Source organism: Rattus norvegicus, chromosome 1 (assembly GCF_036323735.1).
Source record: "Rattus norvegicus strain BN/NHsdMcwi chromosome 1, GRCr8, whole genome shotgun sequence".
In the NCBI taxonomy this organism is placed as follows: Eukaryota; Metazoa; Chordata; class Mammalia; order Rodentia; family Muridae; genus Rattus; species Rattus norvegicus.
The window spans coordinates 77,256,056-77,400,234 of record NC_086019.1 but is presented as its reverse complement, the minus strand read 5'-3'; the positions used below and the strand labels follow the sequence as shown (position 1 = coordinate 77,400,234).

At 39.4% G+C, this 144,179-nt stretch overlaps 2 protein-coding genes and 2 pseudogenes across 3 annotated transcripts; 2 read left to right on the top strand and 2 right to left on the bottom strand.

Annotated features, from left to right (window-relative positions):
• Positions 1-14,602: 14,602 nt before the first annotated feature.
• Positions 14,603-15,555, top strand: Ppp1cb-ps2 (protein phosphatase 1 catalytic subunit beta, pseudogene 2; annotated as a pseudogene).
• A 14,313-nt stretch (positions 15,556-29,868) lies between these two features.
• Positions 29,869-80,201, top strand: Nlrp9 (NLR family, pyrin domain containing 9). 2 transcript variants are annotated; one of them, NM_001169149.1, is made up of 9 exons: positions 29,869-30,139; positions 41,726-43,304; positions 47,496-47,660; positions 48,630-48,794; positions 60,152-60,319; positions 63,339-63,509; positions 75,641-75,811; positions 76,368-76,538; positions 80,051-80,201. In NM_001169149.1, exons 1-9 carry the CDS (start codon positions 29,869-29,871, stop codon positions 80,199-80,201), a joined length of 3,012 nt encoding a protein of 1,003 aa, NP_001162620.1. The 2 variants fall into 2 exon arrangements, with proteins under 2 accessions (NP_001162620.1, XP_038959757.1); XM_039103829.1 differs by lacking the exon at positions 47,496-47,660.
• Positions 80,202-94,307: 14,106 nt separating this feature from the next.
• On the bottom strand, positions 94,308-95,225 carry Vom1r32 (vomeronasal 1 receptor 32). The gene has a single exon (NM_001008937.1). It carries the CDS (start codon positions 95,223-95,225, stop codon positions 94,308-94,310), a length of 918 nt encoding a protein of 305 aa, NP_001008937.1.
• Positions 142,348-143,341, bottom strand: Vom1r-ps43 (vomeronasal 1 receptor pseudogene 43; annotated as a pseudogene).

The window sequence follows — 144,179 nt, the reverse complement described above, 5'->3', positions numbered from 1 at the left end:
CCTACTCCAAGGCCACACTTTCTAATATTGTCACTCTCTGTTGACTAAACATTGAAACATATGAGTCTATGATACCATTCCTATTCAAACCAAGACAGAGTCCCTCACTGATGGACTATAGTGCCTCTCTCTCTCTCTCTCTCTCTCTCTCTCTCTCTCTCTCTCTCTCTCTCTCTCTCTCTCTCTCTCTTCCAGTTTCCTGTCATCCAGGTGGGTCTTGAATTCACTACCTAATAAGCTGGTCTTTATTTCCTGATTTTCTTGACTTCACATCCTCAGTATTTTTATTATAGGAAAATTCCAAAAGCCTAGCTTCTGGATATAGATGTGTGTGCATGTGTGGTCATATGAGTGCACATGCTTTGCATGCATGTATGAAGGTCAGAGTTTATATTTGGGCTATTTTTTCCTATCATGTCCTTATTTTCTAAGACAAATACAATCATTGAGCTTGGAACTCAAAGACTGGCTAGGCAGGCCAGTGAAATTCAAAGGTAAACCTGTCCCAATATCCCCAGATTTTACTTAGTTGAAAAAAATCTGAACTCAGGTCTTCCCACTGGCACAGCAGCCACTTTACCAACCGTCCCTTGCTCCTCTTTCCGACCTTTAGGAAGTCTGAGGTTACATCTAAATAACAAAGCATTTTTAAAATGGACTATACAAATCAAATAATAAGAGAAATAACCTATCATTCAGGAGATTAAAAATCCAGTTCACCTTGAGTAGTGACACACTATCTCTAGAGAATTAAGAAGACAGGCATGTATTACCACACCCAGCTTTATACAAGATATGTGGAAGGATCTACTTGAAAGCCAACAAGATGGCTCAGGGGGTGATGATGCTTTCTCCAAAGCCTGACGAAATGAATGCAATTCCCCACACTCCATTATAGGAATTGTTCCTTGAGTTATCTTCTGGCTTCCATGTGTACACCACGCCATGTGTATTCACACATACATTTACAAATAAACAAATAATAAAATAATGATAAAAGAAAAAGAATATCAAGCTGGACGTGGGAGAACACAGCTGTACTATCAACATTTATAAACAATCCTCCTCCTTCTCCTACATTCTAAGATCCTACCTTCTGTATAGAACTTCCAGGGCAGTGTTGGCTGAACATTTCCAGTTGAAAGGCAGCCTGGGTCATATAAGACACAGTCTTTTTTTTTTTTTTAAGGTGAAAAATATATTTTATTTTATTTTTTTTATTAACTTGAGTATTTCTTATATACATTTCGAGTGTTATTCCCTTTCCCGGTTTCCGGGCAAACATCCCCCTCCCCCCTCCCCTTCCTTATGGGAGTTCCCCTCCCAACCCCCCCCAATTGCCGCCCTCCCCCCATAGACTAGTTCACTGGGGGTTCAGTCTTAGCAGGACCCAGGGCTTCCCCTTCCACTGGTGCTCTTACTAGGATATTCATTGCTACCTATGGGGTCAGAGTCCAGGGTCAGTCCATGTATAGTCTTTAGGTAGTGGCTTAGTCCCTGGAAGCTCTGGTTGCTTGGCATTGTTGTACTTTTGGGGTCTCGAGCCCCTTCAAGCTCTTCCAGTTCTTTCTCTGATTCCTTCAATAGGGGACCTATTCTCAGTTCAGTGGTTTGCTGCTGGCATTCGCCTCTATATTTGCTGTATTCTGGCTGTGTCTCTCAGGAGCGATCTACATCCGGCTCCTGTCGGTCTGCACTTCTTTGCTTCATCCATCTTGTCTAATTGGGTGGCTGTATATGTATGGGCCACATGTGGGGCAGGCTCTGAATGGGTGTTCCTTCAGTCTCTGTTTTAATCTTTGCCTCTCCCTTCCCTGCCAAGGGTATTCTTTTTCCTCATTTAAAGAAGGAGTGAAGCATTCACATTTTGATCATCCGTCTTGAGTTTCCTTTGTTCTAGGGATCTAGGGTAATTCAAGCATTTGGGCTAATAGCCACTTATCAATGAGTGCATACCATGTATGTCTTTCTGTGAGTGGGTTAGCTCACTCAGGATGATATTTTCCAGTTCCAACCATTTGCCTACGAATTTCATAAACTCGTTGTTTTTGATAGCTGAGTAATATTCCATTGTGTAGATGTACCACATTTTCTGTATCCATTCCTCTGTTGAAGGGCATCTGGGTTTTTTCCATTTTCTGGCTATTATAAATAAGGCTGCGATGAACATAGTGCAGCACGTGTCTCTTTTATATGTTGAGGCATCTTTTGGGTATATGCCCAAGAGAGGTATAGCTGGATCCTCAGGCAGTTCAATGTCCAATTTTCTGAGGAACCTCCAGACTGATTTCCAGAATGGTTTTACCAGTCTGCAATCCCACCAACAATGGAGGAGTGTTCCTCTTTCTCCACATCCTCGCCAGCATCTGCTGTCACCTGAGTTTTTGATCTTAGCCAATCGCACTGGTGTGAGGTGAAATCTCAGGGTTGTTTTGATTTGCATTTCCCTTATGACTAAAGATGTTGAACATTTCTTTAGGTGTTTCTCAGCCATTCGGCATTCCTCAGCTGTGAATTCTTTGTTTAGCTCTGAACCCCATTTTTTAATAGGGTTATTTGTTTCCCTGCGGTCTAACTTCTTGAGTTCTTTGTATATTTTGGATATAAGGCCTCTATCTGTTGTAGGATTGGTAAAGATCTTTTCCCAATCTGTTGGTTGCCCTTTTGTCCTAACCACAGTGTCCTTTGCCTTATGGAAGCTTTGCAGTTTTATGAGATCCCATTTGTCGATTCTTGATCTTAGAGCATAAGCCATTGGTGTTTTGTTCAGGAAATTTTTTCCAGTGCCCATGTGTTCCAGATGCTTCCCTAGTTTTTCTTCTATTAGTTTGAGTGTGTCTGGTTTGATGTGGAGGTCCTTGATCCACTTGGACTTAAGCTTTGTACAGGGTGATAAGCATGGATCGATCTGCATTCTTCTACATGTTGCCCTCCAGTTGAACCAGCACCATTTGCTGAAAATGCTATCTTTTTTCCATTTGATGGTTTTGGCTCCTTTGTCAAAAATCAAGTGACCATAGGTGTGTGGGTTCATTTCTGGGTCTTCAATTCTATTCCATTGGTCTATCTGTCTGTCTCTGTACCAATACCATGCAGTTTTTATCACTATTGCTCTGTAATACTGCTTGAGTTCAGGGATAGTGATTCCCCCTGAAGTCCTTTTATTGTTGAGGATAGTTTTAGCTATCCTGGGTTTTTTGTTATTCCAGATGAATTTGCAAATTGTTCTGTCTAACTCTTTGAAGAAATGGATTGGTATTTTGATGGGGATTGCATTGAATCTGTAGATTGCTTTTGGTAAAATGGCCATTTTTACTATATTAATCCTGCCAATCCATGAGCATGGGAGATCTTTCCATCTTCTGAGGTCTTCTTCAATTTCTTTCCTCAGTGTCTTGAAGTTCTTATTGTACAGATCTTTTACTTGCTTTGTTAAAGTCACACCGAGGTACTTTATATTATTTGGGTCTATTATGAAGGGTGTCGTTTCCCTAATTTCTTTCTCGGCTTGTTTCTCTTTTGTATAGAGGAAGGCAACTGATTTATTTGAGTTAACTTTATACCCAGCCACTTTGCTGAAGTTGTTTATCAGCTTTAGTAGTTCTCTGGTGGAACTTTTGGGATCACTTAAATAAACTATCATGTCATCTGCAAATAGTGATATTTTGACCTCTTCTTTTCCGATCTGTATTCCTTTGATCTCCTTTTGTTGTCTGATTGCTCTGGCTAGAACTTCAAGAACTATATTGAATAAGTAGGGAGAGAGTGGGCAGCCTTGTCTAGTCCCTGATTTTAGTGGGATTGCTTCAAGTTTGTCTCCATTTAGTTTAATGTTAGCAACTGGTTTGCTGTATATGTCTTTTACTATGTTTAGGTATGGGCCTTGAATTCCTATTCTTTCCAGGACTTTTATCATGAAGGAGTGTTGAATTTTGTCAAATGCTTTCTCAGCATCTAATGAAATGATAATGTGGTTCTGTTCTTTCAGTTTGTTTATATAATGGATCACGTTGATGGTTTTCCATATATTAAACCATCCCTGCATGCCTGGGATGAAGCCTACTTGATCATGGTGGATGATTGTTTTGATGTGCTCTTGAATTCGGTTTGCCAGAATTTTATTGAGTATTTTTGCGTCGATATTCATAAGGGAAATTGGTCTGAAGTTCTCTTTCTTTGTTGTGTCTTTGTGTGATTTAGGTATAAGAGTAATTGTGGCTTCGTAGAAGGAATTCGGTAGGGCTCCATCTGTTTCAATTTTGTGGAATAGTTTGGATAATATTGGTATGAGGTCTTCTATGAAGGTTTGATAGAATTCTGCACTAAACCCGTCTGGACCTGGGCTCTTTTTGGTTGGGAGACCTTTAATGACTGCTTCTATTTCCTTAGGAGTTATGGGGTTGTTTAACTGGTTTATCTGTTCCTGATTTAACTTCGATACCTGGTATCTGTCTAGGAAATTGTCCATTTCCTGCAGATTTTCAAATTTTGTTGAATATAGGTTTTTATAGTAAGATCTGATGATTTTTTGAATTTCCTCCGAATCTGTAGTTATGTCTCCCTTTTCATTTCTGATTTTGTTAATTTGGACACACTCTCTGTGTCCTCTCGTTAGTCTGGCTAAGGGTTTATCTATCTTGTTGATTTTCTCAAAGAACCAACTTTTGGTTCTGTTGATTCTTTCTATGGTCCTTTTTGTTTCTACTTGGTTGATTTCAGCTCTGAGTTTGATTATTTCCTGCCTTCTACTCCTCCTGGGTGTATTTGCTTCTTTTTGTTCTAGAGCTTTTAGGTGTGCTGTCAAGCTGCTGACATATGCTCTTTCCTGTTTCTTTCTGCAGGCACTCAGCGGTATGAGTTTTCCTCTTAGCACAGCTTTCATTGTGTCCCATAAGTTTGAGTATGCTGTATCTTCATTTTCATTAAATTCTAAAAAGTTTTTAATTTCTTTCTTTATTTCTTCCTTGACCAGGTTATCATTGAGTAGAGCATTGTTCAATTTCCACGTATATGTGGGCATTCTTCCCTTATTGTTATTGAAGACCAGTTTTAGGCCGTGGTGGTCCGATAGCATGCATGGGATTATTTCTATCTTTCTGTACCTGTTGAGGCCCGTTTTTTGACCAATTATATGGTCAATTTTGGAGAAAGTACCATGAGGAGCTGAGAAGAAGGTATATCCTTTTGCTTTAGGATAGAATGTTCTATAAATATCCGTTAAGTCCATTTTGCTCTTGACTTCTCTTAGTCTGTCTACATCACTGTTTAATTTCTGTTTCCATGATCTGTCCATTGATGAGAGTGGGGTGTTGAAATCTCCCACTATTATTGTGTGAGGTGCAATGTGTGTTTTGAGCTTTAGTAAGGTTTCTTTTACGTATGTAGGTGCCCTTGTATTTGGGGCATAGATATTTAGGATTGAGAGTTCATCTTGGTTGATTTTTCCTTTGATGAATATGAAGTGTCCTTCCTTATCTTTTTTGATGACTTTTAGTTGGAAATTGATTTTATTTGATATTAGAATGGCTACTCCAGCTTGCTTCTTCTGACCATTTGCTTGGAAAGTTGTTTTCCAGCCTTTCACTCTGAGGTAGTGTCTGTCTTTGTCTCTGAGGTGTGTTTCCTGTAGGCAGCAGAATGCAGGGTCCTCGTTGCGTATCCAGTTTGTTAATCTATGTCTTTTTATTGGGAAGTTGAGACCATTGATATTGAGAGATATTAAGGAATAGTGATTATTGCTTCCCGTTATATTCATATTTGGATGTGAGGTTATGTTTGTGTGCTTTCATTCTCTTTGTTTTGTTGCCAAGACGATTAGTTTCTTGCTTCTTCTAGGGTATAGCTTGCCTCCTTATGTTGGGCTATACCATTTATTATCCTGTGTAGTGCTGGATTTGTAGAAAGATATTGTGTAAATTTGGTTTTGTCATGGAATATCTTGGTTTCTCCATCAATGTTAATTGAGAGTTTTGCAGGATACAGTAACCTGGGCTGGCATTTGTGTTCTCTTAGGGTCTGTATAACATCAGTCCAGGATCTTCTGGCCTTCATAGTTTCTGGCGAAAAGTCTGGTGTGATTCTGATAGGTCTGCCTTTATATGTTACTTGACCTTTTTCCCTTACTGCTTTTAATATTCTTTCTTTATTTTGTGCGTTTGGTGTTTTGACTATTATGTGACAGGAGGTGTTTCTTTTCTGGTCCAATCTATTTGGAGTTCTGTAGGCTTCTTGTATGTCTATGGGTATCTCTTTTTTTAGGTTAGGGAAGTTTTCTTCTATGATTTTGTTGAAGATATTTACTGGTCCTTTGAGCTGGGAGTCTTCACTCTCTTCTATACCTATTATCCTTAGGTTTGATCTTCTCATTGAGTCCTGGATTTCCTGTATGTTTTGGACCAGTAGCTTTTTCCGCTTTACATTATCTTTGACAGTTGAGTCAATGATTTCTATGGAATCTTCTGCTCCTGAGATTCTCTCTTCCATCTCTTGTATTCTGTTGGTGAAGCTTGTATCTACAGCTCCTTGTCTCTTCTTTTGGTTTTCTATATCCAGGGTTGTTTCCATGTGTTCTTTCTTGATTGCTTCTATTTCCATTTTTAATTCCTTCAACTGTTTGATTGTGTTTTCCTGGAATTCTTTCAGGGATTTTTGTGTCTCCTCTCTATGGGCTTCTACTTGTTTATTAATGTTTTCCTGTGCTTCCCTAAGTGTGTTCATGTCTTTCTTGAAGTCCTCCAGCATCATGATCAAATATGATTTTGAAACTAGATCTTGCTTTTCTGGTGTGTTTGGATATTCCATGTTTGTTTTGGTGGGAGAATTGGGCTCCGATGATGGCATGTAGTCTTGGTTTCTGTTGCTTGGGTTCCTGCGCTTGCCTCTCGCCATCAGATTATCTCTAGTGTTACTTTGTTCTGCTATTTCTGACAGTGGCTAGACTGTCCTATAAGCCTGTGTGTCAGGAGTGCTGTAGACCTGTTTTCCTCTCTTTCAGTCAGGTATGGGGACAGAGTGTTCTGCTTTCGGGCGTGTAGTTTTTCCTCTCTACAGGCCTTCAGCTGTTCCTGTGGGCCTGTGTCTTGAGTTCACCAGGCAGCTTTCTTGCAGCAGAAAATTTGGTCTTACCTGTGGTCCCGAGGCTCAGGTTCGCTCGTGGGGTGCTGGCCAGGGGCTCTCTGCAGCGGCAGCAACCAGGAAGACCTGTGCCGCCCCTTCCGGGAGCTTCAGTGCACCAGGGTTCCAGATGGTCTTTGGCTTTTTCCTCTGGCGTCCGAGATGTGTGTGCAGGGAGCAGTCTCTTCTGGTTTCCCAGGCTTGTCTGCCCCTCTGAAGGTTTAGCTCTCCCTCCCACGGGATTTGGGTGCAGAGAACTGTTTATCCGGTCTGTTTCCTTCAGGGTCCAGCGGTGTCTCTGGCAGGGGTCCTGCCGCTCCTGGGCCCTCCCCCACGGGAGCCCAGAGGCCTTATACAGTTTCCTCTTGGGCCAGGGATGTGGGCAGGGGTGAGCAGTGTTGGTGGTCTCTTCCGCTCTGCAGCCTCAGGAGTGCCCACCTGACCAGGCGGTTGGGTCTCTCTCTCACCGGGTCTGGGAGCAGAGAGCTGCTGCGGGCCGGGATCCGCGGGTGTGGGACTTCCTGTAAACACAGAACGTGCCCGGTCCTAGAGAAATTCTGCTTCCGTGTGTCCCAAGCTCACCAGGCAGCTTTCTTGCAGCAGAAAATTTGGTCTTACCTGTGGTCCTGAGGCTCAGGTTCGCTCGTGGGGTGCTGCCCAGGGGCTCTCTGCAGCGGCAGCAACCAGGAAGACCTGTGCCGCCCCTTCCGGGAGCTTCAGTGCACCAGGGTTCCAGATGGTCTTTGGCTTTTTCCTCTGGTGTCCGAGATGTGTGTGCAGGGAGCAGTCTCTTCTGGTTTCCCAGGCTTGTCTGCCCCTCTGAAGGTTTAGCTCTCCCTCCCACGGGATTTGGGTGCAGAGAACTGTTTATCCGGTCTGTTTCCTTCAGGGTCTGGTGGTGTCTCTGGCAGGGGTCCTGCCGCTCCTGGGCCCTCCCCCACGGGAGCCCAGAGGCCTTATACAGTTTCCTCTTGGGCCAGGGATGTGGGCAGGGGTGAGCAGTGTTGGTGGACTCTTCCGCTCTGCAGCCTCAGGAGTGCCCACCTGACCAGGCGGTTGGGTCTCTCTCTCACCCGGTCTGGGAGCAGAGAGCTGCTGCGGGCCGGGATCCGCCAAGACACAGTCTTAAATGTTAGAGAAGTGTACCAAGAACATAGTGTGGTGTCCTATGTGTGGAATCTTACCACTTGGGAAAAAGAGAGCAGGATCATAAATCAAAGGCAAGCCTGACTTATATACCAAGGTCCAGGCCAGCCTCAGTATCTACTAAGATCTTAGCTCAACAAATAAAATAAAACAAGACACCAAGGATTAGCTGAATGTGTTGCCACATGCCTGTAATATCAGCATTCAGCAGGAAGAGACAAGAGGATCTCAGTGTCTTTCAAGGCAAATCTGGTCTATTTTTCCAGCTCCAGGACTACAAAGAGAGACCCTGTCTCAAAAGAACAATGAAAAACAAACCCAAGGGTTGACTTAAAAAAAAGGAGGGAAGAAGAACAGACATTTCACTTTAATTATGTACCTTCCAATCATGTTCAAGGCCCTGAACTTATGATCTCACCACTGATCTTCCACTGTCACTAATCATGGTGAACTGAATTTTTAATCTTGTTTCCTCATCCTCCTGAATGATAGGTCATTTGTCTTATTATTTGACTGATGGAAACAAATGCAGAGACTCATAGCCAAACACTTAGATAGAGTTTAGGAATCTGACAAAAGACAGGGAGGAAGGATTATAGAAGCCAGAGGGGTTAAGAACACCCTAAGAAAACACACAGAATCAACCAAGCTGGGCTTGTAGGGGCATACAAACACTGAACTGACAACCAGAGAGCCAACATGAGTTTGACATAGGCCCTCTGCATGATTGTGCAGTTTGGTCTTCTTGTGGAATGCCTAACAGTGGGAACAGAAGCTATATCTGACCCTGTTGACTGCATTTAGGGCCCTTTCCTCCTACTGGGCTGCCTTGTCTAGCTTTAATAGAGGAGGAGATGCATAGTCTTATTGCAACTTGATAAGCAATGGCTAGGTGATATCCATGGTAGGTCTGCCCTTTTTTGAAGATAAACACAGGAAGGGAGAATGGGGTGTGTAGGGGGAACAGGGGATGTATGGCGGAGAAGGACTGGGAGGAGATGAGGGATGGGAAACTTTATATACTATATTATCACATATATTATATATATTATACATGTATAGAAAAGATGGACACCAAGGGGAACCATGAGTACAATGGGGAGAAGCAGAAAATATCACTACTTCTAATAAGAAATCTAGATTTAACTATGTGTGCTGCACATGGGGACGAAATGGACTGTGCCAGTGAGAGGGAACTAGTAGGAAGGGGCAAGGACGACAGCAAAGGGTGGCAGTTGATGAGGTGAACATGCTCCCAGGCGAAAGACACACTAGGATAAGAGTGATGTAATGAAGTCATAGACATTGTACACTTAAAATTAAAATTCATGTATTTGTTGAAAAGGAAAACCAGGGTCTTGAAGTTGGCTTTGCAGTTCATAGCACTTGTTGCTTTTGCATAGATCTGAGTTTGTTACCTAATACCCATGTCAGTTAGGTCACAATTCAGGGAAATTGTACCAATTTCAGGGGAATCTGATACCCTCTTCTGTCCTCCAGGGACAGCTATGTATAAACACACACACACACACACACACACACACACACACACCTCACATACATATATACAAACACCACATACACATCACATACATATACATATACTACACACATACACACACATACACACTAGACACACACATACACACACAAACACTCATATCACACACATTATGCACATATAGATACACACACCACACTACATATATATATATATATATATATATATATATATATATACCACACACACAACCCACACACATACATATACCACATACACATGCACACCCCACCCCAACTACCAGACACATACACACACATACCCAGATACAACACACACACGCACGCACGCACGCCACATTTCATGTATTTCACATACACATACACCACACAGAACACAAATACCCACTCACACACACACTCACTGTGGACACACACACACAAGCATACACAAACAGACACAACCCACCTTTTTAAAGAGTTGGTTGCTGGCATGTAGACTTCACAAAGAAATGTGGAAAGGGGGTTCTTTTCCTTGAGTCTTGATCCCTTTATAAAGTAACACAAAGTATGAAACTTGGTGACTGCAGTGCTGGAGTGATGGATCAGAGGTTCAAATTACTTGCTATCTTTCAAAGGACCTAGGTTCAATTCTCAGCACCCACATGATAGCTCCAAGACAACTCTAACTCAACATGAAAAGATTCATTGCCTTTTTTGGCCTCAGTGAGCACTGCATGAACATGCTGAGTATATATGTATACATGTACGTATGTATACACACACACACACACACACACACACACACACACACACACACACATTGTCTTAGTCAGGGTTTATATTCCTGCACATACATCATGACCAAGAAGCAAGTTGGGGAGTAAAGCTTACACTTCCATGCTGCTGTTCATCATCAAAGGACGCCAGGACTGGAACTCAAGCAGGTCAGGAAGCAGAAAGTAGGAAGTAGGCCATGGAGGGATGTTACTTACTGGCTTGCTCCCCCTGGCTTGCTCAGCTTGCTCTCTTATAGAACCCAAGACCACCAGCCCAGGGACAGCACCACCCACAATGGGCTGGATCCTCCCACCTTGACCACTAGTTGAGAAAACGCCTTACAGCTGGGTCTCATGAAGGCATTTCCACAACTGAGGCTCCTTTTCTATGATAACTCCAGCTTGTGTTACGTTGACACACAAAACTAGCCAGCACACACACACACACACACACACACACACACACACAAACTTGTAATATATGTACACATGTATGTATTCACATAATGTATATGTACTATTGCATAGATATACATATATATATATATATATATATATATATATATATGATGCTGTAAACAAATACTAGGTTACACACTAAGAAACTATTCAGCACTATCAGAAATCAAGCACCTGTGAATTGCCAATGCTTGTATCAATTCTCTGCAGATAACTTCTTTTCCACCCCCAGCACATCAGAGGCAGTATGCAAAAGGTGTGTAGATTTCTTCACAAGCATTTGAGTCAAGAATAACTAGATCGTGCTGTACAAAACTGTTTCTTTTCACTCATGAAAGAGAATAAAATATCCAGCAGTATAACAAGGAGAAATCCAGGAGATAACTCTGTCTCCGATATATTATTACTGAGAAAGGGTGTGAGGAGATAGTGTGCTGAAGTTGTATTGTAGAAATAGGAAGCTTTTCAATATTTGTATAAAGCATGAGACATGGAAACCAATGTGCTTTGGAAGTTAGCACTACACCCCTACAAATTTTTTCAGAAGAGTCACTGCCCACAAATCCATTACGGAGAAGCCTTACAGAACCATGGTTAAACAGAGAAGGACTGCGAGATGCCTGTGCCATGCTGGCTCTGGCTGTGTAACATATAAGTCACGATTATACACTTAGACCATTCAGGTCTCCGTGATATTATACAAGTCTGTAAGAAACTAGAGACATGGTCACCATAACAAGACTTTCCAGTTCGGAGGAGTTTTGTGGGATTACAATTGACATGTATGGTTTCATGCATGAGTAATAGAATCTATCTATATATGGATTGGATGGATTTCAGTAGCTTTATGCTGAGTGACAAAAGTTGACACAATAGATCTGTACACAATGTATTTATGTAAAATTCAGAAAACAAAAACTAACTGATGTGTAAACTGATGTGGAGGGGAAAGGGTGCTAGGAGTCAATGGTTCATATATGACCCAAAAAGTAGGATTGTGAGGTGTTTGGAAGTGGACTATATGTATTTCAGTGGAAATGGATTACAAAACTCCCCAAGGAGAAAAGCGATATAGAATACATCTATTTTCCTAATGGATATTTTTCTAATCATAGCATTGTGTAATAGTTCCATTATTGTAACACAACCTTAGTTGGAAAAGTAGTTGGAAGACACAAGAAAACTCTCAGCGCCGATTTGTGATGTGCTGTTCTATCACATGGTTGCCATTTTTCCACATTGAGTTGCAGAGGAGGACTGAGGTGCAGATATGAGAAGAAACTTCCTTAGTTTTTCATTGAAAGTTTCAAGACCAAGGTTTCCTATCCAGCTTTTTTGATACTCACAGCCACTAACTCTATATTATCACTGGTCCCATTCTTTCTGTGCTCAAGGTAGTTTTGATAGTAGGTATGAAGCAGACAATTGAATGAGGACTATTTTGGTCTTGAGAGAAAATTCCAACTGGTTTGATGAGGTGACAGGCTTGCCTGTGAAAGTGCAATATTTGCTCATTTTCTGGCTGCATTTCCATCAGTGTGTGACAGGCATTTCTGATGACTGGAAGAATCTCTTCACTGTGGCCCAAAGTGAAGTCTTTGACAAAGTCTATAAGGAGAAAACATTGAGTCTGGATCTTGCTCATCTCTCCTGGTTGGAAGACTGTTGACTGACACTCCCCCAACCTCATATAAACTTTGTGTAGTTCTGGCTGTCCTAGAACTTGCTCTGTAGAACAAACTGGCCTTGAACTCAAGAGCTACACCTGCCTGTGCTCCCCGAGTGCTGATGTTAAATGTGTGTACTACCACTGCCTGGCTGTAAGACGGTAAATCTTTCAGACACTCTGAGTGTTAGTTATTTGTGCTTAAAAGTAAAACCTATCTGTATGTTTTTCTCATCTAGACACAAGTTTGAGTTATCTGGAACCAGGAGAACTCAATGGAAAAAAAATGCTTCCATCAAATTGGCCTATAGATCAGTCTGTGGTAGCATTTTCTTCATTAGTAATACGGGTTGTGAGAGGCTCAGACTACTCAGGTTGGTGCCACACTTAGGGATGTGGATTTGCATTTTAAAAAAGTGATCTAAAGTGGCTATTAGCCCAAATGCTTGAATTACCCTAGACGCCTAGAACAAATGAAACTCAAGACGGATGATCAAAATGTGAACGCTTCACTCCTTCTTTAAAAGGGGAACAAGAATACCCTTGGCAGGGAAGAGAGAGGCAAAGACTAAAACAGAGACAGAAGGAACACCCATTCAGAGCCTGCCCCACATGTGGCCCATACATATACAGCCACCCAATTAGACAAGATGGATGAAGCAAAGAAGTGCAGACCGACAGGAGCCGGATGTAGATCGCTCCTGAGAGACACAGCCAGAATACAGCAAATACAGAGGCGAATGCCAGCAGCAAACCACTGAACTGAGAATAGGTCCCCCGTTGAAGGAATCAGAGAAAGAACTGGAAGAGCTTGAAGGGGCTCGAGACCCCAAAAGTACAACAATGCCAAGCAACCAGAGCTTCCACGGACTAAGCCACTACCTAAAGACTATACATGGACTGACCCTGGACTCTGACCTCATAAGTAGCAATGAATATCCTAGTGAGAGCACCAGTGGAAGGGGAAGCCCTGGGTCCTGCTAAGACTGAACCCCCAGTGAACTAGACTGTTGGGGGGAGGGCGGCAATGGGGGGAGGGTGGGGAGGGGAACACCCATAAGAAAGGGGAGGGGGAGGGGGATGTTTGCCCGGAAACCGGGAAAGGGAATAACACTCGAAATGTATATAAGAAATACTCGTTAATAATAATAATAATAATAATAATAATAATAATAATAATAAAGAAAAAGTGATCTAGCCAGTAAGCATCATTCTTCCATAATCCCTACTTCAGTTCCTGCCTCAGTTTTTCCCTGATGGACCTGTAAGCTAAATAAAATCTTTCCCTCACCATGTTGCTTTTGGTCAGTGTTTTACTACAGCAATGGAATGAAGATTAAAATGCTATTGTTTTGGTTCTCATTACAAAATCAGAGCATAATGATTATTTTGCTCTGGGGACAGGCAGACATATCTGCACTTAGTTTGTAAAATTGAATTATAAGACATGTATTAATAATAAATCATCATTAAAAGTAAGTTAGATTTGCTGAAAATGTATTCACACTGTGAATTCTGCTCCACTGGTTTAAAAAAATGATAGACTTTGTCAAGTGTTGATGTTCAGTTTTTTCATATAGATGAAGTAAATGTATTACAAATGTAGAGTTTTCTGTCTAAAAATTCTGTACTGCTTTTTTTGTACATTCTTGATTCTCATTTTGCATGTCCTACCAAGCAATTTTTAATTACTAAAATTAGTTATTTGTCATACAATTCTTGAATTGTTACATCAATGATATCATGATTAAAAATATATCAAAGGAAAGCACAAAAAATTAATTAATAGGAGCTGGGCGGTGCTGAGGAGGAGGAGGAGACGGAGGAGGTGGTGGCGGTGAAAACGCGGACCCGCCGGGCCGCCAGGGCCGCCGCCGCCGCTGCCACGGCCAAGAAGCCCTTGTTCCCCCTGCAGGGAGGAGAGTCTGGTGCCAACAAGATGGCAGACAGGGAGCTGAACGTGGACAGCCTCATCACCGGCCTGCTAGAGGTACAAGGATGTTGTCTGGGAAAAATTGTGCAGATGACTGAAGCAGAAGTCCGAGGGCTGTGTATCAAGTCTCGTGAAACCTTTCTTAGCCAGCCTATTATTTTGGAATTGGGAGCACCACTGGAGATTTGTGGAGATATTCATGGACAGTATACAGACTTACTGAGATTATTTGAATATGGAGCTTTTCCACCAGAAGCCAACTATCTTTTCTTTGGAGATTACATGGACAGAGGAAAGCAGTCTTTGGAAACCATCTGTTTGCTATTGGCTTACAAAATCAAATACCCGGAGAACTTCTTTCTTCTACGAGGAAACCATGAGTGTGCTAGCATCAACTGCATTTATTGAATATATGATGAGTGCAACGAAGGTTTAATATTAAATTGTGGGAGACATTCACTGATTGTTTTAACTGTCTGCCTATAGCTGACAGATGAGAAAATCTTCTGTTGTCATGAAGGACTGTCACCAGACCTACAGTCTATGGAACAGATTCAGAGAATTATGAGACACACTGACGTACCTGATACAGGTTTGCTTTGTGATTTACTGTGGTCCGACCCAGATAAGGATGTACAAGGCTGGAGAGAAAATGATCGTGGTGTTTCTTTTACTTTTGGAGCTGATGTAGTCAGTAAATTTCTGAATCGTCATGATTTAGACTTAATTTGTCGAGCCCATCAGGTGGTAGAAGACAAATATGAATTTTTTGCTGAATGACAATTGGTAACTTTATTTTCTGCCCCAAATTACTGTGGCGAGTTTGACAATGCTGTTGGTATGATGAGTGTGGATGAAACCATCTGAAAAGAAAGCTAAGTACCAGTATGGTGGGCTGAATGAATTCTGGACGTCCTGTCACTCTGCCTCGAACAGCTAATCCACGGAAGAAAAGGTGAAGACAGGAATTCCAGAAAGAGAAACCATCAAATTTGTTAAGGACATACCTCATAATATATGTGTGCACTGTAAACCCATCCAGCCATTCGACACCCTTTATGATGTCACACCTTTAACTTAAGGAGACCGGTAAAGGATTTTAAATTTTTTTCTAATAGAAAGATGTGCTACACTGTATTGTAATAAGTATACTCTGTTGTAATATTCAGCAAAGTTAAATCCAAATTCAAAAGTATCCATTAAAGTTCTATCTTCTCACATCACAGTTTTTAAAGTTGAAAAGCATCCCAATTAAACTAGTTGTGTTAGGTACCCAGATAAAAGCATGAAGATCCATCTGTGTAATGTGGTTTTAGTGTTGCTTGGTTGTTTCATTATTTTGGGCTTGTTTTTTTGTTTGTTTTTGCTAAAAGAATGGCATCTATTTTTCCTGTTTTTCCCTAACCATTTTAAAAAGTGAAAATGGGAAGAGCTTTAAAGAATTCACTAACTATTATTTTCCTTCACTATCTACTTAAGTAACTGTTGGATCTTACTAAGAAAACTTACGACTCATAATAAAAAGGAACTTTAGAGGCTGATAGGTTTTAAAAATATACAAACTATTTGATCCAATGATTTTAATCAAACAGTTTGACTGGGCAAACTTTGCAGCTGATAATGAGTATTTCGCTTTTTACAAATTGACACTGATTTGGATTTGTGCACTCTAACCTTTAATTTACTGATGCTCTATTGTGCAGTAGCATTTTATTTAAGAAAAGATTATTTCATTAGATGCTGAGAAAGCATTTGAGAAAATTCAACACCATTTCATGATAAAAGTTTTGGAAACTAGTAGCTAACATCAAACTAAATGAAGAGAAACTTGAATCAATCCCACTAAAATCAGGGAATAGACAAGGCTGCCCACTCTCTCCTTACTTATTCAATATAGTACTCAAAATCCTAGCCAGAGCAACAGACAACAAAAGGAGGTCAAAGGGATACAAATTGGAAGAAATCAAAATATCACTATTTGCAGATGATATGATAGTATACTTAAGTGACTCGAAAAGTTCCACCAGAGAACTACTAAGCCTGATAAATAACTTTAGCAAAGTGGCTGGATATAAAATTAACTCAAACAAATCAGTAGCCTTCCTCTATTCAAAGGATGAACAATTGAGAAAGAAATAAGATAAAGTCCACCCCTCACAATAGACACAAATAACATAAAATTCCTCATTGTGATCCCAACCAAGCAAGTGAAAGATCTGTATGACAAGAACTTCAAGCCTCTGAAGAAAAAAAATTAAGAAGATCTCAGAAGATGTAAAGACCTCCCATGCTCATGGATTGGCAAGATTAATATAAAAAAGATGGCCTTCTTACCAAAAGCAATCTACAGATTCAATGCAATTCACATCAAATTTCCAACTCAATTCTTCATAGAATTAGAAAGAGCAATCTGCGAATTGATTTGGAATACCAAAAAGTCCATGATAGTGAAAACTATCCTCAACAATAAAAGAACTTATGGGGCAATCACCATCCCTTACCTCGAGATATACTACAGAGAAATCATGATTTTTAAAAAACCTGCCTGGCAGGTAGATCAATGGAATAGACCTTTGGTCACTTGATCTTTGACAAAGGAGCTAAAACCATCCAGTAGGGAAAAAAATAACCTTTTCAACATATGGTGCTGGTTCAACTGGAGGTTGTCATTTACAAGAAGGCAAATTGATCCATATGTACTGCCCTGTACAAAGTTCAAGTCCATGTGGATCAAGGACCTCCACATAAAACTGGATAGACTTAAACTAAAAGAAAAGTGAGGAAGAACCTTGAACACAGGGCACTGGGGAAAATTCCCTGAACAGAGCACCAATGTCTTGTGCTCTAAGATAAAGAATCAACAAATGGGACCTCATAAAATTCCAAAGCCTCTGCACTGTTAGGACAAAATAACAAGCATCAGATTGGGAAAAATATCTTTTTCAAGCCTACATCCAATAGAGGGCTAATATCTAATATATACAAAGAACTCAAGAAGTTAGACTCCAGAGAATCAAATAACCCTATTAAAAATGGGGTAGAGACATACAGCCAAAAACTAAGCAGCACCTGGAGAAGCCTGTAGAAGAAGAAGATCAAGGACTATCAGAGCCAGCAGGTTGTAGAAAAATTGAAATATAGCCCATAGAAGTAACTGAATAGATCCCATAAGGGCTCAGAGAGAATGAAGCTACAATCATAGACCCTGTATAGGTCCATGTAGGAGCTAATCCTCTTTGCTACATAATGGTTGTGTAGCTGAATATTTTTGGAATCCTAACATTTCATTGTAAGGGGTGTCTCTGACTCTTGCATGAAATTGGTACCCATTTCCTCCTACTGGGTGGCCTCATCCAGCTTGATATGAGGGTTTGTGACTAGCCTTATAGTAACTTCTTATGCCATGATTTATTGATATTCCTGAGAAGCCTGCTCTTTTTGTTTTTAAGTGAAACAGGTATCAGTAATTCTGGGGGAGAGGAAAGTTTGTGGGCTGGGAGGAGTGGCAGGAGCGGAAACTGTGTTTGGTTTATAATGTATGTGAGAAGAAGTTTTTAGAAGAAATAAAGAACATATGGCTTTTCTCTGGCCCCTTTTCCTAAAAAAAATGGGGTACAGAGCTAAGCAAAGAATTCTCAGCTGAGGAATATTGAATGGTTGAGAAATACCTAAAGAAATGTTCAACATTCATAATCGTCAGGGCAATGTAAATCAAAACAATCCTGAGATTCCACCTCACACTCATCAGAATGGCTAAGATCAAAAAGTCAGGCAACAGCAGATGCTGGCGAGGATGTGGAGAAAGAGGAACACTCCTCCATTGTTTTGGATTGCAAGCAGCTACAACCACTCTGGAAATCAGTCTGGAGGTTCCGCAGAAAATGGACATAGTGCTATCTCAGGGCCCATCTATATCACTCCTGGGCATATACCCAGAAGATGCTCTAACATATAACAAAGACACATGCTCCACTATGTTCATAGTAGCATTATTTATAATAGCCGCAAGCTGGAAAGAACCCAGATGCCCTTCAACAGAGGAATGGATAAAAAAATGTGGTACATTTACACATTGGAATACTACTCAACTGTGAAAAACAATTACTTCATGAAAGTCTTAGGCAAATGGAACTAGATAATATCATCCTGAGTGAGGTAACCCAGTCACAAAAGATGGTATGCACTCACTGATAAGTGGGTATTAGCCCAAAAACTTGATACAACTAAGAAAAATTCACAGAAAAAATTCATATGAAGCTGAAGAAGAAGGAAGACCAAAATGTGGATGCTTCATTTTTTCTAAGAAGGGAGAACAAAATACTCTCAGGAGGAAATACAGGGTTAAAGTGTGGAGCAGGAACTAAAGAAAAGGTCATCCAGAGACTGCCTACCTGGGGATCCATCCCATATGCCATCACCAAACACAGGTACTATTGCTGATGTCAAGAAGTGCTTGCTGACAGGAGCGAGATATGGGTATCCCCTGAGAGGTTGTGCCAGAGCCCTACGGATACAGATAAGAATGCTTGTAGCTAACCATTGGACTGAACAAGGGAGCCCTAATGGAGGAGTTAGAGAAAAGATGGAAGGAACCAAAGGGGTTTGCAACACCATAGGAAGAACAACAATGCCAACCAAGCAGACCCCACCAGAGCTCCCAGGGACTAAACCACCACCACCAGTGTGTACACATGGAGGGACCCATGACTACCGCCACATACGTAGCAGAAGATAGCATTGTCCAGCTAGGAGGAAAAGCCCTTGGTCCTGTGAAGGCTTGTTTCCCCTATGTAGGGAAATGCCAGGGTGTTGAAGTTGGAGTGGGTGGGTGGGAGTTTGAGCATCCCCATAGAAGTAGGGGGAGACAGTAGGGGAGAGGGGGAAAGGAAATAACATTTGAAATGTAAATACATAAAATATCCAAGAAAAATAAAATTTAAAAATAAACAAAAAGAAATAGGTTATCAGCGTAGGAGAATCCATTCCTAGATGTTCTTCCTCTCTGTCCTGTCTCTTATGAAACAAATGACTTCCCTTGTCTAATTCTTCTTTCCCTTCACCACCCTTTTCTAGACCCTGCCATCAGCCAAGGCTGATACCTGACACTTCCCCCTGTGTTTCCCCTCTCTGCATATTTACTCATTTTTTTCCTGTCTTTCTGAGCCATGGTCAAGAGGTCTACCCAACTGATCTGTAGAATCAGCCTAAACACCATATCCCATACCTGTCCTGGATAATGTGTGTTCAATAGCATTATCCAGTCTTCTTTGTAAGTATTCTCAATCTTATTTGAGGAGATTGGATTGAGGTTAAATTTCTCTGGCTCTTTCCTGAGAATCTGATGTGTATACACTGTATGTACAGTCACATTACATTTTTATATTTAGAAGAGCAAAACACAAACCTACTATCTTCACTATTATTCTTTTCATCCATGTCATCTTCAGCAACCTCTTCTCTATGGACATACTTATCATCACCATCATTATTACCATTATTATCATTAACATTCATGTTCTACAGGAGGAACTTCAGATACTGTATGTGGCCACAGGAATTATCAAGAAAAGTACTCAAGAGCAGTCCACCTTTAATCTATTCAAAATTCCATAGCACATATGAGACACTACAATTAATGAATTGATTACCAATTTATTTATTTGCTGTTGGGTAAATGCAGGTACCTTTGCCCTGACACATACATAGAGATCAGGGGACAGTTTGGGATGTGTCTCTCCACTCACCTTTTATGACAGTTCTGGGGATTGAACTCAGGCTGTTAGCTTTTCACAGCAACTGTTCAACCCACTGAATTATCTTGACAACTCTTAAGTCACTACAAATAAAAATGAAAGAAAAAAAACAAGGAGCTAGTGAGAGGACTCAAGGGTGAAAGGACTGGCCATCATGCATGACAACCTGTGTTCAATCCCTGGGGTCTATATGGTGGAAGGGGAGAACTGGGTATCCTCTCACCTCCACACTTGTGCTGTTGTATGTGCATGATTACTAAGAAATAAGTATAATACCATACTTTAAAAAGGCATCAAGATATTTTTATAATGTGATATTTGGGAAATAACTAAGGAAAATTTAGCAATACAATGTGAGGAAATCAGATTAGAGTTTGATGGTGAATAAGATCTTGGAGAGAAAGTGCTCAGAAGTATCTAAGCTCCATTTCACTAGCTAAAACTGAGACACACCTCAGTATTTGATGGAAAATTATTTAGGGGTTGAATAACCCTTTCACAGGGAACATCTAAGACCACCAGTAAACATAGATATTTGTGATTAATAACAAGACCAAACTTGCAATTATAAAGGAACAATGAAATAATTTTATGTCTGGAGATCACTACAACATAAGGAACTGTTTTAAAGAGTAGAGCATTAGCAAGGTTGAGAACCGCAGCTGTAGGAAAACACAGGAAAATTGCTAAAATTTGTGTTGACTAGGTAGCTGTCTGCTCAGCTGTAGCCTCCTCTCTGACGATAAGTACTTTGAAATCAGGGATAGTAATGTTATTGCTAATGAAGGCAGTCAGATTGTGTGGTGCCTTTGTGAGAAGAACCTTACGCACATCATCAGCTTTCCCCTGATGTTGAAGATGCAGGAGAAACTCGGGGAACTGTTAGACACTCAAAGATGACAGCTGTTGTCCTTTGTAAATGTAACCAGTCATTTGACAACCACCATTCACTCTCACAAAGATTCTGCTCTTAAAATCCAGAGCTACAAAGTGCTTTTCCTTGGAAAATGTCACATAATAAAGGAAATTGGATATTCAGATTATAAGCACAAAGCTGTTCAGACAAAGCCTGGGATTATACTAATGTCTCAGTGCCATAATATGAACAATCGAATTACTAGCATCATGAGAATTTCCAGAAGGCAGACCAATGGTGATCATTTACACTTGGGACCTAAGAACACAGGTGAAATATTTTGACAAAGCCTGCACCCAATGATAGAGCAATAGCAGCCAATGAAATGGATAGAGTCTACAGCCAATCAAAAAACTAGCATGGCTTCTTCTTCATTCTTAGATTTTCACAGTGGTCCTTTGATAAGTACCTGCCCATAGAACCAGGTCCAGACGGGGTAAGGAACTTATTTTCTCTAGAGAAATGTCTTCTCTGTGTGTCTTTTTCTCCATTCATTGTTTTACTGATGGTCTACAGAATTTTTGGACCTAATTCAGTATTTATATAAGTCCATACGTTTAACTGCAAAGTCAGTGTATAGTTTCTCATTGGAAATTTTACTTATTGAGAGGAGAGACCAGAAGTGGGGGCTACAGGAATAATATTATAGTCCTATTCTTGCAAGAAAAATTCTAATGAAAAGCACTCCAATTTATGGAGATTGTGTACCCAACATTTCTTCCCTTTAAATGTCTGTTTTAACTTTGGAGTGATGAGATGGCTCAGCTAGTAAAGGGGCTTACTACCAACTGTGCTATCTGAGTTCCACCTGTGGGATCCGTTTGATGAAAGGATAGACAGAATTCACACAAATTTTCCTCTGGACTTCACATGTGCACTGTAGGATATGCATACACCCACCTGCAAACAAAAATGTAATAGACTGAAAATGGTGAAACACACCTTTAGTCTCAGTACTCAAGGAGCAGAGGCAGGCAATTCTCTGTGAGTTTTAGGCTAGCCTGGTCTCTGTAGTTAGTTTCAGGCCAACTAGGTCTACACAGTGAAATCCTGTCTCAAAATAAATTAAGAGAAAAGGTAAACCTCTTCGCTTTTCAACTCTAAATTGGGTGAAAGGAAAGAATTCATTCATAAGGAGTCAATGCTCACTGTTTTATAAATTAATTTGAGCTGAAAATGTAGCTTATTTGGTGTTTGCCTTGAATGCATGGAGTCTGAGCTTCCTTCCTTGGCCTTGTATCCTATCAGTGAAGGGACCCTGGTAAGTTCACATGTGGCTAGCATGGCTCTGATAGGCCTTGATCTTCTCCCCCATTCCCTCTTCCTTGCTAAAAACCATTAAATTACATTCCTATAGCTAGCCCCCAAAAGTCTATTCCTTAATTTGACCAATCTCTCCCCCTGAAGCTGTCTACCAAGGTCCAGCTATCAAAGTATTGAAGTTCAGGGGTTGGGGATTTAGCTCAGTGGTAGAGCGCTTGCCTAGCAAGCGCAAGGCCCTGGGTTCAGTCCCCAGCTCCAAAAAGAAAAAGAAAAGAAACGAAAGTATTGAAGTTCAGTCATCAATAGCCCCCATAGACTCACCTAATTACCATGCCCAGTTAAGATTAAATACCTCATCCTAACACAGGGGTTCCCCTTGCACCTTTATAAACCGCCTTTGGCCTATGAGCCATGTCTTTCTCCGCTCTATCCTGAGACAGATTTTGTGTCCAACCCACCACCACACAAATATCCCTTACCTCTTGCTCCTTTCCTCCCCTCTCCTTTTTCCCTTCCCCTTCTCCTTCATTCTCTATCTCCTATGTTTGCCCTTTTTCCCTGCACTTCCTCCTTCTGTGGCAAATAAATTTCCTTTGTGCTGAGAACTTAGTGTTAAAACTTGGTCTTGAAAGTCCTGATCTAATACTTTTTCCTTTAATCAGCAATGTTGGATCACATCTGTAATCTCAGAACTTAGGAAGTAGATACTGTAGGACAAGATGTCCTGACATTTTTAAGAATTTTGGCATTTCGCGTTCTTTAAAGAATACAGAAATATTATAAGCATTTGCTTTCATAGTATTCCAAGGTGGCAGGATATAGTGCTGCTTCATACTGACTGCAGCAGCTGACTATGATTTGTCCCATGCTCTAGCCGCAGCACAGTTTTGCCAGATGCAGCTAATTTCTGCAATTGTGTGACATTTGGAATTCCAGGAACTTTACAAAGAATAAATAAATGCTGGAGCCCTCAGAGGCATGGTATGTAGTTGGTCATTTATGGAGGTTGTTTGCAGTTTGTTAATAACCGTGGTCATATAAACAAAAAAAGGGAAGAGTAGGTTTAGGGATCTGTTTCCCCTCTATCCTTGTTTCTCTACTACCTAGTATTAGGTGGTGAAACTAGGGGGATGGAAGGTGGTAAAATGAAGAATCCACGAACTAGCAAAGACCAGCTGCAACCAGTTTAGGGCTGTCCTCAGTTTCACAGTGAGTCTGAGGGCCTGTCTGGATTCAATGAGCCCATGTCTTCTTAAAAATATTAATTAAAGGCATAGAGATTTGAAAGCTGTGGATATTGGATCATTAAGGATGTAGGAAATCCTCACTGTATTTTTTAGTTATCAAAAAAAATCACCATTTCATCAACCTTTCCCTCTGATAAGCACAAGAGAGGTGCTGTAGGTAGAGTAAGCCAAGTGGTGCCCCCTATGAGAAAAGACAGGTGTTGGCAGGACAGGTGAGGTTCCTGTCATAAAATGATAATGGACTAGAGCCTAAAGTCAGCTCTTGTGGTCCATAAAGTTTCAAGGGCATCAGTGGAGAATATTGGATGTCATTTGAGGATTGATGCTGATTTAGAAAATAAAATATTTGAGACATCTGTGGGAGATCCTGAACCTTCAGGGAAAGTCTTGGCCTAACAGGAAAAGATGATTAGGAAGAGACCTGAAACACACGAGTTTTTTAAAAACTTGTGGTAAAATATGCTCGAAGGGAAAACCTGTCATTTTCACCACTGTTAAGAATATGGCACTGTTGTTCAGTGATTTAATATATTTATTTTGTTGGGTACACATCTGTCTCCAGAAACTTGTCAGAAACTTGGACAGAAACTATTTCTATTAAATACTTTGCCTTTCTTGTCATCTTCTTTCAATCCCTAGTTTCTCCCTTTCCACCCTATAAATTCAATCTAAGTACCTGAAATGAATGGAATATAACATCTTATAAGTGAATGATTTCATTTACCATCCTATTTTAGGTCCATCCATGCAATAGTACGTGTTAGCATTTGCTTCCCTATGGTAAACAAATAATACCAATATGTTGGAATAGGTTATGCCATTTATTGATCCAGTGATGGAGATCTAGCTATGACCAGATTTTAGCTATAGCAAGCAGTGCTACTGTGAATGGTGATGTAAAATCTAAAAAAGAAAGTTTTATCCAACATGTGGACTAGTGCAGTCTTCATTCTACAACCGAAGTTGTCAGATTCACAAAGACAGTTGTCTAGCACAGTTAGGACTCCTTCTTGGTATCTTTCAAGGATGTAAGTTCCTGCTGACTAGCAATTAAGAGTCCTGCTTATATTCCAGCCAACTTTGAATTTCTGGTTTATTTAATGGGACATTTAATAATTGTACAAAGTCATTGAACCATTATTTGGATAGTCTCATTTGTGATTATCTAAGTGAGTAACTTCTTCAAAACACTTTAATGTTTGTTTTTTTTTCAGGTGAGTCTTTGGGCATGTGTGCACTTGTGGCTTGAAAATGGATTCTCAGTGTTGAAATTTTGGGACAAAGATAAGATTCATTTATTACTTTGATGGAAGTAGTCTACCAGGTTTCATACTCAAATTCTATTCACACCTTGAGCTTTATATGCCTGCTTTGCACACCTACTAAGTTACAGGTTCTATATATTACATATGCTATGTATATACTACATAGAAATGGAAAAGAGCTCCTTTCAGTTACTTTTTGTCACTGTCTTCAGTTTCTCTTGTATATATATTGACTTCTGCATAAGTAAATTCAGTTTCTTTTAAGTGATACTAAAATGAATGCTTAATTTTTAACTACTTGGGAAACAGGGTGAGTGGACCTTTCTGAGTTTGAGACAAGTCTGCTCTAGATAGTGAGCTCCAGACCTATCAGAACTACATAGTGAGACCCTGCCTAAAATCTTACTTGTGGCTTCTAGGATTTGTCTTCAATTGGTAACTTTTGAACTGCAGTTTGGTGGGGAGACCTTGGATTCTGATTTAGAAAGTAATGTTTGAACATGTTTATTTTTTTCTGATGCTTTGGTAGTTTCCTTCCTAATGGATGGGGAGAGGGTATTCATTTGAAGGTACTGATTAATAGGGTGAAACACCTGTGCATGAGATTATTGACCACATTTTTACTGATTCTGGATCAAATTGCTTCCCTTTGTTGTTGAAATTTTTTTGGAGTTCCTGATAGTCAAGATCGTATTTCTTTATAATGAACATGACTTTATAGGTAGCCCCCTTTCCTAATGGGTAATCAGTCAGAAAAGTCAAATGTCATAGGAGTCCACTTCTTAGGGATACTTAAATTACTTAAAATCCCAAAGACAGTTAGGGAATTGGTTTCTTAGGAGCAGTGAAAAGAGTGGTTAGCACTCTGGAGAGAGGAGGATAGAAGGGATGGAGAAAGGCTGCTCAATGGGCACTAAATTAGAGCATAAAATGATTTCTAATATTGAGAATGTGGTATATACTGGAACACTATCTAGTTATAATGAAAAAAGAAATTATGAAATTAGGAGAAAAATGGATAGACATGGAAAGTATAATATTAAGTGAGATGACCCAAACTTAAAGACAAATATTTTCCATTATATGAAAGTCCTAGCCTATAATGTTCCAAGAGCAATGAATTCCTTCTGGGGCTTGGCAGATGTCTCAGAGATTAAGAGCACTTGCTGCTCTTCAAGAGGATCTTGGTTTTATCCTTGACACCCAGATGGTGGCTGAAAAACATCTGTAACTCCAAATTCAGGGGTTTCAGTACCTTCTTCTTAGCCTCTGAGGATACTTGTGGTTACATAAGAATACATGTTGGCAAACCATTCATAATCATAAAAGCTTTTTTAAAAAAGATTTATTTATTTATTTAGTTAGTTAGTTATTTAAGTACACTGTATGATGCCTTCCAGAAGAGGACATCGGATCCCATTACAGATGGTTGTGAGCCACCATGTGGTTGCTGGGAATTGAACTTAGGACCTCTGGAAGAGCAGTCAGTGCTCTTAACCACTGAGCCATCTCTCCAGCCCCCTCATAAAAGCTTTTTAAACTTACATCTTGAAGTGTACATATCCTTGTGAAATCAAGCACACCCTCTAGGGGGTCCCACAAGGTTTTTATTCCTAAAGATGGGAGATTCTGTGCCTCACTGAGTGGTCAGTTACAGTTGTCGTGTGGCTGATTACTTTGAATCAGTGTATTAATAAGCAGAATAATTTTTGAGCTCCCTTTATAACTCAGATCACATATTTTTATTTCAAAAAATGCAGACCATGGAGGAACTAGAATTCCTGCCCAACATCTTTTTCTTTCAATGAAATTTTCTCAAGTGTAATTGTTTGATATGAAGACACTACATTTCCTTTACAGTTCCCATGTATATATGTAAACAGGTATAAATATGTCTATAGTCTCACTTAGAAAAAATACAGAAATATTTCGTGTTAACTGAGGAAAGAGGGAATAAGGACACATGAGTCATGAAAGAAGGCAAAATGTTTGTTTTTGTGTTTGTTATTAGGCATAGAGCACCCAGTATTTCCAAGGTCTCTCATCCAAGTACTATCTAGCCTTGACCCTGCTTAACTTCCAAGATCAGACAAGATCAAGCACATTCTGGGCAGGACAGCCATATACAAAGTTCTTTTCAGGTTTTATATCTGTATTTACATTTATTGTATGAATTTTTTGCCATGCACATATATCTGTTTGCTATGTATGTGCCTGGTCCCTATTAGGGTCAGAGGAGGTTATCAAGTCCCCTGGAACAGGAATTACAGGTGAATGTGAACCACTCTGTGGGTTCTAAGATTCAAATACGGGTCCTCTGAAAGATCAGTCAACACCTTTAATCCCTGAGCTATTTCTCCAGCCCACGGATTTTCTTTTCTTGTTTAATTTGTTTTGTCACAGTTGACGTTTGAATTCCTTTGAGGTAGTTATTATGAAGTTCATGTTCTTGCTAGAGCAATTGCCAATTAGTGGAATAAGAGTTAGACATGGCTAGCTGCTGAATACATTGGTTGCACTAATCCACTGAAAAGGTGAGTTTTCTAAAAATATTACTCTGTAGAGAGAGGTTTTATGGCCTGAAAATGTCCCCTTTTTTATTTTGTTTGATACTATCTCAAGTCATCCTATTATAATATTGTTAATATGTAAATGATATCGATATGGATAAAGTGTTTTATTTAAATAAAAGTTAAAGTAAAAAAATGAAATAGTAAAAGGATCTGGTGTTCTAGTTAATAGTTTGGTGACTATAGATAGCAATGTGCCTGTGTTTCAAAAACATTGGAAGGATTTTTGATGTTTTCACTACAAGGAAATATGTTTGAAGAAATGTGTGTATTTCTGTGGTTTGAACACTACCCAGTGTAAAAAGTACTGAAACTTTGCACAGCAGCCTGTTGATGAGTATGATTTAAATGCATCAATGAAAATAGAAAATCTTTCTCATTAAGTGATTTTATTCAGCAACAAAACTTAATGAAACTGTCATTTGTAACTGGAAGCAAAAGGGGATTGATACTCAGCATACTGGTCGAGACCAAAATGGACAATGTGGCATATTTTCTCTACCTTATGGGTCATGAGTTCTTAAAATAGATTTCCAAAATAATTTTATATGATTCTAAAATCATTTATATAAAATTTATATTTATATATGTGTATGTATTTATTTATATATGTGTATATATATGCATATATATGATATATATATAATGTTATATAACATATGACATAACAGTAGAATTAAATTATCTAGGGGGGACTGGAAGGGAAGAAACATGGAAAGAGAAAAGAGAAAGAGCATAATGGAATATTGGAGGAAAAGAAAAGAAAAGCGGAAAGAGAAAGAGCATAATGGAATATTGGAGGAGCAGATTAAAATCTATATCTTTGTATAAAAATACAACCATAAAACTCATTATTACATGCAAGAATATGTACTAATTCTTAAAAAATGAAATGACTGGGAATCATGGCACACACCTTTAATCTCAGCAACGATGAGAATTTCGGCAGGTGAATCTCAGGTTGAAGTAAGTCTGGTATATGTAGCAAGTTCCAGGCCAGTCAAGAGTATATAATTGATAAAACAGAAACAATGGGGTGGAAAGAAAGCTGTCAGGATAGAAAGTAAATTAATGATTGTCAAGAATTGTGAGTTTTCATTTAACAGATAGGATTTTAGTTTTAGAAGATTTAAAACTGTTACACAGATGGATGTGATAATGGTCTGAATTGTGTGATTAAATGGGGCAGTATATTAGGATAGGGTTGCCATGCAATAAAATGAACATGATTTAGTATCAGTCTTTGTCTGATTGTAGTTAGACTGGAACCATTATAAATTCATTTAACCAAATTCAGTTTTACATGTGTATTCATGAAGCATCACTATGTGTTAAATAGGAGCCATTCTAATCAGTTTTCTGAGTTCTATGTGAACCTTTTGAAGATTCAGTTGTTGTCATTCTGTTTGACTGTAAACCTCTACTGCAGTGAGTTGTAACCTCTTTAGGATCTATTTCCAGCACCCACATGGTGGCTCATAACCAACTCTAACACCAGTCCTACAGTATCTGATACCCTCTTTTGGTCTCAACAGGTACTGTCTGTACATGCTGCATAGGCCATACATGCAGAAAAGGACCCCCTTACAAAATTTCTTAATTAAAAATGTTTTGATTCATTCAACATAGAACAAATATTGTTCAAAAATATCCAGTATCAAACAGCGTCTTAATATTCATACAGAGGTTTTCACAAGGATCTGGATTTACATTCAGTTCTAAGAATTGTCCCTAGGAGTATATGGTGGCAGGCACAAAGGCAAACATTGTCAACCCTCCTTGACTCTATTGATGAACTGCACTGTTTTATTGATCGTTTCTTTTCAGTTGGTTATGATGCCCTCTGACTGTAGCCTTAGCATAAAGGGTCTCGTTTGGCTTGATTTGGTTCAATTTGGCTTTTTAAGATAGGGTTTCTCTGTGCAGCCCTGGCTGTCCTGGATCTCTCTCTGTAGACCAGTCTGGCTTCAAACTCAGTGATTTCTGACTGCTTCTGATTGCTCTGAGTGCAGGGATTGAAGGGGTGTGCCACTGGTGTCTAGTGAATTCATATGAATCAATTTAACACATTATTCATATAAATTATAGTGAAAGGGTGAAGGATAAATCCACATATATCTGAAAGATAAAATAATATATCAATACCTTTGAACCTTTTGAAGTTGAGATTTGACTCTCATCTAATTATTCCTCAGGTATCACTTATGTCTTTATTTTGAAGATTTATCAAGCTCTGTAATCTGAGACAACTGTTCAAGATGGTGGACACGTCTGGATATGGCTTGCTGAAGCATCTGCGAAAACTGAGTGACGGGGAGTTCTGGAGCTTTAAAGAGCTTCTCAGGAAAGAGCCAGAGAAATTTAAGCTCAAACCAATATCCTGGATGAAAATTGAGAATGCTTCCAAAGAAGAACTGGTAATGCTATTGAACACACATTATCCAAAACAGGCATGGGATATGGCGTTGAGCCTGTTTCTACAGGTCAATCGGGAAGACCTCTCAATCATGGCTCAGAAAAAGAGGAGATGTAAGTGAGAATGGAGAGAAAGGGACACATGGGGAAATGTTGGCTACCAGTTTTGGCTGCTGGCAGGGTGTGGAGCGGTGTGGAAACAAGAACAGTGAACAGAAGGAAGGATTAGACAGGGGAAGTCAATTATTTCCTGAGAGACAGGACAGAGAGGAAGCACATCTTGGAATGGCTTCTCCTACTCTGACAATCTCTTTCTATTGAAGGCTTGTTTATGCATAAAATCATTTCCTCAGAAATTTTATTCACTGATTACACAGCATTTAAAGATACATTTTTTCTAAAGTCTTCCTTGATTACATGAGAATATTGAAAGAGGAACAAAGAATGTGAGCATCAATTTTAGGGAAAGTAAAAATTAACATTGTAATAAAATCAATAAACTCAATATCTTCTTCCTTAAGATTGGTTCTGTAAGGGGTTGGGGATTTAGCTCAGTGGTAGAGCGCTGGCCTAGGAAGCGCAAGGCCCTGGGTTCGGTCCCCAGCTCCGGAAAAAAAAAGATTGGTTCTGTAAAGACTTAAAGTTATAGAAATGCTAGACAGGGCGACTCTATTTGAATTTGATTCTCTTTTAGTTTGGTACAGAATTAATAGATCTAATGTTATTCCTTCTAGAAACCTGTAACACCAAACTTGACTTTCTACAAAAGTCCAATCTCTCTGACACTTATTTAATTCTTCCTTTCCTTCCTCTATATTTCTTTTATTTTTGGCATAAGCCCATTGCCATTTTCCTTTGATTCTTAAAATATTGTGTAGCCCCTTGCTTAAAGGGAATCTTTCAGAAAAGTACTGGTCTGGTAAGTCAGGAAGGCATGCAGTTCAGTGACCCACAATACCTTCCTCTGTGTCTCTGTCGTGAACCCCTGTTTCAATATGATTCCTAACTTTAGTACAACTCTGTAAGGAACAAATGGACATCAAGATTCCTAAAACTGCTCACTTTCGCCTTCAGGAAGTTACCAAGGTGTGTTATTAAATGTATGATCAAAATCTCTTCCTATTTATACAAGTTCTTTATTTCTGAAGCTGAACATAAAAACCTAGAAGTTCCATTACAGTTTGCCAGCTTCTAGATTTCCCTAAGTTTTTCTTCTTTAGTAATTTTCTCAAATCCTCTGATTCATACTTACTAAAAACACTTGTTAATTATCTAAATGTTTATTTAGGTAACAGGTTCTTAAGAACAACTCAATTTTCTGTTATAACTGTTTAATTCAGGGAATTTTCGTTAATTTCATTCTTGTTTGCACCAGCATTTTGTTATCACAGTTCTAGCTTTAAGAGGGTGTGGCTTATGGGGCTGGAGAGATGGCTCAGCGGTTAAGAGCACCCGACTGCTCTTCCAGAGGTCATGAGTTCAATTCCCAGCAACCACATGGTGGCTCACAACCATCTGTAAAGAGATCTGATGCCCTCTTCTGGTGTATCTGAAGACAGCTACAGTGTATTTATATATAATAAATAAATAAATCTTTAAAAAAAAGAGGGTGTGGCTTTAACAGTGAGACATACAAGTATAGCAAAGGGTATGTAGCAAATTTGCACTAAGGGCAACAGAGGGACAGCTCAGGTGGTTCAAGCACTGGAGCTTTGTCAAACAGTATCTTTAGGACACTTGGTAAGTTAAGGACAGGGTAAGTTAGCCAAGTAGGAGCTTCTATTCTAAACTCTGTGTTCTCCCTATATTACATCCTGACTGCAATTCCTTCTCCCTCCATTCTCTGATTTCCCCCCTCCCTTCTCACACATATCTGCTGCTCCTGCATTTATCTTCAGAAAAGAGCAGGCTTCCCAAGGATATCAAATGGAACATGCTTACAAGTTACAATAAGACTAGGCACACACCCTCATATAGGACTGGATGGGGTGAGCCAGCAGGAGGGAAAGTGTCCCAAGAGCATGTGAAAGAGTCAGATATGCCAACTCTGACTCTTAGGGATCTCACAAAATCACCAAGCTGACAACTGTAATATGAAGGTGATGTCATCATTGAGTGTCTGGATATTTGAGATAGGTTGAAAAAGCCAATGAGTATTATATACAGATCACCATTTACCTGGGATGACAGAGGATATCCTAATGCACATGTCAAGAAAAGAATACAGGATCGATTGTAACTAATAAAGCAGATTCTAATATTAATATTGTTTTCTCTAGTTAGCCAGGAAAATCATTCTTTTATCAGCTTTTTTAAAATTGCATTAAAAACAACAAATACATTCCTCCCCCCCTCTCCCTCTATTTCCTCTCTTTCTTTTTCAATCTTTGAGAATGTTTCACTGTGTAAGTCAGACTTGACTTGAACTCATGACTTCCTGCTTTTACTTCTTAAGTTCTGTGTTCTCAGATACCCAGTGCCAGACTCAGCTGCAATGGATTTCTATCATATACTCACCCATCGTTTGCATAGACACATTACCTTTGTGTCCTCTGAATTCCTCAAGACAGTAGAGAAAGATCCAAATTCGCAATATTAGAATACCTCCAGGTGTGAAGCTCATCAAAATTCTTCTGGAGGGAGTATTTTACCAACAAATCACTTCACATTTCAGAGGCATCTAAACTATCTCCATGTCCCAATTTGTCTATATTTCCTACATCCTTTGACAGAATTAAATTATGGTTTAACCTATGTTGTAAATGTCCATCAAAAGTCTTCAGCAAAACCACATGCGTGGTTTGGCTAGTCCTTAATTATATGACTTACTGGCTAGTCAGCAGCAGCAAGATAATCAGTGTCACTAAATTGGTCTCCTCATGGGGATAAGAATATCTGCTATTTAGTAAAGACCATGTAGACATGTACATATAAGATATTAATAATAACTGGACATGGTCACTGTATCACTTACCTTTCTGTTGCTGAGATAAAACACCATGGCCAAAAACAACTCATGGAAGAATTTTATTTTGGATTATGATTCCAAAGTAACATCCATTATGGAGAGAGGCTTGACAACAGACGAGCATAGTGATAGAGCAAGGAGCTAAAAATCACACCTCAGCTGCAAGCATGAAGCAAAGAGAGTGAACTGGAAGTTTGGCGAGGCTGTAAAAGTTTAATGCCTTGCTGGTATGGAATTACTTATTTCCTGTGCTTCCTTGGATTTAGTTATCCTCCTTGGGTTGGAGTTTTCCTCCTAGTTTTTTTCTGTAGGACCGAATTTGTGGATAAATAATTGTTTTAATTTGGATTTGTCTTAAAGTATCTTGTTTTTCCATCTATGGTGATTAAAACTTTTGCTGGGTATAGTAGTCTAGGTTGACACCTACAGGTTTTTTGGAGGTTGCAAGATCTATCCCAGCCCTTCTAACTTTGAGAGTCTCTCTTGAGAAGTTGGTGTAATTCTGATAGGTCTGCCTTTGTATGCTACCCCCTGCTGCTTTTAATATTGTTTTTCTCTTCTGAATTTTTGTGTTTTGATTATTATGTGAAAGGGGAATTTTCTTTTCTAGTTGGTGTGATTTTCAGGCTAATTGAAGTTCTATAGGTTTCTTGTATGTTTACAGGCATCTCTTTCTCTAGATTGGGAATCTTTTCTTCTATGATTTTGTTGAGAATATTTTCTGGGCCTTGTACCTAGAATTCTGCTCCTTCTTCTATTCTTATAATTCATAGGTTAGGTCTTTACATGGTATTCCAGATTTCCTGGATGTTTTATGTCAGGAAGTTTTTAGATTTAACATTTCTCTGACTGATGTATCATTTTTTCTGTTATATTGTCTACATCTGAGATTCTTTCTTCCATCTCCTGTATTCTGTTGGTGATGCTTGCAGCTGCTGTTCTTGTTCTTTTCCCTATTTTTCCATCTGCAGGATCTCCTCAGTTTGTTTTTACTTTATTGATTCTATTTCCACTATCAACTCTTGCACAGTTTTATTTATATCTGGATGGTTTGGGTCCTGGATGTTCTTGCTCTATTGGGATCTATATATATCTCTATCTCTATCTCTATCTCTATCTCTATCTCTATCTCTATCTCTATCTCTATCTCTATCTCTATCTCTATATCTATATCTATATATATTGGGATCTATTGGGATCTATATATATCTATATATTGGGAAGGAAGTGAACCTTGATAGACTTGGTGTGGCAGCCTTCTGACGCTATCCTTGGAATATACGGTTCCAGATATGCAGTTCTTTGTGGTTCAAGAGCCACAAATCTGATGAAGGTGGGTGGAGAGGTGGCAGGAAAATTGAGTTCCCCCTGGGATAGAAGCCTGCACAGGGAACCTTGGCTTGGCCCAAAGGGTTCAGAGATGTGAGATGATAGGAGGAGCAAGAGAAGCTTACATGTATGGCTCAGGATCTTAAGGTCTTAGAAAAGTCTTGACTGCTGAGAGGTAGCAGGAGAATATATGTCTCCCTGGAATAGCACTCTGCTATTCCAGGTCTAATGAAGGTGGGGGAGAGGTGACAAGAGAATGGATGTCTCATTCCCTCCCAGTCACCCCCTTCCACAATCCTACCTCCATCCCCCCTTCCCTTAGCCTCTGAGATGGTGGGTCCCCCATGGGTATTCCCACACTCTGACACATAAAGTCTCTGTCAGAGCAGGCAAATCCTCTCCCACTGAGGCCATAGAAGGTAGCACAGCCTTAAGAACATATCCCACAGGACAGGCAACAGCTTTTGGGATAGTCTCACTCCAGTTTCAGGGAACCCACATGAAGCGTAAGCTGCAAATATGCTACATATGTGCAGAGAGGCCTAATTCCAGCCTCTGTGTGCTCTTTGGTTGGTGGTTCTGTCTCTGAGAACCTCAAGGGTCCAGGATAGTTGATTCTGTTGATCTTCCTGTTGAATTCCTATCCCCTTCAAAATTACAATCCTTCCCTCTGCTCTTCCATAAGAGTGTCCAGTTTCCATGCACCATTTGGCTATTCATTTCTGCATATGTCTGAGTCAGTTACTGAGTAGAACCTCTCAGAAGACATTCATGCTAAATTCCTGTCTGCAAGCATAAGAGTGTCATTAATACTGTCATGGATTGGTGCTTGTTGAGGTGATGGGTCTGTAGTTGGGCTGGATATTGCTTGGCCATTCCCTTAGTCTCTACTCCATTCCCCAAACCTGCGCTTCCAAACCACCATAGCTATGCATTCTAGCTCTTCCTAGTGCTTCTTGGCTGTAAAGGTAGTTTGAGTTCAGTGGGCATTCTGGGATACAAAAGACACTGTCTCTAAAAACAGAAAAGAAAAAAGAAACTGGATTAAAGCTGAACAAATTTTAGCTAATGTCAGCTTAAATTTTTCTTCTCTTTAGACTACTACACTAGGAGTACTTACAGGATGGGAGACACTTACTAATCCAGGGATCTGGAGCCATTCCTACTAACTTGATAGGCTATTTTGTTGCCTAGCTATACATAGGGATGTAATGATACACTTTTATTAACCATTCAATTGATATTTACATCTTTATCCTTATTTAAGAAGTAAAATTACACACATGGCAACTTCTACTCAATTAAAAGCAAGGCTATATAAACCTCAGAGCCATGACAACAGAAGCAGATAGTATATTCTCTTAGGTTGGCTGAGTTAAGTGTCTGTCCTCTATGGACATGTGTAAGCTTTTCATCCAAAAACAAGACTTCCCAGCCATGGTAATATCAACGTTTCAGAATATACAAGTTTTTCTTTGGAAAGGTGTCTTGACTGCTGAGAGACATTATCAGTTTGGGTTTTTATCCCCACCAGATAACAGGATTCCCCCTTTTAGTGATGAAACTTTTTTTTTTGTTTTTTTGGTCTTACGATGAAATTTTACTTGTACTTAAGAAGGACTTTCTTACACATCCTATATACATGGATAGACCTGGAGGACATTATGACAGGGACCTAGTCTCTCAAACTATCAAATACTAATGCTGGAAAGATTGTTTTGTGGTTAAGGGCACTTGCTGTGCAGTCATAAGGACTGGAATTCGGATCCCAATAAGTATTCCACAAGCCAGGCATCCTGAAGATGCCCGTATTCCAAACTCCAAGGGATACAATGCCCTTTTATGGCTCCCAGGTACACAAAGGCATGCATATCTACACAAGTAACAAATGCATACCCACATAAATGTTTTTTAAGACCTTACATATTTAATACAGTGTGTTACCCCTGTACAAATGGAAAAAACTTAAGTTCAACATTTCTAGACCAATATGGCTGTTAATTTCTGTACAGTGCCAACTCAACACAGTAAACGGGGATACTTTTTTCGAAAGTTGACAGCACAGGTAAAGTTTCAAAAAATTCAAATTATATATCTGTATATATATATTTATATTTATATAAAAAGACCAATAATAGCAGTGTGTTATGCATCAACAGCAGCAACAGCTTTTCCAGGTTCTGCAGTCATCTGAACAAAACTGTAGAGACATCCAGCACACTCCATTAAAAAAAAAAGTAAAAAAACAAAACCCGAGAAAACAGCACAGTTCTGTTACTCTTGTGGTACCTGGCACCATTTTTTTTAAATTAGCTTCTCAATCATCATCTGGAAAGAAAACATTCTGAGCAACATCATTAAAAACAGCTCTGATAAAGCACGGTCACTACTACGTATCATAAAGCAGGTACAAGCTATTTTACATCCACAGAGGTATGATACAGTACTGTCCTACATCTATAATACTAGAGGATACAATTTAAAAGGCATTATTTGAGACTTGATTCTACTTTTCCAGCAGAGGGCCCAAAGGATGGTGTGACACAGCTTTGTAAAGAAACATACTTTAGACAGGATTTCCTTTCACTAGTGGCACAGTTCTAAGGATTCATTCTCTCCATGAATGTCAGCTAAAACTGTTATTAAAAAAATGAAATATCCCTAGAACAAAACCGTATAACCACCGGATTCACATGAAGATGACCTAGTGGAGACAAGCTGGACCTCACCTTACCAACAAGCTATCAAATCTGTTATGTTAAAACAGTGAGACCTCCAAGGAAGGAGATGCCAAGTAGTGCTTCAAAGCTTCGGACCACAATCAAACACAGCATCCTTTTCAACAGAAGCAGAAGCTCATCTGAATATGCTCATGGATGCTGACATCAACATTTAATCATCTCTTCACTCATCCAGGAAGAGGGGGAGATCAGTTACTACTGTACTTTATTGTGTTCCACCAAATCACCATGTTACAAAAATAGCAAGCTGCCATAATAAAAAATAAGGCTCCTCTATCCAGCACCAGATAGCATCATTTTACTTTCAAGCCTAGAAATTGCACACTTGTATATAAACCAATCGAAGATGAGGATTGAGAGTTCATCGTGGTGGATTTTTCCTTTGATGAATATGAAGTGTCCTTCCTTATCTTTTTTGATGACTTTTAATTGAAAATTGATTTTATTTGATATTAGAATGGCTACTCCAGCTTGCTTCTTCTGACCATTTGCTTGGAAAGTTGTTTTCCAGCCTTTCACTCTGAGGTAGTGTCTGTCTTTGTCTCTGAGGTGTGTTTCCTGTAGGCAGCAGAATGCAGGGTCCTCATTGCATATCCAGTTTGTTAATCTATGTCTTTTTATTGGGGAGTTGAGGCCATTGATGTTGAGAGATATTAAGGAATAGTGATTATTGCTTCCTGTTATATTCATATTTGGATGTGAGGTTATGTTTGTGTGCTTTTCTTCTCTTTGTTTTGTTGCCAAGACGATTAGTTTCTTGCTTCTTCTAGGGTATAGCTTGCCTCCTTATGTTGGGCTTTACCCTTTATTATCCTTTGTAGTGCTGGATTTGTAGAAAGATATTGTGTAAATTTGGTTTTGTCATGGAATATCTTGGTTTCCCCATCTATGTTAATTGAGAGTTTTGCAGGATACAGTAACCTGGGCTGGCATTTGTGTTCTCTTAGGGTCTGTATGACATCTGTCCAGGATCTTCTGGCCTTCATAGTTTCTGGCGAAAAGTCTGGTGTGATTCTGATAGGTCTGCCTTTATATGTTACGTGACCTTTTTCCCTTACTGATTTTAATATTCTTTCTTTATTTTGTGCGTTTGGTGTTTTGACAATTATGTGACGGGAGGTGTTTCTTTTCTGGTCCAATCTATTTGGAGTTCTGTAGGCTTCTTGTATGCCTATGGGTATCTCTTTTTTTAGGTTAGGGAAGTTTTCTTCTATGATTTTGTTGAAGATATTTACTGGTCCTTTGAGCTGGGAGTCTTCACTCTCTTCTATACCTATTATCCTTAGGTTTGATCTTCTCATTGAGTCCTGGATTTCCTGTATGTTTTGGACCAGTAGCTTTTTCCGCTTTACATTATCTTTGACAGTTGAGTCAATGATTTCTATGGAATCTTCTGCTCCCGAGATTCTCTCTTCCATCTCTTGTATTCTGTTGGTGAAGCTTGTATCTACAGCTCCTTGTCTTTTCTTTTGATTTTCTATGTCCAGGGTTGTTTCCATGTGTTCTTTCTTGATTGCTTCTATTTCCATTTTTAATTCCTTCAACTGTTTGATTGTGTTTTCCTGGAATTCTTTCAGGGATTTTTGCGATTCCTCTCTGTAGGCTTCTACTTGTTCTCTAAGGGAGTTCTTTATGTCTTTCTTGAAGTCCTCCAGCATCATGATCAAATATGATTTTGAAACTAGATCTTGCTTTCCTGGTGTGTTTGGATATTCTGTGTTTGCTTTGGTGGGAGAATTGGGCTCCGATGATGCCATGTAGTCTTGGTTTCTGTTGCTTGGGTTCCTGCGCTTGCCTCTCGCCATCAGATTATCTCTAGTGTTACTTTGTTCTGCTATTTCTGACCGTGGCTAGACTGTCCTATAAGCCTGTGTGTCAGGAGTGCTGTAGACCTGTTTTCCTGTTTTCTTTCAGCCAGTTATGGGGACAGAGTGTTCTGCTTTCGGGCGTGTAGTTTTTCCTCTCTACAGGTCTTCAGCTGTTCCTGTGGGCCTGTGTCTTGAGTTCACCAGGCAGGTTTCTTGCAGGGGAAAATTTGGTCCTACCTGTGGTTCCAAGGCTCAAGTTTGCTCGTGGGGTACTGCCTAAGTCCTCTCCGCGGCGGCAGCAACTGGGAAGATCTGCGCCGCTCTTTCCGGCAGCCTCCGTGCACCAGGGTTCCAGATGACGTTTGGTGTTTTCCTCTGGCGTCTGGATGTGCACAGAGTGCAGTCTCTTCTGGTTCCCCAGGCGTGTCTGCCTCTCTGAAGGTTTAGCTCTCCCTCCCATGGGATTTGGGTGCAGAGAACTGTTTATCCGGTCTGTTTCCTTCAGGTTCCGGCGGTGTCTCAGGCGCAGGGAATCGCCGCTCCTGGGCCCTCCCCTACGGGAACCCAGAGGCCTTATACAGTTGCCTCTTGGGCCAGGGATGGGCAGTGTTGGTGGTCTCCTCCGCTCTGCAGCCTCAGGAGTGCCCACCTGATCAGGCGGTGAGGTCTCTCTCCCACGGGGTTTGGGAGCAGAGAGCTGCTGCCGTGATGAAACTTTAAAATGCAGCTGATGTCTATTGTCTGCTTAGAGAGAGGCAGAGACAGAGACAGAGAGGCACAGAGTGGGGACCACAAATAGAGATGGCACAAAAAGAGAAATTTCTTAAATTAAGCACAGGCTTGGTTTGGTAGAAATAATCTAGACCTTAAAGTTTCAACTTAAGCAAAAGTAAAACCTAACCCAATTCTGGTATTTATTCATCTATCCAAATACACTTAAGTCACATACATAACCTCTTAACATATAATTTTTGCATTTATTACTTTTAACTTTATTTATAATTATATTTATGTATGTATGTGTGTCAGCATGTGGTTGTGTACCGTGAGTTGTAGGTTCCTTGAGTTCAGGGGTCTTATATCCCCTGGAGCTGTAGCTTCAGGCATTTATGGATCATTATATGGGTACTGGGAACTTAATTCAGGTCCTCTGCTAAAGTACTTTTTACCTGTGAGCTACTTCTCCAACCCACATTTATAAATTTACATATTTGTGTGGGTGTATAGTTGAGTGCATGTGGAGATCAGAGGACAACTTATTGGAGTTGCATGTTGACCCACTGTGCCCCTATCCATTAAAACATATTTGCAGCCCAACACCAATATTTTATTATGTGGAAATTTAGGACAACTTTTTTCAGAATACAACAAAAATGTGATAGATTTAAAATTCCATGCAAGTACCAATTTTCTGTTTTGAAAAAGATATTTTTAGTTTTATGGGCGTTTTGCTTGCACATATGAATATGCTCCACCTACAAGCAATGCCTGTGATGGCCAGAAGAGGTCAGGAATCCATGGAGCTGAACTTAACAGACAGTTGTCAGTGGAAATGTCTGTGCTGGGAACTGAGACCAGGTCCTATGGGAGAATAGCAAGTTCTCTGAATTTGCTGAACATCTCTAATACACTAATCACTGACGCAATTCCAGTAATCTCAGGGAAGATGGGTAGGCTCCTGCCCTCCGAAAGCCTGGTATCAGAAGAAACTCCTGAAAAAAAATCTCCAAGTTTGTTACTGTTCACGTGCCAGCTGCATGCTTATTCTTCCATAAATAACCAGAGAAACACTTTCTCTTAAACTTCTTTGACTGAGAACATTGAGCCAAATACATTAATTAATGTATCTAGAACTATGAGATGCATACAATTTAACCGAGGACAACCTGACATCCTGATCAGAATTCTTACCCATAGACTTGAAACCCTATGACCCCCAAATCAGATTCACTGCATTCTTACCTGAAGTAAATCTTGCTGTGACTTATAATTATAAACATGTTTATCAAATTGAAAAATTATAAGTAGAATGATTCTTAAATGACTCACTAAAGATAGGAAAGTTTTAGACTGAATAGCAACATTCTGAGTCCTAACTCATAAAAATAATTTACAAATGAAGTACTTATGGATTTCTCCTGGGGAGGTACCATGCCCTTTGCAAATTTGTAATGCAACAAATACCCGGAATTCATGTTTTACAGTAGCTGTTGCTCAAAGGTGAGTTACCTGTTTGGTCCGAATGTTTTTATAGGCAATATGTCAAATATATTATAACCCCAGGTATTGGGAAACAACCAACTGAGGATGTGGGTTTTAGGACCCATGTTGGATACCAAGAAGGTATGGGCTAGCTAGGTTAATTTTCTATGTGAGTTAAAGTGTGTAAGAGCAGAAGTATTCTAGAGAAGGTAAATGTAAAATGCATGGCATTATAGATTGTTTAGAAAGAGAAGGGCCCCTACATATGGGACACAGTATTCATACACTGCCTTTAGCTGTGAGTCCCCACTTATTTCACAAGCATGAAAAAGTTGCGTACAATATTGTTCTCTATCTAGAGGTATGGGCATAGAAATAACTGTTTGATTGGTTAGTATTAGGGCTGGACCCTAACTATGCAATACTTGTGGTGTCATAAGAAAAGAAAACCTACATCAAGTGCAGGTGAAGAAAATGGGAAGTTGTTGCAGAGGAAGAGGTAGGTAGCTCTCTACCCTTTCTTTGCTCCTCAGGACCTTGCTGGTTTTGCAGATGTGTAGGTCATTCATTAGACACGTATTTAAGAAATACTGCAATTCATTCTTGGAATTTTATTCCTAATTGTTCTGTATTCTGATTTCATCCCACTCAGATAAACAAACTAAATATAAAAAGTTTATGAAGACTACATTTCAAAGCATATGGACATTGGAGAGCAACATTTGTATACCTGATAGAAGCTACCATTTAATTGTAGAACACCAGTACAGAAAACTGCAGAACATATTTGATTCTGAATCAGAGCCAGTCACTGCAGTTGTAACAGGTCCAACAGGAGAAGGAAAAACCGTTTTCCTGAGAAAAGCAATGTTGGATTGGGCATCAGGAATTTTATGGCAGAACCGGTTTCAATATGTTTTCTTTTTCTCTGTCCTCTCACTTAACAATACCACAGAGTTAAGCTTAGCTGAGCTTATCTCAAGTAAGTTACCTGAGTCTTCAGAGACACTGAATGACATTTTATCTGATCCAAAGAAAATCTTGTTTATCCTGGATGGATTTGATTACCTGAAATTTGACTTGGAACTCAGGACAAACTTGTGTAATGACTGGAGGAAGATATTGCCAACACAAATCATCTTGAGTAGTTTACTACAGAAAATAATGCTCCCAGAATCCTCTTTGCTTCTTGAATTAGGACATATAAGTTTACCAAAAATCTTCCCTTTGCTGCAGTATCCAAGGGACATAACTATCCAAGGATTCTCTGAGCGGTGTCTAAAGACCTATTTTATATCCTTCTTCAATACTGAAAAAGGCATAGAAGTCTTTGAGAATTTGAAGTCTAATCAAATGCTCAAATTATGCAGCAATCCTTATCTATGCTGGATGTTCTGTAGTTGTTTAAAGTGGCAGTTTGACAGGGAAGAGGAAGCGTACTTTCAGGCTAAAACAGATTCGGTCTTCTTCACAAGCTTTATGGTTAGTGCATTCAAATCAGCATATGCCAGTAATCCACCTAAACAAAACAGAGCCCAATTAAAGAGCCTGTGTACCTTGGCTGTAGAAGGAATGTGGAAACAGTTGTTTGTTTTTGACTCTGAAGATCTCAGGAGGAATGGTATATCTGAATCAGATAAGGCAGTGTGGCTGAGAATGAAATTTCTCCAGAATCATGATAACCACATTGTGTTTTATCATCCTACACTACAGTTATACTTTGCTTCCATGTTCTATTTCCTCAAACAAGACAAAGACACGCATGTCCCAGTCATTGGAAGCATACCTCAACTCCTAAGAAAAATTTATGCTCGTGACCACACACAATGGCTCCAGATAGGGATTTTTTTGTTTGGACTCGCCACTGAGCAAGTTGCCTCCTTGCTCAAACCATACTTTGGCTTTATACAGCACAGAGATGTAAGACAGGAAGTCATGAGATACCTTAAGAGTCTCAGTCAACGAGAGTGCTGTGAGAAATTGGAAAGACCCCAGAATTTGTTTGCCTGTCTACGTGACAACAAGGAGGAAAAATTTGTAAGAGAAGTGGTAGATCTATTTGAAGAAATTACTGTTGATATTACTAATTCACATGTATTGTCAATAATTGCAAACCATCTTCAGAAATCCTCCAAATTAAAGAAACTTCACCTGCATATACAAAAGAGAGTTTTTTTAGAAATTCATGACCCAGAATATAGTGACTCAGAAACCTTTACACAGGACAAAAAGTAAGTACGTTTCTACGCTTGTCTACTGTTCTTCACATCTGTATTACTGTCCACAGCAATATTTTATAAGTGTGTCCATGCTTTATTCATGCAAATATATGATGAAGCCAGAAAAAGATGTGGAGTGTCTTTCTCTATTTTTCTCTGCCTTAATTCCTTGGTATAGTCTCTCACCATCTTAATGCAAATTGACCAGGAAGATAATAGGATCTACCCATTCCATCTTTTTTTATTGGATATTTTTTATTTATACTTCAAATGTTATTCCCTTTCCAGTCTCTGGTCCATATATCCCCTATCCGATCCCCTCTTCCCCTTCTTCTGTGAGGGTATTCCCCCATTGAAACACACACCCCCTTGTGCCTCCCTATCCTGATATTTCCCTACACTGAAGGGTCCAGCCTCGGCAGGACCAAGGGCTTCTCCCATTGGTACCGATCAAAGCCATCCTCTGCTACATATATGCAGCTAGAGCCAAAGGATGTCCATGTGTAGTCCCTGGAAGCTCTGGTTGATTGGTATTGTTGTTCTTATGGGGTTGCAAATCCTTCAGCTCCCTCAATACGTTCTCTAACTCCTCTAACAGGGACCCAATTCTCAGTTCAATGCTTGGCTGAGAGCATTTGCCTCTGTATTTGTCATACTCTCACAGAGACTCTCAGGAGACAGCTATATCAGGCTTCTGTCAGAATTCACTTCTTGACATCAGCAATATGGTCTGGGTTTGGTAGCTGTATGTATATAGGCTGGTTCCCCAGGTGGGGCAGGCTCTGGATGGCCATTCCTTTAGTCTCTGCTCCAAACTTTGCCTCCATATCTCCCCCTATGAATATTTTTGTTCCCCCTTCTAAGAAGGACTGTAGCATCCACACTTTGGTCATCTTTGTTCTTGAGCTTCATGTGGTCTATGGATTGTATCTTGGGTAATCTGAGCTTTTGGATTAATATCCACTTATCAGTGAGTACATATCATTTGTTTTTTCATAATTGAGTTACCTCACTCAAGATGACATTTGCTAGTTTCATCCATTTATAGTTGAATTTCATGAAGTCATTGCTTTTGATAGCTGAGTAGTACTCCGTTGTGCAGATACACCACATTTTCTATATCCATTCCTCTGTTGAAGGGAATCTGGGTTCTTTCCAGCTTCTGGCTATTATAAATAAGGCTGCTACGAACATAATGGAGCATGTGTCTTTTCTGTATGTTGGAGCATCTTTTGGGTATATGCCCAGGAGAGGTATAACTCAGTCCTCAGGTAGTGCAATTTTATGAGGAACCTCCAGACTGATTTCCATAAAGGTTGTACCAGTCTGCAATCACACCAACAATGGAGGAGTGTTACTCTTTCTCCACATCCTCGCCAGCATCTACTGTTACCTGAGTTTTTGATGTTCGCCATTCTCACTGGTATGAGGTATAATCTCAGGGTTGTTTTGATTTGTACTTCCCTGATAACTAAGGATGTTAAATATTTCTTTAGGTTCTTCTCAGCCATTCGATATTCCTCAGCTTAGAATTATTTGTTTAGCCCCGTACCCCTTTCTAACAGGGTTATTTGATTCTCTGGAATCTAACTTCTTGAGTTCTTTGTATATATTGGATATTATACCACTATTAGTAAAGATCTTTTCCCAATCTGTTGGTTGCCATTTTGTCCTAATGACAGTGTCTTTTGCCTTATATAAGCTTTGAAAATTTATGTGGTTCCATTTATCAATTCTTGATCTTAAAGCATAAACCATTGGTGTTCTGTTCAGGAAATTTTCCACAGTGGCCATGTGTTCCAGGCTCTTTTCCGCTTTTTCTTCTATTAGTTTCAGTGTATCTGGTTTTATGAGGAGGTCATTGATCCACTTGCACTTAAGGCTTTGTTCAGGGCAGTAAGAATGAATTGATTTGCATATTTCTACATGCTGATCTCCAATTGAACCAGCACCATTTGTTGAAAATGTTATCTTTTTTCCATTGTATGGTTTTAGTTCCTTTGTCAAAGATCAAGTGGCCTTAGGTATGTGGGTTCATTTCTGGGTCTTCAATTCTGAAATATCTGTATAAGAACTTTAAGTCTCTGAAGAAAGAAATTGAAGATCTCAGAAGATGGAAAGATCTCCCATGCTCATGGATTGTCAGGATCAATATAGTAAAAACGGCCATTTTGCCAAAAGCAATCTACAGATTCAATGCAATCCCCATCAAAATCCCAACTCAGTTCTTCATAGAGATAGAAAGAGCAATTTGAAACTTCATTCAAAATAACAAAAAAACCCAAAATAGCAAAAACTATTCTCAACAATAAAGGAACTTCTGGGGAAACACCATCCCTGACCTCAAGCTGTATTACAGAGCAATAGTGATAAAAACTGTATGGTATTGGTACAGAGACAAGAAGGTAGATTAATGGAATAAAATTGTTTCCATCTTCTAATGCTGTGCCAACAACAACAGCCTCATGCAATGAGGTCTATCTTTTTATGTCAGTACTATGGATCTGAAAACAGATTCTATTTCTTGCGCAACAAATACTATGAGTAATCTTTATTCCTCTTTCCAGCATGGTAAAGTTCTTACATGTCTTGGCTTGATTGTTTAGACAGCATACTAGGCTTTCTGTTGGGTTTTCACACTGCCCTTTGAAGCTTTATGGCTCCAAACAGCTATTTCTTGACTCCATTCATACAAAGAAATTTGCCACAGGGCCAGTGTGAGGTAGAAATGTGAGCAACTTCATTGCAGTATTTAATGCTTGTCTTCATCCATAACATGTTTAGAGTGTCCTGGTGATGACATTAAGTTACTGGTTATATTAAATTCCTGCAGTTGACATGCCTCACATTGAATTAAGGTTGCTAGCTCATACTTTGTTTTTCAAATGTGTAAATTTTTTACTGAACATACTAAGTAATTCCCTCAAGATTCCCAAATGTCTACCCTAATTCACATAGAAATCATGTTTTGTCACTAATAAAAAGAGGCACTAGAGAACCCAGTAAAGTTAAATGCCTTCAACAGAGAATTACAGATAGTAATAGTGAATCCCCAAGAGAGGTTCAATTTTAGTTTCTCTCATTTTAAGCCATGCCTCTTTATTTTAATTTTTTCATGGCATTGATTTGTAATGTCATTTATATATATACAATTCTAATATATATAATATATATTATAATATAATGTATATAATATATTATAATATATATATTAGAAATAAATATATATTCCAACCAATGGAATATATATATGTATATTCCATTCTGATTACTCTCACTTTCTATTCAGTTGTTTCCCTTCTATTTCATCACCCAACTTCTTTACAAGTTTCTTCCTCAAATTGACATCTTTTTTTCTCAGCTATGGAGTTTAACTAGGGTTAAACTCGGTGTGTCCAAAGGTTTAGAATTGAGCATTAGACCCTGGTGGGCTCACTTGTGGGAACAAAGTTGAAGATGACTACTCTTCCCCTAGAAGCCATTGGTTAAGCTGGAAGGGGTAGATCTGTGTCACCCTCTCTCCATTTTATTATTGATTGTATCAGGCCTGGTCTTTTATAGGAAAATTAAGGCATCCATAGCTGCTGTGGGTCAAGACTTCAATGTCTATACCATGACCTGAGGATGGCATTTTGTATTGCACAGTGCTCTCTCTCCTCCTCCTCCTCCTCCTCCTCCTCCTCCTCCTCCTCCTCCTCCTCTCTCTCTCTCTCTCTCTCTCTCTCTCTCTCTCTCTCTCCCCTCTCTTCACCACTCCTTGATTCTCCTTTCCTTGCCTCTCCTCACCCTTTTCCTCTCCTGTTCTTTCTTTTTTAAAAAGGTGTATTTATTTTTATTTAATGTATACGAGTGTTTTGCCTGTATATATGTCTATGTACTTTGTAAAAACTAGTGCCTGTGCAGCCCAGAAAAGGCCATTCAGTACAGATTCCCTGTACTGAAGTTACAAATGGCTATGACCTTCCATGTGGATTCTGGGAATCAAACTTGTGGCCTTTGCAAGGTGTCTTAACCTCTTAAACATTTCCTGCTCCAGGGTCACTTTCTTAATCACTATGCTATGTTTATCTATTTTGTGTAAACATCTCCCAGTTTCAAGGGTAACTGCCAGATTTGAGGTGATTGGGATTGATCTGCCTATTTTTGGAATGTCTTTAATTTAATTTAAACTTTAAAGAATAATGATGTGTTATCTCATTGCAGAAATGCAGCTGAATATTGGAAGAAGTTATGTCATATTTTTGTCAACTTACATGTGTTGGATCTGGACAGCTGTAATTTCAACAAACAGGTCATAGAGGAACTCTGTAATGTGCTGTCTCCATCACCTAAGATACCTCTGATGGCTTTTAAGCTCGAAAGCTTGTTGTAAGTTTATAGTCACCTATCCTTTAAGTAGATAGAAGAAATTCCTCTCTCCCTTCTGGAGAAAACCAAAGCATGAATAAATGCAGAACTAAAGTCCAAAAATAGTAAATATAATATTACCCAAGAGTCACATATTTGAAGTTTTCTGTGTCATATAGATACACACACACACACACATACACACACACACACCACAAATCATATTTATGTATAGTTTACAAGCCTATACATCAAGAGAGAGAGAGAGAGAGAGAGAGAGAGAGAGAGAGAGAGAGAGAGAGAGCATGCACACACCAAAATTGCAATCAACAGGAATTGACTACAATGAATGTTAATTAAAGGTCCATTTTAAAATTATTTTTAGTTGTGAATATGTATGTGTGCATCTGAATTTGGTTCTTTGGGTTTAGAGTTATAAGCAGTTGTGAGCTTCCTGACAATGTATACTGGGAAGTCAACTCTGTTCTTTGCAAGAGCAGAAAATGCTCTAAACCACTGATTCATCTGTCCATCCCAATGGTAATCTCTAAGTCAACATGATGATATCTATTTGTTATCATGAGGAAACATAGCCTGAAATAAGTCTGCTTACATTTTCCTCACCCTGAAAAAGGAATGAATACAAAAAAATCTAATTTTCTTAAAAGTCTGGAACCTATTCTATGACCATTATAGATTGTGATGTCATAAAAATATCAATACTTAATAAGCAGGTGGTATTGGCACATCCTTTAATTTCAACAGTAGGGAATTATACAAATGTAGAAAATGCAACAAAGGGGAAAGATCTGAGTAGCTTGAATCTTAGTGCTTCTCTAGTATCTGGAGATAGCCTGTGAGAGTTTGAGGTAACCAGGATGCCCAAACAACCACAGCCTGTAAGACAAATATGAGAAAGTCTATATGCAAGTTGATCAGCCATGTACCCACACATTCTAATATCATGTGACATTTGGTCTCATTCTGCAGGTGTTCATTCATGACTAACTTTGGAGATGGTTCACTATTTCACACCCTTCTTCAGCTACCTCACCTGAAATACCTAAACCTGTATGGCACCAACCTCTCCAACAGTAGGATTGAGAATCTGTGCTCTGCTCTGAGACGCTCAACATGCAAAGTAGAGGAACTACTGTAAGTTGATGCATCTTCCACACTCAGGGGTTTCTTTACAATATTGTTTATAAGTGTGGGATCAATTTTAAGAGTCAATTTAAAACAATGTTATAATACTAGTTTCTCAGAAGACTGGGATAGGCAAAATGCCAATTGAAGGTCTGCTTGGTCTATACAATATTAAGTTCAATGCCAGCCTGAACAATTTTGACATCCTTGTCTGCAATTAGAAAGTCAATTATATTTCTTCCTTTTTCTTTTGTTGGTTATTTTATTTATTTACATTCCAAATGTTTTCTCCCTTCCCGGATTCGCCTCCACAAACCTCCATCGCATCCACCCTCTCCTTTGCCTCTGTGAAAGTGCTCCCCCACCCCCTAACCATTCCCTCCTTACTGCTCTAGCATCCCCTTATGCTGGGATGTCAAACCTCCACAGGACCAAGGGCCTCCCCTCCCACTGATTCCAGAAAAGGCGATCCTCTACTCTCTCTCTCTCTCTCTCTCTCTCTCTCTCTATATATATATATATATATATATATATATATATATATATATATATATATATATATCTGGACCATCTGGAGATGGTCACTACAGGTTCTATGTTGGGTAGTTCAGCTAATGTTATCCAGGGGTCCTGGGAGCCTCTTGCTTTCCTAACATCTGAGACTTTCTAGTGAATACCTCCAGTTCCCCATCCACCACTGCTATATGTTTCTGTTCAATTTCTGGACTTCTTTTCTGTCTCTTCCTGTACCTGATTGTGCCTCCCCCTCCCCCCTCCTCTGTACCTCCCATAATTATGTTGTTCTCTCTTCTAAGTAGAATTGAAGCATCCACACTTTGGTCTTCCATATTCTTAAGCTTCATATGGTCTGTGAGTTAAATCATGGGTATTCTGAACTAATATCCACTTATCAGTAAGTACACACCATGTACGTGCTTTTCAGTTTGGGTTACCTCATTCAGGATGATATGTTCTACTTCCATCCATTTGCCTGTGAATTTCATGAAGTCATTGTTTTTAATAACTAATAGTACTCCATTGTATAAATGGACTACATTTCATTTTCTGTATATATTCTTCTGTTGAGGTACATTAGGCTATTTCCAACTTCTGGGTATTTTAAATAAGGTTTCTATGAACATAGTGGAGATGTGTTCTTGTTACCTGTTGGAGCATCTTTAGGGTATTTGCCCAGGAGGGGTATAGTTGGATCTTCAGGTAGAACTATTTCCAATTTTCTGAGGGACCTCCAGAATGATTTCCAGAGTGGTTGTACCAGCTTAAAATCCCACCAACAATGAAGGAGTATTCCTCTTTCCCTGCATCCTTGCCAGCATTTACTGCCACCTGAGTTTTTTTTATCTTATCCATTCTGACAAGTGTGAGGTGGAATCTCAGGGTTGTTTTGACTTGCATTTCCCTGATGACTAAGGACGCTGAACATTTCTTTAAGTGCTTCTCAGCCATTTAAGACTCCTTAATTAAGAGCTCTTTGTTTACCTATGTACTCCATATTTAATAGGGTTATTTGGTTCTCTGGAATCTAATTTCTTGAGATCTTTGTACATATTGGATATTACCTTTCCATCAGATATAGGGTTGATAAAGATCTTTTCCAAATCTGTAGGTTGCTGTTTTGTCCTATTAACAGTTTACTTTGCCTTACAGAAGCTTTTTTAATTTTATGAGATCCAATTTGTGAATAGTTGATCTTACAGCCTGAGCCATTGAAGTTATGTTCAGGAAATTCTCCCTTGTGCCAATATGTTCAAGGCTCTTTCCCACCTTCTTTTCAACTAGATTCAGTGTATCTGGTTTTATGTGGAGGTCCTTGATACACTTAGACTTGAGCATTGTACAAAGAGATAAGAATGGACCAATTTGCATTCTTCTACAGAAAGCCAAATTTTTTTAGACAATATGAATACACTGTTGCTCTCTTCAGACAAACTAGAAGAGGGCATTGGATCTCATTACAGATGGCTGTAATCCACCATATGGCTCCTGGGAATTAAACTCAGGTCCCTTGGAAGAATAATCAATGTTCTTAACCACTGAACAATCTCTCCAGCCCCCCTCTCCCTTTTTTTTAAAGATTTCTTTCAGCCAGGGCTCTTTTTCTTTTTTTATTGAATATATTTATTTACATTTCAAATGTCATTCCCTTTCCCGGTTTCCTGTCCATAAAACCCCATCCCCTCCTCCTCCCCCATAAGGGTGTTCCCCGTTGCATACCCCCTTACCACCACCACCCTGACATTCCCCTGCACTGGGGGTTCTACCTTGACAGGACAAAGGGCTTCTTCTTCCATTGGTGCCCAACAAGGCCATCCTCTGCTACATATGCATTTGGAGCCATGGGTCAGTCCATATATAGTCTTTGGGTAGTGGTTTAGTCCCTGGAAGCTCTGGTTGGTTAGCATTGTTGTTCTTATGGGGTTGCAAGCCCATTCAGCTCTTTCAATCCTTTCTCTAATTCCTGCAACCGGGGTCCTCTTCTCAGTTCAGGGGTTTGCTGCTAACATTCACCTCTATATTTGACATGCTCTGCTTGGGTCTCTCAGGAAAGAGTTATATCAGGTTCCTATCAGCATGTACTTCTTAGCTTCATCAATCTTATCTAGTTTTGGTGGGTGGGTATATATGTGCCACATGTGGGGCCTGCTCTGAATGGTGATTACTTCAGTCTCTGCTCTAAACTTTCCCTCAATACACCCTTTGTTCCCCCTTTTAAGGAGTACTGAAGCATCCGCATTTTGGCCATCCTTCTGGAGCTACAGGTAGTCTGTGGATTGCATCTTGGGTAATTCAAGCTTTGGGCAAATATCCATTTATGAGTGAGTGCACACCATGTGTGTTTTTCTGTGATGGGGTTACCTCACTCAGGATGATAGTTTCTAATTCAATCCATTTGACTATGAATTTCATGAAGTCATTGTTTTTGATAGCTGAGTAATATTCCATTGTGTACATGTACCATATTTTCTGAATCCATTCCTCTGTTGAAGGGCATCTGGGTTCTTTCCAGCTTCTGGCTATTATAAATAAAGCTGCTATGAACATAGTGGAGCATGTGTCTTTGTTGTATATTGGAATATCTTTTGGGTATATGCTCAGGAGAGGTATAGCTGGATCCTCAGGTAGTGGAATGTCCAATTTTCTGAGGAACCTACAGACTGATTTCCAGAGTGGTTGTACAAGTTTGCAATTCCACCGACAATGGAAGAATGTTCCTCTTTCTCCACATCCTGGCCAACATCTGCTGTCACCTGAGTTTTTTATCTTAGCCATTCTGACTGGTGTAAGGTGGAATCTCAGGGTTGTTTTGATTTGCATTTCCCTGATGACTAAGGATGTTGAACATTTCTTTAGGTGTTTCTTAGTCATTTGGCATTCCTCAGCTGAGAATTCATTGTTTAGCTCTGAACCCCATTTTTAATGGGGTCATTTGGCTCTCTGAAGTCTAACTTCTTGAGTTCTTTGTATATTTTGGATATAAACCCTCTATCAGATGAAGGATTGGTAAAGATCTTTTCCCAATCTGTTGTTGCCATTTTGTCCTAATGACAGTCCTTTGCCTTACGGAAGCTTTGCAGTTTTGTGAGATCCCATTTGTTGATTCTTGATCTTAGAGCATAAGCCATTGGTGCTTTATTCAGGAAGTTTTTCCCAGTACCCATGTGTTTGAGACTCTTCCCCACTTTTTCTTCTATTACTTTGAGTGTATCTTGTTTGATGTGGAGGTGCTATAGATCCACTTGGACTTAATCTTTGTACAGTGCAATAAGAATAGACCTATCTGCATTCCTCTTCATGCAGACCTCCAGGCGAACCAACACCTGTTGAAAATGATATCTTTTTTCCCATTGGATGGTTTTACCTCCATTATCAAACATCAAGTGTGTAGGCTCATTTCTGAGTCTTCAATTCTATTCCTCTGATCTGTCTGCCTGTCTCTGTACCAATAACATACAGTTTTGTCACTACTGTTCTGTAATACTGGTTGAGGTCAGGGAAGATTATTCCCCAAGAAGTTCTTTTATTGTTGAAGATAGCTTTTGCTATCCTGGACTTTTTGTTATTCCAAATGAATTTGCAAATTGCTCTTTCAATCTCTATGAAGAATTAAGTTGGAATTTTGATAAGGATTGTATTGAATCTGTGGATTGCTTTTGTCAAAATGGCCATCTTTACTATATTAAACCTGCTAATCCATGAGCATGGGAGATCTTTCGATCTTTTGAGATCTTCAATTTCTTTCTTCAGAAACTTGAAGTTCTTGTCATACAGATCTTTCAGTTGCTTGGTTAAAGTCACACTGAAGTATTTTATATTATTTGGGACTATCATGAAGGGTGTCATTTCTCTTATTTCTTTCTCAGCCTGTTTGTCCTTTGAGTAGAGGAAGATTTGTTTGAGTTAATTTTATACCCAAGCGATTTGCTGAAGTTGTTTATCAGGTTTAGAAGTTCTCTGGTGTAACTTTTGGAGTCACTTAATTATACTATCATATCATCTGCAGATAGTGATATTTTGACTTCTTCCTTTCCAATTTGTGTCCCTTAGAACGCCAATGGTTGTCTGATTGCTTTGACTAAGACTTTGAATACTATGTAGAATAAATATGGGGAGAGTGGGCAGGCTTGTCTAGACCCTGATTTTAGTGGGACTGTTTCAAGTTCCTTTCCATTTAGTTTAATGTTAGCTACTGGTTAGCTGTATATTGCTTTTACTATGGATATGTATGGGCCTTGAATTCCTGATCTTTCTAGGACTTTTATCATGAAGGGGTGTTGAATTTTGTCAAATGCTTTCTCAGCATCTAATGAACTAATCATGTGGTTTTTTAATCTTTGAGTTTCTTTATATAGTGGATTACGTTGATATTTTCCATATATTGGACCATCCCTGCATCCCTGGGATGAAGCCTACTTGATCATGATGGATGATCGTTTTGATGTGTCCTTGGACTCGGTTTGCAAGAACTTTACTGAGTATTTTTGTGTCGGTATTCATAAGGGAAGTATGTCTGAAGTTCTCTTTCTTTGTTGGGTGTTTTGTGTGGTTTAGGTATAAGAGTAATTGTGGTTTCATAGAAGGAATTTGGTAGTGCTCTATCTGTTTGTATTTTGTGGAATACTTTGGATCATATTGGTGTGAGGTCTTCTATGAAGGTCTGATAGAATTCTGCACTAAACCCATCTAGTCCTGTGCTCTTTTTGGTTGGGAGACTTTTTATAACTGCTTCTATTTCTTTAGGAGTTGTGGGGCTGTTTAGATGGTTTATCTGTTCCTGATTTAACTTTGGTACCTGGTATTAGTCTACAAAATTGTCCATTTCCTGTAGATTTTCCAGTTTTGATGAATATAGGCTTTTGTAGTAGGATCTGATTATTTTGTGTTCTTTCAGATTCTGTTGTTATGTCTTTCTTTTAATTTCTGATTTTGTTAATTTGGATACACTCTCTGTACCCTCTAGTTAGTCTGGCTAAGAGTTTATCTATCTTGTTGATTTTCTCAAAGAACCAACTCCTGGTTTTGTGGATTTTTTTTTTGTATAGCCCTTTTTGTTTCTACTTGGTTGATTTCAGCCCTGAGTTTGATTATTTCCTGCATTCTACTGCTCTTGGGTGTATTTGTTTCTTTTTGTTCTAGAGCTTTTAGGTGTGCTGTCAAGTTGTTGATGTATGCTCTCTCCTGTTTCTTTCTGCAGACACTCAGAGATGAGTTTTCCTCTTAGCACTGATTTCATTGTGTCCCACAAGTTTGGGTATGTTGTATCTTCATTTTCATTAAATTCTAATAAGTCTTTAATTTTTTTATTTCTTCCCTGACCAAATTGTCATTGAGTAGAGTGTTGTTCAACTTCCATGTATATGTGGGCGTTCTGTCATTATTGTTGTTATTAAAGACCAGCCTTAGTCTGTGGTGACCTGATCCTGTATCTGTTGAAGCCTGTTTTGTGACAGATTATCTGGTCCATTCTGGAGAAAGTACCATGAGGTGTTCAGAAAAAGGTATATGCTTTTGTTGTAGAATTGAATATTCTATAAATATCTGCTAAATCCATTTGGTTCATGACTTCTGTTAGTTTCACTGTGTCTGTGTTTAATTTCTGTTTCCATGACCTGTCCATTGATGAGAGTGGGGTGTTGAAATCTCCTATTATTATTGTGTGAAATAATATTGTGTGCAATGTGTAATTTGAGCTTTAGTAAGGTTTCTTTTGTGAATGTAGGTGCCCTTGCATTTGGAGCACATATATTTAGGACTGAGAGTTCATCTTGGTTGATTTTTCTTTTGATAACTATGTAGTTTCCTTCCTTATCTTTTTTGACGACTTTTTGTTGAAAGTCAATTTTATTCAATATTAGAATGGCTACTCCAGCTTGCTTCTTTGAACCATTTGCTTGGAAAGTTGTTTTCCAGCCTTTTACTCTGAGGTAGTGTCTGTCTTTGTCTGTGAAGTGTGTTTCCTGTATGCAGCAAAATGTTGGGTCCTCTTTAAATATCCAGTGTGTTAGTCTATGTCTTTTTTATTGGGGAATTGAGTTCATTGATGTTGAGAGATATTAAGTAATAGTGATTGTTGCTTGCTGTTATTTTTGTATTTAGAATTATGTTTATGTGTCTCTCTTTTGGTTTCATTGCAAGGAGATTACTTTTTTACTTTTCCTATGGTATAGTTTCCCTCCTTGTGTTGGAGTTTTTCATCTATCATCCTTTGTAGGTCCAGTTTGCAGAAAGATACTGTGTAAATTTGGTTTTGTCATAGAATATCCTGGTTTCTCCATCTATGTTAACTGAGGCTTTTGCTGGATATAATAGCTTGGGCTGGCATTTGTGTTCTCTTAAGGTCTGTATGACATCTGCCCAGGGTCTTCTGGCTTTCATCGTCTCTGGTGAGAAGTCTGGTGTAATTCTTATATGTCTGCCTTTATATGTCACTTATCCTTTTCCCCTTACTGCTTTTAATGTTCTTTCTTTGTTTTGTTCATTTGGTGTTTTGACTATTATGTGACAGGAGATAATTTCTTTTCTGGTACAATCTCTTTGGAGTTCTATATGTTTCTTGTACGTTTATGGGCATCTCTTTCTTTAGGTTAATGAAGTTTTCTTTTATAATTTTGAAGATATTTACTGGCCCTTTAAATTGGGAGTCTTCACTCTCTTCTATACCTATTATCCTTAGGTTTGATCTTCTCCTTGTGTCTTGGATTTCCTGTATGTTTTGGGCTAGGAGCATTTTGCATTTTACATTATCTTTGACAGTTGTGTCAATGTTTTCTATGGTATCTTCTGCCCCTGAGATTCTCTCTTTATATCTCTTATATTCTGTTTGTGATGCTTGCATCTATGACTCCTGATCTCTTCCCTTCTTTTTCTATTCCCTGAGTTGTCTCATTTTGTGCTTTCTTTATTGTTTCTGTTTCCTGGATGGTTTTGTTCAATTTCTTCTCCTGTTTGGTTGTGTTTTCCTGTAATTATTTAACGGATTTTTGTATTTCCCCTTTAAGGGCTTCTATGTTTTTTGTTTTTGTTTTTGTTTTTATCTTTATTAACTTGAGTATTTCTTTTTTCTTTTTTTTCTTTATTAACTTGAGTATTTTTTATTTACATTTCGATTGTTATTCCCCTTCCCTGTTTCCGGGCCAACATCCCCCTAGCCCCTCCCCCTCCCCTTCTATTTGGGCTTCTCCTCCCCATCCTCCCCCATTACCACCCTCCCCTCAACAATCCTGTTCACTAGGGATTCAGTCTTGGCAGGACTTCCTTCCACTGGTGCTCTTACTAGGATATTCATTGCTACCTATGAGGTTGGAGACCAGGATCAGTCCATGTATAGTCTTTGGGTAGTGGCTTAGTCCCTGGAAGCTCTGGTTGCTTGGCATTGTTGTTCATATGGGGTCTCAAGCCCTTCAAGCTCTTCCAGCCCTTTCTCTGATTCCTTCAACGGGGGTCCCATTCTCAGTTCAGTGGTTTGCTGCTGGCATTCGCCTATGTATTTGCTGAATTCTGGGTGTGTCTCTCAGGAGAGATCTACATCTGGTTCCTGTCAGCCTTCACTTCTTTGCTTCATCCATCTTATCTAGTTTGGTGGCTGTATATGTATGGGCCACATGTGGGGCGGGCTTCTAGTTGTTTACCTGTGTGGTCCTGTATTTCTTTAAGGAAGTTATTTATATCATTCTTAAAGTCCTCCATCATCATCATAAAATGTGATTTTAAATCTAAATCTTGCTTTCTGGTGTGTTTGGATATCCAGTATTTGCTTTGGATGGAGAACTGGGCTCTGATGATGACAAGTAGTCTTGGTATCTGTTGCTTAGGTTCCTGAGCTTGCCATCAGATTTTCTCTGATGTTAGCTTGTCTTGTTGTTTCTGCAGTTCATCCAGGGCCCTTAACCACTGAGCCAGCTGTCCAGCCCCATAAGACTTGCCATCATTTAACAATTTCAGTTTATATTTGGAAATATATATCATGAGTGCAAAAACATTAACTTTTCATTAATATTCATGGGAAGAAATTATTATTTCTTTTCTAACCCAAGTTTAAAATTTTACAGATAGAACTATACATGAGTAATAATATGAAATTTTAATATTTTCAATATATTCACTAACTTTCTATTACTAGTAACAATTATGAGATATCCATTTATTTTATCTCGTCAATTTCAGTCCATAATTATTGTCCCTGTTGTATTTAGGCCACTGGAAAGCTATAAATCATGGTGGGAGCATGTGACAAAACAAACCACTCACTCATGACTGGGAAGTAAAGGAGAAAAAAAAGGAAGGGACCAGGATCCTACATCCCTGTTGAGACATTGATAATCAAAAGACCTCCCTCCTATTAAGGCTACACCTTCTCAAGAACACACCTTCTAAAGGCTCCACCATCTCCAAGCAGTGCCTGTCTAGCAGTTCTTTCCCACACAAATCTTTAAGGTGCCTGTAAAGTACAAAGCATAGCAATGCCTAAAATGTAATGTAGGAACAACTTACTCTTCTGAATCTCTTTCTTCTGTACTTTTTAAAAACAGTTTTCTTTTTTTAGATTTGAAGAAAAGTAGTTGTTATTTTATATACAGACACTCAAAAACATAACTATATTTTTATTGCTACAAATGACTATAGGCATAATTTTTTTCAGCCTACTTTAATAAGGTTTCTTCTGGATTGAAAGCCAAATTTAAAAAAAAACACTTTGAATGCTTAACCTTCAAAGTTTTGCTTTGTATTAAAACATGTTGTACAAAATTAGTTTCATTTTGACCATTTTGTGTGTGAAGATACATATGCTCAGGTGCCTTCAAAATCCAGGAGAGGAAATCAGGTCTCCTGGAGCTGGAATTACATGAAGTTGTGAGCTACAGGTGTCTGAAATAGAACTCTAGTCCTACATTGAAGCAGCAAGTGCTAACTTCTGATCTGTATCTCTAACTACCCCATTAAGACATTTTCAGCCATGTTTATAATGTACTTGGGACACATTCACTTATATTCTATTGGTTTCCATTCCCTTCTTTAAAAATTCTCGCTTGCTTTTTGATAACTTTTTTTTCTAATGGTTTGAATACCAACATAATGGCATATCTGTATTTTATTACATTTATTTACTTATGTGTGAGATAGGCCCCTCTTAGTACTCAGAGGTCAACTTGCAGAGGTGCTTGGTAAACGCTTAACAGCACAGAAACAATCAATGTATAAAACTTCCACATGCCATTAACAGGAGGCTAGAGAAAAAAATAGTAGGCAGTCACACAACTGTGATATGTAGGAATGGCATAAGAATGAGAAGAAGTTGGCAGGATACTGATGGTCCGATATTTATAAGCAACATGACAACTCCAATGTGCATTTAAGACCATTGGTGTTTGTGATATGGTGACTTAGGCAGTATGCTAACATTGGTAATTTTCTTCCAGCTGTGTAATGAAATTACAACCCTTTATAACTTCATGAGTGTTTAGTGGGGGTAACAGAACCATTTCCTCTGATATTTGGACTGTTGCCTCGATTCCAGACAAGTAGCTTCTAACCTTTTGATGTTTTCCAGGTAATAGGATAAACTTCCAATATAATGAGGTGATCTTTGGTGGGCTACTACATTGTAGCATGTCCCCTGAAGAACCAAATTAGCACCATTTTCTGTAACTAGCATTCTCATCCCCAATCCTCAGCAAAAAGTTCAATTTGGTGTTAGCCAATCATGCTTACAGGGTAAAGCCTGCATTTAAAAAAGTCCCCAGAGTTCAGAGTGTTCATGCTGCTTAGCATTAAATGTCAACTGGACTGTAAAGTAGACTGCCTTAGTTCACTAATTGTCTTTATTGGTTGATATTTTGGCATATTGATGAGGGAATATCTTGATTTATAATTACAAAAAAGGGCACAGTCTGTGATGAGTAAGCATGGATCAGTGGGCAGGTGGTTCTAGTCTTTATAAGAGTCTAGCTAGATAATTATAAACCAGCAAGCAGCTCCTTCATGAGGCTTCATGCTCTGACTTCCTCTATGATGCTTTGACTCTTGGAAGTGTAAACCAAACCATTTCCATTTGTTTTGGTCAGAGTAAGTATGTAATCACAGTGGTAGAATGAAATGAGAGCAGGAGTCTTCTAGTTTGGCAAATATATCCATGTGGAGTACTCTACATCCATGAGGCAAAGGTTCTTGTGCTCAGAATCCTTCTAGATCTTTTCCAAGAATATGGTTTCTCTGACTGGTTCTATTATTCTTTATCATATACTAAACTGGCATGTGAGAACAACCTTTAAGCTGTATGACCTTCTCAGAAAGTTAAACACAAGGAGTAGGATGTAAGAATGTCAACATGTAGCTGGCTGGTTAGGACCACAGGTTAGATGAAATGGGCTTAGTAACTGATACCTGAAATCTAGATGAGAGGGTAACTGTGAGAGACCAAAGAAGTAAATGAGCAGGCCCGTGTTTTATTCATATGGGTAATCAGAACTTACTGGAGTACAAATCATATTTTAGTGATGGTATCTATCTGGGCATTAAAGGCCATGGCTTCTACCTACAACATTCAAGTAATATCCTACCTGTCTGTTGGTTGTTGTGACAACCATTAATATCACCAATCATTTCCAAATGGATTCTAGAGAGTAAAATCACCCACAGTTGAAAATCATTACCTTTGAGCTTATACCCAGTCAGTAGAACTCTATAAATTCACAGTCATAGCCACACAATTATGCTTATAATTTTTATAAGACTATGATGTATGTCTGAATTACTATTAGGATCTATGGTATCTGTGCCAGTAATAAACAGTCTTACATGGATCACCTAAAGATGTTATTCCTAACCTGTGACATGTTTCTCACATGTAGGTTGGGTAAATGTGACATATCAAGTGAGGCATGTGGCATAATTGCTACTTCCCTTATGAACTCTAAAGTGAAACATCTCTCATTGGTTGAAAATCCCTTGAAGAACAAAGGAGTGATGTCACTGTGTGAAATGCTGAAGGATCCAAGCTGTGTCCTTGAGACACTGATGTAAGTTGTTTTGAGAGAATATACCCCAGAGTTATTGCAGAAATCTGCACATGAGCCCAAGCATCATACAAGAGAGCATGGGTTGTGTCATTAGACTCAATCACTTTCCATGTTTCAGTTGCCATACCAGTAAGTGGAGTAAATACAAGCGGAGATATCATGAGACTAAATTCAGACAAGTCAAGACTAGTTCTGAAACTTCCTATGCATTATTTTTAGTTTACAAAACTAAAACGTTCTTATCATGAGTAAAGATGTTGTATCTGGAAAGAGATTGGTTACTAGGCAGAGGAGAATATAAATAAGAAAAAACTGATTCATTTCTAAGACATGGCTTTTCACGTCTTACCTAAATCACTATAAGCTATCTCCTGCCATGAGGTTGACAATTATTTCTCATGGCAGAAGACTACCAGACTATGGTCCCAGGGAAGCCATACCACAATTATATCAATCAAAGGCCTTAGGATGGAGAATGTGCTCAAAGACACCTTGGTTTGTAGAAGAGGAAGAGTATACGTACACAAATTATTATGTCCTCTGTGATCAGGTATTCAACTAGTAATAATTACATGTGCATCTTATAGATATGGCATGCATAAAAATGTAAGAACATGGAATATTGATCATTGTAAAGAGATCTGCTTATAAAAGAACACTAGTGCAGACTAAGTATCTCTCCCAAGAACTACTTACAAAGAGATCAGAAGTGTTTCATACTTCATTTAATTTTTTGAAATATTTTCATATTATGAGAGTTGGTAATGGTTCCTAAGTTTAACCATGAAATTTATTTGTACACTGTATATAATTTATGCACACATCTTGGGTTTACATATGCACATGATTGTATACAATATTTTCAGTGTCTTTACATTTTGACCTGAATGTATCATGGCTGGTTACATGAGCACAATTCTGTAATTTTCTTATTTGAGGGATTTTAAAACGTTTTATGTTTTGGAGCATCAAAAATTTCCATTTATCAATTAGAAATGCTTAGTATTAAGTAAAGATTTATAAAATCTTTTTATAAATTTCATATGTATGTAAGTGTGTGTGCTTGCATGAATTTATATGTACCATGTTAGTTCAAGAGTCTGCTGAAGCCAAAAGAGGTCATTGGTCCCTTGGAATTACAGTTACAGGAGATAAGGAGCTCCACAATATAGGGGCTATGTGGATATTTGGAATGGCACCCCAAGTCTTCTACAAGGTCAGCAAGTGAACCATCTCTCCAGCCCTGAAATAAAACTTGTAAAGGAAAAGGAAAAATGCACTATAAAAAGTTGAAGGATGTTTCAGAAGAGGAAGGGAAAATGACATTAGAAGACACAAGGGCTGGAGAGATGGCTCAGCGGTTAAGAGCACCCGACTACTCTTCCAGAGGTCCTGAGTTCAATTCCAAGCAACCACATGGTGGCTCACAACCATCTGTAAAGAGATCTGATGCCCTCTTCTGGTGCATCTGAAGACAGCTACAGTGTACTTATATATAATAAATGAATAAATCTTAAAAAAAAAAGAAGACACAATTATTTGATTAGTTAATTACCACGTGATGTTGTATAGTTGGTTAATTAAAACTACACTTGGTTACCACTAATTATAAAGAGCTTTATTATTGGTCATGCATTGTCTTAAATATTTAGTCTTTGAAGTACTAGGCTTCATCTCATAGAAGTAACAGGACTAGGAGAAATATTTAAAATAACAGGATTTAGCTGGAGTAATATCTAAGTTGGTAAAAACACTTGCCACTCAAATATCATGAGTTCAGTATGATAACCAGAACCCATGTGAAAAAAGCTGTGGGTAGTGTCATACTGAAGAAATGGAAGCACCAGGATCCCTGGGGCTTACTAGACCACCATCCAAGTCACTAGAGTTCTAGGCAAATGAGAGAGCCTATCTCAAAGCAGGGTCATGGTATTCCAGAGTATGGCATCTGAGATGTCCTCTGGCCTCCACATGCATGTGTACCTATGCAGAGACAGACAGACAGACAGACAGACAGACACACACACACACACACACACACACACACACACAACATACACACACAGAGTCAAAAAGAGAAATAAAAAATAGTGAAAGATGCTCCTTTAGAACAGGATTCTGCAAGATGATAAATTTCTAATATGGGTGGAAGTTTTAGTTGATTGTTTTGCAAGTAAATTGACATGCAAATTAATAGTCAATTTTGGAAATATCTTTAGTGACCTATAAAGTCAGTTTTTCAAATTTTTCTTTGAAAATATTTCCATCATTATTAGAGAGGGAGGACACTTGTACACATAAAGAGGACAGAAGACAGCTTGTGGGAATTGGTTATTTCTTTCCATCCTGTGGGATTGAGTTCACAATCTTGTGTGCCCCATTTTCCCTGGGGGGTATTGACCACAAGCATGAAGGGAAGGGGTTAAGAGGGAGAGATTAGGGTTCAAATGGGCATGAATATTGATAGAATAACCTCCAGAAACTGTTGCAGTGAGACAAGTTTACTTCATTCTTTAAGCAATAGGGCATAGAAGGACTTTTTAGGGGTATAGTATAGGTGGAAAGGGATAATTGGTCCTGACATTGAGGAATTAGTAAGTGCTGATTGCTTATAGTATAGGACCAAATTATTACCATCCAGGTGGGGAGCCAGAATGAAATGCATGTGCTGAGTTATGCTCCCTAGCAGGGAGCACTGTACAAGATCCCTTTTTAGACAAGGACACACAAGTCCAGCCACTGAGTTCAAGGACCCTCTCCAGACAAAGACAAATAGAGTTGGGAAAGTGTTGTGAAGAAGGTTGTCCCCTGTTTTACACCAGGCTCTGAAAGGCATCTTTTCCTGAGGGACTGCTAGCCTGTAGGTGCTTAGACTTGGTGGCAAGAACCATCTTATCAGCCCATTTCAAAATTCATTCATGCAAAGTCGAAATTCAGAATAGGAAGAACAGGAAAGTCTTTGCAGGGCATGAGAATGTTCCAACAGTACGTGAGCTGCTGACATATGATCTTCTTCCAGGTTGTCTTACTGCTGTCTCACATTCATTGCCTGTGGCCATCTCTATGAAGCCCTTGTGAGCAATAAACACCTCTCCCTGCTTGATCTGGGGTCAAATTTCCTGGAAGATACTGGAGTGAACCTTCTGTGTGAAGCTTTGAAAGACCCAAACTGCATCCTCAAGGAGTTATGGTAGGGCTGTGTTCTCAACTATTGCTGTTACTGCTGTTTCAGATGTTGGCATTCAGAAATTAGAAGGGTAGATTTGTCTGAATGTCAGTGTCATTTGCGTTAAGTGTGCTACCATGATAACTATCTTAAGACATGGAGCTCTGGGTGATTGGCTCATGAACATGAGTCCTCATAAGTGGGTTTACTGCCCTGATAAAAGAAGCCCCAGAGATTACTGCCTCATCCATCACATGGCAACACTTTTACATTCCAACAAGGCTGGAGAGATGACTCAGTAGTTGAAAGCCCTTGTCACTGAGTCATAAGGAACATAATCTGGATCTCAGCATCCATGTCTGAGAATCAACTGTAATCCCAGCATCTAGGGGTCCATTATCTTCCTCTGGTCTCCATGTAGATAGACCACCTGAAGATGTACTTATACTCATAAAGGCACATGCACACAGACACAAATGAAGAAGAAGGTGTATCTATGAGCCAGGAAATCAAACTTTCTACATATACTCTGGCAACCTTGATCTTGGGTTTTTTATACAACTGACATCTATTTATCAGCCATCCAGCCTAAAATTTTGTTAAAGCAGGCCAAACAGGTTAATACACCACAGAGAATGATGTCTGCTTGAGTAAACAAGGCTGCAATTATCCCAGCTGATCCTTCTTGGATACTCAGTGACTTCCTGAGTTTATTCTTAATCAAAGGAGTTGTTAAAGCAAAGTCTGTGTTGTCAGATGCTCTTGAATTAGAACTGGATGGAATGAAGAGTATATTAGTGGCAGTGCACACTTGGGCAGGGGATTTTTTCTTACACTTCTCCCTTTATATATGAGAAAGTATAGTCCTCATCTGAAAGAATTGATGTGATGGACATGTACGCATATCACACACAAAGGTATTGTGTCTATGTACAAAAGTTACAGTTTCTAAATCTTTACACTATTGGTCTCTTGTTGTGGCTGTCCTAAGATTTGTAGACGGATGTAGCAATGTGTCTACATAAATTAAATGGAAGTAACACCCTGTGGCCTAGTGGGACAAACCAAAATTGCTCTAGAAGCTATTTGCATTTCCTGTATGGTAAAATTCGTCCCTGCTTGTAAGCCATTAATATACCCAAACATATTTTCCATGCAAAATCTATATGTATATACACATCCATCAACCATAAATCTGTGCATTGCTTATGTATCTATTTGCTTATCTACCTATCTCATATCCACCCAACTATTATCTGTCATTTATGAATTTACTATCTCCCCCTTGTCTACCACTTACAAACTTACTGGCTTTACTTACATATCTCTCACATATTTACTTACATGACCTCTTCTTATAATCACCTTCAATCTCCTAATTCTTTTTTTTTACATTCCCTATTTCCCATTTCTTTCTACCATGTATTCACAACATTTCTTTTTTTATTTTTTTTTAACTTGAGTATTTCTTATTTACATTTCGAGTGTTATTCCCTTTCCCGGTTTATGGGCCAACATCCCCCTAATCCTTCCCCCTCCCCTTCGTTATGGGTGTTCCCCTCCCCATCCTCCCCCCATTGCCGCCCTCCCCCCAACAATCACGTTCAGTCTTAGCAGGACCCAGGGCTTCCCCTTACACTGATGATCTTACTAGGATATTCAATGCTACCTATGAGGTCAGAGTCCAGGGTCAGTCCATGTATAGTCTTTAGGTAGTGGCTTAGTCCCTGGAAGCTCTGGTTGCTTGGCATTGTTGTTCATATGGGGTCTCGAGACCCTTCAAGCTCTTCCAGTTCTTTTTCTGATTCCTTCAACGGGGGTCCTGTTCTCAGTTCAGTGGTTTGCTGCTGGCATTCACCTCTGTATTTGTTGTATTCTTGCTGTGTCTCTCAGGAGCGATCTACATCCGGCTCCTGTCGGCCTGCACTTCTTTGCTTCATCCATCTTGTCTAATTGGGTGGCTGTATATGTATGGGCTACATGTGGGGCAGGCTCTGAATGGGTGTTCCCTTCTGTCTCTGTTTTAATCTTTGCCTCTCTCTTCCCCGCCAAGGGTATTCTTGTTCCCCTTTTAAAGAAGGAGTGAAGCATTCACATTTTGATCATCCGTCTTGAGTTTCATTTGTTCTAGCCGTCTAGCCCTAATTCAAGCATTTGGGCTAATAGCCACTTATCAATGAGTGCATACCATGTGTGTTTTTCTGTGATTGGGTTACCTCACTCAGGACGATATTTTCCAGTTCCAACCATTTGCCTACGAATTTCATAAAGTCATTGTTTTTGATAGCTGAGTAATATTCCATTGTGTAGACGTACCACATTTTCTGTATCCATTCCTCTGTTGAAGGGCATCTGGGTTCTTTCCATTTTCTGGCTATTATATAAGGCTGCTATGAACATAGTGGAGCACGTGTCTTTTTTATATGTTGGGGCATCTTTTGGGTATATGCCCAAGAGAGGTATAGCTGGATCCTCAGGCAGTTCAATGTCCAATTTTCTGAGGAACCTCCAGACTGATTTCCAGAATGGTTGTACCAGTCTGCAATCCCACCAACAATGGAGGAGTGTTCCTCTTTCTCCACATCCTGGCCAGCATCTGCTGTCACCTGAGTTTTTGATCTTAGCCATTCTCACTGGTGTGAGGTGAAATCTCAGGGTTGTTTTGATTTGCATTTCCCTTATGACTAAAGATGTTGAACATTTCTTTAGGTGTTTCTCAGCCATTCGGCATTCCTCAGCTGTGAATTCTTTGTTTAGCTCTGAACCCCATTTTTTTTTATTAACTTGAGTATTTCTTATATACATTTCGAGTGTTATTCCCTTTCCCGGTTTCCGGGCAAACATCCCCCTCCCCCCTCCCCTTCCTTATGGGTGTTCCCCTCCCAACCCTCCCCCCATTGCCGCCCTCCCCCCATAGACTAGTTCACTGGGGGTTCAGTCTTAGCAGGACCCAGGGCTTCCCCTTCCACTGGTGCTCTTACTAGGATATTCATTGCTACCTATGGGGTCAGAGTCCAGGGTCAGTCCATGTATAGTCTTTAGGTAGTGGCTTAGTCCCTGGAAGCTCTGATTGCTTGGCATTGTTGTTCATATGGGGTCTCGAGCCCCTTCAAGCTCTTCCAGTTCTTTCTCTGATTCCTTCAATAGAGGACCTATTCTCAGTTCAGTGGTTTGCTGCTGGCATTCGCCTCTGTATTTGCTGTATTCTGGCTGTGTCTCTCAGGAGCGATCTACATCCGGCTCCTGTCGGTCTGCACTTCTTTGCTTCATCCATCTTGTCTAATTGGGTGGCTGTATATGTATGGGCCACATGTGGGGCAGGCTCTGAATGGGTGTTCCTTCAGTCTCTGTTTTAATCTTTGCCTCTCCCTTCCCTGCCAAGGGTATTCTTTTTCCACATTTAAAGAAGGAGTGAAGCATTCACATTTTGATCATCCGTCTTGAGTTTCGTTTGTTCTAGGGATCTAGGGTAATTCAAGCATTTGGGCTAATAGCCACTTATCAATGAGTGCATACCATGTATGTCTTTCTGTGATTGGGTTAACTCACTCAGGATGATATTTTCCAGTTCCAACCATTTGCCTACGAATTTCATAAACTCGTTGTTTTTGATAGCTGAGTAATATTCCATTGTGTAGATGTACCACATTTTCTGTATCCATTCCTCTGTTGAAGGGCATCTGCGTTCTTTCCATTTTCTGGCTATTATAAATAAGGCTGCGATGAACATAGTGGAGCACGTGTCTCTTTTATATGTTGAGGCATCTTTTGGGTATATGCCCAAGAGAGGTATAGCTGGATCCTCAGGCAGTTCAATGTCCAATTTTCTGAGGAACCTCCAGACTGATTTCCAGAATGGTTGTACCAGTCTGCAATCCCACCAACAATGGAGGAGTGTTCCTCTTTCTCCACATCCTCGCCAGCATCTGCTGTCACCTGAGTTTTTGATCTTAGCCAATCGCACTGGTGTGAGGTGAAATCTCAGGGTTGTTTTGATTTGCATTTCCCTTATGACTAAAGATGTTGAACATTTCTTTAGGTGTTTCTCAGCCATTCGGCATTCCTCAGCTGTGAATTCTTTGTTTAGCTCTGAACCCCATTTTTTAATAGTGTTATTTGTTTCCCTGCGGTCTAACTTCTTGAGTTCTTTGTATATTTTGGATATAAGTCCTCTATCTGTTGTAGGATTGGTAAAGATCTTTTCCCAATCTGTTGGTTGCTGTTTTGTCCTAACCACAGTGTCCTTTGCCTTACAGAAGCTTTGCAGTTTTATGAAATCCCATGTGTCTATTCTTGATCTTAGAGCATAAGCCATTGGTGTTTTGTTCAGGAAATTTTTCCAGTGCCCATGTGTTTGAGATGCTGCCCTAGTTTTTCTTCTATTACTTTGAGTGTATCTGGTTTGATGTGGAGGTCCTTGATCCACTTGGACTTAAGCTTTGTACAGGGTGATAAGCATGGATCGATCTGCATTCTTCTACATGTTGACCTGCAGTTGAACCAGCACCATTTGCTGAAAATGCTCTTTTTTCCATTTGATAGTTTTGGCTCCTTTGTCAAAAATCAAGTGCCCATAGGTGTGTGGGTTCATTTCTGGGTCTTCAATTCTGTTCAGTCTCCTAATTCTTATATTTAATTATGCATCTAACATAATCTGCCTAATGTCTATAATTAGCATCTCTATATCCTCTATATATTCTCCATTCTTCACCTATCTTATACCAACTATCCTAATGTCTATAATTAGCATCTCTATATCCTCTATATATTCTCCATTCTTCACCTATCTTATACCAACTATCCTTCCTTCTGTCCCTCAACTTCTCTTTATTTTTTACAATGCCATAGGAACCATGAGCTTGAACCTCAGGGAGGTATGAGGACATGTTATCATATTAAATACTGGCATAAGTTTGACATGTAAAATTTGTATGTAAATCTAAAATCAGTGATGTGATAGCCCCACTGGTTTTCAAGGCATGTATATTATACCCAGGGGGAATTAGAGTAAGAGCATCATATAAAGAAATAAAAGCAGAAGAATCATGGTGAGCCAAAATGGAGCAGGGTATGCCAGATGTTGGTGCATCATCAGCACTTCAGACATGCTTCAAGACTTCTGGTTCATACAAATAAGTCAAGCTGTTAGATGGATCTCAAGTTGTAGAATGCTTACTTATCATACTCAGAGTCCTGAGTTTGATTCTCCAGCAAAAGCTTAAGAAAGCTATGGTAGCAACATGCCTATAATCTCAACAGTAAGAGATAGAGTTAGGAAGGTCAGAAGTTCAAAGTTATCCTCAGCTATGTAATGAATCTGAAGCCAGACAGTTACATGAGATTCTGTCTCCAAAGAATAAAAGCAGTCAATAAATGGCTTCTGGGAGAGGGAGAATCTGTCTCTTCCAACAGATACTCTGACCTAGGTTACTCAATCCCCTGAATACATGTGCATACATACAAGCAAAGCTAAATGGACTCAGTAGGTTACATTCGCATGTACATATGTGTACATATACCATATCTGTATATATGTAGCAATTAAAGAAGAGATTATGAATTAGAAAGGGGGAACTGGAAGGGATTTGAGGGAGAGATGGAGTAATGTAGATGGCAGTAGATGCAGTTCTCATATGAAGTTCTAACCATTAAAATTATTAATAAGTAAACAAGACAAAAGGATTGGGGAGTAAGTATGTTTTTTTTTTTTTTTTTATTAACTTGAGTATTTCTTATATACATTTCGAGTGTTATTCCCTTTCCCGGTTTCCGGGCAAACATCCCCCTCCCCCCTCCCCTTCCTTATGGGTGTTCCCCTCCCAACCCTCCCCCCATTGCCGCCCTCCCCCCATAGACTAGTTCACTGTGGGTTCAGTCTTAGCAGGACCCAGGGCTTCCCCTTCCACTGATGCTCTTACTAGGATATTCATTGCTACCTATGGGGTCAGAGTCCAGGGTCAGTCCATGTATAGTCTTTAGGTAGTGGCTTAGTCCCTGGAAGCTCTGGTTGCTTGGCATTGTTGTACTTTTGGAGTCTCGAGCCCCTTCAAGCTCTTCCAGTTCTTTCTCTGATTCCTTCAATAGGGGACCTATTCTCAGTTCAGTGGTTTGCTGCTGGCATTCGCCTCTATATTTGCTGTATTCTGGCTGTGTCTCTCAGGAGCGATCTACATCCGGCTCCTGTCGGTCTGCACTTCTTTGCTTCATCCATCTTGTCTAATTGGGTGGCTGTATATGTATGGGCCACATGTGGAGCAGGCTCTGAATGGGTGTTCCTTCAGTCTCTGTTTTAATCTTTGCCTCTCCCTTCCCTGCCAAGGGTATTCTTTTTCCTCATTTAAAGAAGGAGTGAAGCATTCACATTTTGATCATCCGCCTTGAGTTTCGTTTGTTCTAGGGATCTAGGGTAATTCAAGCATTTGGGCTAATAGCCACTTATCAATGAGTGCATACCATGTATGTCTTTCTGTGATTGGGTTAGCTCACTCAGGATGATATTTTCCAGTTCCAACCATTTGCCTACGAATTTCATAAACTCGTTGTTTTTGATAGCTGAGTAATATTCCATTGTGTAGATGTACCACATTTTCTGTATCCATTCCTCTGTTGAAGGGCATCTGGGTTCTTTCCAGCTTCTGGCTATTATAAATAAGGCTGCGATGAACATAGTGGAGCACGTGTCTCTTTTATATGTTGGGGCATCTTTTGGGTATATGCCCAAGAGAGGTATAGCTGGATCATCAGGCAGTTCAATGTCCAATTTTCTGAGGAACCTCCAGACTGATTTCCAGAATGGTTTTACCAGTCTGCAATCCCACCAACAATGGAGGAGTGTTCCTCTTTCTCCACATCCTCGCCAGCATCTGCTGTCACCTGAGTTTTTGATCTTAGCCAATCGCACTGGTGTGAGGTGAAATCTCAGGGTTGTTTTGATTTGCATTTCCCTTATGACTAAAGATGTTGAACATTTCTTTAGGTGTTTCTCAGCCATTCGGCATTCCTCAGCTGTGAATTCTTTGTTTAGCTCTGAACCCCATTTTTTAATAGGGTTATTTGTTTCCCTGCGATCTAACTTCTTGAGTTCTTTGTATATTTTGGAAATAAGGCCTCTATCTGTTGTAGGATTGGTAAAGATCTTTTCCCAATCTGTTGGTTGCCGTTTTGTCCTAACCACAGTGTCCTTTGCCTTACAGAAGCTTTGCAGTTTTATGAGATCCCATTTGTCGATTCTTGATCTTAGAGCATACCCCATTGGTGTTTTGTTCAGGAAATTTTTTCCAGTGCCCATGTGTTCCAGATGCTTCCCTAGTTTTTCTTCTATTAGTTTGAGTGTGTCTGGTTTGATGTGGAGGTCCTTGATCCACTTGGACTTAAGCTTTGTACAGGGTGATAAGGATGGATCGATCTGCATTCTTCTACATGTTGCCCTCCAGTTGAACCAGCACCATTTGCTGAAAATACTATCTTTTTTCCATTGGATGGTTTTGGCTCCTTTGTCAAAAATCAAGTGACCATAGGTGTGTGGGTTCATTTCTGGGTCTTCAATTCTATTCCATTGGTCTATCTGTCTGTCTCTGTACCAATACCATGCAGTTTTTATCACTATTGCTCTGTAATACTGCTTGAGTTCAGGGATAGTGATTCCCCCTGAAGTCCTTTTATTGTTGAGGATAGCTTTAGCTATCCTGGGTTTTTTGTTATTCCAGATGAATTTGCAAATTGTTCTGTCTAACTCTTTGAAGAATTGGATTGGTATTTTGATGGGGATTGCATTGAATCTGTAGATTGCTTTTGGTAAAATGGCCATTTTTACCATATTAATCCTGCCAATCCATGAGCATGGGAGATCTTTCCATCTTCTGAGGTCTTCTTCAATTTCTTTCCTCAGTGTCTTGAAGTTCTTATTGTACAGATCTTTTACTTGCTTGGTTAAAGTCACACCGAGGTACTTTATATTATTTGGGTCTATTATGAAGGGTGTCGTTTCCCTCATTTCTTTCTCGGCTTGTTTCTCTTTTGTATAGAGGAAGGCAACTGATTTATTTGAGTTAATTTTATACCCAGCCACTTTGCTGAAGTTGTTTATCAGCTTTAGTAGTTCTCTGGTGGAACTTTTGGGATCACTTAAATATACTATCATGTCATCTGCAAATAGTGATATTTTGACCTCTTCTTTTCCGATCTGTATCCCTTTGATCTCCTTTTGTTGTCTGATTGCTCTGGCTAGAACTTCAAGAACTATATTGAATAAGTAGGGAGAGAGTGGGCAGCCTTGTCTAGTCCCTGATTTTAGTGGGATTGCTTCAAGTTTCTCTCCATTTAGTTTAATGTTAGCAACTGGTTTGCTGTATATGGCTTTTACTATGTTTAGGTATGGGCCTTGAATTCCTATTCTTTCCAGGACTTTTATCATGAAGGGGTGTTGAATTTTGTCAAATGCTTTCTCAGCATCTAATGAAATGATCATGTGGTTCTGTTCTTTCAGTTTGTTTATATAATGGATCACGTTGATGGTTTTCCGTATATTAAACCATCCCTGCATGCCTGGGATGAAGCCTACTTGATCATGGTGGATGATTGTTTTGATGTGCTCTTGAATTCGGTTTGCCAGAATTTTATTGAGTATTTTTGCGTCGATATTCATAAGGGAAATTGGTCTGAAGTTCTCTTTCTTTGTTGTGTCTTTGTGTGGTTTAGGTATAAGAGTAATTGTGGCTTCATAGAAGGAATTCGGTAGGGCTCCATCTGTTTCAATTTTGTGGAATAGTTTGGATAATATTGGTATGAGGTCTTCTATGAAGGTTTGATAGAATTCTGCACTAAACCCGTCTGGACCTGGGCTCTTTTTGGTTGGGAGACCTTTAATGACTGCTTCTATTTCCTTAGGAGTTATGGGGTTGTTTAACTGGTTTATCTGTTCCTGATTTAACTTCGATACCTGGTATCTGTCTAGGAAATTGTCCATTTCCTGAAGATTTTCAAATTTTGTTGAATATAGGTTTTTATAGTAAGATCTGATGATTTTTTGAATTTCCTCCGAATCTGTAGTTATGTCTCCCTTTTCATTTCTGATTTTGTTAATTTGGACACACTCTCTGTGTCCTCTCGTTAGTCTGGCTAAGGGTTTATCTATCTTGTTGATTTTCTCAAAGAACCAACTTTTGGTTCTGTTGATTCTTTCTATGGTCCTTTTTGTTTCTACTTGGTTGATTTCAGCTCTGAGTTTGATTATTTCCTGCCTTCTACTCCTCCTGGGTGTATTTGCTTCTTTTTGTTCTAGAGCTTTTAGGTGTGCTGTCAAGCTGCTGACATATGCTCTTTCCTGTTTCTTTCTGCAGGCACTCAGCGCTATGAGTTTTCCTCTTAGCACAGCTTTCATTGTGTCCCATAAGTTTGAGTATGTTGTATCTTCATTTTCATTAAATTCTAAAAAGTTTTTAATTTCTTTCTTTATTTCTTCCTTGACCAGGTTATCATTGAGTAGAGCATTGTTCAATTTCCACGTATATGTGGGCATTCTTCCCTTATTGTTATTGAAGACCAGTTTTAGGCCGTGGTGGTCCGATAGCATGCATGGGATTATTTCTATCTTTCTGTACCTGTTGAGGCCCGTTTTTTGACCAATTATATGGTCAATTTTGGAGAAAGTACCATGAGGAGCTGAGAAGAAGGTATATCCTTTTGCTTTAGGATAGAATGTTCTATAAATATCCGTTAAGTCCATTTGGCTCATGACTTCTCTTAGTCTGTCTACATCACTGTTTAATTTCTGTTTCCATGATCTGTCCATTGATGAGAGTGGGGTGTTGAAATCTCCCACTATTATTGTGTGAGGTGCAATGTGTGTTTTGAGCTTTAGTAAGGTTTCTTTTACATATGTAGGTGCCCTTGTATTTGGGGCATAGATATTTAGGATTGAGAGTTCATCTTGGTTGATTTTTCCTTTGATGAATATGAAGTGTCCTTCCTTATCTTTTTTGATGACTTTTAGTTGGAAATTGATTTTATTTGATATTAGAATGGCTACTCCAGCTTGCTTCTTCTGACCATTTGCTTGGAAAGTTGTTTTCCAGCCTTTCACTCTGAGGTAGTGTCTGTCTTTGTCTCTGAGGTGTGTTTCCTGTAGGCAGCAGAATGCAGGGTCCTCGTTGCGTATCCAGTTTGTTAATCTATGTCTTTTTATTGGGGAGTTGAGGCCATTGATATTGAGAGATATTAAGGAATAGTGATTATTGCTTCCTGTTATATTCATATTTGATGTGAGGTTATGTTTGTGTGCTTTCATTCTCTTTGTTTTGTTGCCAAGACGATTAGTTTCTTGCTTCTTCTAGGGTATAGCTTGCCTCCTTATGTTGGGCTTTACCATTTATTATCCTTTGTAGTGCTGGATTTGTAGAAAGATATTGTGTAAATTTGGTTTTGTCATGGAATATCTTGGTTTCTCCATCAATGTTAATTGAGAGTTTTGCTGGATACAGTAATCTGGGCTGGCATTTATGTTCTCTTAGGGTCTGTATAACATCAGTCCAGGATCTTCTGGCCTTCATAGTTTCTGGCGAGAAGTCTGGTGTGATTCTGATAGGTCTCCCTTTATATGTTACTTGACCTTTTTCCCTTACTGCTTTTAATATTCTTTCTTTATTTTGTGCGTTTGGTGTTTTGACTATTATGTGACGGGAGGTGTTTCTTTTCTGGTCCAATCTATTTGGAGTTCTGTAGGCTTCCTGTATGTCTATGGGTATCTCTTTTTTTAGGTTAGGGAAGTTTTCTTCTATGATTTTGTTGAAGATATTTACTGGTCCTTTGAGCTGGGAGTCTTCACTCTCTTCTATACCTATTATCCTTAGGTTTGATCTTCTCATTGAGTCCTGGATTTCCTGTATGTTTTGGGCCAGTAGCTTTTTCCGCTTTACATTATCTTTGACAGTTGAGTCAATGATTTCTATGGAATCTTCTGCTCCTGAGATTCTCTCTTCCATCTCTTGTATTCTGTTGGTGAAGCTTGTATCTACAGCTCCTTGTCTCTTCTTTTGGTTTTCTATATCCAGGGTTGTTTCCATGTGTTCTTTCTTGATTGCTTCTATTTCCATTTTTAATTCCTTCAACTGTTTGATTGTGTTTTCCTGGAATTCTTTCAGGGATTTTTGCGATTCCTCTCTGTAGGCTTTTACTTGTTTATTAATGTTTTCCTGTGCTTCCCTAAGTGTGTTCAGGTCTTTCCTGAAGTCCTCCAGCATCATGATCAAATATGATTTTGAAACTAGATCTTGCTTTTCTGGTGTGTTTGGATATTCCATGTTTGTTTTGGTGGGAGAATTGGGCTCCGATGATGGCATGTAGTCTTGGTTTCTGTTGCTTGGGTTCCTGCGCTTGCCTCTCGCCATCAGATTATCTCTAGTGTTACTTTGTTCTGCTATTTCTGACAGTGGCTAGACTGTCCTATAAGCCTGTGTGTCAGGAGTGCTGTAGACCTGTTTTCCTCTCTTACAGTCAGTTATGGGGACAGAGTGTTCTGCTTTCGGGCGTGTAGTTTTTCCTCTCTACAGGTCTTCAGCTGTTCCTGTGGGCCTGTGTCTTGAGTCCACCAGGCAGCTTTCTTGCAGCAGAAAATTTGGTCTTACCTGTGGTCCCGAGGCTCAGGTTTGCTCGTGGGGTGCTGTCCAGGGGCTCTCTGCAGCGGCAGCAACCAGGAAGACCTGTGCCGCCCCTTCCGGGAGCTTCAGTGCACCAGGGTTCCAGATGGTCTTTGGCTTTTTCCTCTGGCGTCCGAGATGTGTGTGCAGGGAGCAGTCTCTTCTGGTTTCCCAGGCCTGTCTGCCTCTCTGAAGGTTTAGCTCTCCCTCCCACGGGATTTGGGTGCAGAGAACTGTTTATCCGGTCTGTTTCCTTCAGGGTCCGGCGGTGTCTCCGGCAGGGGTCCTGCCGCTCCTGGGCCCTCCCCCACGGGAGCCCAGAGGCCTTATACAGTTTCCTCTTGGGCCAGGGATGTGGGCAGGGGTGAGCAGTGTTGGTGGTCTCTTCCGCTCTGCAGCCTCAGGAGTGCCCACCTGACCAGGTGGTTGGGTCTCTCTCTCACCGGGTCTGGGAGCAGAGAGCTGCTGCGGGCCGGGATCCGCGGGTGTGTCGTAAGTATGTTTTTATGTATGTTTTCCCAGGTTGTCAGGTTGCTTTTTAACTTCAGAATGCTGTGAGGAGATCTCTGCTGTCCTGACTTGCAATAATAATCTAAAGACCCTGAAACTGGGCAACAATGACATAGAAGACACTGGTGTCAAACATTTATGTGAAGCCCTGAGTCATCCTAACTGTAAATTAGAATGTCTTGGGTGAGTCTTTACTGTCATGTGGGAAGGTTCATACCTTGATAAGGAAACACTAGAGGGTTAATAGGGTTAAGAAGCCCACCTAGTATAGGCTCATAAGAGAAAATGCACAGATCTTGTAAAGACAGCAACAGGTGCTGTGAGATTGAATGCAATCTGTTGTGTTTTTCCCCACCACGATATCAGGTTCTCCTTATCTTTCTGCCCCTTCTGTGGTGTTTCCTGAGCCATAGTGGGTGGGGATGATGTCAATGCCTTCTTTGAGCCTTAGTATTCTGTAGATGCTCTCTGAACGTTGACTGTGAGCCTCCATATTAACCAGTCCTCTGCAAAGAGAAGCTTCTTTGATGAGGCTTGAGAGCTAAACTAATACATAGGAATAATGTTAATCATTTAGAACAGCATTTCTCATCTTAAGGCTCACAATCCCTTTGGATTTGAAACAAGGATTTGCTCAGCGTTGGTTCTGTGGGCATTTGGGGCCAGTGAGGTCTTTGCTCAGAAGCATGGAACTGGCGCTTAACAGCAGATTGTTTTTCTGGCATGTTCCCTGTCACAGGTTAGACCTGTGCAAGTTCACAAGTGACTGTTGTGAAGACCTGGCCTCAGCTCTCACCACCTGCAAAACACTGAATAGCTTAAATCTGGACTGGAAAACCTTGGAACACTCTGGAGTCGTGGCTCTCTGTGAGGCTTTGAATCACAAGAAATGTAACTTGAAGATGCTTGGGTGAGTACACACTGTCTCCCACAGTCAAGAATGGCTTCAAACAAGTGCTTCTGTGACAGTTAGCTCAAGCTAAACCCCACTGAGGCTGGGATGAGGAGTTCAGTGATGAGGGCCCACTGCTGCACTGTGTGACACTGACACTGCTATCTATGATTTCTATCCACTCATGAGTATCATTATTTAGTGGGTATTATTCCAAATCTCCTCAGTCTTTTTTTTTAAATCCACCTTATTTTTAAAAGCTGTCATTTGGTTATAAAAAATGATGAAATCCCAAAACTTTTAGAAACTGAATATAGCAACCAGAAAGAAATAAACTACATATTCTCTCTCATATACAGATCCTACCCTACACATGTACTCTGTCTGTCTGGTCTGTCTGTCTGTCTCTTTCCTCTGTCTCTTTGTCTCTCTCTGTCTTTCTCTGTGTCTGTCTGTCTGTCTGTCTCTCTCACATACACACACACGTGTGTGTATGTGGGTATGTGTGTGTATTATACTGCACAAAATGGTAATAAAAAGATAAATGAAAATAAATATAAGTTCACAATATATAGTATACTTTGTGTTGTTCACTAAATAGTCTGTCAAGGTATAACAATTTTCAATGCCAAGTTAAGTTTTAAAATGTTTTTGTTTGAGTGTTTTGTTAAACCTATAGCCTCTTGATTTCCATCTTATACTAGAGTTACAAAGAGTGTGTTAGAACAACGATGAGGGAAGAGCTAGGGTGTTAGCATAGATGGTTAATCATGGTGAGAATGCTAAAGTTGGGGTAGGACTAACCGAAGGAGAGAGTAGAGAGTCAGGAGCTGAAATTGAGCAGTAGATTGAAAAAGAGCTTGGCAGATCAGTGCGAACTATTTGTGTAATTAAAGGTGACATAAAAAGTGCTTTTAGTCATCAGGTAAAGAAAAAACCAGAGGGAAGAAAATTGAGGAAGACAGCTATACTTTCAGGGAGACCTGTGTTCCAATCTTATCTTGTGAAAATCAGGGGAATAAAGCCAAAAAAGTCTAAAGAAAACTGTTCAAGAAAGAAAATATAATTATGTTGAGTATTAACTCCTTAAGACATTATTTGTCAAAAGAGAAAAGAAAAGAAAAGCAACAATAACCACAGCAAAACAATAGCAAAAGCAGGCATGTATGATCTCTTACTCCTAAGGGTCATGAAAAATTGAAGAGGGAACAGAAATTTGGTAAGATGTGGGGAGCACCTATAAAGCAGAACCTTCTAGACTTGATAACATAGACATACTCAGGAAGTGTCTGTAGCAGAGGCTGACTCTGGAAGATCCTTGTAAGTTCAAGCCAGTCAAAACTCCAACATGGATAAAACAGGATCTCAGGAGATGCTGCCCCTAGCTGAAGAGTTGTTGACATTTCAAAGCTCCAAGGGGAAGAAGAGTCATTTCTCTTCAGGGATGTGGCTCCTGCTAGGTTGCATATACAACAGAGGATGGACCTACACCCACACATATATGGGCATCCCTAGTTGGACTTAGTGAGCTATTGGGCAGGAAAAAGAGATGAAATTTGGAAAGGAATGTGGAAGGGCCTTAAAGGGGAATGAGGAAAGGGTAGGTTCAAAACACATTGTATTTTACACATAAGAAATTCTCAAAGTATAAACACATTGATCTTTGAAATATGAGTGTAAAAATAATAGCCATTTGTCAACTTTTGGTAACCCTGAAAACAATACAATTTTTATTTAATATTATATTTTACTTATTTATTTTACATCCTTAGTTCTGTCCCCCTTTCAAATACCTGCTCATACAACCCTTCCTCATACAACCCTTCCTCATACAACCCTTCCTCATCCCTCTTCCCCTTCTCCCCTGAGAATGTAGGTACCACCTGGGTATCCCTCCCACCTTGACATTTCATGTCTCTGCAAGGCCAGGTACTTCCTCTCTCACTACAAGGCAGCCTACTTAGAAGAACATATCCCACGTACAGACAACTGCATTTAAGGACATCCCCTGTTGGAGTTCTCCATGAACCACATGAAGACCAAGCTGCACAATTGCTACATGAGTGCAGGGAGTCCTAAGTCCAGTCCTTCATGTTATTTGGTTGGTGGTTCAGACACTGAGAGCCCCAAAGGTTCAGACATGGCTCTATTTGTCTTCCTGTGGAGTTCCTATCCCCTCCAAAGCAGGTAACCCTTTCTCCTATTCTTCCATAAGAGGGTCTGTTAACTGACTCAGTCAGTGGCTACATATAACCTCTCAGAGAAGAACTTGCTCCTGTCTATAAGCATAATACAGCATCATTTATAGTGATGAGGGTTGGCACTTGCCCATGAGATGGGTCTCAAGTTGGGTCAGTTATTGGTTTGACATTACCTCAGTCGCTGTTCCATCTCACATGTGTCTGCATTTCCTGTAGACAGGATAAATTTTGGGTCAAAAGTCTTGTGGGTGTGTTGTTTTCTCTATCACTCCACTGGAGTTCCTGCCTGGCTACAGGAGGTGGTCACTTCAGGTTCCACATCTCCAATGTTGTGAGTCATAACTAAGGTCGCACCCACTAATTTTTGGGTGTCTCCCTTATGCCAGGTCTCTGCCTCATCCTGGAGATGCCCACCCACCTCTTTATATTAACCATAAAACACAGGTACCATGCTAAATTCCACAGGTTCAAAGTAGGAAAACAAGAAGCAAGGCCCAAAATAGGAAGCTTGAATCTCACTTAGAAGGATGAATATAATAATCATTAGAGGCGGATGGAGGAATGGATCTGGGAAGGAGTGGGGATGGGGAAGGAATGAGGTTCAGGATCAGGTGTGGGGAAGGACAGGAGATATGTCTATGAGAATGAATGGAAATGAATATTGTTGTTTTAGGTAAGTAGGCAGTGAGAATAGGTGAGCTAAGGTGTAAAAAATACTGTCTCACAGAAAGTGAGTAGAGACACAAAAGGAACATGCTAATATGAATAATTATGACATTAGTGAGTATGACATTAATTACACCAGTGTTCATAAGTATGTAAAAATTCAAAACCAAGTTACACAAAGTTAAAATGCATGAATAAGAAATACACATGATTAGGCACTTAAACAGTAAATGGGTGAAAATGGCCATTAGATGATGTGTCCGTGTGTGTGTGTGTGTGTGTGTGTGTGTGTGTGTGTGTGTGTGTGTGTGTGTGTGTGTGTGTTTAGAGGGCCCCTTCTCCCTGAGGGGAATCATTGCTGTCTCTTCACTCTCAATACATTCCTCTCTTTCATCTCTGGAGACTGATGACTGAGAGGTAGTCATAGCTGTAAAGAGACACAAATGACAACAAAATTTGGGAGATGACATGGCTCAATGAGAGAGGGGGTTTACTGCCATGCCTGACAACCCAAAAATCCCCTTAGGTGAAGTGGGAGGATGGATTTCCATGAATAGTCCTCTGATCTTACTTTGTATGCAGCATCAGGGGCCTAGTAAATGCACATAAAGATTTGTAAATATTTTTTAATTAATGAAACAGAATTGTCTTTTTTCACACCAGACTGGACAAATCTGCATTTTCTGTGGAATCGCAGACATTACTGCAAGCTGTGGAAAAGAAAAACAATAATCTGAGTATTTTACATTATCCCTGGGTTGAAGAGGAACGCAAGAAGAGGGGTGTTCGTCTGGTCTGGAACAGCAAGAATTGATCTCATAACAAAGACTTATCATTTGTTATGTTTCTCCTATATACCCTGCCCCAAGTTGCACACTATGGTACTGGTAGCTATTTCCAGGGCTGTTCTTCCACAGTGTCCCATGCCCACCTATCTTTATACCTCCCTTCACCACTTTGCAATATTTATATTACAAACACATTCAATAAACACTAAAATTGTTTGAAAACATGAATGTTTCCTCAATGAATGTGTTAAAGTGTTAGGGTTTTAAAACTGAAAGGACTCTGATCCTCTTAAAGTTCAGTTTAAGAGTGATATTTGTATCATGTGTTCACTAGTTGTCATTCTCAGAGCAGCTAACATCCACCTGAACATCTGTGGCTCATCCATGCCAAGATTCTAAAGACATGAATTTCACTGTGCAGAAAGTGGGAAGTAGGAAGATAATGTCTAGAATTCCCAAAGGTTAAAATCAATATTTTGGGAAAAGGATCTCAAGATTTTCTTTCTAAGTTCAGGGATCAGACCTAGTACTCACTCTTGGGGTTGGAATGATAACTGAGTAGGTAAAATTGTCCCTTGCTCTTCAGAAGACCAAAGTTCAAACCCCAGCAATACACTGTGTGCCTCTCAACTGCCTGTAACTCCAGGTCTAAGATATATGATGTGCTTTCCTGGCCTCCACAGGCACCTATATGCATGCACACACAGATGTACATATACATACAAAGAATAAACATTTAAGACTTAATGGTTTACATGTTAACTGTTATTCACTATGACATTTGCCATAAGTTACAATAAATGTCAGTCTTGCTTAAATAATATTTTAAAAATAAATAATCTAAGGCAGCACTTCTCAACTTGTGGTTCATGAAAGGAATTGCATATCAGATATCTTACATGTCAGATATTTACATTATGGTTCACAGCAGTAGCAATGAAATGATTTTATGGTTGGCAGTCACCACAACTTGAGCAACTGTATTAAAGTGCTGCAGCATTAGGAAAGTTAAAAACAAATAAAAAATATCTAGATTGTTTCTTCTTAAAAATATACATTTATGATTATATGTGTACCTGGGTATGAGTATGTATACCATATGTTTATAGAAGCTCTTGCAGATCAAGAGGATGAGTATCAGATCCCCTGGTTGCAGGTGATTATCAACTGTCATGTGGGTGCTAGAAAGTTGGACTTGACCTGTGTCCTTTGTAAGATCATTAAGTATTATTAATGTCTGAATCAGCTCTCCAGTCTTTATTTTTCAAAAACTAGGGAAAAACACTCTTACCAATTGAATTGAGCTTTCTTTTTTCCTTAATTGGATTTTTTAATTTACATTTCAAATGTTATCCCATTTCCCAGTTTACCCTCCACAAACCTGCTGTCCCATCTCCCCTCCCTCTGCTTCTATAAGGGTGCTACCCCATCTACCTCCCCAGTCCCTCCTACAACTCTGCCCAGACACTCCACTACACTGGGGCATTGAACCTTGGTAGGACCAAGATCCTCTCCTCCCATTGATACCTGGCAATGCCATCCTCTGCTACATATGTGGTTAGAGCCATAGGCCCATCCCTGTGTACTCTTGGGATGGTGGTTTAGTCCCTGTGAGCCCTGGACTGTCTGATTGGTTGATTTTGTTGTTGTTCTTATGGGGTTGCAAGCCCCTTCATCTACTTCAGTCCTTTCTCTAACTCCTCCAATTAGAGACCCTGTTCTCAGTTCAGTGGTTGGATGTGAGCATCCACCTCTGTATTTGTCAGGCTCTGGCAGAGCTTCTCAGGAGAAGTCAGCAAGCACTTCTTGGCATGTAAAATATTGTCTGGGTTTGGTGGCTGTATATGGAATACATCCCATGTGGGGCAGTCTCTGGATGACCTTCCCTTCGGTCTCTGCTCCACATTTTTTTACATATTTCCTACCTGTGAGAATTTTTGTTTTGCCTTCTAAAAAGGACTGAAGCATCCACAATTTGATCTTCCTTCCTGAGCTTCATGTGGTCTGTGAATTTCACCTTGAGTATTGATAGCTTTCAGTATAATATCCACTTATCAGTGAATGCATACCATGTGTGTTCTTTTGTGATTGGGTTACCTCACTCAGGATATTTTCTAGTTCCATCTATTTGCCTAAGAATTTCATGAAGTCGTTTTAATAGCTGAGTAGTACTCCATTGTGAAAATGTACCACATTTTCTGTTTTCAATCCTCTGTTGAGGGACATTTAGATTGATTCCAGCTACTAGCAATTATAAATAAGGCTGTTATGAACATAGTGGAGCATATGTCCTTGTTATATGTTGGAACATCTTTTGGGTATATGTCCTGGAGTGGTACAGCTGCATTCTCAGGAAGTAATATGTCCAGTTTTCTGAGGATCCACCAGACTGATTTCAAGAGAGGTTATAACAACTTGCAATTCCACCAACAATGGAGGAGTGTTCCTCTTTCTCCACATTCTCACCAGCATCTCCTGTCACCTGAGTTTATGGTCTTAGGCATTCTGACTGGTGTGAGACGGAATATCAGGGTCCTTTTCATTTGCATTTACCTGTTGACTAAGGATGTTTAACATGTCTTTAGGTGCTTCTAAGCCATTCGAAATACCTCATTTCAGAATTCTTTGTTTAGCTCTGTACTCCATTTTGATAGGGTTATTTAATTCTCTGGAGTAACTTCTTGAACTCTTTGTATATATTGGATATTATCCCTCTATCTGACATAGTATTGGTAAAGATGTTTTGCAAATCTCTTGATTGCTATTTTGTCCTAATGACAGTATCCATTGTCCTCAAAAGCTTTGTAATTTTGTGAAGTTCATTTGTTGACTCTTGATCTTAGAGCATTAGCCATTGGTGTTCTGTTCACAAAATTTCCCCCAATGTCCATGTGTTCGAGGCTCTTCCCCACTTTTTCTTCTATTAGTTTCAGTGTATCTAGTTTTATGTGGAGGTCCTTTATCCACTTGATCTTGACATTTGCACAGGGTGATTGCATTCTTCTATATGCTGACTACCAGTTGAACCAGCACCATTTGTTGGAAAAGCTATCTTTTTTCCCACTGGATTGTTTTAGCTCATTTGTCAAAGATCAAGTGGCCTTAGGTGTGTGGGTTCATTTCTAGGTCTTCAATTCTATTCCATTGATCTACCTGCCTGTCTCTGTACCAATACCATACAGGTTTTATCACTACTGCTCTGTAATACAGCTTGAGGTTAGGGATGGTGATTTCCCCCAGTAGTTCTTTCATTGTTGAAGATAGTTTTCCTTATCCTGTATTTTCACATCCATGTTATCCCATAATGGATGATTGTTTTGATGTGTTCTTGGATTTGGTTTGCAAGAATCTTATTGAGTATTTTAGCATCCATATTCATAAGGGAAATTGCTCTGAAGTTCTCTTTGTTGAGTCTCTATGTAGTTTTGGTTTAATTGTAATAGTGGTTTCACAGAATGAATTGGGTAGTATTCCTTCTGTTTCTATTTTGTGGAATACTTTGGAGAGTATTGATATTAGGTCTTTTTTAAAGGTCTGATCGAATTCAGCACTAAACCCAACTAGTACTGAGCTTGTTTTGGCTGGGAGACTGCTTCTATTTCTTTAGGAATTATGGGACTTAATGGTTTATCTGATCTTGATTTAACTTTAGTGCCTGATATATGGTTAGAAAATTGCCCAGTTGATCCAGATTTTCCAGTTTTGTTTTATATATGCTATGTAGTAGGATCTGATGATTTTTTGGATTTCCTCAGTTTCTGTTGTTATGTCCCCATTTTCATTTCGGATTTTGTTACTTTAGATATTGTCTATATGCCCTCCACTTAGGCTGGCAAAGTGTTTATCTATATTGTTGCTTTCCTCAAAAGAACCAACTCCTAGTTTTGTTGATTGTTTAGTTCTTTTTGTTTCTACTTGGTTGATTTCAGCCCTGAGTTTGATTATTTCCTGCCATCTACTCCTCTTGTGTGTATTTCCTTTTTTGTTCTAGAGCTTTCAGGTGTGCTGTCAAGTATGCTCTCTCCAGTTTCTTTTAGGAGGCACTCAGAGTTATGTGTTTTCCTCTTAGCACTGCTTTCATTGGATCCTATAAGTTTGGATATATTGTGCCTTCATTACCATTAAATTCTTAAAAGTCTTTCTTATTTCTTCCTTGATCAAGTTATCATTGAGTAGAGCATTGTTCAGCTTCCATGAGTATGTGGGCTTTCTTTTGTATTTGTTGTTATTGAAGACCAATCTTAGTCCATGGTGATCTTAAAGGATGCATGGGATTATTTCTAAAATCTTATATCTGTTAAGGCCTTTTTGTAACTAATTATATGGTTAATTTTGGAGGAGGTACCATGAAGTGCTGAGAAGAAGGTATATTCTTTTGTTTTAGGATGAAATGTTCTATAGATATCTGTTAAATCTATTTGGTTCATTACTTCTGTTAGTGTCACTGTGTCTCTGTTTAGTTTCTGTTGGTGTTGTACTATAATAGACATTAAGTCATTTAAGAGACCTTATTAAAAGTAGGTTTTTTTAAATCTAGGCTTATGTACACTAAATCTCATAGAAGAGCTAGTGGGAAATACCCTTGATCTCATCAGTACAGGAAAAAATTTCCTAAAGAGAACACCAATGACTCAGGCTCTAATATCAAAAGTAGATAAATGGAACTTCATGAAATGGCAGCCTACAGATTGGAAAAAGATATTTATCAGGCATACGTCTAACAGTGGGCTAATATCTAATATACACAAAGATCTCAAGGAGTTAGATAACAACTACCAAAGTCACTCAATTAAAATCTGGGGCATACAGAGTAGCCGGGTCCCACGAGATCCAGGGACACAAGAACCCCTGCCCAGCCAGCAGCATGGGTCTCTTCTTGTCTGAACTTGTGCCCTGAGCAGACCTTGGGTGCTGGTCCCTCACCCATTCCCACAACACCCAGAGGAAGCCCTCACTCAGGGGCTCTAGTACATCCAAGATCACAGAATGTTGTATGTCGATTTTATTGAATATTAGAATGACTACTCCAGCTTGTTTCTTGGGACCATTTGCTTGGACAATTTTTTATCATCATTTTACTTTGAGGTAATGTCTGTGTTTGACTCTGAGTTGTATTTCCAGATGCATCAAAATGCTGGCTCCTCTTTAGCCTATGTTTTTTATTGTGGAATTCAGTCCATTGATATTAAAACTATTGGAAAGATCAGGAATTCAAAGCCCTTACCTAAAAGTAGTAAAAGCAATGTACAGCAAACCAGTAGCCAAAATCAAACTAAATGGAGAGAAACTTGAAGCAATCCCACTAAAATCAGAGACTAGACAAGGTTGCCCACTCTCTCCCTACTTATTTAATATAGTACTCAAAGTCGTAGCTAGAGCAATCAGTCAATAAAAGGAGGTTAAAGGGATACAAATTGTAAAGGAAGAAGTCAAAACATCACTATTTTCAGATGATATGATAGTATGCTTATGTGACCACAAAAATTCCACCAGAGAACACCTAAACCTAATAAACAACTTCAGCAAAGTGACTCAAGCAAATCAGTAGCCTTCCTCTACTCAAAGGATAAACAGGCTGATAAGGAAATTAGGGAAACAAAACCCTTCACAATAGTAACAATATAAAATACCTCAGTGTGACTCTAACCAAGTAAGTGAAAAATCTATATGACAAGAACTTCAAGTCGCTGAAGAAAGAAATTGAAGATCTCAGAAGATGGAAAGATCTCCCATGGTTATGGATTGACAGGATTAATATAGTAAAAATCGCTGTTTTGCCAAAAGCAATCTACAGATTCGATGCAATCACTATCAAAACTCCAACTCAATTTTTCATAGAGTTGGAAAGAGCAATTTGCAAATTCATTTGGAAGAACAAAAAACCCAGAATAGTGAAAACTATCCTCAACAATAAAATAACTTCTGGAGAAATCACCATCCTGACCTCAAGCTGTATTACAGAGCTTGGTGGGATTACAAGATGTTACAGTCTGGAAATCAGTCTTGAAGTTCCTCAGAAAATTGGCCATAGTACTTCCTGAGGACCCAGCTATACCACTCCTGGGCATATACCCAAAAAATGCTCCAACATATAACAAGAACACATGCTTCACTATTTTCATAGCAGCCTTATTTATAATATCCAGAACCTGAAAAGAACCCAGATGTCCGTCAACGTAGGAACTCAGCTATCAAAAACAATGACTTCATGACATTCATAGACAAATGAATGGAATTAGAAAATATCCTGAGTGAGGTAACCCAATCACTAAAAAACACAAATGGTGTGCACTCACTGATAAGTGGATATTAACCCAAAAGGTCAGATTACCCAAGATACATTCCACAGACCACATAATGCTCAAGAAGAATGACCACAGTGCAGATGCTTCAGTTCTTCCTAGAAGGGGGAACAAAAATATACATAGGAGGAGATATGAGACAAAGTTTGAAGCAGAGGCTGAAGAAATGGCCATGCAGAGCCCGCCCCAACTGGGTATCCAGCCCATATACATACAGCTACCAAACCCAGATAATATTGCTGATGCCAAGAAGTACATGCTGGTGGGAACCTGATATAGCTGTCTCCTGAGAGGTACTGCCAGAGCATGACAAATACAGAGGCAAATGCTTGCAGCCAACCATTGACCTGAGAACTGGATCCCTGTTGTAGGAGTTAGAGTAAGGATTGAAGGAGCTGAAAGGGTTTGCAGTCCTATATGTACAATAATACCAACCAACCAGAGCTCCCAGGGACTAAACCACTATCCAGAGTACACATGGATAGACCCATGGCTCCAGCTTCATATGTAGCAGAGGATGACCTTGTTGGGCACCAATGGGAGAAGAAGCCCTTGGTCCTCCAAGGCTGGACCCTCCAGTGTAGGAGAATTTCAGGGTGGGGAGCTGGAAAGGGGTGGGTGGTTAGCTGGGGGAAAGAGGATAACATTTGAAATGTAAATAAAAAATATCCAATAAAAATTACCTTAAAGATGCTAATTCATGGGATAATCAAAAGGAAACCAGGGTTGGATGGTTGAATTGATATATAAAAGCCTGGGTTTTGAACTGTAAGAGTTTAACTGTCTGGTTATCTTCAGAAAGTTGTGTCAGCAGAATACAAGACTGTCAGTTTGTGCCCCACAATTGACTTCAAGTCCTTCTTTTTGTTGCTCCCAACACCACTTCCTCAGAACCAATGCCAGAGTGTAATCAGCATGGACCAGCAAGATGAAGTCCAACAAAGAACAGTAAGGTGAACCAATCCCAAAGCATCATCCACTATCTTTTGAGTTATAGTTGTATTATTTTCAAACTCCATGTGTTCTCTCATGCATCTGCTCCTGCAAATACCACATGCCCTTTCATCAGACAGCTTCTAGAAAAACATCATGTGTTCTCAGCAAAGCATGCTCCCAGGTGTCTGCTTCAGCAAAACACCTTCCCAAAGACAGTGTCCAGAAAAACATCCCATGACACAACAGGGTCTCTAACAAAACAAGAAATTTCCACTTCAATAGCCTTTTATACAATTTTAGGTTTCATTGACACCATCACAAACCCTAACTTTTATCCGTGTCCACACCCCCTTCACTCTTTATACCTAGTATTCTCCCATTATTTATAATATGTATTTTACTTATTACTCCCCCTCCATTATATTTTTTCACACCGTCTGTCATGACTCCTTTCTTCCTTGACCTATGTAGATGCTACAAGTTAAGCACAGAAATAGAAAAATTCAAAGCTAGAATTTGTATATTATAGGGAACATAGAATGTCTATTTGGCTTAATTTGTCCTATATAATATTTTCCAGTCTATCAGTTTTACAAGCATTCAATTTTTGTTAGTATTTACAAAATTCAAATGTGATATATATTTGCATAATATATATATCACATTTCCATCCATCCACCCATCTGTAATTAACATCAGCACTGATTTAATTTCCTAGATAGTGTCACACAAAAATGTAAATGTCTATGATATATAGAGTCCTTTAGGCACATTCTCAGCCATGTAGTTCTTTCATTTTTAACTTTTAAAAACCTACAAACTGATTTTCATAGTGGGTATACTGGTTTACCCATCGTCTTACACTGAATAGATGTTCCTATTTTCCCAAAACCCTAACTTGTTTGGTGGGTTTTAATTAAGTGGTTGAGTACTCAAATAACTTTCATGCTACTGTTGCATGAGTGGCCATATCTTGCCTGGCCAGGCATTATTGTAGCTTATAGTGATACAAGCTGGGTAAGAGTGTGGAAAGTCTTTTCTCTCCCTAGAGTGTAAGAAGAATCTTCTGGCATTGTCAAATTTAGCCAAAAGTGAAGAAGGTTCCAGATCAGTACTTGATTTCTCAGTCCTATAACTCAGGAAACAAGTTCTTACTTTAAAGTTCTGGAGGGTAATGAAGAACAAGGACAATAATAGCCCATCACATTTGGCTAGTTTTATGAGATCCCCTTGATCAACATCACAAAAGGAGATAACTCATACCTGTCACTAGCCTATAGTGTGTGGATGAGCCATTGGTCTCCATCCCATGGTGAAGTAACAATTTAAATTCTTTTTACACAATTATATGCATATATACATATGTAAAAAGATTATTTTATATGTGTATGTGTATGCCTGAGGGTATTTATATGCCAGCGGAAGAAAGAAGAGGGGATTAGATCTCCTGAAATTGTGCTTCATATGGAGGTGCTGAGAAATGAATTTGGGCTTTCTACAGGATTGTCAAGTGCTCTTAAAGAGAAAGCCATGGTTCTCTCTCTCTCTCTCTCTCTCTCTCTCTCTCTCTCTCTCTCTCTCTCTCTCTCTCTCTCTCAGCAGTAGCAGGTTTCCATATGGCATTTTCAAAGTTCTTTAGCATTATTTCTTCTCATAATTCCTTCTCTACTTCTCTACTGTGCCCTCTTACCTTCCACAGCATTTCTTCACTAATGGTATATTATTCCCCTTTACTCCAGGATACCATCCACTCCATCTCCATTTCCTTGAAATCTCTTTTCTCCACACTCACTTTCTAGTTTCTTCTTCTTTGGGCACACCAATCTGTCTAAGAGTACTGTACTTTGTCAGGCTTCCTGCTGTGTTTGAAACTTTCACTATGAGTTGTAGAACTCTACATTCCTGTAGGCCTTTCCAAGAGTCAAGATATAGTCCCCATACTTGGTCCACAGCTTCTCCCAAAGCCCCTGTAAATGTAGAATTCCCAAAGTTCCTATAGGACTCACCACATTTCAGGACTGTTTCTCACCCTGGTGCTACAGAGATATGAATCAACCTGAATACCAATGAGCCTAAGTCAGATCAAATCTTGTCCCCATCTTGATTCCCTAGTTATTACTAAAGCCAACTCATGGTTTAGATAGCTATTCTCACTAGGAAGATATGGAAGAGCAAAGTAGCTTTAATTGCCATTTCCACATTAGCAAATTATACCAAACACTTTTAAAATGATTATTAGCAAGGTATAAGTCTCTAAAGCTTTATGTGTATTATTAAGATATTTATTTGGTACATCTGATTGTTTTTTGTATGTTTGTTATATAGAGTTTTTCAGCTTCTCTCTTAGAACTATCTTCATTGTATCCCAAAGGGATTTGTATTTAAATATTTTTTCATTCAGTTCTTGGAACTCTCAAATTTAATTCCCACTTACTTTAATGATTACTTTATCTTTCAGTAATGTATTGTCTAATAGCCATGAATTTGTATATTTTCATAATGGGTGGGAAGTTCAGACAAATCTTTGACTGCTCTATCTCATTTTGCAATTCATAATACTAACTAATAAACACTAGAAAGGTTGAGAAGCATTGAAGCACAGAAACAATGGGATTTCTTCTGTTTTTTCTACATATACTATGGAGGAGAGCCAAGTGAGCACATATGGTCAAGGATGCAGCCACAAAAAGGCAGAAGACATTAAAGTTAACAAGAAGAGCAGTGTCCACCCGTCTGTGTGTGAATAAGGACAAACACTATAAATAGCAGTAACCAAAGCAAAGTTTCCTTTTCTATCATCTTACATAAGTTTCTCTAAAAGATCTTGTAAAACAACTTCTTGGTGGATGGTGAGATAGCCCATCCAATAAGATCATGTATTAATCTTCTAGAGGACCTGAGATTTGTTTCTAGCACCAGTGTCAGCTCTCAGCTGTCTGTGATGCTAGCTCCAAGTGATTCAACTCACTATTCTGGCCTTCTTATGCATTGAGTTCATGTACAAAGATCCATAGTCAGGAACTCACCAGTACATTCAAAAATAAAAATCTTAAGACAAAGAAAACAGACTTATGAACTAGGTTCTTTATCACATCCATTTTACCTGTGAACAGTGGGGTTTGGTTGTAAGCTTTTGAGACTGGAAAGGATCATGAAGGCAGGAAACCTTAGAACCTGATTAGTATGGCAGCACCTATATCCTTCGACAGTTTTTATAAGCACTCAGTGTTAATATGCTTTTATCCCTATCTCCCAGGACACAAAATAAAGTGTGCAAAAGATGTGTCAGTTATTTTGCAAACATTTGAAGCCAGAAAATAAATTTAATTCATCCACAGTGAAAAACTGTTCCTTTTCAGTCATGAAGGACAGCAGAATATTTGACCAATTTAGAGAGGGAGGGCGGGAAGGGAGGGAGAGGGAGAATGTGAGTGGCACAACTGCCAGTATACATCTGCTGAGAAAAGGTGAGTATATCATTGCTGAGTAAAACTGAAGCATGTCAAGTTCATACATATGCATCATTTAGAGCTGGGTGGTTGCTGTGCGTAACTATTTATTGCCAGCACTAGGGCAGCAGAGGCAGGTGGCTCTTGAGTCAGTCAGCCTGCCCTACAGTCAGTTCAATGACAACTAGAAGTACACCATGTATCCTGACTCAAAAAATGAAGGAAGATGAATGTGCTTTGAGGGCTGCATTACCTCACTAGGATGATGCTCTCAAGTTCCATCCATTTGCCTGCAAAATTCATGATATCTTTGTTTTTAATAGCTGAATAGTATTCCATTGTGTAGATGTACCACATTTTCTTTATTCATTCTTCTAGGTTGTTTCCAGTTTCTGGTTATTATGAATAAAGCTGATATAAACCTAGTTGACCAAGTTTCTTTATAGGATGTTGGAGCACTTTTTGGGTACATGTCCAAGAATTTTATAACTAGGTCTTGAGGTACAACTATTCCCAGTTTTCCAAGAAACTGAAAATTGATTTCCAAAGTGGTTGTACACATTTGCACTTCCACCAGAAATGCAGGTATGTACTCACTTATCAGTGGATATTAGTTATATAATACAAAATATCCCTGCTACATTCCACAGAACCAAAGAAGCTAAACAAGAAGGAAGGCAAAAACTAGGATGCTTGAATCTCACTTAGAAGGTGGAATAAAATAGTCATAAGAGGCAAATGAAAGAAGGGAACTGGGCGAAAGAGGGCATGAGGGATTCAGAATCTGGTGTGGAGAAGGACAGGACATATGTCTAGATGACCATGAAAATTAATGGAAATCTGCAACTGTCAGGAGTTAGGAGGTAGACTGCATCTCTAGGACAAGACAGACACACACAAACAGTGGAGAGAGCTTGGGGACTCTTATGGAAGAATAGCAGGAAGGATTGCTGACTCCAAAAGGGAGAGTAACTCAACAGAAATACCAAAAGAATCAACTAACCTGTACCCATGGGGCTCTTAGATGTTCAAAAGAACATACAGAGGCCATTCTTAGATCTCCCTGCACATATGTAGCAATGTGAAGTTTGGTCTTCATGTGGGTCCTGAACAACTTACATGAGTGGTATCTCAAAATCCCAAAAGCTGTTGCCTGTACTTGGAATATGTTCTTCACTCATTCCTTGTCCGTCCATATTGTCCATTTCCTTTGCTCATTCAAAAGAAATTTTGGATAAATGATACGTAGAGTTTTAATCTTTAAGAGTTAGAGGGTTAAAAGAGACACTCTGTCCTTTTAAGATCATCACTAGTATTTACTGTATATCTCATGCTACCAATAACTTATCTATCTATCCTGAAAAAGACAGTTCTTTCTCAGCATGCAGCAACCTGATTGTTACTCATGAGTTTTGCACTGTGTCAGTCAAACCAACACCAAATAGATTCACACTGTAGCTCTATTTGTTTCATATGATCAATTGGCAAATTATCAAAGATGAAGAACAGACTCCTGTAACTGGGTACTGTGGTATTTAGTCTTGCTGGCATGATTACAACTGGAATGTGAGCATCCCAGAGATTATTGTGTAGCAGTTTATCTGTATACACAGTGATGATTATTGTAGTGATAATTTTCATTTCTTTATAAACCAAGTCAGGCTATGTGAATATATTTTTGTTTTAATCCAAGATGTGGGGTATGGAGCTGCTTCAGATTGTTCACAACCACCAGCTATGTGCGTCTCATGCTTTAGGAGGGGTATGATTTTTTTCCAGAAGAAGATAGTTTTAGTTTGGAAATCTGTGGACTCTTGAGAAGGTATAAATGTGAGATCCACAAGAGGGCCTTTGGTGGCTACTGCTCTGCTTGCTACTTCCAGTCCCTCTTGCTGCTGCTCCTGCTACATATTTTGCTATTGCCGGATTGCTGTTTGGCTGTTTTGTTGGACTTCCAGTTGGAGATATCCTGATGATAAAGACTGGCCCAAGGAACTGAATGACACCATTCAGCAGAAAGTAGTCTTAAGAGATCTACACTCCTTTTCCTCTCTAACTTTTTTTTACTACCAGGTATTAGATGGTTGGGAGGGATTAGGATTGAATAAGTGTTAGGAAGGTGGTGTATAATAGAACCCACTAAAGTACCCCTAAGGTATGATTAGAGGTAAGGGGATATACAGATTAACAGACAGAGATCAGTGATACAGGGTGCCCTGAACTGATTAAACCAAACTTAGAAACTATACTTTGTTACTTTTCTGTATGTGGGCATGTTCAAGCACAGATTTGAGGATACCAGAATACTACTACTTGTAGGAGGTGTTTTTCTCTCCACAATGTAGGCCCTGGGGCTTGAACTCGGGTAATGTGTTCTAAATGGTGAGTGCTTTACATGCCAAGCTGTCTTGTCTCTTATTATGGCCAGTGTTTTGATCAAGACATGGTGCTATAGTTTTTTTCAGTATTAATGTTGGTGCAAGACTGTGAAAAGGTACATGAGGACTGAGTATTAATTTTGTAACTCAGTGTGAATATATTCCTCAATGTAGAATTTACAAACTGCTGTTTCCTATTTGATTGTTTCAAGCTCTTTCACTATAGCTGTTATTAGTAATTTTTTCCATCAAATTTGAAGTGAAGTGCCAAGTAGGTTGGAAATTTTTCTCAATTTGGGGCTGGAGAGATGGCTCAGCAGTTAGCACCCTGGCCACTTTTGGAGTTTCTTGATTCCTAGAAACTATATTTGTAGGATTATCTCTGTTTGTAACTCCAGCTCTAGGGATATGACACCTATTCTTCTTAAGGAAAGGGAATCCCCATAAGTACATACACATCCAATACACATACACAAAATAAATGCTAAAATATTTCTTTGTTCACAGAAGTAAGTACCACAAGTCAGATTTCGAGTTTCATCACACTGACAGCTATTACCACTCCAGATAATTATCTTGTGTTTTCTGCTGCTTTGGTCATTTTCAGGCAACTGTAAAGTTAGATGTTCAATTTTAATCTTCTGAGAACATAATTTTGTGACTAAGGAAGGAACTGACAGACAGAGTAACACCTTTGCCTCCTCCTTGTTCTGATACCTCTCCTCTCCTGTCTGAGTGACGAGTGTTTCTGACAATTGGAAAAACAACTTCACCATGGTCCAGAGTAAAAACTTTGCCAAGGATTTCAGGAGAAGATGTCCAGTTTGGATCCTGGTATCCTCCCTGGACCTGAAACATTAAACCTCTTAAGGCTCCTGTGCATGAGCTACTTTTACTTCTTTTCCCCTTTACTCTTAGTGAAATGAGCAGTAGTTGGGTTATTATCCTGCCTTGTTCCTATAATATATATTATATATACATATATATATATTATATATATGGAATAAAGTATTTAGCGGTATTAATAAAAGTGTCTTCTCTGTTTGAAATTTTAGTGACTCTGACTTTCAACAGTTCAAGAACACAGAACAAGGATCCTTAGGATCTCTGAAGATTAACAATAAGGGAGAAATTGTGGGGAAGCTTAAGACCAAAACTTCACCGACATACCTCATGAAGACATGAGAATCTATAAAGTAGGTGTGAAAGAAGATGCAGATAAAATTTATCAGATAACAGCTAACAAATGTGACCAATAGCATCAGTATAGTATGGGTTGCTCTGGTCTCAGCTTGACCTCTGGGTTCATGATGGAAAGTGAGGATGTGCTGCACTTGCTGGTGATGTCTATGGAGGAGAAGCACCATGGAGACACTGGTCCAGACAATGATGCTCATGAATGTGGCATCATGGATAAACCGCAAGGAAACAATGCCTACACTGAATCCAGAAACAGAACAGAAAAATTTGCTTTTAGATTCAGTGTTATTGTCTGTTATCTGCGGACCACTGACATTGATTGGAATGTGGATGTTATTTAGAATACTGAAAAACCAACAACCATAACAAGAGTACTTTGCCAAATCTGGGACACTTCCTCTGAGTATAACTTTACCTCTATGAACAGGAACAAGAGTGACAAACTGATAGATACTCAGGACACAGGTGGAACACAAGTTTGTGCTTCTTGCCACCAGGTGAGTGAAGAATTCTATTTTACATTTGAGGTCAGTTGGAGGATTTCTTGGAGCAAAAGGAATCATGTTGTTGGGAAATGCAGTGAGGAAGAGAACCAAGGCATTGCTCACAGCCATGTGGCTTAAAATCACCTGTATGGGCCTCTGTTGAGAACCAGTGAATGTTGGAGAGAAATTATGGACAAAAAGAAAGACATTGGCCACAGTCCCAACACCAAACTGGCAAAGCAAGAGGATCTGAAGAGCCATTTCCTCATTGGTTTTCAAGGATTTATCATGAGCAGACATGGAAAAGTCTTCTTTCCTCCACCCTGAAGTGAACACTGCTGTCCTCAGGATTCTGTTCTATTGCCCATGCCTACCAATTGATTTGGAACAATTTCTTCTCTTGATAATTTCTTCTCTATATTCTATCACAAAACAGGAAATTTGCCTGGAGAACAATGTATGGACAGTAAATCAGAGTAAAATTTGATACCTTTTGAATTACTCCTGCCTCAAGATGAATTTTGTATCACAACTACATCTTTATGGATCACTTAGGTCAAGAACACATTAACACAAATTTTACCATACCAGACTTTGCAAATGAATACAGGCAGGAAAGTGACTAGTGTGAGCATGTGATTCCATCATCAGAATTCAATAAAATTAGGAGGGGGAAGGCTGCAAATGGCATGTAGTTTAATCAATAAATTCACTTAAACAATAAAACCTACAAATGCACCATAAAAAGAATTAGTACAATTTCCTCATGTTATAGTAGCATGTTAAAAATAATGTTTATGTTAATAACATATAATAATCAATAAGGTTGTGTATCTGAATTACATTGTAGAAAATTAAATTGGTTTTCAGGAATTTTTATACTTCTCCTCCACAGAGCAAAATACCAAATATTTCTGGTGAAGTCACCTGTGCTCTAATCACACAGATGAACATAGGTTTAAAGATGTCTCCTCCATGTGGAAAAAAAACACTTGATAAGAAGTTTCATTTACTTTTAGTTTTCCTGATCTTAATTTTTGTTAAATTTTGTCTTACCTGCATCATCTCCAGCTTCCCTGTAAAATTGTTAACACACTCACTATTACACATTTTGCAAGCTGATGCTTAGTCTGCATTTTACTTGTTTATATGTTTTCTAAAGGAACACAAGGGCCTCCATCCACCAGACAAAATTCAACATCCCACATACAGATGTTACACTGAATGTTAATCCAGAAAAAAAGACATTCCTATTAACCTATTTGAGTTAAACTGCAGTCTTCAAAAAAGAAATAATGGTTCATGTTGGCTTCAGAAGATAATTTTCACTGAAAAGGGGAAAAGAGAATTTTAAGCAGAAGTCTATGGTTGGAAGAATCCCACCTTCTGAGCCACAGTCAGGGTGAGGATGCTCTTCCGAAGGTTAGCTCCAGAGCACAGTTCCTGTAGAAGCATATCTCATAGGGCCTGTTACATTGAAGAAGTTCTCTGTGTCATTCTTTGCCTGAGAAAGAATGCAAAAATATCTGAAATGGTTTCTTATTCTCCATGCAGTGCTGTGAAGGTAATTCAACAGAGTTCAGGTTTCCAGTCTCATAAAATAATAGGGTACCTGGACATGGCATCTTTCAAAGATTTATTATTATGTCATCTGTGACATCAGTGCATTTGTCTGCATGGTGCTGTTGGGATATCTCTGATGAAGGAAAAACCATTTATTCCCAGAGCAAATCTCCATTTTTACTTTCTGATGCTTAATAATGATGGCTAGGAGTTTGTTATATTTTAATGAGTACCTGAGCCGAAGTTAGGGAAGGGTTTTCATGTTTCCTTTGGGAGAATCTAAGTTCTGAATTGATCTTGTAGTCAGATGTGAATTGGGGCACCCAGGGTAGAACAAGGGATTCATTATATGCATTTCTATGGAGTATTTTCCTCCTACTATTTCACTCTTGCAATATTATGCTGACACCAAATCCTTCCAGAAAACCAGTAACATGCCCTTCAGATTTTCTAATTGCCTAGGAAGTTGCTTCATTCCAAAGTTTCCCATGTTTGTTCCAGGACACATATGTCTGAAAATTTTCTTAACTGAAACTGGTCTTTCCTGCCTAAATCCTGAGGATCATTCCAATATCTACTTGTTTTCAGGTAGATTGTGACATGTTTTCTGATAAACTCATGAATCCTTCTGAGAACCTAGAATTCTTTGTTAATATCTGAGAATCTGCTGTGTAAAGAAAGAACCTGAATATACAATAATCAAAGACAAGATTGAGCAATCATTAAGAAATAAAAAGATCCAACCACACTCATTTCTGCTCTGGTATAATAGAAAACTAGGGACTTAGTTTTTATTTTCTTAGAAGAACTATATGTTCTAAACATTTATTGATATTCAAACCTGCAGCAAGATTGTCTTAGACACAGTCAAATAACATGTACTTGGATGTGTGAGAAACAAGCTATTATTGTACAATATTTTTAATAATAAAAATACCAGCATTTAGAAGCGATATATGTGGAAATAAGACAAGAAGAAAGAATAACTTGTCATCATTTGCTCAGATATCTTCTGTTTGTCTGGAACATGCTCACAACCATGATTTCAACAGTGAAATTTATGTTGGCCAATTGACAATGGCATATATGGTGTGGAATAACATTAAAGTCAGAAATTTGTAAGAGTCATGGCATGTTGAAAAGTAGGAGATAGAAAACAGTGTTATAAAAATTAAGAGTGATAATGGAACATGAAGTATTACATTTCAGGATATGTAAGATGGGAAGTAAATGAGGAAATAGGGAGAGGAATAACTAACACTCAAGTTTCTTTTGAAAAACTGTACAGAAACATAGTGTTATTAGGGTATTCCGTAATGCATTCACATGCATATTTCAAATGAGTTTTAATAAACCTGCACTGTATTAGGTAGACAATACCCCAAGTAGACATCATGTTGAATAACATTATAGACCTCTATTAGGATTAGGTGACTTCTTTTGTCTAGTTCATGACACTCAAGTCCCAAAGCACAATCCACCCCATCCCCAAGCATCACAAGCTGTTACCAGGAGAGCTGGTAATTCTCCAACACTCGGTAGCTGAAGACAACATATATTAGACACACAGAACATGCAGAAATCAAACTGAAACTTACTGTGAAGATGTGTATGCCACCCACATGTCCGCAGGTGGTATAAAAGTGGAGGCTGAAAAATTCACATGGAAAACTCCGTTTTCACTTTCTTAAAAGATACGACATAACGGTGCTGGTAGAAAAAAGCAGTCTGAAAGCCCACCATTCTGAGAACCCTGTCAGGTACAGCAATTATGGGATGGATGATATACACCCATTGCTTCAAGAGTGGCATGAAACCAACAGATTGGGAAAAGATCTTTACCAATCCTACAACAGATAGAGGGCTTGATATCCAAAATATACAGAGAACTCAAGAAGTTAGACCATAGGGAGACAAATAACCGTATTTAAAAGTGGGGTTCAGAGCTAAACAAAGAATTTGCAGCTGAGGAATGCCGAATGGCTGAGAAACACCTAAAGAAATGTTCAACATCTTTAGTCAAAAGGGAAATGCAAATCAAAACAACCCTGAGATTTCACCTCACACCAGTGAGAATGGCTGAGATCAAAAACTCAGGTGACAGCAGATGCTGGCAAGGATGTGGAGAAAGAGGAACACTCCTCCATTGTTGGTGGGATTGCAGGCCGGTACAACCATTCTGGAAATCAGTCTGGAGGTTCCTCAGAAAATTGGACACTGAACTAACTACCTGAGGATCCACCTATACCTTTCTTGGGCATATACCCAAAAGATGCCCCAACAAATAACAAAGACCCATCTTCCACTATGTTCATCGCAGCCTTATTTATAATAGCCAGAAGCTGGAAAGAACCCAGATGCCCTTCAACAGAGGAATGGATACAGAAAATGTGGTACATCTACACAATGGAATATTACTCAGCTATCAAAAACAATGACTTTATGAAATTCGTAGGAAAATGGATGGAACTGGAAAATATCATCCTGAGTGAGGTAACCCAATCACAGAAAAACACACATGGTATGCACTCATTGAAGTGGCTATTAGCCCAAATACTTGAATTGCCCTAGATGCACAGAACACATGAAACTCAAGATGGATGACCAAAATGCGAATGCTTCACTCCTTCTTTAAAAGGGGAACAAGAATACCCTTGGCAGGAAATAGGGAGGCAAAGTTAGAACAGACACAGAAGGAACACCCATTCAGAGCCTGCCCCACATGTGGCCCATACTTATACAGCCACCCAATTAGACAAGATGGATGAAACAAAGAAGTGCAGGCTGACAGGAACCGGATGTAGATCTCTCCTGGGAGACATACCCAGAATACAGCAAATACATAGGTGAATGCCAGCAGCAATCCACTGATCTAAGAACGGGACTCCCGTTGAAGGAATCAGAGAAAGGACTGGAAGAGCTTGAAGGAGCTTGAGACCCCATATGAACAACAATGCCAAGCAACCAGAGCTTCCAGGGACTAAGCCACTACCCAAAGACTATACATGGACTGACCCTGGGCTCCATCCTCATAGGTAGCAATGAATATCCTAGTGAGAGCACCAGTGGAAGGGGAAGCCCTTGGCCCTGCCAAGACTGAACCCCCAGTGAATGTGATTGTTGGAGGGAGGGTAGTAATAGGGGGAAGATGGGGAGGGGAAGCCCATATAGAAAGGGAGAGGGACAGGTTAGGGAGATGTTGGCCCAGAAACCAGGAAGGAGAATAACAATCAAAATGTAAATAAGAAATACTCAAGTTAATAAAGATAAAAAAAGTGGCATGAATGTTATGGGAGAAACCAACTACATTCTTATTTTACTTATGGACAAGCTATAACTCATAAACCGCACTGTTTACATTTTCTGTGAGCAGATAGGTCCTAAAAGGGAACCTAATACTAATGTTCTCCTTAATGGACAGAGAACTGAAACATTTGTTGATAAGTGATTGCTACACCTGTAGATCAGTACATTTCTCAGCCCTCATCAGAGAAGCTTCTTGGATGTTAATTAACACAAGAACTGTCAATTGATCATTGTGTAGTGTTATGAGTTTGGTATGCTCACTCAGAACTAGAATGTACATATCATACCTCTCCCACCAAGGCTTTAGAGTCTTCATAGATTATGGGGTAAGCACAGTTTTAGAGTCAGAGATAGATGATAACGTCAATGAAATAATGTTTTCTGTATACAACAGGGGGAACAGAGATATTAATCCACAAGGTTTGCAGAAGAATACACAAGACCTATGCAAGATTAAGTCCGGCCATTATTGTTAGTTCATTTTCTGGGAAGACTAAACTTAATTAGAAAAATGCTTCCATTAAATTACCTGTAGTCAAGTCTATAAGGCATTTTCTTTATACTACTAGATATGGTAGTGCTTATGTTAATTAGGAAGTGCTCACGCTGGGAAGGTGGTCTGGAGGTAGCATAAGAAATAGGCTGAGCAAGTCTTGGGGAACAAGCCAGTAAGCCAATCTTCTCTTCCTGTTTCAGTTGCGGAGTTCAGGTTCCTGTCCTGGCTTCCTGCCTTGATGTCCCTGATGATTGATGTAACCTGTAAACCAAATAAATGCTTTCTTAGTTGGTTGTTTCATTCATGGAGATTTGTGCAGCAAGTGAAATGAACTAAGACACCAGCAATATCCCAGCCTGATAGGATGAAGGTGGGCACAAATTCATCTGTTTGGTGGGGGTCACTATTGTAAGTGATAATTGATGATAAAGAGATTCAGTATTTAAATGATTTGACCTCTGGCATGTTAGCCATATTGTGGAGAAGTCTGTGGGTAGGTCTAAGAGAGTATATTGGCAAAGACTTTGATGAGGGAACTGAATATGTCTCAAAACTTGAATGAAATTCACAAAGTTAATAATATTAGGAATACAGAAATCAGGCAATGCCACATGCCAGTAATCTTACCATATTAAAGGTATGGTGAAAGGTCATCACATGTTTGAAGACAGCCCCTTGTAAGTAAGTGTTATGATTCCAGGCACTTTTGCACAGCAAGGTTCTTCCTCATAGGGTTGAGAAGTAATATACAGGCTTTGTTTTCTATTTTAAGAAAAGCTTACATATATAAACAATGAATCCCAATTATATATTCACCACTTACTTTCTGCCATTGCTCTACTCTCCCCAATATATGTCATCATGCTTCATGACCTCTTTTTATTTTATTTTTTATTAAAAATAGATTTTTTCTCACACAGTATACCCTAACTGTAGTTTCTTCTCCCTCTTTTCCTCTAAGTTTCTAAGCATATTCCCTACCATCTAGATCTATTCCCTTTCTGTCTCTCATTAGGAAACAAACAGAATTATATTGAAAAATAATAATAAAACTAAAAATACTAATAAAATCAATAAAAATAGTGAAAACAAAATATAATAACAAAAACTAAAACATCAAAGTTGGACAAGACTGAAAAACAAAAGAAAAGGGCCCAAGTCAAGGAATTGGAATAAGAGACACACTTGTATACACACTCACAAATACCAATAAGCACTAAACTGAAACCCATAATATAGACACAGAGGGCCTGATGTAGACACATGCAGGTCCCATGTGTGTTCCCTCAGCTCTGTTTCTAACTTCTGGCCCCATATGAAAAATTACTCTTTGACTTCACAAGTGCTGCCTGCCCATGGGGTTATAGTTCAGGCACTAGGTCATGAGCAGAGTGTCAGTCATAACATGAAGAAAAGTGAGTGACTTTACCTCCCTCTCTCTGTCCTCAGCTAATGTCAGGACATCTTTTGTCACTCCCTTGTTCATCCTGTCATTTTATATTGTTTGACCATAGGCAGACTTTCTCTTACTAACAACAAGTCTATGAGTTCTTGTATAAATATTTCCATGAATGCAAGTATGGGCACTAAAACCATGTCTGCTACCCTCAAAGGTCAGAGGATAACATTGGATCCCCTGGAACTAAAGCCACCTATGGTTCTGAGCCTCAAGTGCCTTTTGTAAAACAGAAAGTTTGGATTTTCTTTCAATTCCTTGTTTGAAACTATGTATTTATTTTTATTTTCTATGCATTGGTATTCTGTCTGCTTGTATGTTGTATGGGGTGTCAGATCCCCTGGAACTGGAGTTACAATGAGCTGACAGGTGGGTGCTGGAAATTGAACCTAGGTTCTCTGGAAGAGCAGACAGTGCTCTTATCCACTGAACCATCTCTCAAACCCTGAAGCAGAGGTTTTGAATGATGAGCCATCTCTACAGACAACTCTGGTATTTTTAACTGGTGTGAGTCAAACATGTTGAAATAAATCCTGATCAGACAAATATGGTGTTCTCTCATGCCATTTTTTTATATTTCCATGGACAGATCAATAATTTGAATTCCATTGCCTTTATTGCAATATTTTATCTTATAATTTTTAAGGTCACAGATGTCATATTTTCATCTCACCATTTACATTCCTTTTATAACTCACTCAGATTTTCATAACTTGGTAAGACTTGCATGTGTTCTTTCTAATGAGCAACATTCAGCCCTGGTAACTTTTAAAAATTTCTCCTCTCATATATTACATTCTGACTATATTTTTCTCTCCCTCTTTTCCTCTCAGCCTCACCCCACAACCTCATCTCTTCCGTAGATCCGCCCCCTCATTTTCCACCTAAAATCAGGCAAACTCTCAACCAAACATGGCATAGCAAGTTTCAGTAAGCTTTGGCACCTCCCTTTATATTAAGGGTGGATAACGCATCCCAGTAGGAGGACAATGGTCCCTAAATCAGGCAAGAGTCGGAGACAGTCCAATTATCATTGTTAGGATTTCAAAAAATAACAGGCTACATAATCATAATATATCTTCAGAGGACCTAGGACAGTCCTTTGGAGGCTACTATGATGTAAGTTGCTTCAAACTTATCCATCGATGCTGGGTCTCCTCACGTTATCTAGCACCTGTCCTATACACACCATGATATTTCTTGTTCTAACATCCAGGTCATCTGCTCTGAGCTCAACCTAAGCTCCTTAAGACAGCAGTGATCACATGTAAACCACAGCCAGGAGGGGAACCAGTTCCAGAAAGGCCCAGAGCTAAGCTAGCTCTCTGGAGGGCTGACTCAGCTAACAAGGAGGAACTGAGAAGCTCCTCCAGAGCCTTCGAACAAGCAGGGACCAGCCTAGTTTTCATTTAAGTCTCTGGAAGACTATTAACAGGTTTCCAAAAATGGAAAAGTCTTTTTGGAAAAATAGCAAGGTGCTCAAGGAGATAAATCTGGGTATGGTAGAGCACTTGAGAAGTGGGAGCAGAAGTTCAAAGTCAGCCCTAGATACATAGCAAGTTAGAGGCCCAGGATGGACTACAAGAAATTATCTCAAAATACAAGAAAGAGGGAGACAAGAGGGGAAGGGAAGGAGTCAGACTAGAGGACATTCACATGTTAGCAAAATGGTCTTCTAGACCTTGTGTTCCATGATTTTGCTGAACCTAAACACCATTAAAATTTGGGAGGCATCACAATTCCATCAGAAGGCAGGAGGCATTTTCCAGAAATGTAAGTAAAGGTGACAAAGATTGTTTGAAAGTGACAGGTTTTGTGTGTGTGTGTGTGTGTGTGTGTGTGTGTGTGTGTCTGGTGTCTGTGTGTGTGTGTTTGTGTGTGTGTCTGGTGTCTGTGTGTGTGTGTGTGTGTGTGTGTGTGTGTGGTGTCTGTGTGTGTGTGTGTGTGTGTGTCTGAATGTGTGTGAGTGTGTTTGGTCTCAGTATCTTTTTAGTCACATTCCCACAGCAAAGGCCAGAAGAGGGTATCATACACCCTGTAATTGGAGTCATAAATGTTTGTCAGCTGTCATATTGGTACTAAGAATCAAATCCTAGTTCTCTGCAAGTATGGGGAGTGGGTGCGGCAGCAGTCCCAAGATGGCACCCGGGACTGCAGCTAAGTTTCATGGCTAGCACCTGACTTTCTCACACATCTGAAACTAGCCACATCCATTGTGAGAGCTGCACAGGCACACCATGATGCAAGATCAGGCCATGTGACGTGGACCTTTGACCTGAGATTACGCAGTCTGGACTGAGGAGGCGGAGTTGAGGGAGGATATAAGGGAGTGTGCTCGGGGGCTGGGAGAGAGAGAAGAAAAGAAAAGAAAGATTCCTGTTCGCATGTTGTAAGGTTCCTGAGTAAACCGCTTTGAGAAGAACGTCATGGTGTTGCTTCTCTCTGCAGGACAGAGACAGAGGCGACAATGCAAGAACATCAAATGCACTTGACAGAGAGCCGTCTATCTCTCCAATACCGTACACTACACTCACTTTTTACTGAGGATTTGAACTCAGGGCCTCAGACTTGTACAGCAAGCACTCCACCAACCAGCCTCCATTTTTTGGGTTTTTGAGGCTTGTAAGCCCAGCAAAGTAGTGTGAAATGAATGTATCAGAGGCCTAAGAGGAGGTATTAAAATAAGAAGAAAAGCAAGGTTGGGACATGAACCTGCTGTCAGAGTTTGAATATGCAAAAGGTGTCTCCTGATCCCACACACAGCAGGGACCTGCAACCTCTGTTCCTTTCTTGTATGTTCCACCTATAGGTCTCCTGCACACCAATATGCTGCAGTTGGCTATTCCCAGAAACTTCTGAGCTTGCTACAAAAGGACACTTTCAGGTCTGGAGCTCAACTGGATTTCTATGACAATTTAGGACATGTCCTGTCACAGCCCCCCTCAACCCTTTCTAACACAAATATAAAGCCCCAGGCCCAGTAAGCAAGGAGTCACCAGCACTGTCAGTCATGAAAAGGCTTCTGCAGAGACTTTAGAGAGAGGTGTTGTGTATTGGAGCTCCCTGTCCTGAAGAATAAGAATACTTTAGTGCTGAGAAGAGCGAGAAACAGAAACATGTAAAAGATGAAGTTTAGTCTCTTGTCTGTAGTCTGTCTGTGGAGTTAGGAGGATGTCATCTGGTACAGAAAGAGGACTGAGGGTATCACATGTAAATGCTCCTTGCACTTCATATCTTTGTTATACTGTCTTTATCCTGTGACATTCACAGTTCCTCCCTAGACTCCAGTGCAAATACATAGTTATGGGGTAGAGGCAATAGAGTATAACTTGTCTTTCATGAATGCCTGCAAGTTGACAGGGCATTCCTGAGAACCTGATTTCTATTTTCTAGAGCTTAGCCAGAGAGCTGTTTGCCTCTCATCGAAGTCCACATAGTGTTAAACACAGGTCCAAAGTCATCAAGATGGATATCCCAGGACACATATGGCCTTATCATGCTTCTGTCTACACAGACCAACTTTTACTGATATTTTCTTGAGGGTCCTGGACCTTGTCAATGAGTATTGATCCTCAGGGACCAACAGACACCAAAGGGTGATAACCAGTGAATGCTTTGATTTCAAGTTCTACACCTTGCCCACACGGAAGTGCTGTGACTAGGTCCCAGCTCCCATGGTAAGCCTTCTTGACACTGTCCCTGGGCCTTTGGCCTACTGTGGTACAGAATCAGGACCAACATACCTTTGGGGAAGAAGATCAAGTTTCCATGAAGGAAGTGCTAAGAGATCTGTTTCTTATACAATCTACAGTCATGGGTTGGAAACTCCAAAGTAGAACTGGACTGCAGCAAGTCCCTTGGCACACCATAGACAAGAGGACATGGTTCCCAGTAATCAAAAACAAACAAATAAAAAACAATAAAATAGATAACTACTACTGCTGCTGTTTTTCTGTTGAAAAACTACAGTTTATTTGTAGAAGCAGGCTAAAATTTCTCACTTACTGGTACATATCCTGTAGTTGAAACACTTCATTAATTATCAGTGATAATCATAAAGCAATAACATAAAAGTTGTCTATGCATCTTACTTTCAATAAGGTTTATCATCACATTAACTTTTTTTGATCCATGTATCTATTTTTTTATTTACATTTCAAATGTTATCCCATTTCCCGGTTTCCTGTACATAAGCCCCTTATAACATTCCCCCTCCTCCTTTTAGAAGGATGTTCCCCCTCCCCAAACACCTCCCCTTCCTGCCTCCCCACCCTAATATTTCCCTACAATGGGGGAATGGTTAAGTCTTGGCCTGACCAAGGGATTTTTCTCCCATTGATGCCCAACAAGGCCATCCTCTGCTACATATGCAGCTTTAGCCATGGTTCTGTCCATGTGTACCCTCTGGGTAGTGGTTTAGTCCCTAAAAGCTCTGGTTGGATGGTGATTTGGTTGAACACAATAAAGTACAGTAGTAACTGATCTCCCCTTCTTCCTGGATGAGTGAGGAGATGATTAAATGTTGATGTCAGCATCCTTGAGCATATTCAGATGAGCTTCTGCTTCTGTTGAAAAGGATGCTGTGTTTGATTGTGGTCCGAAGCTTTGAAGCACTACTTGGCATCTCCTTCCTTGGAGGTCTCACTGTTTAAACATAACAGATTTGATAGCTTGTTGGTAAGGTGAGGTCCAGCTTGTCTCCACTAGGTCATCTTCATGTGAATCCGGTGGTTATACGGTTTTGTTCTAGGAATATTTCATTTTTTTAATAATGGTTTTAGCTGACATTCATGGAGAGAATGAATCCTTAGAACTGTGCCACTAGTGAAAGGAAATCCTGTCTAGAGTATGTTTCTTTACAAAGCTGTGTCACACCATCCTTTGGGCCCTCTGCTGGAAAAGTAGAATCAAGTCTCAAATAATGCCTTTTAAATTGTATCCTCTAGGGGCTGGGGATTTAGCTCAGTGGTAGAGCGCTTACCTAGGAAGCGTAAGGCCCTGGGTTCGGTCCCCAGCTCTGAAAAAAAGAACTAAAAAAAAAAATTGTATCCTCTAGTATTATAGATGTAGGACAGTACTGTATCATACCTCTGAGGATGTAAAATAGCTTGTACCTGCTTTATGATACGTAGTAGTGACTGTGCTTTATCAGAGCTGTTTTTAATGATGTTGCTCAGAATGTTTTCTTTCCAGATGATGATTGAGAAGCTAATTTAAAAAAAAATGGTGCCAGGTACCACAAGAGTAACAGAACTGTGCTGTTTTCTCGGGTTTTGTTTTTTTACTTTTTTTTTAAAGGAGTGTGCTGGATGTCTCTACAGTTTTGTTCAGATGACTGCAGAACCTGGAAAAGCTGTTGCTGCTCTTGATGCATAACACACTGCTATTATTGGTCTTTTTATATAAATATAAATATATATATACAGATATATAATTTGAATTTTTTGAAACTTTAGCTGTGCTGTCAACTTTGGAAAAAAGTATCCCCGTTTACTGTGTTGAGTTGGCACTGTACAGAAATTAACAGCCATATTGGTCTAGAAATGTTGAACTTAAGTTTTTTCCATTTGTACAGGGGTAACACACTGTATTAAATATGTAAGGTCTTATCTACGTGGGTTTGATTACAAAAACTAATAAAGTATTCTCTAAATTTAAAAAAAAAAGCTCTGGTTGGTAGGTATTATTGTTCTTACAGGGTTGAAAGCCCCTTCAGCTCCTTCAATCTTTTCTCTAACTCCTCCAATGTGGACCCTGTTCTCAGTTCAATGGTTTGCTGCTAGCATTTGCCTCTGTATTTGTCACATTCAGGCTGAGCCTCTTGGGAGACAGCTAGATCAGGCTCCTGTGAGCATGCATTTCTTGGCATCAGCAATATTATCTGAGTTTGGTGGCTCTACATAAATGGGCTTGATCTCCAGGTGGGGCAGACTCTGAGTGGCCATTCCTTCCGTCTCTGCTTCAAACTTTGTCTCCATATCCCCTCATATGAATATTTTGTTCCCCCTTTTAAGAAGGACTGAAGCATCTGCAGTTCAGTTGTCCTTCCTCAGCTTCATGTATCCTGGGTGATTTGAGCTTTTGACCTTAGCCACTCTGACTGGTGTGAGGTGGAATCTCAGGGTTGTGTTGATTTACATTTCCCTGATAACAAAGAATGTTGAACATTTCTTCAGGTACTTCTCAGCCATTCTATATTCCTCACCTGAGAATTCTTTGTTGAGTTCTGGACCCCATTTTTAAATTTTAAAATCTCAGGCGACAGCAGATGCTGTTGAGGATGTGGAGAAAGAGGAATACTCCTCCATTGTTGGTGTGATTGCAAACTGGTGCAACCTCTCAGGAAATCAGTCTGGAGGCTCCTCAGAAAATTGGACATTGAATTACCTGAGGATCCAGCTATACCTCTCCTGGGCTTATACCCAAAAGATGCTCCAACATACAACAAAGACACGTGCTCCACTATGTTCATAGCAGTCTTATTTATAATAGCCAGAAGCTGGAAAGAACCCAGATGCCCATCAACAGAGAAATGCGTACAGAAGATGTGGTACATCTACACAAGGGATTACTACTCAGCTATCAAAAACAATAAATTCATGAAATTCATAGGCAAATGGATAGAACTAGAAAATATCATCCTGAATGAGGCAACCCAATCATAGAAAAACACACATGGTGTGCACTCACTGATAAGTGGATATTAGCTCAAATGCTTGAATTACCCTAGATGCACAGAACACATGAAACTCAAGAAGGATAACCAAAATGCAAATACTTCACTCCTTCTTTATAAGGGGAGAAAAAATATCCATAGGAGGTGATAGGGAGGCAAAGTTTAGTGCAGAATCTGAAGTAAGGGCCATTCAGAACCTGCCCCACATGTGGCCCATATATATATACAGCCACCAAAAGTAGATAAGATGGATGAAGCTAATAAGTGCATGCTGACAGAAACCAGATGTAGATCTTTTCTGAGAGACACAGCCAGAAAATGTCAAATACAGAGGTGAATGCTGGCAGCAAACCACTGACCTGAGAACAGGACCCCCATTGGAGGAATTAGAGAAAGGACTGAAAGAGCTAAAGGGGCTTGCGATCCCATAAGAACAACAATGCCAACCAACCAGAGCTTCCATGGACTAAACCAGTACCCAAAGACTACACATGGACTGACCCTGGGCCCCAACTGTATATGTAGTCTTGTTGGGGCACCAGTGGAAGGGGAAGCCCTTGGTCCTGCCAAGGTTGGGCCCCCAGTGTAGGGGATTGTTGGTGGGGTGGTAATGTGGGGGTGGATGGGGAGGGGAGCACCCACACAGAAGGGGAGGGGGAGGAACTAGGGGGCTGATGGACAGGAAACCGGAAAAGGGAATAACATTTGAACTGTAAGTAAGTAATGCACAATTTAATAAAAAATGGGGAGAAAGTGGCTTTTTAAAAAACCTAAGGGTATATACACTAAGTATCTTTGAAGAGATAGTGGGAAATAGACTGGATAAGATTTTTATAGGAGAAAATTGCCTGAACAGAACACCAATGGCTCAGGCTCTAAGATTAACAATAGATAAATAGGACCTCATGAAATTTCAAAGCTTCTGTAAGGCAAAGGACATTGTCAATAGGACAAAATAGCAGTCTACAGATTGGGAAAATATCTTTACCAACCATACATCTAACTGAAAGCTAATATCCAAAATTATTATGAATTCTAGAAGTTAGATACCAACTACCCAGATAACTCGATTTAACAATGGGATACAGAGCTAAACAAAGAATTCTCAAAATAGGAATTTTGAATAGCCAAGAAGTATTGAAAGGAAGGTTCAGGATTCTTAGTCATCAGGAAAAATTTCAAGACAACTCTGAAATTCCACCTTACACCCTTCAAAATGGCTAAGATCAAAGATTCAAAGGCCAGCATACGCTGGTTAGGTTCTGGAGCAAAGAGAACACTCATCCATTGCTGGTAGGAGTGCAAACTTTTGTATAATCAGTCTCAAAATCAATTTGGCGGTTTCTCAGAACACTAGGAATAATAGTTCTATTTCAGGACCCAGCTATGCCACTCCTGATCATGTGTACCAAAGATGCTCCAACATCCCACAAGGACACTTTGCATAACTGTGTTCATAGCACCTAATTCATAATTCATAATAGCCAGAAACTGAATACAACCTAGATGTCTCTCAACTGAAAAGTTGATTCAGAAAATGTGGCACATCTACACAGTGAAGTACGACTTGGCCATGAAAAACAAGAACATCATGAATTTTTCAGAGAAATGGATGGAACGAAAAAATACCTTGAATCAGGTACCCAGACCAAAAAGGATATCTTTCTTATGTACTCACTTACAAATAGATATTGACCATAAAGTATACATTAACCATGCCATAATCAGCAGATCCAAAGAAGCCAAATAAAAAGGAGTCCCCAAGGGAGGATGTCTGAATCTTTCTCAGAAGGGAGAAAACTTGAGATCAGAGGTAGATGGAAGGCAGGATCTGAGTGGCAGAGGACATGAGGAGGGAAGTTGGGCTGGAGTTGGGAAATCATATGTAGGCAGAACAGGAGAGAGATAAGGGAGATCAGTGATTTGGGAGGATCAATCTCTAGAATGTGCCAGAGACCTGGAATGGGGAGTGGCTTCAGAGCGTCTATAGGTGACTCTAGCTGACCCTGAAGTGTCCACTTCCTGTAGCCAAACAGAGTTCCCAGTGAAGGGATAAGGACAGCAACATTCTCACAAAACCTTTGTCCCAAAATTTACCCTGACTACTACATGTGCAGGGACGTATAAAGAACACAGTCTGAGAGAATGGCCAACCAATGACTGACCCAAATTCAGACCCAGGCCTTGGCAAAAACCAATCCCTAACAGTACTGATAATGCTCTGTTATGCTTGCAGACAAGAACCTAACACAACTGTCTTCTTTTTTTATGCTTATTCCAAACCTTTAATGTGAGCATTGCTTCTCTGTGAGGAGAGTCCACCCTCACACTTATTACGAACCCCTCCTCCTTGGGCCCTTATCCCAAACATTGGTTCACAGCCAACAGGGCCCATTTTTGTGGAAGAGTTCACAGGTGAGGGAGTTTCTGTGTAGCCATGACTTAAGCTTTGTTGTGATAACTGTCAGGAGGAAAGTTTCTTCCAAAGTTTTACTGTGTTTAAATATGTAAAAAAAAGAAACTGCTCAGGGTCAGACTTCAGAAGTTTGAACCAGCCTGGCTAAGTAAGCCATGCTGAAGCAAGTTTCATTCTTGTCTCTCCAAGGTGACTCTTCCCGGGACTTCCACAACACAGTATGTAGGACAGAGTGGTTTCCCTCCTTGGTCTGTGGCAGCAGTTACAGTATATAGACCAAGAAGACCATATAGAAGACTCTGTCTATCCAGGACCCTATTTCCGAAGACCAGTCAGGCTGTCTGGACAACCTCTTTCTTGGCCAGGCTTCCTAAACATTCTCCTTGTTCCTACATTTGTTGCCCCATCCCAGCTCCCTTTTAGCACCCCTAAAATCCAGCCATCATCCTTGGTTTTTGTAGGGAGCACCCAGCATTTTCAGGTCGCAGAGCAGCTAGACTCGATGAGGATAGCAGAAGCTTTGCTCTGTGTGAGCCTGGTGGAGGCATGGCTCAGCAGTTAAGAGCACCGACTGCTCTTCCAAAGGTCCTGAGTTCAAATCCCAGCAACTGCATGGTGGTTGCTGTGATAAGATCCAATGCCCTCTTCTGGCATGTCTGAATACAGTGACAGTGTGTACTTAGATATGATAACTGTCTTCTAAGATGTTCCACGCAGCAAGCCCATGGAAAAGGTTTGCAGGCCCTGAAGAGAATAGGGGCTCTAGAGGAAGCCCAACAGAGTCAACAAACCTGGACATTTGGGGCCTCCCAGAGACTGAATCAGCTATCAAAGGCTGAGCACAGGCCCCCTGCACACATGTAGCAGATGAGCAGCTTGCTCTTCATGAGGGTCTCCCAACAAGTGGAGAAGGGGTTTTCACTGAGCCTATTACCTGTTTGCCTGTGGCCACTTCTTCCCACCCCTGCTGCTCCTAAATGGATCTTCATGCCTGGCCTCAGTGGGAGGGACTATGCCAAATCCAGCAGAGTCTTGATGTGTGGTGGGTTTTGGATTCAGGTGGGTTATCTGGGACTTGTGGGGCATGAGGAAGGTTGATTTGCTGGGCTTCATGATGGGTGACACCCAGAAGGAGGCTTCCCTTCTCAAGAAAGAAGGGGAAGGTGACATGGTGGGAAGATTTGCTTGAGGGGTTACCGAGAGGAGAGAATGGCCTGATATTAGGTTGTAAAGTGAATAAATAAATAGAAATTTTAAAGTATTAGCTTTAGCCCCAGCTTTATATAAATATTACACAGAGGTTATTAACATCAGACTTGGTTGGAGAAGTTAACAGGGTATGGTTTTCTTAAACCATGGAGGACCCAAGTTCAGTTGACAACATCTACATATGGCTGACTGCCATCTGTGTTTCCAGTTCCAGGGGATCCAATGTCGTCTTCAGACCACTCAGGGTATCAGCCATGCATGTGGTACAAACACATATATCTAAGCAAATATTCATACACATGAATCAAAATATTATTTTTATTTTCATTGAAAATAGATTCTGCTGTCATGTAATATACCTTGATTAAAATTTTCCCTCCCCGTACTCATCCCAGTCCTTCACCCCCTCCAGATCCACATTCTTTCTCTCTCATAAGAAAAGAACAGCCTTCTAAGAGATAACAACAAAGTGATACAAAGTAAAATATAAGCCACATTGTGGTTGGACTAGACAACTAAACAGAAGGAAAAGAACCCTGAGAGAAGGCATAGTAATCAGAGACCCATTCATCCTCACACTCAGGTGTTCCATAAAAATTCTAAGCTGAAACATTAATATATGTGCAGGAAATCTGGTGCAGACCCTCTTAGGCCATGTGCTTGATATTTCAGTCTCTGTGCACTCATATGCAATTTGCTCAGTTGATTTAATGGGTCTACTTCTCCTAGTGTCTTTCATCCCTATGACTCTTACACTCTTTCTGGATTCTTCTTCTTCAGAGTTCTCTGAGCTCAGAGAGGAGGGATTTGATGTAGAGCTCCGATTTAGAGCTGTGTGTTCTGGGGACCCTCTTTCCACATGATGTCTGGCTGTGGATCACTGCATCTGTTTCTGTCTGCTGTAGAAGGAAGCTTCTCTGGTTATAGTTGAATCTGTGAGTATATCAAGATATAATTAGAAGTCATTTTATTGGTGGTTTTTATTGGATTTTTTATTTATTTACATTTCAAATGTTATCCTCTTTCCCAGTTTCCTGTTCATAAATGCCCTATGCTATCCCCCTACCCCTTCCTGCCTACGCAACCTGGCATTCCCCTGCACTGGGGGTTCAAGCCTTGGCAGGACCAAGGGCTTCTCCTCCCTCTGGTGCCCAACAAGGCCATCCTCTGTTACATATGCAGTGGAGCCATAGGTCTGTCCATGTATACTATTTGGATGGTGGTTTAGTTCCTGGGAGCTTTGGTTGGTTGGTATTGTTGTTCTTGGGGCTGAAAACCCCTTCAGCTCCTTCAATCCTTTCTCTAATTCCTCCAGTGGGGACCCCATTCTCAGTTCAATGGTTGGCAGCAAGAGTCCACCTCTGTATTTGTCATGCTCTGGCAGAGCCTCTCAGGAGACAGCTATATCAGGCTCTTGTCTTATTGTGTACATATAGAGTATCTTGGTTTTGGTTATTGGTCACCTGACAATGCTTAGGTATGGGTTTTATCTAAGGAGTGACCTTCATTGATTGACTATTTCCACAATTTCTGTGCCAACTTTGTGCTAACATATCTTATATGCAAGACGATTGTCAGATAAAGGTTTTGTGACTAAGTTGGTGTTTATGTCTCTCTTTTGGTAGCCTATAGAGTACTTTCCCATTCCAAAGGTTCTAGATATAGAAGTGAAGGCACCATGTAGGTATCAGCTCAACTTCCTCTTGTTGAAGGAGTATATGGGTGTTGACCTAGATAAAGATATCCCACTGTCAATTTGCAGAGAGAAACCATTGTCTTAACATCAGCCTGGGTTTTGTAGGCATTCCCATGGGACATCATTGGCCAGCAACTCTGTTGAATGCTATACAATCCCTATATTTGAAGACCCCTTTAGTGACAGGAGGTTATTAGTTGGGACTCCATATCCTCAGTTATTAGAAAACTTCCATAGGAAGTTTTCATATATGATAGAAATTTCCACTGCCATAGGTTTTCATAACATCTCTCATATACCCCTCAATTCCAGCTCTCCCTCTATACCCCTCTCAACCATATTTCCCCTTGCACTAATGGTCTTGTTCCTACCCACCCCCCAGTCCACTCAGAATAGCTAATCTATTTCCCCCTTCCATGGAAGTCCATGTGTATCTCACTAGACCATTTTTAAACACCTGAGTAATACTCCACTGTGTAAATGTGCCATAATTTTTATCCTTTCTTTTGTTGTGACTTCTAGGTTGTTTCCAATTTCTGGATATTATGAATGGATAGAGCAGTAACAATTGTGGTTGAGGACATGACCTCGTAATAGGATGAAATGTATTTCAGGTAAATGCCCAAGAGTGGTGAGATAGATCTATTTCCTACTTTCTGAGGAACCTCTATAGTTATCCCCATCACAACTGTACAAGTTCTCTTCTTTCACCAGCAGTGGGTGAGCATTTCCCTTACTTCACATCCTGTCCAGCATGAGCTTTTCCCTGTGTTATTGATCTTGGCCATTCTAACAGGTGTTAGATGGAATCCCAAAGTAGTTTTCATTTACATTTTCCTGATGTCCAAAGATTGCTGAGGGCCATTCAGTAGGAATGACAAATGGCTTTAGAACTCATGAAATGTGGCCAGCACACTGGTTACCACAGCCATATGAATGATTCTTGGTGTGGCACAGCACCAAGGACCACATGTCCTGAGGACTTCATGCTCTTATGGAGTTCTACTCTGGTTGCTGCCCTCCCATCCCCCTTTAATCTAAGAATTCTATGAAAACTCTAAGAGGTCTTCCACTCTGGGCAGTATTTCTGGCATTCACAATAATAATGTTGGATCTCTTTCAGGCATTGCAGCTGGAGCTGATTAATGATTCAGTCACTACACTAGAGAACTACACTAGAGAAGTAGAATATCAGCAATGACCACCACCCCTAGAAAACATTTGGAACAATAAAATTGTTAGTGATGTTAACATGTTTTTATTACTGGCTCTGATATAGAAAATTGTAAGGAAAAATTGGAAGTTCAGAAAGGTACACTCTTATCTGTTAAGCTGGCACCTTTTATGCACAGGGAACAAGAACAATGCCTGATGTGGCTCTCACTGTTGCTGAACAGGTGGTGATAGACTTCTTATACCCATTTTTGACCTAAGCTTCCGGATATAATTTATTAAGAGTTGCTGATGAGTAGATATGCATTCTGAGGATTTAAAAATGGCATGAGTGATTTTTATATAAAAGTTTAGATTTGTGATTCCTTTATGATTTTTCCTAGGTTGCTTTTAAAGATAAATAAAATGCTTATTCCTTTCCTTTTAACCACAAATTGCTGCCTGCCAGTAAGAGAGACATGATGAGAAAACTATCTTGCTTGTGTACACTTTGTGAATCTATAACAAGTCGCTTAGTTCCAAATGTACCTGGTTGTTTGGGAATAATTTATTTTCTTTACCTTTACTATATAATGTTATTTCTTGTGACATTGGGGAACATTCTGTATTTCACAATCATTTACTAGGAGAAAACTGAAGCATTGTAATTTACACTGCGTGAAAGTTTTTACTGGGACATATAAACTATGGAAGAAATAATGAAGTGTGGAGAACTGAAAATTTGATTCTTTCATTCAACAGCTATGTATGTGTGTGTACATGTGTAAACTTTGTGTGAGTGGAGGTTTGGAACATTGTTCCTTCCACCTATTAATTTTATGTATGTATGTAAGATTTGTGTGAGTGGGGATTGGAAGACTGTTTCTTCCATCCATGAACTATGTGTATGTAGGCATATATATATATATATATATATATATATATATATATATATATATATATAAAGCTTGTCTGGGTGTGTGTTGGTGCTTGCTCCATCCATCAATTGTGTGTATATATATGAATATATGCATGAAATGTTTGGAAATGTGTGAATGTGTATATGTCTGTCTGTAGGTCTGTCTGTAGGTCTGTATACATGTATGTATGTATGTATGTTTGTATTTGTATGAAGTTACTGGACTCTGCTTTTATTTCAGTCATACAGTGTGTGTGTGTGTGTGTGTGTGTGTGTGTGCGCGCGCGCGCATGCGTGCGCATGTATGAATTGAAACACTGTCATGCTGTATATTTCATTTGATGCATATAAAGGGTCCTCCATTTTTTGATAACTTATGGTTGAAAGTCTATTTTATTAAATATTTGAATGGCTATGCCAGCTTGTTTCCTGGATCAGTTTGCTTGAAAACCCTTTTTCCAGTCCTTTACCCTGAGGTAGTGTTTATCTTTGTTTCTGAGGCGTGTTTCTTGTGCTTAGCAGAATGATGGATTCTATTTACATATCCAGTCTGTTAGCCTGTGCTTTTTTGTTGGTGAACTGAGTCCATTGCTGTAGGAGATATTAATGACCAGTGAATGTTACTTCTTGCTGTTTTGTTGTTGGAGGTGCTGTTGTATATATGTGATTCTCTTCTTCTGGTTTTGCTGTTCGATGATTGAATTATTGTGTTTTCCTGGGTATAGAGTTACCCTCCTTGTGTTCATGTTTTCTTTCTTGTATACTTTGTAGGGCTCAATTAATAGAAAGATATTGCTTAAATTTGGTTTTGTCATGGAATATGTTGATTTTTCAATCTGTAGTAATTGGTCATTTTCCTGGGTATTGTAGTCTGGGTTGATATCTGTGGTCTCTTAGGGTCTGCAAGACACATATCCAGGTCCTTCTGGCTTTTGGAGCCTCTATTAAGAAGTCAGGTATAATTCTAAGCAGGCATGATGTTTTATGTTACTTGTTCTTTTTTCCTCTTCAGTTTTTAATATTCCTTTGTTGTTATATACATTTAGTGTTTTGATTATTATGTGGTGGTAGGATTTTCCTTCCTTATCCAATCTATTTTACTTCTTGTACTTTTACTGTTATCTCCATATTTAGGTTAGGAATGTTTTCTTCTATGATTTTGCTGAGGATATTTTCTGGGCCTTTGAGCTGGGAATCTTCTCCTTTTACTCTTATTGTTCTTAGGTTTGGTCTTTCCAAAATGTCCCAGATTTCCCGGTTGTTTTGTATTAAAAATTTTATTGGATATTTTATGTATTTACATTTCAAATGTCATCACCTTTTTCAGTTTTCCCTCCAGAAATCCCCTATCCCATCCTCCTCCCATGCTTCTATGAGGGTGCTCCCCCTCCCAACCACCCACTCCCACCTCACCATCCTGGCATTCCCCTACAGTGGGGCATCAAATCTTAACAGGTCCATGGACCTCTCCTCCTATTGATGGTAGACAATGCTGTCCTCTGCTACATATGGAGCTGGAGCCATGGGTCCCTCCAAGTGTACTCTTTAGTTGGTGCTATACTCCCTGTGAGCTCTATGGGGGTCTGGTTGGTTGATATTGTTGTTCTTCCTATTAGGAAGCAAATTCTATTTTATCTCCTATGGCTGCAGTTCTCTATTTTATCTCTTATATTCTGTTGATGATGTTTGTGGCTTATGGTTTTCTTTTCAAGGTTTTCTTTCTCCAGCATTGGCTCCTCTTTTGTGCTATTTATTACTTTTATTTCTGTTTTCAGGTTTTGAACAGTTTTATTCATTTCCTTGACCTGTTTGGTTGCATTTTCTGTATTCTTTTATATTTGTTTCCTCTTTAAAGGCCTGTTTGATTGTATTTCCCTGTATTTTAACAAGATATGTATTTATTTCCTCATTAAAGGCCTCTATCATCTTCATAAGACAAGATATAAGGTCATTTTCTTGTTCTTCAGGTGTATAGGGTACCCAGTGCTTGCTGGAGTAGGATAGTTGGTTACTGATGGTGCCAAATTACACTGGCTTTTCCTTGCTGTATTTTCGTTCATGCCTTTAGCCATCTTGTTGTCTCTGGTGTTAGCTGTCCTGGTAGTCTCTGGTAGTAGCAGACCTCTCCCAATTGGTAAGAAATCTTCTGAGAAGCGTGCAGAGATGTAGGCCAGTGTATGAAATACAGATTCTCAATTGTAGGTAGAGGTGTGGTCAGGAAGATGGGGCACAGAAAGAATGGGGCAGTCACAGTTTCTGGACTTAATGGGGCCAAGAATCTAGGAAATTGGGAAGTGAACATCTCACCTGGTTGTCCTGAGTGGGAGCAGGGTTCCTAATGCCAAGGATGAGCCTCAGCTTGGGTTCAGAGGAAGGGGTTTTGGGGAGAAACCAAAAGAACTACCTGAAGTCAATTGTGGCATACAAGCTAACAGTCTTGTGTTAAGCTGACACAGCTTTCTGACGATACCCAGACAGCTCAGTTCTAACAGACCAAATCCCAGTCTTTTGTTTATATGTCAATTCACTCATCCATCCCAGGTTCCCTTTTGATCATCCCATGAGTTAACATTTTTGAACTTAGCCCCATTGGCTCCTAGGAAAAGACAGAAAGTACATTTTTCCTAATATTGCAAATAAACTCAGAGATCTGCCTACCCTTCTAAGCATAGAAAATAATCTCACTGGCTAGGTTCCAGCACTGCAATCTCTGCTCCCAGATGCTTGGGTCTAAATTTCCTCTGTCCCAGGATAACCTTGACTTCAGGAATCTGCCTGCCTTTGTATCTGCATATCTTTGTATCTTTCTGACAAACTGGCTCATAGTACACTTACTTCTGTTCTCTTTTGTACAAGAAGTCCCTCTTATAATTCATATTAAATCTTTATATTTTGAAAAGTTAAGAAATATTGTTTACATATTTTAACTTGTGTTTTCAGTGTTCTTTCTTATAGCCTTAAATCCTGTCCTTAAGGTCACAGAATTTATCATTTTTGCTAAGGACATAGATGCATCTTCACCTTCTAGAAATCATTAACTTTGACAGAGAGGACAATCCCTGATAATCTTGGTGGAAGAATATTTCCTCGTGACTGTCAACACTTTGGGGGTGCATGTCATTTTGGTTCTGTCCCAGAGTTGGGATCATACAACACCATCTCTTTCATGACCATATAGGACTCCACATCTTGTAAAGTAGGCAGAAATATGGGCCAGGGAGAGGAATATAGATATAAGATTGCAGATTGAGGTGTGGAACTGAAGATGGAGCATAGAAAAGCTATCTCTTTCTTTCTTTGCACATGTTGTCTTGAAATTCTACATGATAATTTCTGACTTCTACAAACTTATCTCATTTTTATTCATGCCTTCTTTGACTTTTATTAACATTTTTCTTTTTTTCATATTTGTTCTTTTATTTGACTAATCTTTTTATTTATCCTGTGAAGATTTCATACAATATAGCTTTATCAAACTATTGTGCCTCCACCAAACTCATTCCACATCTTTCCAACCTCCTTACTCACCCAACTTCTTTTTTCTCTCTCTTAAAATATCAAAACTATGGGAACCAATTAGTGTTGCCTGACTTCATCTTACAATGGGGCCAGCCCTGAAATGTAGTTTCTATACCCTGTGTCACTCCATTGAAGAAAACTGAATTTCTCTCTCCCAGAAGCAATCAATTAAAAATAGCTTCTTGGTTAAAGATGAAACTTCATGCTTACTTTTCTATGCTGGGATTTTTGTCAGATTTGAATACATGGAGTTCTTTTGCATAATTCCATCATCTTTGTGAATTTATATGAGCAACTAATCTATTATGTTTGGAAAATGCTGTTTCCTTGAAGCCATCAACTACCTTTATTTCTTAGAATATTTCCACCTTCCTTCTGTATATCTGAGCCTTGAGAGGAGTGATGTTATTTGAGGATTTCAAAGTCTCTTATTTTATGCACATTGTCCAGTTGTGGATCTATGGGTTAACTCCTATGTACTATGAAGTGAAACTTCTTTGTTGAAAGTTGAGTGACACTCCTATCTATTGATGTACCAAGGTGTCATTTAGAAGTCATTTTAGGGTTCTTCTTTTTTTCTATTTTTAAAATAATAATAATAATAATAATAATAATAATAATAATAATACATTATCCTCTAGGGCCATGAACTATTTAGCCTTGGATTTTTAGTCTTATTAGCAATGTCAGATATGTGCATTCTATCTTGTAGAGAAGGACTTAAATCTACTAATAAAAGGGATTTGTTACACCTACAACACCTCTGCCACTATTGCATCATTGAGTATGTTTTCCCAGATAGATGATTTTTTATGGCTCATAAGGTTTGTATCAGGATAAATCTGATAAGTTACTTTTCTCCCCTGCTAGTATGTATAGGACCTTCCACTACTAAGAATGCTAACCAGCAAAGTGAAGCTTCTGATGGAGTATCAACTATATATCTTCATGTTCTATGATCTAACTATGTGCTATTGTCTTGGTCACAGTTCTATTGTGATGAGAAGACACATGACCATGGCAACTCTTATAAAAGAAAACATTTAATTGAAGGTTGATTACAGTTTCAGAATTTAGTCCATTGTCATCATGGCATTGGGTCATGGCAGTATACAGGCAGACAAGTATCTGAGAGCATACAGGCTAGATGAGTAGCTGAGAGTCCTACATATAGATCTACAGTCAGGAGGAAGTGAAAAACAATGGTCCTAGAATGGGTTTTGGAAAAACCAAAACATACTCTAAGTCACAAATTTCCTCTAACAAGGCCACATCTACTCCAACAATGCCACACATACTAATCCTTAAGGTAGTGCCACTCCTTAAGCATTCAAGTATTTGAGCATATGGGAGCCTTTCTCATTCAAATCACCACAGGAATCTTTAGCAATATGATCTTGCTATCATGTTGTGTAAGATAACCAATAGCATTGGGTTTAGAATTCGGATGTGTGTGTATGAGACCCTGTTGGTAAGCAATGTAAAAGATGTAAGATATTTTGGTACTGGGGTTTTATGTGGTAACCTATGATGTCTAATTGGGGTTTTGCAAACTCCCTTATATGAAAATTTTACTTAAATTTCTTTTGTAGAGGTGTATATTGTAGGAAGCTTCTAGAGTAGTAGGTTTCTACATAAGTTTTCAAAAGGCCTCTAGTGGTTCTGCTCTCTCCTTACATTCCTTCATTTATTCTGTTCTCCCTTCACTTTTCCCATTTAATCCTACTATTCTATTTTCTTCCTTTTCAACACAATTTTTACTTTTCATTCCTAGAATGAACACCCACTTGCCATGCTTACTTGTACCTATCATATTTCAGTATTTTAATTGAAATACACACATATAAATCATGAAGGTATTCATATTTAAGAGAAAACATTGAATATTTGTTATCTTGGTTCTAGGTTGCCAAACTCAGGATAAGTTTTTCTACGTCTATGCATTTTTCTGAAATTTTTATTTTTTCTAAGCAGTTGAATAATAATCTATTGTGCAAATGTATCACATATTCATTGTGTACTTATCAATAAATAGAAATCTAGCCTGTTTTGAATTTCTAGCTACTGTAGATCAGAAATGGGTAGCAAATATATCTGTTGTATGATGTAGTCTTGGGTAACTGTCCATAGTGGTATAGCTAGAACTTATGATAGATCTGTTTTCAGATTTTGAGAGAAATGTCCACACTGATTTCCCTAGTGACAGTACCAGCTGGCAATAGCATTTGCTGCCATTTGTTTTAGTAGTCTTCATTATTCTGATTTTGGGAAAATGAATTCTCAGTTACCTTATCTTGTATTTTTATGATAATGAAGATTTTTTTAACGTTTAAAAATACCAAATACACAAAACAACGAAGAAATATTTAAAACAGTAAGGGGAAAAGGTCAAGTTACATATAAAGGCAGACCTAGCAGAATTGCACCAGACTTCTCACCAGAGACTAAGAAACCCAGAAGACTCTAAACAGATGACATTCAGAACCTAAGCGAACACAAATGCTAGCCTAGGCTACTAGACCTAGAAAACCTCTCAATTACCATAGATGGAGAAACCAAAACATTCCATGACAAAAAATATTTACACAATATCTTTCCAAAAATCCAGCCCTACAAAGGATAATAGATGGAAAACTTCAACACAAGGAGGAAACTATACCCTAGAAAAAACAAGGAAGTAATCTTGCAACCAAAAAACCCAAAAGAAGATGGCCACAGAAACATAATTCTACTTATAACAACAAAAGTAACAGGAAACAAAAATCACTACTCTTTAATATCTCTTAACATCAATGTACTCAATCCCCCAGTAAAAAGACATAGGGTAACTGAATGGATATGTAAACAGGACCCAGAATTTTGCTGCGTAGAGGAAATGCACCTCAGTAATAAAGACAGGCACTACCTCAGACTAAAAGGCTGGAAAAATTTTTCCAAGAAACAAGCTGGAGTAGCTATTGTTATATCAAATAAAATTGACTTTCAACCAAAAGTTATTGAAAAGGATAAGAAAGGGCACTTCACAGTCATCAAAGGAAAAATATACCAAGATGACCTCTCAATCCTGAATACCTATGCTCCAAATGCAAGAGTACCTAAATTGATAAAAGAAAATTTTACTAGAGTTCAAAGAACCCATTGTACCTCACACAATAATTGTGGAAGATTTGAACACCCCACTCTAATCAATGGACAGAACATGAAAACAGAAACTATATATATGACATTTCATCCTAAAACAAAAATATACCTTCTTCTCAGCACCTCATGTCACCTTCTCCAAAATTGATCATATACTTGGTCACAAAACAGGCATAAACAGACAAAAGAAGACTGAAATAATACCATGTATCCTATCAGATCACCAGATAAGGCAGGTCTTCAATAACAACAAAAACATTAGAAAGGCCATATACATATGGAAGATGAACCATGTTCTACTAAATGATAACTTGGTCAAGGGAGAAATGAAGAAATAACAGACTTTTAATGAAAAGGAGGGCACAACATACCAAAACTTATGGGACAGAATGAAAGCAGTGCTAACAAGAGAACTCATATCTCTGAGTGCCTCCAAAAGAAATTGGACAGAGTATATATCAGCAGCTTGACAGCACACCTGAAAGCTCTAGAACAAAAAGAAGCAAATACAACCAAGAATAGTAGAAAGCAGGAAATATTCACACTCAGAGTCAAAATCATCCAAGTAAAAACAAAAAGAACTATGCAAAGAATTAACAAAACAAGAAGCTGGTTTTTGAGAAAATTAATAAGATAGATAAGCCCTTAGCCAGATACTACTACAAAAGCCTATACACAACAAAATAGAAAATCTGACAAATACCAGGTACCCAAGCTAAATCAGGATCAGTTAAACTATCTAAATAGTCCCATAACTCCTAAAGAAATACAAGCAGTCATTAAAAGTCTCCCAACCAAAGAAAGCCCAGGAACACAGGGATTTAGTGCAGAATTCTCTCAGACCTTCGAAGAAGACCTAGTACCAATACTCTTCAAACTATTCCACAAAATAGAAACAGAAGGAGCACTACCTAATTCCTTCTATGAAGCCACAATTACACTTATACCTAAACCACACAAAGGCCCAACAAAGAAGGAAAACTTTGAAAGAAAACAAAGAAAGACAAATCTCCCTTATGAACATCAATGCAAAAATAATAAAATTCTTGCAATCTGAATCTAAGAACACATTGAAATGATCATCCATCATGATCAAGTAGGCTTCATCCCAGGGATGCAGGGATGATTCAATATATGGAAATCCATCAATGTATTCCACTATATTAAAAAAAACTCAAAGAAAAAAAAGCACATAACCATCTCATGGGTGGTAAAGAGGGGGATGTGTGGGGGGAACACACTTATGGGAGAAGGGGACGGACTAGGGGGCTTATGAACAGGAAACTAGAAAAGAGAATAACATTTCCAATGTAAATAAAGAAATATATCCAATAAAAATATTCAAATGGAAGACTAAACTAATAATTAAACAACAAAGCATAAAAAAACCTCAAAGATAAAAACCGCATGATCATCTCATTAGATGCTGAGAAAGCATTTGACAAAATTCAACACCACTTCATGTTAAAAGTCTTGGAAAGATCAGGAATTCAGGGTCTATACCTAAACATACTAAAAGCAATATACAGCAAAACAGTAGCCAACATCAGTCAACTTAATGGAGAAAAACTTGAAGCAATCCCACTAAAATCAGGGACTAGACAAGGCTGGCCACTCTCTCCCTACTTATTCATTATAGTACTTGAAGTCCTAGCCAGAGCAATTAGAAAACAAATATGGGTTAAAGGAATACAAATTGAAAAGGAAACGTCAAAATATCACTATGTGCAGATTGTATGATAGTATACTTAAGTGACTTCAAAAATTCCACCAAAGACCTCCTATACCTGATAAACAAGTTCAGCAAAGTGGCTGTGCATAAAATTAACTTTAACAAATCAGTAGCCTTCCTCTACCCAAAATATAAACAGACTAAGAAGGAAATCATGGAAATGACACCCTTCACAATAGTCCCAAACAATATAAAACACCTTGGCTGACTCTAACCAAGCAAGTGAAAGATTTTAATAACAAGAACTTCAATTTTCTGAAGAAAGAAATGAAAGAAGATCTCAGAAGAAAGAAAGATTTCCCATGCTCATGGATTGGCAGGATTAATATAGTAAAAATGGCCATTTTGCCAAGAGCAATCCACAGATTCAATGCAATCCCCATCAAATTTTCAACTCAATTCTTCATAGAGTTGGAAAAAGCAATTTGCAGATTCATTTGGAATAACAAAAACCCAGAATGGTGAAAACTATTCTCAACAATAAAAGAACTGCTGGGGGAATCAACATCCCTGACCTCAAGCGATATTATAGAGCAATCATGGTAAAGACTGCAGGGTATTGGTACAGAGACAAGCATGTAGATGAAAGGAATACAGTTGAATATCCAGAAATAAACCCATATACCTATGGTCACTTGATCTTTGAAAAAGCAGCTAAATACCATACAGTGGGGGGAAAGGCAGAATTTTCAACAAGTGGTACAGGTTCAACAGGAGGTCAGCATATAGGAGAATGCAAATCAATCCATTCTTTTTTTTTTTTTTTTTTTTGCGCACGTGTACATTTTTTTTTCTTGAGTATTTCTTATTTACATTTCGAGTGTTATTCCCTTTCCCGGTTTCCGGGAAAACATCCCCCTAACCCTTCCCCCTCCCCTTCTTTATGGGTGTTCCCCTCCCCATGCTCCCCCCATTGCCGCACTCCCTCCAACAATCACGTTCACTGGGGGTTCAGTCTTAGCAGGACCCAGGGCTTCCCCTTACACTGGTGCTCTTACTAGGATATTCAATGCTACCTATGAGGTCAGAGTCCAGGGTCAGTCCATGTATAGTCTTTAGGTAGTGGCTTAGTCCCTGGAAGCTCTGGTTGCTTGGCATTGTTGTTCATATGGGGTCTCGAGACCCTTCAAGCTCTTCCAGTTCTTTCTCTGATTCCTTCAACGGGAGTCCTGTTCTCAGTTCAGTGGTTTGCTGCTGGCATTCGCCTCTGTATTTGCTGTATTCACGCTGTGTATCTCAGGAGAGATCTACATCCGGCTCCTGTCTGCCTGCACTTCTTTGCTTCATCCAGCTTGTCTAATTGAGTGGCTGTATATGTATGGGCCACATGTGGGGCAGGCTCTGAATGGGTGTTCCTTCTGTGTCTGTTTTAATCTTTGCCTCTCTCTTCCCTGCCAAGGGTATTCTTGTTCCCCTTTTAAAGGAGTGAAGCATTCACATTTTGATCATCCGTCTTGAGTTTCATATGTTCTAGGCATCTAGGGTAATTCAAGCATTTGGGCTAATAGCCACTTATCAATGAATGCATACCATGTGTATTTTTCTGTGATTGGGTTACCTCACTCAGGATGATATTTTCCAGTTCCAACCATTTGCCTATGAATTTCATCAAGGCATTGTTTTTGATAGCTGAGTAATATTCAATTGTGTAGATGTACCACATTTTCTGTATCCATTCCTCTGTTGAAGGGCATCTGGGTTCTTTCCAGCTTCTGGCTATTATAAATAAGGCTGCTATGAACATAGTGGAGCACGTGTCTTTTTTATATGTTGGGACATCTTTTGGGTATATGCCCAGGAGAGGTATAGCTGGATCCTCAGGTAGTGTAATGTCCAATTTTCTGAGGAACCTCCAGACTGATTTCCAGAATGGTTGTACCAGTCTGCAATCCCACCAACAATGGAGGAGTGTTCCTCTTTCTCCATATCCTTGCCAGCATTTGCTGTCACCTGAGTTTTTGATCTTAGCCATTCTCACTGGTGTGAGGTGAAATCTCAGGGTTGTTTTGATTTGCATTTCCCTTATGACTAAAGATGTTGAACATTTCTTTAGGTGTTTCTCAAGTCATTCGGCATTCCTCAGTTGTGAATTCTTTGTTTAGCTCTGAACCCCATTTTTTTCTTTCTTTTTTTTTATTATTTAGTGCTTTTTTTATTAACTTGAGTATTTCTTATATACATTTCAAGTGTTATTCCCTTTCCCAGTATCCGGGCAAACATCCCCCTCCCCCCCCTTCCTTATGGGTGTTCCCCTCCCAACCCTCCCCCCTTTGCCGCCCTCCCCCCACCAGTCTAGTTCACTGGGGGTTCAGTCTTAGCAGGACCCAGGGCTTCCCCTTCCACTGGTGCTCTTACTAGAATATGCATTGCTACCTATGAGGTCAGAGTCCAGGGTCAGTCCATGTATAGTCTTTGGGTAGGGGCTTAGTCCCTGGAAGCTCTGGTTGCTTGGCATTGTTGTACATATGGAGTCTCGAGCCCCTTCAAGCTCTTCCAGTTCTTTCTCTGATTCCTTCAACGGGGGTCCTATTCTCAGTTCAGTGGTTTGCTGCTGGCATTCGCCTCTGTATTTGCTGTATTCTGGCTGTGTCTCTCAGGAGCGATCTACATCCGGCTCCTGTCGGTCTGCACTTCTTTGCTTCATCCATCTTGTCTAATTGGGTGGCTATATATGTATGGGCCACATGTGGGGCAGACTCTGAATGGGTGTTCCTTCAGTCTCTGTTTTAATCTTTGCCTCTCTCTTCCCTGCCAAGGGTATTCTTGTTCCCCTTTTAAAGAAGGAGTGAAGCATTCACATTTTGATCATCCTTCTTGAGTTTCATTTGCTCTAGGCATCTAGGGTAATTCAAGCATTTGGGCTGAACCCCATTTTTAATAGGGTTATTTGTCTCCCTGCGGTCTAACTTCTTGAGTTCTTTGTATATTTTGGATATAAGGCCTCTATCTGTTGTAGGATTGGTAAAGATCTTTTCCCAATCTGTTGGTTGCCGTTTTGTCCTAACCACAGTGTCCTTTGCCTTACAGAAGCTTTGCAGTTTTAGGAGATCCCATTTGTCGATTCTTGATCTTAGAGCATAAGCCATTGGTGTTTTGTTCAGGAAATTTTTTCCAGTGCCCATGTGTTCGAGATGCTGCCCTAGTTTTTCTTCTATTAGTTTGAATGTATCTGGTTTGATGTGGAGGTCCTTAATTCACTTGGACTTAAGCTTTGTACAGGGTGATAAGCATGGATCTATCTGCATTCTTCTACATGTTGCCCTCCAGTTGAACCAGCACCATTTGCTGAAAATGCTATCTTTTTTCCATTGGATGGTTTTGGCTCCTTTGTCAAAAATCAAGTGCCCATAGGTGTGTGGGTTCATTTCTGGGTCTTCAATTCTGTTCCATTGGTCTATCTGTCTGTCTCTGTACCAATACCATACAGTTTTTATCACTATTGCTCTGTAATACTGCTTGAGTTCAGGGATAGTGATTTCCCCAGAAGTCCCTTTATTGTTGAGGATAGTTTTAGCTATCCTGGGTTTTTTGTTACTCCAGATGAATTTGCAAATTGTTCTGTCTAACTCTTTGAAGAATTGGATTGGTATTTTGATGGGGATTGCATTGAATCTGTAGATTGCTTTTGGTAAAATGGCCATTTTTACTACATTAATCCTGCCAATCCATGAGCATGGGAGATCATTCCTTCTTCTGAGGTCTTCTTCAATTTCTTTCTTCAGAGTCTTGAAGTTCTTATTGTACAGATCTTTTACTTGCTTGGTTAAAGTCACACCGAGGTACTTTATATTATTTGGATCTATAATGAAGGGTGTTGTTTCCCTAATTTCTTTCTCGGTTTGTTTCTCTTTTGTGTAGAGGAAGGCTACTGATTTATTTGAGTTAATTTTATACCCAGCCACTTTGCTGAAGTTGTTTACCAGCTTTAGTAGTTCTCTGGTGGAACTTTTGGGATCACTTAAATATACTATCATATCATCTGCAAATAGTGATATTTTGACTTCTTCTTTTCTGATCTGTATCCCCTTGATGTCCTTTTGTTGTCTGATTTCTCTGGCTTAAACTTCAAGAACTATATAAATCAATCCATTCTTATCACCTTGTGCAAAGCTCAAGTCCAAGTGGATCAAGGACCTCCACATAAAACCAAGTACACTCAAAGTAATTGAAAAGAAAGCTGCGAAGAGCCTCGAATACATAGGCACAAGGAAAATTTTCCTGAACAGAACACCAATGGCTTATGCTCTAAGATCAAGAATTGACAAATGGAACTTTATAAAATTGCAAAGCTTCTATAAGGCAAAGAACATTGTCATTAGGAGAAAATGGTAAACAACAAATTGGGGAAACATCTTTACCAATCCTACATCTCATCGAGGGTTAATATCCAATATGTACAACGAACTCAAGAAGTTAGACTCCATAGAATAAAAAGCCCCTATTAAAAATGGGAAAAGAGCTAAACAAAAAATTCTCTTCTGAAGAATATCAAATGACCAAGAAACACCTAAAGAAATGTGCAACATCCTTAGTCATCAGGGAAATGCAAATCAAAACAACACTGAGATTCCACCCCACACCAATCAGAATGGCTAAGATAAAAAAAACTCAGATGACAGCAGATGCTGGCGAGGATGTGGAGAAAGAGAAACACTCCTCCATTGTTGGTGGGATTGCAAGCTTGTACAACCACTCTGGAAATCAGTCTGGAAGTTCCTCAGAAAATTGGACAACCTGAGGACCCACTTATACCTCTCCTAGGCATGTACCCAAAAGATGTTCCAACATATAACAAGGATACATGCTCCACTATGTTCGTAGCAGTCTTATTTATAATAGCCAGAAGCTGGAGAGACCCCAGATGTCTTTCAACAGAGGAATGAGTAGATAAAATGTGATACATTTACACAATGGAGTACTATTAAGCTATTAAAAATAATGACTTCATGAAATTCTTAGGCAAATGGATTGAACTAGGAAATATCATCCTTAGTGAGGTAACCCAATAACAAAAGGACATACATGGTATGCACTCACCGATAAGTGGATATTAGTCCAAAAGCTCAGAATACCCAATACACAATTCACGGACTACATGAAGCTCAAGAATTTGGAAGACCAAAGAGCAGATGTTTCAGTATTTCTTAGAAGAGAGAACAAAAGACTCACATTAGGAAAGACAAAGTGTGGAACGTAGACTATGGGAAAGGTCATCCAGAGACAGCCCCACCCAGGGATCCATCCTATATACTGTCACCAAACCCAGACAATATCGTGGATGCCAAGAAGTACAAGAAGTCTGATATAGCTGTCTCCTGAGAGGCTCGGTCTGAGCCTGACAAATAGAGAGGCAGGTGCTCAGAGCCAACCATTGAACTGAGTACGAGGTACCTAAGGGAGGACTAAGAGAAAGGACTGAAGGAGCTGAAGGGGTTTTCAACCACATAGGAAGAACAAAAATATCAACCAACCAAACCCCCAGAACCCCCAAAGTATAAACCACCAACCAAAGAGTACACATGGAGGGACCCATGGCTCCAGCCACATATGTAGCAGAGTATGGCCTTGTTGGGCATCAATGAGAGGAGAAGCCCTTGGCCCTGTGACGGCTCAGTGACCTAGTGTAGCAGAAATCCAGGGCGATTGGGAGATGGGAGGGAGTGCATGTGTAGGGGGCAAAACACTCTCATAGAGGCAGGGGAAGAGTACTAAAGAGGGGTAATCAGGAAAGAAGATAACATTTGAAATGTAAGTAAATATCCAATTTAAAAAAATGAAAGTCAGAAGATCCTGGGCAGATGTCATACAGACCATAAGAGAACACAGATGCCAGCCCAGGCTACTATACCCAGTAAAACTCTCAATTAACGTAGATGGAGAAACCAAGATATTCCATGACAAAGTCAAATTTACACAATACCTTTCCACAAATCCAGCCCAACAAAGGATAATACATGGCAAACACCAACACAAAGAGGAGAACTATACCCTAGAAAAAGCAAGTCATCTTCTTTCAACAAAGTCAAAAGAAGATCGTCACACAAACATAATTCTGCCCCTTAACAACAAAAATAATAGAAAACAACAACCTTTGGTACCTAACACCTCTCAACATCAATGGACTCAATTCCCCAATATAAAGGCATAGGCTAACTGACTGGATATGTAAACAGGACCCAGAATTTTGCTGCATAAAGGAAATGCTGTTCAGTGACAAAGACAGACACTACCTCAGAGTAAAACAAAGGAAAACTTCTTTCCAAGTCAAAGGATCCTAAGAAACAAGCTGCAGTAGCTATTCTAAAATCTAATAAAATTGACGTTCAAACAAAAGTTATTAAAAAAGAGGACACTTCATACTCGTCAAAGGAAAAATCTACCAAGATAAAGACTCAATTCTGAACATCTATGCTCCAAATGCAATGATACCTACATCCATAAAAGAAACATTGCTAAAGGTCAAAGCACACATTGGACCACACTCAATAATAGTGGGAGACTTCAGAAACCCACTCTCATCAATGGAGATCATAGAAATAGAAACTAAACAGAGACAGTAAAATTAGCAGAAGTTATGAACCAAATGGATTTAACAGATATCTATAGAACATTTCATCCTAAAACAAAAGAATACACCTTCTTCTAAGCACCTCATGGCACCTTCTCCAAAATTAACCATATAATTGGTCATAAAACAAGCCTCAAGAGATACAAGAAGTTTGAAATAATCCTATGCATCCTATCAGATCACCATGTAATAAGGCTGGTCCTAAATAACAACATATACAGCAGAAAGCCCACATATACATGGAAGTTGAACAAAGTTATACTCCGTGATAACTTTTCCAAAGAAGTAATAAATCAGTCTGGAGGTTCCTCAGAAAATTGGACATTGAACTGCCTGATGATCCAGCTATACCTCTCTTGGGCATATACCCAAAAGATGCCTCAACATATAAAAGAGACACGTGCTCCACTATGTTCATCGCAGCCTTATTTATAATAGCCAGAAGCTGGAAAGAACCCAGATGCCCTTCAACAGAGGAATGGATACAGAAAATGTGGTACATCTACACAATGGAATATTACTCAGCTATCAAAAACAACGAGTTTATGAAATTCGTAGGCAAATGGTTGGAACTGGAAAATATCATCCTGAGTGAGCTAACCCAATCACAGAAAGACATACATGGTATGCACTCATTGATAAGTGGCTATTAGCCCAAATGCTTGAATTACCCTAGATCCCTAGAACAAATGAAACTCAAGACGGATGATCAAAATGTGAATGCTTCACTCCTTCTTTAAATGAGGAAAAAGAATACCCTTGGCAGGGAAGGGAGAGGCAAAGATTAAAACAGAGACTGAAGGAACACCCATTCAGAGCCTGCCCCACATGTGGCCCATACATATACAGCCACCCAATTAGACAAGATGGATGAAGCAAAGAAGTGCAGACCGACAGGAGCCGGATGTAGATCGCTCCTGAGAGACACAGCCAGAATACAGCAAATATAGAGGCGAATGCCAGCAGCAAACCACTGAACTGAGAATAGGTCCCCTATTGAAGGAATCAGAGAAAGAACTGGAAGAGCTTGAAGGGGCTCGAGACCCCAAAAGTACAACAATGCCAAGCAACCAGAGCTTCCAGGGACTAAGCCACTACCTAAAGACTATACATGGACTGACCCTGGACTCTGACCCCATAGGTAGCAATGAATATCCTAGTAAGAGCACCAGTGGAAGGGGAAGCCCTGGGTCCTGCTAAGACTGAACCCACAGTGAACTAGTCTATGGGGGGAGGGCGGCAATGGGGGGAGGGTTGGGAGGGGAACACCCATAAGGAAGGGGAGGGGGGAGCGGGATGTTTGCCCGGAAACCGGGAAAGGGAATAACACTCGAAATGTATATAAGAAATACTCAAGTTAATAAAAAAAAAAAAAAAAAGAAGTCAGCGCTGGTAAAAAAAAAATGGGATGCTCGTCTGTTTTCTTAGTTACCTTTATTTTGGAATATATCCTCTTCTCTAAATATATTTTTTTCATTTTTATTTGGTTATTTTATTTATGTACATTTCAAATGTTATCACCCTTCCTACTTTCCCCACTACAAGGCCCCTATAAAAAAAAAAAAAAAAAAAAGAAAATAGGTGAACTGATACCATCCTACAGTTCCCTGCACCCAAATCTTGGGGGGGGGGGGGAGGAAGAGAGCAGACCACCCAGGAGTGCAGACATCCCGAGGCTGTAGGACAGACTGCCACCTCTGCACACCTCGGCCCACATCCCTGGTCCAAGGGGAAACTGCACAGTGCCTCTGGACAGAGGGATATAGGGAACAGACAGCCGCCAGTACCCTTAGTTCTAGTCTGCAGCCAGGATCCAACTGATCCCGCCAATCAGCTCCCTCCACCCAAATCCTGTGGGGGAGAGAGCTGAAACCTCAGAAGTGTGGATACTCCTGAGAAGTCAGAGGAGACTACCCTCTGCCCACAGTCCAGACCCAAGAGGGAAGCACATAGTGCCAACTGTGCCCGCAAGGACCTACACGAGCAATCAGGGGCAGGGCCCTTTGATTCCTGCCCACACTTAGAGCTGGAAGACAGTCTCCAGGAGCGCTGCCACAGCTGAGAGCAGAGCACCTGTTCTCAGGAAAGGCTGAAAGAAAACAGGAAAACAGTTCTACAGGATTGCGGACACAGAGGCCTATGGCAGGGCCAAGTCACTCCCAGAAACAGCAAGAGAAGCAAACACCAGAGACAACCCAATGGGCTAGAAGGCAAGTGCAGGAACCTAATCAACAGAAACCAAGACTACTTGGCATCATCAGAGCCCAGTTCTCCCACCAAAGAAAATACTGGATATCCAAACACACTAGAAAAGCAAGACTTAGATTTGAAATCACATTTTTTGATAATGGAGGACTTAAAGACATAAGGAACTCCCTTAGAGAAATGCAGGGAAGCACAAGTAAACAAGTAGAAGCCCTTAGAGAGGAAACACAAAAATTACTGAAAGAATTATAGGAAAACACAACCAAACAGGTGAAGGATTGAAAATGGAAATAGAAACAATAAAGAAAGCACAAAGGGAGACAACCCTGGATATAGAAAGCCAAAGGAAGAGAAAAGGAGCCATAGACACAAGCATCACCAACAGAATACAAGAGATAGAGAGAATGTCAGGGACAGAAGATACCATAGAAAACATTGACACAACTGTCAAAGATAATGTAAAATGCAAAAGCTCCTAGCCCAAAACATACAGGAAATCTAGGACACAATGAGAAGATCAAACCTAAGGATAGTAGAAGAGAGTGAAGACTCCCATCTTAAGGGGCCAGTAAATATATTCAACAAAATTATAGAAGAAAACTTTCCTAACCTAAGGAAAGAGATGCACATCAACATATAGGAAGCCTACAGAATTTCAGATAGATTGGACAAGAAAAGAAAGTCCTCCTGTCATATAATAGATAAAACAGCAAATGCACAAAACAAAGAAAGAATATTAAAAGTAGTAAGGGAAAAAGGTCAAGTGACATATAAAGGCAGACCTATAAGAATTACACCAGACTTCTCACCAGAGACTATGAAAGCCAGAAGATCCTGGACAGATGTCATACAGACCCTAAGAGAACACAAATGCCAGCCCAAGTTACTGTATCCAGCAAAACTTTCAATTAATATAGATGGAGAAACCAAGATATTCCACGACAAAACCAAATTTATGCAATATCTTTCTACAAATCCAGCCCTACAAAAGATAATAGATGGAAAACTCCAACACAAGGAGAGAAACTACACCATACAGAAAGCAAGAATATCATTTCCTTGCAATGAAACCATAAGAGAGACAAACAAACATAATTCCACCTCTAACAGTGAAAATAACAGGAAGTGACAATCACTATTCCTTAATATCTCTCAACATCAAAGGACTCAATTCCCCAATTAAAAGACAGACTAACAGACTGGGTACACAAAGAGGATCCAGCATTTTGCTGCGTGCAGGAAACACACCTCATAGACAAAGACAGACACTACCTCAGAGTAAATGGCTAGAAAACAATTTTCTAAGCAAATGGCCTGAAGAAACAAGCTGGAGTTGCCATTCTAATATCAAATAAAATTGACTTTCAACCAAGAGTCATTAAAAAACATAAGGAAGGACACTTTATATTCAAAGGAAAAATACACCAAGATGAACTCTCAATCCTAAATATCTATGCTCCAAATACAAGGGCACTTACATACATAAAATAAATCTTATATTTTTGGTTGTGAGCCTAGCCTTTAACGGCTGAGCCATCTCTCCAGCCCCATAAAATAAATCTTACTAAAGCTCAAAACACACATTGCACCTCACACAATAATAGGAGATTTCAACACTCCACTCTCATCAATGGACAGATCTTGGAAACAGAAATTAAACAGAGACATAAGAGAAGTCATGAACCAAATGGACTTAACAGATATTTATAGAATATTCTATCCTACAGCAAAAGGATATACATTATTCTCACCACCTAATGGTACTTTCTCCAAAATTGATCATATACTTGGTCATAAAACAGGCCTCAACAGATACAGAAAGATAGAAATAATCCCATGAGTCCTATCAGATCACCACGGGCTAAAGCTGGTCTTCAATAACAATAAGGGAAGAACGCCCACATATACATGGACGTCGAACAATGCTCTACTCAATGATAACCTGGTCAAGGAAGAAATAAAGAAATTAAAGACTTCTTAGAATTTAATGAAAATGAAGGTACAACATACCCGAACTTATGGGACACAATGAAAGCAGTACTAAGAAGAAAACTCATAGCTCTGAGTGTCTACAGAAAGAAACAGGAGAGAGCATATGTCACCAGTTGACAGGACATCTAAAAGCTCTAGAACAAAAAGAAGCAATACACCCAGGAGGAGTAGAAGGCAGGAAATAATCAAACTCATAACAACCAAGTAGAAACAAAAAGGACCATAGAAAGAATCAACAGAATCAAAAGTTGGTTCTTTGAGAAAGTCAAAATGATAGATAAACCCTTAGCCAGACTAACGAGAGGACACAGAGTGTGTGTCCAAATTAACAAAATCAGAAATGAAAAGGGAGACATAACTACAGATTCAGAGGAAATTCAAAAAATCATCAGATCTTACTATAAAAGCCTATATTCAACAAAACTTGAAAATCTACAGGAAATGGACAATTTCCTAGAGAGATACCAGGTACCAAAGTTAAATCAGGAACAGATAAACCAGTTAAACAACCCCATAACTCCTAAAGAAATAGAAGCAGTCATTAAAGGTCTCCCAACCAAAAAGAGCCAAGGTCTAGACGGGTTCCGTGCAGAATTCTATCAGACCTTCATAGAAGACCTCATACCAATACTATCCAAACTATTCCACAAAATTGAAACAGATGGAGCACTACCGAATTCCTTCTATGAAGCCACAATTACTCTTATACCTAAACCACACAAAGACCCAACAAAGAAAGAGAACTTCAGACCAATTTCCCTTATGAATATCGACGTAAAAATACTCAACAAAATTCTGGCAAACCGAATCCAAGAGCACACCAAAACAATCATCCACCATGATCAAGTAGGCTTCATCCCAGGCATGCAGGGATGGTTTAATATACGGAAAACCATCAACGTGATCCATTATATAAACAAACTGAAAGAACAAAACCACATGATCATTTCATTAGATGCTGAGAAAGCATTTGACAAAATTCAACACCCCTTTATGATAAAAGTCCTGGAAAGAATAGGAATTCAAGGCCCATACCTAAACATAGAAAAAGCCATATACAGCAAACCAGTTGCTAACATTAAACTAAATGGAGAGAAACTTGAAGCAATCCCACTAAAATCAGGAACTAGACAAGGCTGCCCACTCTCTCCCTACTTATTCAATATAGTTCTTGAAGTTCTAGCCAGAGCAATCAGACAACAAAAGGAGATCAAAGGGATACAGATCGGAAAAGAAGAGGTCAAAATATCACTATTTGCAGATGACATGATAGTATATTTAAGTGATCCCAAAAGTTCCACCAGAGAAATACTAAAGCTGATAAACAACTTCAGCAAAGTGGCTGGGTATAAAATTAACTCAAATAAATCAGTTGCCTTCCTCTATACAAAAGAGAAACAAGCCGAGAAAGAAATTAGGGAAACGACACCCTTCATAATAGACCCAAATAATATAAAGTACCTCGGTGTGACTTTAACCAAGCAAGTAAAAGATCTGTACAATAAGAACTTCAAGACACTGAGGAAAGAAATTGAAGAAGACCTCAGAAGATGGAAAGATCTCCCATGCTCATGGATTGGCAGGATTAATATGGTAAAAATGGCCATTTTACCAAAAGCAATCTACAGATTCAATGCAATCCCCATCAAAATACCAATCCAATTCTTCAAAGAGTTAGACAGAACAATTTGCAAATTCATCTGGAATAACAAAAAACCCAGGATAGCTAAAGCTATCCTCAACAATAAAAGGACTTCAGGGGGAATCACTATCCCTGAACTCAAGCAGTATTACAGAGCAATAGTGATAAAAACTGCATGGTATTGGTACAGAGACAGACAGATAGACCAATGGAATAGAAGTGAAGACACAGAAATGAACCCACACACCTATGGTCACTTGATTTTTGACAAAGGAGCCAAAACCATCCAATGGAAAAAAGATAGTATTTTCAGCAAATGGTGCTGGTTCAACTGGAGGGCAACATGTAGAAGAATGCAGATCGATCCATGCTTATCACCCTGTACAAAGCTTAAGTCCAAGTGGATCAAGGACCTCCACATCAAACCAGACACACTCAAACTAATAGAAGAAAAACTAGGGAAGCATCTGGAACACATGGGCACTGGAAAAAATTTCCTGAACAAAACACCAATGGCTTATGCTCTAAGATCAAGAATCGACAAATGGGATCTCATAAAACTGCAAAGCTTCTGTAAGGCAAAGGACACTGTGGTTAGGACAAAACGGCAACCAACAGATTGGGAAAAGATCTTTACCAATCCTACAACAGATAGAGGCCTTATTTCCAAAATATACAAAGAACTCAAGAAGTTAGACCGCAGGGAAACAAATAACCCTATTAAAAAATGGGGTTCAGAGCTCAACAAAGAATTCACAGCTGAGGAATGCCGAATGGCTGAGAAACACCTAAAGAAATGTTCAACATCTTTAGTCATAAGGGAAATGCAAATCAAAACAACCCTGAGATTTCACCTCACACCAGTGCGATTGGCTAAGATCAAAAACTCAGGTGACAGCAGATGCTGGCGAGGATGTGGAGAAAGAGGAACACTCCTCCATTGTTGGTGGGATTGCAGACTGGTAAAACCATTCTGGAAATCAGTCTGGAGGTTCCTCAGAAAATTGGACATTGAACTGCCTGATGATCCAGCTATACCTCTCTTGGGCATATACCCAAAAGATGCCTCAACATATAAAAGAGACACGTGCTCCACTATGTTCATCGCAGCCTTATTTATAATAGCCAGAAGCTGGAAAGAACCCAGATGCCCTTCAACAGAGGAATGGATACAGAAAATGTGGTACATCTACACAATGGAATATTACTCAGCTATCAAAAACAACGAGTTTATGAAATTCGTAGGCAAATGGTTGGAACTGGAAAATATCATCCTGAGTGAGCTAACCCAATCACAGAAAGACATACATGGTATGCACTCATTGATAAGTGGCTATTAGCCCAAATGCTTGAATTACCCTAGATCCCTAGAACAAACGAAACTCAAGACGGATGATCAAAATGTGAATGCTTCACTCCTTCTTTAAATGAGGAAAAAGAATACCCTTGGCTGGGAAGGGAGAGGCAAAGATTAAAACAGAGACTGAAGGAACACCCATTCAGAGCCTGCCCCACAGGTGGCCCATACATATACAGCCACCCAATTGGACAAGATGGATGAAGCAAAGAAGTGCAGACCGACAGGAGCCGGATGTAGATCGCTCCTGAGAGACACAGCCAGAATACAGCAAATACAGAGGCGAATGCCAGCAGCAAACCACTGAACTGAGAATAGGTCCCCCGTTGAAGGAATCAGAGAAAGGACTGGAAGAGCTTGAAGGGGCTCGAGACCCCATATGTACAACAATGTCAAGCAACCAGAGCTTCCAGGGACTAAGCCACTACCTAAAGACTATACATGGACTGACCCTGGACTCTGACCCCATAGGTAGCAATGAATATCCTAGTAAGAGCACCAGTGGAAGGGGAAGCCCTGGGTCCTGCTAAGACTGAACCCCCAGTGAACTAGACTATGGGGGGAGGGCGGCAATGGGGGGAGGGTTGGGAGGGGGACACCCATAAGGAAGGGGAGGGGGGAGGGGGATGTTTGCCCGGAAACCGGGAAAGGGAATAACACTTGAAATGTATATAAGAAATACTCAAGTTAATAAAAAAAAAGAAATTAAGGACATTTTAGAATTTAATGAAAATGAAGGCACAACAACAAAAACTTATGGTACACAATGAAACAGTGCTAAGAGGAAAACTTATAGCTCTAAGTGCTTCCAAAATGAAATTGGAGACAGCATACACTAGCAGCTTGACAGAAAAAGAAGCAAATATACCCAAAAGGAGTAGACAGGAGGAAATAATCAAACTCAGAGGTGAAATCAACCAAGTAGAAAGAATATGAACTATACAAAGAATCAATAAAATCAGAAACTGCCTCTTTGAGAAAATCAACAAGATAAATAAACCAATCCTTAGTCAGATTAACCAGAGGGCATAGAAAGAGTATCCAAATTAACAAAATCAGAAATGAAAATGGAGACATAGCAACAGAATCTAAGGAAATCAAAAAAATCATCAGATCCTATTACAAAGGCTATACTCAACAAAACTGAAAATCTGGATGAAATTAACAATTTTCTAGACAGATACCAAGTATCAAAGTTAAATTAGCATCAGATAAATCATCTAAGCAGTCTCATAACCCCTGAAGAAATAGAAATAGTAATTAAGTCTCCCATCAACAAAACAAAACAAAACAAAACCCAGGACCAGATTGGTTTGAAACAGACACTAGAATATGGAGAGATGACCTATGGTATTGTGTGGGTAGAATTAATAAGTCACCATTATTTCAACGTAGTCTTTTCACCCTATTTGTCATGACCACTTTCTGCCTTGATCTCTATCAGTACTCAAGCACAGAATATAAAAATTCAAAGCTAATATTTGTATATGATGGGGAACAATTTCTGGGTATGGGCCTGAATAATGTTTTGCAGTACATTCTGTTTTATAAATACTTCATTTTGTGTTACTATATATGAATTTCAAATTATATATATACATATATATATATATATATATATATATATCTCACATTTCCATCATCCATCCACCCATCTGTAATAGACATCTGTGCTGATTTAATTTCCTATATATTATCATACAAAAATGTAAATGTCTAGAATATAGAGTCCTTTGTTTACATTCTAGGCCATACAGTACTTTCATTTTTTGACTATTGAAAACCCATAGAAACTGACTTTCAGAGTGCGTGGAGCAGTTTACACTTCTATTTACACCGAATAGATGTTTCTATTTTCCCAAAACCCTCACTCGTGTGGTGGGATTTAACTACAAACAAAGGGTAATTGAGTACTCAAATAACTCTCATGCTACTGTTGCATGAGTGGCTATATCTTGCCAGGCCAGGCATTATTGTAGCTTATAGTGATCCCAGCTGGGTAAGAGTGTTGGAAGACTTTTCTCTCCCTAGAGTGTAAGTAGAATCCTCTGGCATTGTGAAAGGTAGCCAGAAGTGAAGAAGCTTCCAGATCAGTAGTCCTATAGCTCAAAAGATAAGTTCTTACTTTAAAGTTCTGTAGGGTAAGGAAGAACAATGACAATAGCCCATTACATTTGAGTAGTTTTATGAGATCCCCTTGATCAACACCACAAAAAAAGATAACTCATACCTGTCAGTGGCCTATAGTGTGTGTGGATGAGCCATTGTGCTCCATCCCATTATGAGGTAACATAATTTAAACTCTTTTTTTACACAATTATATACATATGTGCATATGTAAAAAGGTAATTTTATATGTAAATGTGTGTGCCTGAGAGTACTGATACACACGTGGAGGCCAGAAGAGAATATTCCATCTCCTGGAAATGGAGTTACAGGTGGTTCTGAGTTACCCATGTAGATGCTGACAATGAATCTGAGCATTCTGCAAGAGTATCAAGTGCTCTTAATGGGCAAGCCAGGGTTCTAGCCTGACATTCTTATATATCTTAGAAACCTTCTGTAGTAGTAGGTTTCCATGTAGCATTTTCAAAGTTCTTTAATATTATTTCTTCTCATAATTCCTTCTCTACTTTGGTCTCTTACCCTCCATCCTCTATCTTCATTCTTGTTCTATTATTTCCCTTTACTCCTTGATAACATCCGTGTTCCATCTCTATTTCCTTGGAATTTCTTCACTCCATACTTACTTTCAAGTTTTTTGTTCTCTGTGGGCACAACGATTTAAATGAGTCTGTCTTAGAAGATCAGACATTGTCTGTTATCAGCCACTGTTATCAGGCTTCCCACACTGTCTGAAATTTTTACTATGAGATGTAGAACTCTCTACATGCCTGAGGGCTTTTCTAAGAGTCAGACCTATTGCTCATCCTTGGGCCACAACTCTCCCAAAGCCCCTATAAATGTAGAACTCCAAAAATTCCTTACCATAGATCTTACCATATGTCAGGACTGTTTCTCACCCTGGTGCTGCAGAGATATGGATCAACCTGAATACCCAGGAGCCTAACACAAAGTCAACTCTTATCCTCACCTTGACTCCCTAGCTATTACTGAAGCCAATTCATGGTTTGGATAGCTGTTCTTACTAGGAAGATATGGAACAGCAAAATAGTTTAAATTGACTTTTGGCAATAGCAAATTAAATCAAACACTTTTAAAATGATTACTAGAGGTCCATAATTCTCTGAAGTTTATGTGTATTACTAAGATGTTTATGTGATTTTTCTCTGGAGTTTTTTTTTTTTGCTTCCTTTTTTCAGAGTTTTTTGCTTCCCTCTTATAACTATCTTCATTTTATCCCAAAGGGATTTGTATTTTAATTTTTTTCCTTCAGTTCTTAGAAACTGCCAATTTAATTCTCAACTTCTTTAATAACCACTTTATCTTTCAATAATGTATTGTGTAATATTCATGAATTTGTGTATTTTTCATAATGAGTGGGAAACTCAGGCCAATCTTTGACTGCTCTGTCTCATTTTGCATTTGATAATCCAAACTAGGAATCATCAAAAAGGTGGAGAAGCACTACAGTACAGAAACAAGGAGATTTCTCTCCTGTTTTTTTTTCTTCATTTACAACAGAAGAGAGCAAAGTAAGCACCCATGATCAATGTGATTGATGATGCAGCCACAAGAGGACAGAAGATAATAAAGTGTACATGAATAGCAACATCCACATTAGAGTGTGTATGAATAAGGACAGACAATGTAAATGGCAGTAACCCAAGGAAGGTTACATTTTCTAACATCTTACAGAAGTTACTCTAGAGATTCTTGTAATTTCTTAGAACTTCTTGGGGGATGGGGAGATAGTCCAGCTGATAGCAGCATGTATTACTCTTCTAGAGGACCTGAATTTGGTTTCTAGCACCAGAGTCAGCGGGCTCACAGCCGTCTGTAATTCTAAGTTCGAGAGATTCAACTCCCTCTTTGGACCTAGTTAGGCATTCATGCGTAAGATCCATAGTCAGAAACTCACTTGTACACTCAAAACTTAAAAAATCTTCAGACAAAGAAAACAGACTTATGAACTAGGTTCTTTAGTACATCCATTTTATCTGTGAACATTGGAGTTTGAATGAAGCTTTTCAAACTGGCAAGGGTCATGAAGGCAAAGAGCCTTGGAAACTGATTAGCATGGAAATACCTAGATACGTCAGCAATTTGTATAAGCACTCTATTTTAATACTTTTTATCCCTACACCCCCAGGACAAAATGTAAAATGTGCAAAAGATGTGTCAGCTTCTTGGTAAACATTTGAAACAAGAAAAGAATCTGAATTGGATTCATCCAGAGTGAAAAACAGTTCCTTTTCAGTCACGTATTTGTGGAATAAAGTATTTAATGGTATTAGTACAGCTGTCTTCTCTGGCATTTTTTTGCAACTCTAGCTTCCAACAGTTGAAGAGCACAGAACAAGGATCCTTAGAATCTCTGAAGATCAACAGTAAAGGAGAAATAGTGGGGAAGCCTAAGACTAAAACTTCACTTCAGTGCCTCAGAAAGAGATGAGAATCTATAAAAAAGATGTGTGGAAAATGATACAAATAAAATTTAGAAGATAAAGCAAACAAATGTGACCACCAGCATCAGGTTAGGATGGATTGCTCTGGTCTCAGCTTGGCCTCTGGGTTCTTGATGGGAAGTAAGGATGTGTTGCATTCGCTGGCGATGTCTGTGGAGAAGCACCATGGAGACACTGGTCCAGACCATGATGCTGATGAATGTAGAGTCATGGGCAAACCTCAAGAAGAAAATGCCTATCCTGAATCCAGAGGTGGAACAAAACAACTTGCTTTTAGAGTCGGTATTAATGTCTGTTATCTGTGGACCAATGACTTTAATTGGAATGTAGATGTTACTTAAGACACTGAAGAGCCAACAACTGTAGCAAGAATAACTCACCAAATCTGGGACACTTCCTCTGAGTAAAACTACCTCTATGAACAGGAACAAGAGTGACAAACTGATAGATACTCAGGACACAGGTGGAACACAAATTTGTGCTTCTTGCCACCAGGAGAGTGAAGAATTCTAATTTACATTTGAGGTCAGTTGGAGGATTCTTAGAGGAAAAGCCATCATGTTGTTTGGAATAATAGTGCTGAAGAGAATCAAGGCTTTTTTAGGCATCTAATGGGATGATCATGTGATATTTTTCTTTTGTTTGTTGATCTGGTGAATTACAGGGATGGATTTTTATGCACTGAAGCAACCTTGAATCCCTGGGATGGAAATGACTTGATCATGGTTGATGATTTCTTTGATGGCTTCTGTGATTTGGTGTCTAAGTATTTTGTTGAGTACTTTAGCATCCGTGTTCATAAGAGAAATTGATGTGAAACTCTCTTTGTTGAATCTGTGTGTGGTTTATGAATCAAGGTGACAGACCCCTCATAGAATGAATTTGGCACTGTTCCTTCTCCTTTTGTATGCAATAGTCTTGGAAGCATTGGTATCAGCTGTTCTTTGACAACCTGGTAGAAATCTGTGCAAAAACCATCTTGCCCTGAGATTTTGTGACTTTTAAGGCCTGCTTCTATTTCCCTAGGGTTTATATGACTGTTTAGTTTACGTGATCTTGACTTATCATTAGTAAGTGGTAGGTGTTTAGAAAACCATCCATTTTATTTAGATTTTCCTGTGTTGTGGAACATAGGCTTTTGAAGCAAGGTCTAATGATTCTCAGAATTTCCTCAGTGTCCATTTCTTTCCCTCATGTTTTGTTGCACCCACCTCGTCCAGCAAGGAAGACGCAACACCGTTGAATCCTTGTCAACAGCCTTTATTGCAGGACACCTTCATTGCTGATACGGGGAACCCAAGCAGCAAGAGCACTCGCCTTATATAGACAGCAGGCTGAGGCTATGCTAATTGTCCTCCAGGGATTGGTGGAGCATGAATCAACTCATTAGCATGGTACTGCTCCCTCATTAGCATATTACCGGCCAACTGATGCCAGGTGCAAAGCCTGCCCATGCGCAGTACCCTTGTTTACCACAGGAGGGCGCCCTACACCTCCCCCTTTTTTGTTTTACTAGAATGAGGCTGGTCTAGGCCTCTTCAGTTACGTCCATCTGCTGTGGCTCCTGTCTTAGGTCGTTCCTCTATGTCACAGCCTTATCCGTCGTAGGGTAACCCTATT

Bases quoted from the DNA above. Each gene is read 5' to 3' on its own strand.
- Nlrp9 (NM_001169149.1), top strand. From the start codon at position 29,869: ATGGTGGACACGTCTGGATATGGCTTGCTGAAGCATCTGCGAAAACTG. The intron at 63,510-75,640 runs GTAGGGCTGTGT...ATGTTTTCCCAG, and splicing joins TGCATCCTCAAGGAGTTATG to GTTGTCAGGTTGCTTTTTAA. The intron at 76,539-80,050 runs GTGAGTACACAC...TTTTCACACCAG, and splicing joins TGTAACTTGAAGATGCTTGG to ACTGGACAAATCTGCATTTT.
- Vom1r32 (NM_001008937.1), bottom strand. From the start codon at position 95,225: ATGTCTGCTCATGATAAATCCTTGAAAACCAATGAGGAAATGGCTCTT.